A 124,626-nucleotide genomic window follows, 5' to 3' on the forward strand; every position below is an offset into this window, starting at 1 on the left:
AACATAGGCACATGTCCACCTGGTCCACCTGATTCACTGGACTACCTGGTCCATCTGATTCACTGGACTACCTGGTCCAACTGGTTCACCTGGTTCACCTGGGCCCCTTGGACATATTGGGGACAGGTGAGTACAACATCCTGCTTTGTGTCAAAATTTTTCCATTGAAATGAGCCTCACCTGCAGCAGGTAATTTCACAAGGATTAGCCAGTCTCATAAAGTTGCTCTGGGAACATAAACTGTTGGGGTGTGGGATTATGTCCTGTTTTCTTTTCTGTTCAGTCTGAAAACAGAAATAATGAGGAAGAAAATGTCACTGAGATGGAAACGGCTATGGTTTAATTTTGAAATGAATTTCAGATGATAATTAAAGTGTCAATGAGAAGCATATTTATTATCTCTTAGAAAAAGAGGAGTCAACTCACCTGAAGGTCCCCGGTGATCTTCCAGACACTCAGACTAGGATAAAGACAGGGGCTGTTATTGCCCTCCGTCGCCCACTGGAGGGGGGACTCAGTGGTCCAGCCTTCATCATGCCTCTGTCCCACAGAGCTAAGAGACACTGTGTTGATGTCTCTGGCTAAGAAAACTTGGTCTTCATATGGAGGGGCACTGGGACACCTGGGGGGGAGTTAGATCTAGATTTAGAGATAGTCAAGATGCAGGTTTACAGACTGTCCAGGTATACGTTTCATAGTCTAGGCAAAAATTCAGAAATAGTCTGGTCTGTTTACACAGTTCACGTCCAGGTTCAAGTTCAAGTTTACAACTGAATGAGGTTTCATACCTGAGACAGTTGCAGGGAGTTAGCTGACAGTAGGTCGATTTTACAGGATCCAAACACCACAGTTCTGAACCTTCTAGCTCCTCCACCTGCTCCTCCCCTGCTCCCTGCCTCCCACACAGTGTGGGGGGGGTGGCAGTGGGTTTAATGATGACAGTGGTCACTGTGCTCACCATTTTCTCTTCCTCCTCTTCATCACTTTGTTCCTCCTCACCTCTTTCTACCTTGTTGCCCCCCCACAGAGAGATAGACTGGATGGGCTTAGACTGAGGTGAAATGGTTTTGGCCTGTTGGAGGTCTTTGCTCCTCTGCAGAGCTGCTTCTACCCAGAGCCTGGACATACGTGGGGAAGAAGATGGGGGGATGGGGGAGCAGGGAGAGGACCTCCAACGCCCCCCCCGCAGCAAGGGTGAGCAGGGCAGGGAGCAGGGAGGCCCCTGCCCCCATGTCCCTTGATCAGGAGAAGAGAGGGTAGAGATGTCATCTGTTGGCCTGAGGATTTGGTGGAGAGGAAGTCCAGGGGAGGATCTGACCCCTGAAGGTCTGAGGGTGACGTCACTGGTATCAGGTGTTAGACCACCTGTGTCCGATCTGGAATCTGTGTCAGGACCTGGTCTCTGGGCGTTGATGGTCTCTGAGACTTCCAGGCAAATCAGGGACTCAACTGTCAAATGTTCAACTTGTAGCAGTAACCTCACAGGAAGTGGAGCAGCATTCTGGAACATTGTTCTTAGGTTTTCTTCATCCGCCTGTTTACTGACAAGAAACACACAACCAACAATTAACACAAACAACTTGTCTATCTGTCCACCTGTCTGTCTGTTTGCCTGCAGTCTTACACTGAGACTGAATACAAAACTCGACTGAAGTTTTTTTTAAAGCATTCTAAACTTAATGAACTTAGTAAAACCAGCAGTTCCATTCATTCATTCATCTGTCCCTTATCAGTTTCTCGGTCACAGGAGGTTCTGGAGCCAATCCCAGCTCACTCTGGACGATGGGTGGGGTCATCCTGGACAGACCAACAACCACTCAGACCTACGGACAGTTTAGAGTCACCAATGAACCCAAACATGATGTCTTTGGAGGCCCCAGGCTGGGAACCCAACCAGGACCTCCTTGTTGTGGGGCAACAGCGCTAATTACTACCTGCATTTCCAATTAATTGCAAATTTATTGGCATAAATTAATGGAATTCCTTTTTTCTGAATGAGTTTTAGGCTTCAGGCCATGAATATTTTGCTCAGTTTAAATCTAGCGAATCAGTTTGATTACATCATCATCACCTATCGTTCAGTGGCAGAGCTCTCTGCTGCTTAGAGGAGGGCCTCATCTCTGTAACCATGGTGACATCATCCCAGTCATTGAACGTTGAACGTTGAAACAGCAGATTTCCTACATCCTGTGTGACAGACAGATAACTATTGTTAACATCGTGTCCACAACGTCCAATCTTTTATTTTGATGAAAATGAATTTCAGACATCGTTTCATAAACACCTTTGAATGTCAAACTCCCACACTTATTCTTTACAGCTTATCCATGGGGGTCAAGGGGGGGGTACTGGAGCCAATCTCAGCAAATGTTCTGGGCAAGGGTGGGGTACAACCCGGACAGGACACCAGTCTATCCCCAGGGATTCAACCCACAACCTTCTTGATGTGAGGCAACAGCGCTAGTCACTATGCTGCCAAATGTCAAACCTTTATTTCTGAATGTACAGCGAGATTACATGGTTAATAATCATCTGTGAAGTCTCAAATTAAAAGAATTTACATGAAAATATGGCAAATAAGAACAAACGGGATGAAAGTTTTATGGAGAGAGAGACTGAATCAAATGCAGTGTCTCACCAGGAAAAGTCATGGAATTTTAATAATCACTAGACTTAATATTATATTTCATATATTTATATTGAATTCTAGTCCCATAAAGTGCTTTACTCTTAAATGAAACAAATTGAGTTTAGGGAATGGAAAACTGTATGACTGGCAATTGTCAGCTGACCTGGATCATTGGATCATCTGGAGATCATTAGACTGGGGGGTGAACTAACACCTCTTCCCTGTAGAAACAAGATCTGTGTCCTCAGACTTGTGTTTCAGTTGTGTCACGTTTCTAAAACATGTGGACTTCAACAAAGAGTCTCAGTCCAGGTCTAAGATTTTAAACCTCTCTATTCAAACAACATCAAATTACTGGAAGACACAGCCGGAAACAAACACAAGAGCTGAGAAGTAGATTGAAATTGGTTCAGCAGCACTAAAGAGAAATATAAAAAAGAAAATAAATGTAAAACAAAGAAAGACTAAATAGGAACTATACACATTCAGTGCCTACTCTGTCTGTGTCAACATGACAATAAACTTTGTGGTTGTTCAGTTTGTCCTGATTCTACTGGAATAAACTACAAAGGTTTTACCTTCTTTTCTTTGTTGAACCATCTCCTGATCTTATCCATCACTGCTCAAGCTTTCTTCGTGTCTGAGTCCTGAGACCTGAGATTTCACCTGAACAGGTAGACCTGAAGTGGGCAGGGCTTCACTTAGTTCTGATCAAATGTCTCTTTGTGCTTCTGAAATGACATGTGATCCAGGTCTAGGTTCAGGTTCAGATTCATCATGTTCCTGTCAGTGAAAACTCAGATTAAATGTTTATTCACTGTTAAATAACTGATAATCATAATTCAAACAGAAAACTATAGTGATATCTAATAATTCCTATATTCTTACTCCTAATATATTAATCTTTTTACAGAAGAGACAGAAAGATAAGATTATCTTTTATTAGTCCCTCAGTGGGTAAACTTGCACATTACAGGAGCATCAGACATATTAGAAAATAACTAGAATAGCTAGATAAAATAGAAAAAACAAGTTGACTGAGAATACAAATATAATAATACAAAATATATAAAATATATAATACAAATAAAATGTAAAATTTACCATCAGATATGTACAAAAAACTGGCAGTTTAATTGTGCAATTCAGCACATTATTATTGCACATTTCTGACTGGGCGGAGGGGCCGGTGGTTTGTGGAGTGCAGATAGGCCACATCGGTAATTTTAACATGAAAACGAGAAATAGAATTTATTAATCATTGGACAGATCTTTAAATAATAACAGGATCGGCTGACTGACTTCATTTATTCTGTGTGTCTCTCTGAGAAGCTGCAGGAGGCGCCGGCGCTCCATCAGCTCTATGTCCACTTCCGGCAGAGAAGAAGAAGCCCCCGGAAGCGGCGGTCCTGGCTAACGTTAGCGCTGACAGCGCGAGGATCAGTCTGACGGTGAGCATCGCAAGCTAACTGGAATCTCTTTCCTTACAAACTCCACAATCTCAAACCACTTCAGATTTAACCTCCGTGTCCCCGAGCCTGTGTCTGTCCCTGTCCCCGTCCTAGTTTCTGCCTCTGTCTGTCCGTCTCGGTCTGTCCTCATCCTAGTCTCTGCCTTTTTCTCCGTCTCCCCAGTGTTAATCAACATGTAACACTACAGACAACAGATTGTCTGATAAGTCTCTCTTCTCTTTCTGCTTTCTGTTCTCAGAATCCTTAGTTGTCAGGCTCTTTTGGTGTCCATAGTCCTCGGCCTGCAGGGTCTCCGGGGTGTCCAGCATCCTCAGAGTCCTCAGGGTCCTTGGTCCTCTGTCTCTTGGGTCTCTGATGATATGAGCAGCTCTGTGAGTCAGAATAATCTTCTTCTTTCTGACCGTTTGTAGTTTTATGAGCAACACCTGATCGATTTCGTCACTTTGCCTGCAATCATCCGTAGACACGCAGTAGACAGAAGAAGACATGAGCTGGATCAGGGGCTGCATCCTAGCTGTGAACCTCTGTAGACACTAAATAAACAGAGCTGTAGACAAGAGACTAGTTTCAAACACCTCCAAGAAACATGTTGGGTGGATGAAGCCCCCTCCCCCTGCCCCAGCAGCTGTGACATCTGTGCTCATGTGTCCAGGCTCAAAAGAGGAAGAGGACCTCAGGAAGTCCTCTGGTTTCCAGACCTGCCACAAAGACCAGCAGAATAGTTAACAGAGCTGCCAGCAGGATGGCTAACGTTAACAGGATGCCTGATGTCGACCCACTCCCCCCCACAGAGACCATTGATGTGATGGACAACACTGAGGACAGTTAGTACAGATCAGTACTTTTCCTTTAATTTTAAGTATTGTTTTTGTCCTAATAGGATAAAGCAACAATTGATAATGATACTCTGACCCAGAGACAATGATATGATCAGTGATGAACAAGAATAACTTCAGTTATTCATCACCTTTCATAATCAGAAAGGTGATAACAATCCCTGCAATCCATGCAAAGGATTGTGGGGATTGTTTCAGGACCTCATTTCACCTATATAAAGAAAAAGATGATATACTGAAGTGTGATCAGGGATCTGCTCTTCTTCAGATTAAGGACAGAATCAGTGTTGATGATGTCATCATATCAATAATGTCTGACTTGCTCATGTCTCAGTGTTGAAGCTGCAGCAGCCTCAGTGATGTTCACACAAATAAAATTAAATGACCAATAACTAATCAATTATGTCAGAATTCTAAAATCTGTGGCATTTGTGTAAATGTGAATAGCAACATCATAAATTACGCAATGTATAGAAATCATCACTTGAATCCATTTGATAATGAAAATGGATTTCAGTGTAAAATTCCCTTGGTGGTCTGGAGCATAAATGTGAAGGTCATGGCCACTTTTGTTTATTCAAACCTTTAATGTCGACATCAATGACCATCTCCACCCATCAGCCATAAAATTATGACCACCACTAGGTAAAAAGCCCCCATTATCTGGTTACCAGGCAGCACGGCAGCATAGTGTTTAGCTTTGTTCCCCCACAGTAAGAAGGTCACAGGTTCAGTTCCCAGGCCTGGGGACTTTCTGCGTGGAGTTTGCATTTTCTTCCTGTGTCTGCATGGGTTTCCTCCCATCGTCCAAAGACAGGCATGTCTAAATTGTCCCTAGGTGTGAGTGTGAGTCTGTCTCTGTATGTTGGACTGGTGACCCTGCCCTTGCCCAATGAGAGCTGAGATTTGCTCCAGCACAGCACCTCCGCAACCCGGAAACGCATAAGAGGTAGACGATGGATGGATGGATGGATGGATATATGATTACCATGGATACCTGCCAGTTCGTGGTGGTGGAGGGGTATGCATTCTCTTATCCTCTTATTTCGGGAAGACATAGTGCCAGGAAACATTATGGGAAGACGGCTAGCACATGGAGATGGTCCATCATAAGTCCTCCATTCATGTGGTTACTGTGACACGTAGCAGTGATGTTAACCTGGTTCAGACCCAGGTCCAGGTCTTCATGGAAACAGTATTCCCTGATGTCAGTGGTCTCTTTCAGCAGTATCAAGCACTCTGTCTCACTGAACAACATTCATGAGGTTTGAGGAATAACAACCAGTTCAAGGTGTTGACTTTTCTTCAGATTTCAATGCAGGCCCACATCTATGGGATGAACTCTTCCAAGACTTAAAAGATACGCAGGTGAAGTCTTGGTCCAGATCCCACAGCTCAGCTTCAGTGGTCGAAATGAGTCCAGACCTCCAGGGTCAGGTGGTCATAATGTTTTGGCTGATGACTGGATCCATTCAAACAACGAGTAACTGGTTAATGTGTTGAAATAACTAACAGTAAGTGATGTGTTCAGGTGTGGAGGAGGTGGTGGATCTGACCTGTGAAGGATCAGAAGCTACTGTGGTCGACCTCACACACAACGACTCAGTGCTGGTAACAACACAATTCCACACTGATAATCAGTCAGTCTGATTGTCTGATAGACGTGTTGATGTTGTGTTCACATTTGTAGTTGTGTGATCAGAGTCATTGTTGTGTGATGTTATTGCTAATGCTGATGGATCTTGTCTTGTTGACGACTGCTGGAGTCCAGTTGGTGGATGAAGGTAAAACTGTTTCACTTTCACTTAGACAACTTGTTATTGTTGTTTAGTTTAATTTAAAAACCTTTCCAACATGTGTCTGGGTGTCCTCCTTCAGGTCCTCAGAACACGAGTGTCCCCACAGGAGAGAGTTACATCGTCAGCAGTGATGAAGATGAGGATATGCCTCCTGTCCTCAGTACTGCCACTGTGTCATCTGTTCACACATCTAGGTATTAGACTGACCCATCATTATCTCTTTCAGGGATTAGACCTATCCCTGTCGACACTGAGTCCAGGTTTCTTCCAGCAATTTGAGGGTGAAAGAAGAGTCAGAAACATTAAAATCAGAAATCAGTAGAATCAGTAGAGTCACTTTGTTTCAGGTCAACTCCAGGAACGATCAGCTGTCCGGTCTGTTTGGACTCTTACTCTGAGGTGAGATGAAGACACGGGATCTCATCTGAACAGCAGGTTGAATCCTTCAATCTGAATGGCTGCTTTGAACAAAATTGGGTTTGGGCCCTGATTGGTTTTTGTTTCCTCCACAGATTGTTGACAGTGGCCGATTGGTTGTTTCCACCAAATGTGGTCACGTGTTTTGCAGTCAATGTCTGAGAGATGCTCTGACATCGTCGCACACCTGTCCCACCTGCAGGAAGAGACTCACTCATCGCCAGTACCACCCCCTCTACATTTGACATCATCACACAACTTTGCTGCTGTTGGACAACATATATTTCCAGTGACATCATTGATAGCGTCATCCGATGTTTTGCTGCTGAAACACTTTTGTTTTTATCAGAAACAAGAAGCTTCAAGTCAGATCTGATTGTCAATTTTTTTCTTCTGTTTCTAGCTCGTCTATGTTTTGTCTTGTTAACTGTTTTTGTGTGTAAAAGTAGAAAATAATAAAAAAGAAACTCAATTGATTGTGAAAATGCGTTGTTTTTGAAACATCAGAAGAATAAAATTGAGTTATCATGTCAGTACACTGTGGTATTAGTATTCTAATGTAGTACACAGTGCACTGAAGCACTTACTTCATACTTCACAGCTGTTTATGTTTTGTTTGTTTTCATCTTGTCACTCTGACTCATCACAGACTCAAATCACATGATTGATGACTCACATCAACGTCATGTTGGCGTAATTATAATTAAAGGTACAAAGAAAAGAAACAAACATACTCCGGGATGATCAGTGATTACTGATCTAAAAAATAAGTTTTAACAGTTTTGAGGTTTCACGTGATCAATGTCGGTTTGCTTCATCAGTATGACTCGTTAGCTGAATGAAAAGTTGATCAGCAGCATGAAAACTTAGAAACATGTGAATGTGAAGAATAATGGATGAAGCTGTGAATGAGAAGATAAACAATTTAATCTGAGTCAGAAAAGTTAACCTCTGACCAACTGTTCTTCAAAGATGTACATCCAGGAAACATAAGTGCAGTAAATTCAGAGACTTTGGAGTCAGTAATCTGTTTTTCATGGAGGTTTAATGTCACAGTGAGGCCACCATCTTGTCTCATGACAGTGACTCAGCTTCAAGTCTGAACTTCGTCCAGCTGGAATCTGATTGGTCTGCCGACGAGGAAGGGAAAGCCCTCATTGGAAAGTGCTTAGTCACTGCTCGGCCTCCCATTGGTTGACTGGGCGGATCAGTGGAGTGAACCAATTACAGGTCACAATAAAATTTGCGTCGCCTAACAATGATGACGTTTATCGCGGAAGTAAACATAAAGTAAACTCAAAGATTTTAACACTGCGTCACAAAGTTTGTCAGTTCGTCCGCCTGTAACGTGTCTGTTTTCTGCACGGAGTCTGGTCCACTGTGAGCGGGCAGTCAGGAGTCCGAGTGTGCGGAATTTGGTTCGGTTCGGTCCGGTCCGTTTCGGTGAGCAGTATGTCGGTGACGGTGAAGGCCTACCTGTTGGGGAAGGACGAGTCGGTGAAAGAGATCCGGAGGTTTGCGGTGGATCCGGACAATTTCAACAGCTTCGAGTATCTGAGCCGGAAAACTGAGGGGGTCTTTAATAACCTGAAAAACAACGGCTTTAATTTGTATTACAGAGGTAAGAAAATAAAATAATAATAAGTCTGATCCTGAAAGACAAAAACAGACTGTCTATGCACCACAGACAGGATTCGGTTCTTCTCAGTGAATGATCTTAAGTAAAACTTCCTCACAAACCAGATTACGATGAAGAAAAAAATCACTGATGTGGCTTGAAGCTAATTTAAAAACAATAGATAAATAAATAAATAAATAAAAAGCCAATTAAAACCCTCAAAAGTTTTCAGTCAGAAGAACAGGTGAGCTCAGGTGTGCTGACTCTTCCCACTGTGGTGTGTGGTTGGGTTTGAACGTCTTTTTGGGGATCAGATTTAAAGGAAGTTTTTCCGGCAACTGTCTCTGTTTTGACCTTTTAAATAATTTTGGAAAGGGTTTGTTCTTAATGTGTAAAGAACCTCAAAGTAGGTTTGTTATGGTTGGATACTCTTTAAATTACATTTAACCAGGGTCTGTAGCCCATCCCTACTTTCACTGGTGCAGTTGGTGAGAAGTCGGATTAGTTGACAGTAGTGCTGTGTGAGATAGTTGTCTTTGTGTGAGGAGTGGTGATGGCTGGCTTTAGGGGAGTGACTCAGGGACGCCAGTGATCACTGTCTACCCTCCTGGAGGTGTTGTGGCCGAACTAGACCAAACACCAGTGAAAGGAGGTTCCCACCTGATGACCCCAAAGACATTTTAGCTATCACTGCTCACTGGGCTAGTTAGATATTATCTGTAGGGCACATAGAGCAGGGCGAAAGTTTGTTGTTAGGGAGTTAGACACTGAGTGTCCTAGTCCTCACCTAAAAAGATTGGGTGAGGACTATTATATAATAATAATAATAATAATAATAATAATAATAATAATAATAATAAAAAAACAATCTTTATCATGTTTAAATTAGACTTAGATTGAAAATTTATTTTAGGTTTGATGTGAGTGTATTTCTGTGTTCACTCAGCACTATTGAGGTGATGAATATTCATTAACAAGCTTTTCTTTACAGGTACAGAAGTACAGGTTTAAATAATGTGATTTTTAATAAGGGAAGCAATCATACTGATGATAATGGCATTACAGATGAAGATGGCGACCTGGTGGCGTTTTCCTCTAATGATGAACTGATGATGGGTCAGGCCTGTATGAAGGACAACACCTTCCGCCTCTTTATCAAAGGTAAACACATCATTGGTGATCACAGTGACAACAGAGATGAGCAGTCATTGCTCTTGAAGAGATTTTTTTCTTCACATGGTGCTGTCAGAAACGATGAATAATATACAAGAGTCGTAAATTAGAGCAGTGCAGTAACACATTAATCATAATCACAATCTCATAGAGAAGAATCTCCAACACACTGTCCTTTAGCTTCAAAGGCTACAAGCTGTTATCTGTCTTTTTTGGTCCCAGAAAGATAACCAGGCCCAGGCCTCCCCAGCACCACTCTCCAGTTCCTCCTTTGGTTTTGGGTAACCCTAAACAACCTGTGTTGTCAGGCTGACCCCAAGCCGATAATGATAAATTATAACCATGTCAATAATAATAATAATAAAAAGATACTGAATAAAAACAGTTTGCATTTGTTTATCTTCAGAGAAGAAAGAACATCGTCGGGACTTTCCTCTCCATGCCTTCCCTCCCTTCACCTTTGCCCCACCCCCCCCACCTTCACCTGGAGCTCCTCATCTGGCCCCACCCCCTGCACTGCACCCTAATGTCACCTGTGATGGCTGTGACGGTCCAGTGGTGGGAACTCGCTTCAAGTGTTCAGTTTGTCCAAATTATGACCTTTGCTCCAGCTGCCAGGCTCAAGGGACGCACACTGAGCATGCTCTGCTGCCCATCTGGCACCCACTGCAGGTGAGGGGCATCATAGGAAGGGTATGTTCCTATGTTCAGCCGTGATGTCATAGTGTGACATCACTGCAATGAGGTGTCTTAACACTCTGATCGTCTGACAGCAGTGGTTCCCTCGGGGGAAATGGATGAAAAGGATGAGACACTGCATGTGGAACCAGAACCAGAACCAGGGACAGACCCACAATCAGGGCCATGGCAAAGACCAGGACCAGGATGGATCCTCCACACCCATGGGTGACTCTGGTCATTGTGAAGAACTGTTACCTGCTTTAATTAATAATAAATCACTGATCTCTGATTTGTCCTGACTAATGACATCATAAATGAGCTCTGACTTCTATCCACAGCCTCTCAGGCTAATGTGGACTTTCTGAAGAACATTGGTGAAGGTGTGGCAGCCATGTTGAGTCCACTGGGTAAGAAAGGTCACTGCTGATGCCTGAGATTAATATTTCCTGATTAGCTGTCACTCCTGAAGTGATATGATGCAATAGTTGATTTTTACCTGGTCTCAAACAGGAAGTGATGTCATGTGTGCAGGTATTGATGTGGACATTGATGTGGAGCATGGGGGTCAGAGGACCAAGGTAGCCCCTCCCTGTCAGACTGGGGCAGCTGAGGGTGATTTAGAGATCGATGGCGGCAGCAAAGAGAGTGTTGCCAGTGAGGGGTTAAAGGTCAGTTCATCAGCAACAATTTAAAAAAAAATTATTAAGTCAGAGCTTAGGAAGAGTCTGTTACCATGGTGACCATAGGTTCAGATGGAATAAAGTAAAACCAGTCTCTTACCTGTGACCCTCAGGTCAGCAGAGACTCTGATGAGGAATGGACTCACCTGAGCTCCAGAGAGGTCGACCCCTCCACTGGAGAACTGCAGTCCCTCCAGCCTGGAACACAGGGCCAGGGGCCCCCACTGGGAGGAAACCAGGGGCCAACAGGTCTGAGGGAGGCAGCTCTGTACCCTCATCTGCCTCAAGGTAAGTCCAACTCCTGCACTTGGGTCTGACATAATTGAAAATGCTCCCTCCTTTAATGACTCCTGACCCCCTGCAGAGGCTGACCCCCGCCTGGTGGAGTCCCTGTCCCTCATGTTGTCCATGGGCTTCACTGACGAGGGGGGTTGGCTGACTCGACTCCTTCAAGCTAAAAACTTTGACATTGGAGCTGCACTTGACACCATCCAGTACGCCAAACAGCCCCGCCCACGCCAGCCATAATGACATCAGCTCCTTCACCCACACTGAACCAATCAAACATGAGCTGATAATGACATTTCCTGTAACTGTAATCATCAATTAATGTTTGTAATACCTAATCGACTGTTTTCAGTTTAAACATTAAAACATGAACTGAGTCTGTTATTGATCATTCAATAGCCATACATCAGTCATATCCAATCACAGCAGAGTTGATACCTACAGCTCATGTATTTATCTGGGCTGAGCACAGAGCTGGAGGGCGGCCTGCGCAGATGGACTCAAAATATAACGTCTAATTAGGTTTTAGGGATATCAGGTAAAAATCAGAAAAACTGGTGGTCAATGATCAGATCTGGTCCAGCTTCAACAAACAATTGATACACCAATCACTTCAATCATCAGTGTCATTTGTATGAATAAGTTTATTTCTTCTAAAGCATCAACAATTAAATTATTGGTCATTTCAGCCTCTGATCAGTCAGCTGGTGTTTGGTTCAATTAAAACAGAACCAGTGCCAGACTTGCTGAATGATTGTGTCACGGTCTTCAACCTGCTGAGAAAAAGAGACAGACCAGGCGAACGTTCTGGTGTGAACTGTCACCAGACCAACCGTCCAAACAGAACAGCTGTGCAGCTTCAGGAGTTCAACTGTTGATCTTCAAAACAAGACAGGAAGTCATCATTAAAGTTGAATTCATCTTCCATCTGAAACAGCGAGGAACTGGTAAGAAGGGGGCGGGGCTTCGTGATTACAGCATCGAAGGAGAGCATATTTTCTGGTTGACTCCGCCCACTTTCAGAAGACTCATCCTCCTCCTGCACCTGACCATCAGAACAGAGGAACTTCATCCACTTGGAGGCTGGAGCATTACAGGAGTTAGGAGGGTTAACTCCCCCGTTACAGAGAGGACTGGCCTGGGTCATGTGGGGAGAACTAGACCCAATCTTTCTTGGCTGGCTCAGATTGCTGGTTGAGGGTCTCACCAATTTCCTCGTCAGAGTAGAGCAGCTTGACTGCAGACAAGAAGAGAAGAAGCAGCAGCTTTGGTTCCTGATTTAACGGCTCTGATCGAGGCCAGGATTAAAACCCTCCTCATGATGAAGCCTGTAGTTAAGAGTAAAAGCTTAACTGCAGTTATGTTGCTTTAGGCTGAAATTGGGGGGGGCTGACCATCTGCCACACACACACCAAATTTTTGTCTATAGAGGGATTTGTTGGGTCTCTCCAAATGATTCCTTACAGCTTTTGAACTTGTTTTACATGCAAAGAGCTTTTAAGTAATTCAGTGATGATTTGGAGTTATATACATAAAATTGGAATTGATCTCATTTTCACTCACCCATCTATCTCCCCTGTATCTGTCAGAGTTAGTTTAGGTTGTGGTTGATGTCACCTTGTTACCTGTGATGGAGTCTCTGCGCTCTTTCGCTTCCTGTCAGAATGCAGAGGGTTAACAAAATTTGAATTTTTTTTAATCAACAATAATTAATTATTCAACAAAAAACTGAGGGCTGAGGAACCCCCACAGGTATGAGTCCATGATATCAGTAACTGATCCCTTAGATCCATCAGATCAGCGGTCTCTACAGGTGTGTACTTTATAAACAGCTGACCGACAAATGGGCGGGGCCTCTTGCAATATACTCACCTGACAGCCTTCTTGTCACCAAGGAGCTGCTGTCTGTCCATCAAAACGTAATCCTCCTGTGGTTCCACCCCTTGCTCCTCCTCCTTTGCTGCATCTAGGTACTTGCTCCAACGGCTCACTTGAGTGTGTCTCGCCTACAGACATCGGTGCGTTCCTGTCAAAGCTACATCGTGTCTTTTCCTCACAGTGTCGAAATGTTGGCCGATCTATGAACTTTGAGGTCAATAGCTAAGGGTTGGCGTGTGAGTTGGGAGAGAGGCTGGGTGCATGCTAACGAGTATCATCATAACGCTAAAGACCAACCGTGTGTGTGTGCGCGCGCGCGCATTTGTGTGTTTTTTCACCTGGTCGTCATGCTGTTCTTCTCCGACTGTCTCCACCTGTTTCCTGTTAACATTAGGAGTCATACAGGTAAGATCACCTGAACAACAGGAGGGAACTTTGATCGGACTGCAGTGGTTAGTTACCATGGCGACAAAATTTTGTGCTCATGCTCTTCAATCATGGCTCCTCTCATGGCATTCAGTCTCTGAACATGACGTCTGCAGTCGGCCCCAGAGCCCCGCCCAAACTCCTGTCAATTATCAAATAAGTCAACAAGTCAAAGGGTGATATCTATGAAACCGCGATCTACTGACCTGAGTCCTGTATCACGAAGCTAGCGTTCATCCTATCCAGCAAATTATAGTCTGCGGTTTTTTTTTAATAATTGTATTCATACTTCGTTAATATTACAATTTGCTCCTCCATTGTGAAATATGCTGCTCGTTTTGTCTTCTCTGTGATCCGAGAGAAGCTTCATGGGGCCGCTGATCAGGATTATGGATGTCTGGATAAGTGAAGCAAGATAGCGAAGAGAGATCCAGGACATGTTAGTCCAGCTTCGTGATACAGGCCTCAGGTCCAGGTCCTGTAAACAGAGCAAACCCATGGAGCTTAAACACTCAGTCCTTAAGTAGTTTTCTGACCTTAAGCAGCGACTGTTTCTGTCCACAAACTTTACAGCTCCACCTGTTCACCTTCTTCACCTGAAAGACACACACCGGGAAAACACAAACAATCAACCGCTGTTTCTAATGGTTCTTAATTTGATAAGGTCGTGAGAAAGTTCTTTCGCGTTGTGTGTGTGTTATGTTTCTGTGTTGTTGTTGTTGTTGTTGTGTTGCTGTGTGCCACAGAATGGATACACATTCACTGACAAAAGTCTTAAGTCTGGATTCATATGTTTACAGAATCAGACCTTAATTGATGTCACGGATCGGGGGATCCTGTTAGCGTGTTAGCTTAGCATCTAGCAGCCGTTACCTGCTGAACCTGGAAACTCTCACAGGAGGAACACCTGAGCACGTGGAACTCCTGAACCATGGCGTAAGTCTCCCACTGATCGGGATCTGGTCCTGGTTCCGGTCCTTACGGAGCTGGTCGTTTTCCCGGGTCTATTTGAAGTGTGGATAAATGTGACTGAATGACGCGATGACGTCAGAACGCCAGCAGTGTGTTACTTCAGAGCGCCCCCTGCAGGCCGGAGGTTCGTCACTGATCAATAAGTCAGACACTTTATTTCAGAAAGTAGGGGATAATTAGAGTCAGTGAAACAATAAAGCCATTACAGCTCATATATATATATATATATATATATATATATATATATATATATATATATATATGAGTTTAGTTGCTGAATCTGCTAGTGTAGCTTGTATTGCCTCCATCTCCTGCACCCTCTACACTTTCATGCCCCCTACCCGAACCAGGGTCTCTATCCCCACCACGCTTTCACTGGTGCAGTTGGTGAGAGGTTAGAGTAGTTGACAGTGGTGCTGTTTGAGATAGTTGTCTTTGTATTTGTGCCTCTTTGACACCATGTGGTTAGCCCAGGTGAGTTGACCTGTTTTGTTGTGTTGGTTTTGTTTGAGTATAGGACTGTTCAGGTGAGTTAAGTTGCTGAATCTGCTAGTGTAGCTTGTCCTCCACCTCCTGCACCCTCTATACTTTCTTGCCCCCTACCCGAACCGACGAAAGGAGGTTCCCACCTGATGACCCCAAAGACATGATAGTTATCACCGCTTCCTGGCCTAGTTGGATATTATCTGTAGGGCACATAGAGCAGGGCGAAAGTTTGTTGCTAGGAAGGTAATCACTGAGTCTGGTCCATTTTTTGTCACACAAGTTTCTTGTGTTTTCTCTAAATAACATAATCCTATAATTTAAATCATTAAATGAATGTTAAAGAGATACGACCAGAAACTAAACTGACTTCATGTTTTAAATAAAAGTGACACCAAAGAAGAAGCTTTTTCCTGTAGTGTTTATTACGACACCAGAATACAGATCAATAACTGATCAATACAACAGATTAAAAATCAGGTGGGTCAGTATTTACAGAAATGTTGAGAGAAAAAAACTAATAAAAACAAAAAACACAAAAACATTTGCTAACACCATCATCCAACATGAAGTAAACAGGAATAATGTCACCACACAGTGAGATAACAAGGCTTCAATGGCATCAAATTAAAAGTCTCCGGGTGTGAAGTCATCTGGAGAAACAAACATTAATACAAGCTTGTAATTTATTAATATACAGATAAAAATCAGTGACCTGAAACCAAAGCCACGTTTGTTTTGAATTTCCTCTAAATGAAGCACCCACTTCTTTATTCATGGAGCTAATGTTCATCATCATCACCACCATGGTCACACCAATACCAACAGCAAGTGTAAAACAGGAACCTGGACCTTCAGCAGGGTTTAGTCCCATCTGCCTCAATTACAAGGGTCAGTGACATACCCATCAAAATATTCACGTTCTCTCTGTCGCATCAAGGACACTCCCACCATGAGCTGACATCATCACCCGATCAATCAGCTGAAGAATATCAGGTAAAGGTGGGTCAGGTAAAAGTCAGGTGGACAGATAAAGGGAAGTTATACAGAGTTCTGGGTGAGCTCGTTGTCAGAGGCGGAGCTTATCTGACGTTCCACTGCCCTTTGGGCCTGACAAGCAGCCATCTTGCTCTGGATGTCCACTTTCCTCTCGAAGTAGTCAACAAGCGGTGGCTCTGTCAGAAGTGATGCCAGCACCTGCTCAAAAGTGATTGACCAATCAACATCCAGGGTACTGCTCCGCCTCTGCTCGCTGCCAATCAGCACGGTGTCGTCAGCAATGTCCTCACACTGCAAAGAGCTGGTGCTCACCACAGAGTACGATGACACCGACGTGTCATCTTTGGTTTCCTCATCAGACGCCTGCAGACCTCCGGGCTCCAGCTGGGCGTCAGCCAGTGCCTGGCACACCTGACGCTCATTGGACCAACCCTCGCCAAGCGTGTCCTCCCCCTGAGGGTTTGGAGTTGGGGTCTGTGCAGGGGCCAGGGGCTCGGTCTTCTTGATCCCGTTGTTGAACTTCTTGCCGACCTCTCCTATGCGCAAAAGCAAACTCGCCACGGTGGCGATGGAGTGATAGAGTTCCTGCTCCAACGGCTCCTCGCTGAACATGTTGTACAGAGTTTTACACAATTCGATGAACTGCTCCTGCACACACAAAGACAGCGTTACCACTACTCTTTACCTGCCTTCATTTGACCCCACCAAACCTCACCTGGTTCATCCGTGGCAGGTCTTTGATGGTCTCTCTCTTGGGTTCCTTCTCTTTGGCCCACATCCTCAGGTAGTACCTGTAGTCCTTAACCTTCTCCTCTGCAACAACAGCGGGTCACAGATCAGAGGTCAGAGCCATTTTCCTCCAATGGTGCAATGCAACAGTACAAACTACATATCCAACCAAAGTTCACTTTAGACCAGAAACTGTTCAATAGAAATTTTCTGGAATTCTGGACTTAGACCACTCTGGACCTGGTCCACTGGTTCACCTTGAAACATTTCACCTGAGCTGCACAAGTACCTCACCTGTCAAATGGGGTGGGGCATTTACCTTTTCTCTCCTCACTGTCTGCTCGTCCATCTTTTGCATCCTCACCTGTTAACAAAGAAGAATCAACATAGTGAGGTCAAAGTAACTATGGGGTAACTAGCTACCCCAGGGAGTTTGAGCAGTTACCCCAGTTGTTACGTTAGATACCCTGAGTCAAGGCTTTGACTTTCCATATCAGTGACCCTCTGGCCACACCCCTCTGTGATGTCACAGTAATAAACACGCTATGACATCTGGAGGTAGTTTAAAGCTGATCCTGGAGGATCCCAGATCAAGATTATCCCTCTTGTGTACTGGAACTATCTGAAACATTTGCCCAGAAGGATGTGGAACAGATGCATTATCTGGTCCTGGTCTTTTGTTTCTTTACTTTCTTTACATATGACAGTAAACACTAAACAATTAACAATGTAGATTCTTCTAATATCTGATTGGCCCATCGTGTCAACACGCCTATAATCTCATCTGTGTGTTCCTTTAATGGAACGCCGTTCATCATGGAGTCACATCATGTGTAGATGACGTTGGTCGCATGTTCAGGTCCAACTTGGATGATAAAGTTCTCTGTCCTGAGTGTCTTGGAAACAACAAACCTCTATCATGCGTCACTGTGTGGAGGAACTGCAGGATTCAGGTTCAGGGTTCTGGTTCAGGTCTCTGTATCCGGTTCTGTCCAGAGCTAAAGTAATGACAGACAGTCTGTGGGCCGTCAGCACTCCTCTGAGGGTCTGTGGACTCAAACGGCTCTAAAAGCTCTCAGAAGGATCGAGTCTCATCAGTCTGTTTGTCTCAGATAGATACTCTTCTGAGGGATCAAATAGGTTTTCTCTGAAAACTCTTGGTCTTCTCAGGACCCTCTGACAGTTCAAATCAAATCAAATCAGACTTATTTGTATATCGCCAAATCATAACAAAGTTACATCAAGGCACTTTACATATAGAGCAGGTCTAGACCAAACTCTTTATAAATTTATTTAAAGAGACCCAACAGATCCCCCGATGAGCAGGAAAAACTTCCTTTAAGAGGCAGAAACCTCAAGCAGAACCAGGCTCGGGGGGGGCATCTGCCTCGACTCTGCGCTCCAAGAGGTCGTCCTCAGACTGTGATCTCAGTTTCTAACAGCCCTCATTGGTCAGTAGGTGTGGTTTTTATACTCAGTGATCTCAGTCTCCAGCATAATCTGTTCTGGAGCTGGTTAGCCATTCAGCATCAGTTACCATGGTGATCTATCTATCTATCTATCTATCTATCTATCTATCATTCACTCAACCAGTTGAGGCAATGTGTTATGATTTGGGGCTTTACAAATAAATCTGATTTGACTTGATTTGATATATCCCGGTAAGACCTGATCCATCTTTGTAGGAATGATAACCCTAACCCTAACAACGACTTAACCTGACTTTAGCTCAAATCCGGCTTTGTAGTACAGACCCTGCCGAGTTCCTCAAAGCGCAAAACACTAACCTGATGTCAATTCCTGTTGCCCCGAAATGTCCAGATCAGACAAGAAGGAAGATTCTGGAGAGAAACACAGCGAGAGGAAGAACGAAGAAGAAAGGGGAGAGGATAGTGAGGAAGGGGAAGAAGATGTACAGTGAGAGGAAATGCTCAGATTTGTGTTAATGATTAAATTTTTTTTTAAATCAGAGCATTTTAAGAAATATAAAGGTGTAGAGAGCAAGTCACAGGAGTAGTTTTAGTAGAGTTAGTGAAGTAGGATGGTTTACTTTGTTATTGGAAGAAGTATCAATAGCAGTGAACATTTTTCACCTTGTAGTTCATCCTCAGTGAAAAAGTTTGTCGCCTCCAGAGCAGATTCTGCTTCTTCAGGGCACAGAGCTAAAAAACAATTTAACAAAACACGTTATCAAGGACATTTGTTAAGGAATATGTGAAAGTGGAGTCTGGGGGCCGGTCTGATAGGGACAGTCTACAGGGGACGGTCTGATACAAACTTTGAAGTATGTGTCTGTTACCTGGGGGGAGGTGGAGCTTGTATAACAGTTTGAGTTTCTCTGTCATGTCGCCATGACACATCCCACCTACAGACACACAACATGCAATGAGACCACACACGACAACTACACAATGACACAATTTATTGGATAGCTGTTGTAACAGTTGTTGTATACTTGTGTAGTCGATGTGACACAAACTCACTCAGTCCGGTGATGAACTCCTTGAAGTTGACCAGTCCGTCTTGGTTCTGGTCCAGCAGCCTAAAGAGGCGGGCTGACAGGCAGGGGGTGTGTCCTCCACAAGTCCAGGGGGCAAGGGCGGAGTAAAGATGGCTGAACTGGGCGGAGTCTATGCGATACTGCTCCAGGTAGGGCAGGCTTGGGTCATGACGCTGAACCGCGGAGCTGCTGGCGCCCCAATAACATCCGGTCATGTGTTTGGACTGAGGGAGGAGGGGGGCAGGCTGAGGACCTGGTCTACACTGAGGACTTCATTACCATATTTTGCGGACCATAAGGTTGCGACAAATACAGAAATATACACTCACATTTTAAATCATGCGTCTTCCACAAATCCATCAAATTCGTCATCTTCAGTGTGTGAGTGTAACAGTTGGGCGATTTAATTTCAAACACATAAATGTACAGTAATATTTTTTTGAAGCACAGTACGTACCGGTATTACAAAATGTGGCGGAGGTAAGCATACTGCATTCTGTTCTCTTATTGGTTTATCGTTGCCAGCAATAGCAAACACCTGAAGTTAGTGTGACTTTGGAACAATGTTGTCTCCCAACATTTGCTTATAATTGGATTATAATATGGATTTGAAAATTGGGTTTACGTTAAAAACCTAATGTTGGCTTGACGTCTTATTATAGTGAGGTAACACTGACTAAATGTTGGATGGTGGTTGGTTGTCAGCACAACATAATAAGTTATCTAACGTTGTCTGACGTTGCAGCCCATATCCAACCAAGGAACAACGTTAACACAACGTCCCTCTTTCAGCTGGTAATGCTCTGACAATCCATCAAGCGTAGCAGCTTTGTTGCTTACCACATAAACCACATATACCACATAAAATTGGTTTGACGTCAGTAAGCACAACAAGAATTCATATATAAGGAGCACTGCCGATTTTTGAGAAAATTTAAGGATTTTCGGTGTGCCTTATAGTGCAAAAAATATGGTAGTTTCAGCTGAGTTATTGTGTCACTACCATGTTCAGATGTGGTGGCGTGTGGTTCAGATCTGACAGAAAAAATTGGATCTCACGGGCCTGGACCTCAGGGGTCTGGTTCGGTATCAGCGTTTATACTGATGATGATAATTAAAAAATTTTATGTTTGTTGTAGTTATGCAGTTTGTCCTCTAGAGGGAACATCACAATTTTATTTTGGCAACACATCCAAAGGCAAATGGCATTCTGCTGCGCCAATTAGTCAAGCAGAGTCACCCAAAACAGAGATGATGATAATAATAATAATACAAATTACAAATCTTCCATTAACATAAAGAAGCCTGACAACTGCTTTTTTATCTGTTTTGGTGATTGATTCATTTCACTTCCTGTTTCGAGAGGAACATTTGTAGATTCTGACCTTAAAGAGACAGTACAGATCCTCAAGCTCCTTAATGCTGAAGGCTGACTCTGTCATCATTGCCCTCACCTGTGCATGCGCACGCGCACACACACACACACACACACACACACACATACACAAACTTTAAACACTACATTAACATGTTAGCATCAGTCTGAACCACCCTACTGTCACTCACCACGCTCCTCTTGGCCGTGTCTTCAAGGGACTGAATGACCTTTAACCTCTGTCTGAACCTCATTTGCTCAATAACATCAGCGCGCAAGCTGCCAAATTTCTGCTCGGAGAACAAAAAAACTGGGATCAGAGACACACCAGGAATTAGACCTAGTTGGGTCAGATACAGGAAACAGACCTCATAAGATGACCTGATGAGCTCAAACACGTCAACCTCAGGAGGAGGGTCCTCGCCGCTCGTCAGCAGGGCATGCAGGTGAGGGGTGGGCGGAGCCACTGTCTGTTTATTCACAACATTATCCAGATACCTGCACAGCCATATGGACATGCACATCATATGTAATTTTCAGTATAACCAGTGGACTCGGTTCCGGACTCTGGTCTAAGACCTACCTGCCCAGGATGGTCATAGCTTCTCCCTCGTCACTGCATGTGAGCAGAGCGTCCATGTTGTCATGGAGAACAGCCAGCGCCACCTGCAAGTACAGAGTACAGTAATTTATTGACAGGTTAGAGGTGAAGAGACAGCTATGCTGACACACCCATACTCTAATTCACCAGTCAGTCACTAGTTGATAGTCAGTGGCCAGTGGGTCAGTACCTGGAAGATGACCTTGATGCCTTCATAGAAGAAGCAGTCGACCAATAGGACGGCGCTATCAAATGGCATCACAGACAGGAAGAGGGTAAGAAACCAGGACAGGCTGATGGTGGAGATGACTCCCAGTTCCTGCATGTGCTCATAGAGCAGGGGCAGAAAGGCCCGGGTCAGTTCCTCAAACACCCCCTGATCCACCAGAGCTCCTGTGGGAACACAGGCCACATCTTGGATCCCAATACTGGTGCCGACTAACAACTGGACTCAAAATTGGGGACTACCTAGTAACACTAAGTACTGATGCTACACCTTGACACTGACAGAAGGTCAGAGGTCAAAGCAGCAGCACGTTGCTGTCACTGACCTACAACTCTGGTGTTGTAGTAGTCAGGCAGCATCCGCTCACAAAGCACCACCAGCAACCAGAATGCTTCTTCCTCGGTGCAGTAGAGCAGCAGGACGGAGGTGACGATGTTCATGGCCTGGCAGTATCCGATGCTAGGGTTGCGGTGAGCGTAGGCAGTGAGGACGCGGCGCAGAGCAGCGATGCCCATCTCGTTCTGAAATGCTCTGTGTTCAGGCATCGACCGGTGGAGGTCACGCTCAATCTCCTCTGTAGCCAATGAGCACAGTCCCATGGCCTGCTCCACGAGGTCACCATAGTAGCCAGGGTGGGTCGCCATCTCATTCTGAGCTCCTGGATGGAAAATTTAATTCTTTAAGTTCACTGACCACAGAACAGCAGCCCCAGCTTTGCTTTCAGGTGAATGACTGAATGAATGGATGAATACTGACCAGAGAACAGCAGCCACAGCTCTCCTCTCAGGCGCTCTGGAATCCCATTGAGGACAAGTTCTCTGGTTCTGGACGTCCGATACATGCAGACGCCGCGACCAAACTCTGAGAAATGGAGGCTCCACCCTTCCTCCTTCATTTTCTCCTTCATCTGCAGGCAATGGGGGCAGTGAAGGATGTGATGCGACAGACACAGAGACAGAAAGACAGACTTAATATCTGGTCCTTCGAATGGTCCAAGGACTCAGCATGAAGCTGGGACTTGAACTCACGGCTTTGGGCCCCAGGTCTTCCGGACCGTCCTGGTGGTAGAGCTGCAGCAGAGCCTGTCGGGCAGTGGGCAACCCAGGGTGGTAATGACGTCCCCTGTGGACAGACTCACATCCTGCAGTCGAGGAAGAGGGAGCACTGGAGGCAGCCTGAGGACACATCAACAAATCAGAATGAACTGGAAACACTTTATCTGAACATTTGTGACATGAGTGACATACTGAATGACCAATCAGAGACAGCGGGCTGGTGTCCCCCCATGTGTTGTCAGGTGTACGTTGCAGGAAGTCGGAGATGCGCTGGACCAGGAAGTCTCTGTCCTTGAGGTTGGCAAACAGGAAGTTCATTTTGTTCTTGGTACTGATGGAGACAGGACATGGCAAGACACTACTGCTGTCTGCCTTCTCCACGATGGATACCTGAAGAGCAAAGGATCATGGGTAACTTTCTTGTCATGTCCGGTCCGATCTTAAAGTTTTTCTGAGAAAGTAAGCGATCCAAATGTTTCTCATAATGTGGAATCTATGAACACGCCACAAATCTAAATGTTTATCTCCATTCGCACATTATCGACAGAGCAGAAACAGGAAGTGGCCTTCCCTCTGAAAAGCACATCTATAGAAGCACTGTGAATCTAGTCCTACATGGGAGCAAAGAGAATGTCAGATTTCAGCCGCCTATCAAACATTACCACTTTTATCAAGTTTCCCAAATTCAGTCCCTGTTGATCTGACACATATCACACTCATTTCCTGTTTCATTGTGTTATTCCTATTGGTTAATGCACCAGATAAAAAATGTGTGCTGCAACCCCTCAGACACAACAGGAAGTCCATCACTTTTACTGACATTTTTTGGAAATCTGTGAAATATAATATTTATGTGGAAGGAACCAACATCGGAATTATTTTATCTTTCATGGATTCTGCTCAAAAGATTTTAAAACTGATATTTCGATTTGTCTGATGTTTGAACAGCCAGACGTGACTCTTTGATACCTAGCAGAAATAACAGATTATCCGGGAATTATTTCAGGCATATTCGGCATCAGGACTGTTTTGCACACGCTGGAATATATTTGAACACCAAGACCTGGCTGCACACACTGAGACCATAATGTCTGACATTAAGGAATCAATTGATAATGTTACAGTTGGAATCATTCAAGTTTTTCCTAACCAGAAACCCTGAATGATCAGCCAGGTCGACATCGCTCCTGAAAGATTGCAAGACTGCCTTCAGGTCAGGCACCAGAACTCTGTATATGCTGCTGGAGCACAATACAGAGAGTGATAATGGACTTCAAATGAAGAAAATAGACCAGTTGGACGGAAACCTACCATGGCAGGGAATTCTCAACTGACCCTACCGTGTTAGGTCTCATCTTGTATGAATTCCTGCTAACGTTGTACTTTACCTCTCTCAGCGGGATTATGAGCTGACACAGATCTTCCTCTCTGCTGTTAAAACAGATGTAGTTGTTGGAGATAAACAACTGTCCAACCACGTGCATCTTAGCAAACGGCATCCACAGTGTACAGTCAGTGTGTCCATCCAAACGCTCATCTTGCATCAGTCGAAACGTCATCCGATATCGCTCATTCTTCGCCCGCGCATCAAGGTCCCTGCAGCATCGACACACAGGAAACAGCTGATCAAGACTCAGGTCAAAGGTCAGTGTTAGTTTGATGTTTTCCTGTTTTAAAGGGTTTCACACACACACACACACACACACACAGTGTGCTGGGGTTGTGTTTCAGCCTCAGTCAACCTCAGCCCTGTGAACTTTGTGCCTGATGTCAGGTGCACGGTCAATGAAACCTCTTCAGAGCAGAGACATTCTTCAGGGTCTTGCAGGGCTTGGGCAGTGAGAGGTCTGCGGCAAATGCCTCGTTGTCCAGCAGCTGACGCATGGCGATGCTGGCGAGCTGTTCCATCAACTTGAAGGTGTCATTGATGTTGAGGAACATGGAAAAGAAATGTTCAGTGTGTCGAGTGCTGACACGAACACTCTCTGGAAACACGAGCGTTGCATTCTTCTCCAGCTGGGTCACCTCAGTCCACGGAACGACCAGGGTCACTGAGAGAAAGAGGGCGTATCATCTGCTTAGTGCTTTTAGTAATTACACATATACCCCCGTCTAACTACACATACACCCCGACCTTTACAGGTTTGTTGTATTTTCAAAAGTTCCTCTTTCCAGTTGATGGCATTTTAAACCATGGCCTGTGGTTGGCCACTCTTACCCTCCTTGCCCAGCAGGAAGGAGTAGAAGCACAGGTGATTGACGGACAGGTAGAGCCACCCTTGCCTGGGGACACGTCCCTTCCAGTAGCTGCAAGAATAATAATTCACCAGCTTCTCCTCTTCAGGCATCCCAAACAGCTTCCTCATCTTTAGCTCTGCCTCCCGGAACTTCCCACAGTCCTCCTCCTGCTCCTCCCCCTGCTTCAGCCGATTCTCCTCCGCAATGATGCCCTGGAGAAAGTGACATCACTCACTGATGGGTTCACACAGGCAGAGGAGACAGACTAACAAGAAGTGACAGGAGGCGATAGGAAAGGAAAGGATTGAACAGGAAGTGACGTACAGAGATCTTCCCTTTGACAAAGGTGGTGATGTCTTCATCGTTATCAAAGATGGAGATGGTCTGAAGAAGGTTGGACTCCAGCCAATCCCAATGCTCCGTGATCTCCTTCCTGGATGAGCCTGAAGGACACAGCACAAGGTCCAATCCAGTCTAGTACAGCAGAGTCCAGTTCAGTCCAGTCCAGTGAGGTGACTTACCACAAGCAATGTTCCAGTAGATCTGAGAGTCTGCAGTCTGGAGCAGGATCCTGTATGGAGCCACTCTGGCACTCGAGTCCAGAACAACATCCAAAGTCCCAACCAGGAGACCTACACATAGACAGACTTTTAAAGCAGGAAGACCAGATCACCTGCACCATGAACCCAGTAATACACCAGAACACTCTGGCGGTCATTGTCCCGTGTCTGTGTCTATATGAGGTCTATATCAGGTCTGGGTGTATTTATGAAGGGCGGTGTATGTGTTATGTTTAGGGTTTGTCAACAAAATCCGACACTAGTGACGTTCAGTGACCCGTGATGAGTTCATGAACCGTGGGACTGTTCTGTGTCTCGTAACTTGGCTGTATCTGTTTTGCCAATTGCCATGGTAACACCTTATAATGACGTTTGATAGGTCAGTCTCCATGACAACTAGCAGACCAGCTTCCCACTGACCGTGTAATGGCTGAAAGGTCAGTGGACTCTGACCACATGACACTGCACTGGTTTCGGGCCATTAGAACCGAGTTTGTGTGTGTGTGTGTGTGTGTGTGTGTTGGGGGGCAGCTGTCCTTGGACTATAGTGGACTGTGGTGCGTCATACAGACCAGGACCGGTGTCCGTTCTCACCGGAGAGGCCTCCCCCACGGCCGTGTCCCTTCCTCCTCTGCAGGACGAAGAACGGGTTGGCCCGCTCCGAGACCCACAGAGCTCCTGCCAGCAGCACCTCCTCCGGCTGGATCCACATCTCTCCTCCACGGGCACACACCGGACTAAACACCGGAATAAACACCGGGACAGATCGGCAGCTCCCCTGGATGCAGAAAACACGAAACTGATGTTGTTTTCACTCGTCAGGTGACTGCACATCACTTCCGGATCCGACCACCTAGGACACGCCCACTATGTACGCAACGTCATGACATCAGAGACCGGAAACAAGTGTTTCCATTTCTAAATAAATGCATGGGCACACGGTGTTTATCTCTGCTCCCACATACTTCTCCTTCTAGATCTTAGTGCTGCATTCGACACCATAGATCATAATATTTTACTACAGAGACTGGAACATGAAATTGGAATTAAAGGAACTGCACTAAGGTGGCTCAAATCCTACTTATCAGATAGACATCAGTTTGTTCATTTTAACAACAGCTCCTCCTCATGTACTGTAGTCAGTCATGGAGTCCCGCAGGGTTCAGTACTTGGACCAATCCTCTTTACGCTTTATCTGCTTCCTCTAGGCAACATTATCAGGAAACACAGCATCAACTTCCACTGCTACGCAGACGATACTCAGCTGTACCTATCAATGAAGCCAAATGAAGTCACTCAGATAGTCAGACTGCAGGCCTGTTTTGAAGACATAAAAGTCTGGATGACTGGAAATTTTTTACTTCTCAACTGTGACAAAACAGAAGTTATTGTACTCGGCCCTAAGCACCTCAGAAAAATACTATCTAATCATCTCATCAGTCTGGACGACATCACTTTGGCTTCCAGCTCCACTGTAAGAAACCTTGGAGTAATTTTTGACCAGGACATGTCCTTTGTCCCTCACATAAAACAAGTTAGTCGGGCAGCTTTCTTCCACCTGAGAAACATTAGGAAAATCAGAAACATCCTTTCTCAGGATGATGCAGAAAAACTAGTCCATGCATTTGTAACTTCTAGGCTGGACTACTGTAACTCATTGCTATCTGGATGTCCAAACAAATCTCTAAAAGGCCTTCAGTTAATTCAGAACGCTGCTGCACGAATATTAACAGGAACTAGGAAAAGAGATCACATCTCTCCTGTTAGCTTCTTTCAATATATAAAGCTCTTAATGGCCAAGCTCCATCATATCTCAGAGAGCTCATAGTTCCTTACTGTCCTAGCAGGCCACTCCACTCTCTAGATGGAGGTTTACTTGTGGTTCCTAGAGTCTCCAACAGTAAATCTGGAGGCAGATCGTTCAGTTATCAGGCTCCTCTTCTATGGAACCAACTTCCAGTCCGGGGGGCGGACTCTTTAGTAATTTTCAAGACCAGGCTTAAAACTTTCCTGTATGACACAGCTGATAGTTAAAAAGTTAGTTAGATAGTTAAAAAGTTAAAGTCCTCTACTCTTTAGCTATGCTGCTGTGGGCCTAGGCTGCTGGGGGCAGGACTGAGCTTCTCTCTCTCTCTCTCTCTCTCTCACCCTCTCTCCCCCTCTCCCTCTTTCTCTCTCCCTCCCTCTCGCTCGCTCTCCTTTTCTCCCCCCTTGCATGCACTGATAAGAACCATCCTTCTTAAAAAACACAGTTTCACCCAGCTCTAAGCATTTATACTGCATTTACTAACCATGTTCTGCCAAAGTCTCTGTCTCTCCCAGTTCCTCTCCTCTCTCTCTGTCCTCATCCTGCAGGTGGTGACTCATCTCCATCCCATGTTCCTGCAACACCTGCTGGTCCCATATAGCATGAATTCTGTACTACAGCTCAACTCCATGAACTTCATGCAGCAACATGTTCCTGCCTACACCCCCCCCCAATGCCTGTCTCACTCTCTCTCTCCCTCTCTCTCCCACTCTCAACCCAACTGGTCAAGGCAGATGGCCGCCCCCTCCCGGTTCTGCTCGAGGTTTCTGCCTCTTAAAGGAAGTTTTTCCTTGCCACTGTCGCCAAATGCTTGCTCATTGGGGGATCTGTTGGGTCTCTTTAAATAATTTTATAAAGAGTTTGGTCTAGACCTGCTCTATATGTAAAGTGCCTTGATGTAACTTTGTTATGATTTGGCGCTATACAAATAAATCTGATTTGATTTGATTTGCTCCCCACAACAAGGAGGTCCTGGTTGGGTTCCCAGCCTGGGGCCTCCAAAAACGTCCTGTTTGGGTTCACTGGTGACTCTGAACTGTCCGTAGGTCTGATTGGTTGTTGGTCTGTCCAGGGTGATCCCGCCCCTCGTCCAGAGTGAGCTGCTATTGGCTCCAGAACCCTCCGTGACTTTCATTGTAAATGTTTTGTTTTGTGTTATCTAATAACGTTTTTAAACCTGTCAATGAATCCACTTTTGTGTGTGTATATATGTTGTGTAGCCATGTGTGTATCTGTTGGGTATCTCTAAATAATTTTATAGTTTGGTCTAGACTTGTTCTATATATAAAGTGCCTTGATGTAACTTTGTTATGATTTGGCGCGATACTAATAAATCAGATTTGATTTGTGTGTGTGTATCTAGATTGTGGGTCTCTGTGTGTATGAACCACAGTCAGTGTTAAAGCCACGGAGACATTTAATGACGTCGTAGCAACACTGAAACACCACACTCATTCTCCATCTTCATCACTGTCAGTACCATGTGACACAGAGGAGGCATGTCACTTCAGATCTAATGATCTAGTGATACATTGATCGATCGGTCAGGTTATAGATTGTAAATGCAGTTAATATCTGATTATTAGAGGCAGAGTATTCAGAAGCTGTTTAATACGCATTAAAGGAACAGTTCCTCACCACGGGGACCTCTGGAGCTGGATCAGATCCAGAGAAGGTGACAAACATGTTTTAGGCTAAAATCTAAATCTGAAGTAATGATGTCACACAACAATGCTACTGAAGACAAATCTCAGTGGACCTCTGTGTCCAGAGACAAAGCAGACACTGGATCCCAGACCTGGTCAAGACCTTGGGCCTCATTTATAAAACTGTGTGCAGGATCGTTACTAAAAGTATACATACGCCCAAAAGCCATGGGTCAGAGTTTGCTTAGGGGTGCACACATTCTCCCGTCAAGTGTTTTTTTTTTACAGATCATAACCTTTGCGTGGAAAGTGACGTACGCCAGTTAAAGGCCCCATTTTGTGCATACACGTTTATAAATGAGGCCCCTGGTCCCTGCATACAAAGGTGGTGACGTCTTCATTGTATTGAAGATGGAGACGGTCTGACCAGACTGATCCCAAACCTGATCCTGGATCTGACCTAGTCCATAACCCATTGACCCTAAGACTGAGACCAGACTGACCAATGGCTGCCAAAGAACTGAACCACTGGGGCCAAGTGGTTCTGAAGTGACCCACCTTTTCTTTGGTTCTCAGACATGGGGTCCAGGACAAGTCCTGAACAGTAGGTTTGCTGTAATGTAGGACTGGTACTTTAAATCTAGTTACTCTTTTTTCTATAGATAAATTTGTATTTCCTACAGGGGGCGGGGCAGGTAACAAGGTGGGGGGCGGTGAGGTTAGCTCAATACTGTTCAATACTGTAAGTCCACATGATTGCTTCCTCCAGAGGATCATGATCAGGGTCCAAGTCCTGTCAGTATTTACAGACAAGTTACAATCCAGGTTCAGGTCTTGAGACTCTGACGTTCTCCACATGAGCCGACGATGTCTTTGCCAGTCAGCCAATCAGGAAGCTGAGTTACAGAAGTCCAGAGATACAACTGAGTGAATCCAGAACATCAAGGAACACTGACAGGAACTCTGGTTTACTTTTTCTGGTTCTGGTTCCATTAGGTTTGGATTGAGTCCTGTTTTCCAGGAACACAACAACCATTTCAAAAGATCAAGAACAGCTTCAGGAACATGTGTAGGAACCAGGAAGTCTTTCTGAAATGGAAAGATCATTTAAAGACACAGGACTCATGAACCTTCCCACATATTCAGGAAAGGTTTTATGAACTTTTTAAAGATTTCAGCAAAGTTTCCAAAATTATTTTAGGCACTCAGGAACAAAACCCAGACATCTTTTAAGGGGAAACAAACAAACAAAAACAAAAAACACAACCCTTGCAGGAATCTAGGATCAATGTCAGGGGCTGAGGGTAGCAGTTAAAGTTAGCAATCTTAAAAAATTTCATGAATAGCATCACTTCTAGTTCTACCACAGGAGCCAAGTCCAGGTTCAGGTAGCTCGGCTGAAATCTTGTTCTCTGGTTTGATTCTTGAAACTGTCCTTTCACTGATTTGACCGGTGACCAGCTCCGGTGTCTCCATTACTGTCTCCTCAAGGGGGGGGGGGGGGGGGGGGGGGCAAGAGTGTCAGAGACCAGGATCCAGACGCTACAGACCATGTTCAGTCTGAAGAAAGTTCAAAAGGAAAATGCTCAAAATAAAAAATAAAAAAAGTAAAATAACTGAAGATGTTTCAGACGCCCCCCAAAAGAAATGCAAGGATGCGGGGTGGAACCAAAAGACCTCAGGACTTGTCATCGTAGAGGTCCAGTGAGGCTTGAATATCTGGCAACTCCATCTCACAAATGATGCTGCGAGGAGACATGGAGTTCCTATTGAAGAAGTGACCGCCGCCTGAAACAACATTTCATTCATTATAGACAGACAGAAAGTTTGTTCAGCAGCATGATCTGAAACAATCACTCAAATAATCCATAAGAAATTAAAAGATGAAAAATAAAAAGTATCTCAGGCTTCAGTTCATCAAATGTTGCTTCTTGTGGTCAGCATTAGTTTCTTCAGTATTAGTTCAAAATATTTTAAATGATTTAGTTCATAATGTAAAAGTTTACATAGTAAAATTTGTCAAATGCCAATAGTTTAATCTTACTGGTCACAGCAATGGTTATGTCAGCAGGAGTCCTGGGCGTGGCCTCAGGGTGGGGTGGGCTGAGCGGCTCCAAACTGATGGACGGCTGAATGTTCTCACCAAGTGGAGCCCTCTGACTGCCAGACGCCTGACTGATGCCCAAACGCTCCACATCCAACACCACACTTTCAACGCAGGGAAGACTGGTCTGAGGACAGAGGACAGACAGAGGAAGGACAGAGGAATTAGTGCTGTCACAAAGAGGTGTCAAACAATATCAGTAAATGTGGGAGGAGACTCACCATAATGCCCAGAGCCTTGAGGATGTTGAGTTTACACATGGGGCAGGTGCAGTGTTCATTCAGCCACGGGTCCACACACACTTTATGGAAGACGTGCCTGCATAGACAGACACTTCACCTGAGACCTTGGATGGATCACATGACCAAAGCAGCCCAGAGACCTGACTGGACCACAGGGATTCTGGTAAATCAGTGTAATGCTGGTTCCATGTTAAGTTTAGATTTACTTTTCATCAGCAACATTTTGGTTCAGCCAAAAATGAGATGAAAACTAAATCAAAACTAAGGCAGGTGAACAGTAACTATGACAAAACTGGTAACGCTTTTATCAACCAATGAAAAATGAGACCAAAATTTTTGCCAGAGCCAAGCTCAAATCAGACGGTCGAGTCAAATCAGGAGACAAATCATTTCACTTGAATATTTTATATTTGATAACAAGAATGTCAGACATATTTCCTATGAACAACGCATAAATTATTTAGAGAGAGCAGGTTAACTGTTCATTGTTTATTTTCTTAATGTTATTGAGATACTTTAAAAAAAAAAAAAAGCCAAGCCAGGTAAATAAAAATGTTTGTTCTCCAAATAACAAGTGAAATCTGTGCGTGTCCATATTGCACATACCAACCTCTCGAGTACAGGGGGTTCTCCAGTGATACCATCCTCAATCCTACAACATTTGGAGTTTACGAGTCTGCACACCATCAATTCCATCAATCATTTAGAAACCTTCTTGAATGCTTTTGCGTCTTAAAGAGGAGTCTCACTTGATGGATGAACACTGCGTCATGCGGCGCAAGATGCCATGCGCGAGATTCACTAACGCCGTTTTTATGGTGTTAATTGGTGCATTTATGACTTATGCCGCCTCACAATGAATGGATTGGCATTGTAAATCGAGGACACCCTGCATTCCATTACAGGTAAAATATAGGATTGATTTAATCTCGTAATAGTGACTACATAAATTCAAGTCAAACTTCAAAGAAATACATTAGTCTATAGAGCAGCACAGCAGCATAGCAGTTAGTGCCGCTGCCCTGCAATGAGAAGGTCCTTTCTGTGTGGAGCTTGCATGTTCTCCGCATGCCTGGGTGGGTTTCCTCCACCATCCAAAGACATCTTGTTCAGATTAATTGGTGACTTTACACTTTTATCTATCTATTGATATTTCTTCTTTTTAGTCAGCTATAATATTGAGTACAACTAAAACAGTGTAGATGACTAAATACGACTAAAACTAAATCAAACTGAACCTGTTCTGGTTTTATTAGTGTTTAAGGATGATAATCATGTAGAACGTCTGTGACTCACTTGCAGGGCAGAATCCGAACCACGTCATTCAGTTGGTATGCTTCAATACACACTGCACAGTGGTTAAAGTCTGGATCAGTCTCCTGTAAAACACACACACCCCCATACATAAACACATGCACAAACCCCACAACAGCTGGACATCAGCAGAATTACATTGAAAGTGAATGCTTTTGATTTTGTCTCTGAAGTGGTCTGGAGTCTGTATGTATCTTCTGTCTATTCTCCATCCTGTGACCTTATTCTTTTGGGTACCATCTGGACCTTGAACCTGGACAGGCTCTAGGACTTTTACCTTGTCCCCTTTCTTCACTGTCCTCGTGGTCAACTTCCCGATTGCTTTCTTTGCTGCATCACCAAGACGGCGCTAGGACACAGAGAGCACAAAGTTAGAGACCAACTCTAAGGTAGTCCACTTCCAGAGAAGAGACTTTGAACTTCATTACTACCCCCTTACCCTAACCCCCCCCCCCTCGCAGATTATTTACAGACCTGATCAGAGGGCTACAGCTAGTGTAGCACAAAACAGGAGGAAGCTAACCATAATCCAATCAACCACAACTCTATCCTTAATTTGTAGATTAACCTGCTACCTGGCTGCGGTCCCTGGTGCTAGTGTAGCGGATCTTCTGTATGAAGTAGAAGATGAGCCAGGCTGAGGAGATGATCATGAGGACGATGAAGGAGATGGAGACAAATACCAAGGAGCCTCGGTTGATGTTTTTGGTGGGACCACGTTGACCAACCACAAGTGAGACCAGGACCGTCAGGTTCCTCTCCAGGTGAGCCAGAATCTCTTTACCGTACACCTCTGTGATCATCACCGCCACAGTGTCCCCAGTACCTGCATATAGAGCTCTAGAATAAGGACCAGCATTACGAACCAGAAAATCTTGTTTTAAGCTGATCTTCTGCATCCTGGGACAAAGTCGGATTTTGGCCCACAGATTAACAGGAAAGCCAGGAAGTAAGGGAGACGGAGAAACCCATGGACTGTCAGGACGATTACCACACTGACCTTCGTGTCCCATCTTGACAGTCTTGTCAGTTGAGTTGTTGTATATGAGGACCGCCGTGGCGTTGAACGCTGCTGCCTTTAGGATTTTCTCCTTAAAGGTACAGTTTCCTCTCTGCAGCAATGCTACCCAGTGGACACTCCGAGGAGGAACCAGGAAGCGAGTGTTGGGGTCACATCCCTGACGGTCGACCACTGAGGAGACACACTGTTATCCATGGGTACTGTATTTGTTACAAATAACCATCGTCATCATCATCATCTTACAACAACAACAGACTGATTAATCAGCCATGGCTGAAGACCTCAGTGACAAAGACAGCTCATTGCACTGCAAACACCATAGTGCATATAAAATTTTTTTTGATGCAAATAAAAAAGCTATAACTATACTATGTGGTCTGTTTATATGGCAGGTTAGGGCTACCAATGCAATAGAAGAAGAGGAAGAAGAGTAGAAACAAAAAAGGTAAAAAGTAAGTGACCTGTTGTTTTTATAAAAATCTTATTTTAATTAAGTCACTGTTATATTTAGGCCAATGGCAAACTTAGCATGATAGCTTCTTCTCAAACCTGAAGCTAAATGGTCCAACTTTATTAACTGCATCACAACTTTTTATTTGCACTGGGGTGTTTTCAGTCCAGGGAGCTTCCTCTGCCACTGTAGAAGACAGTCCTGCAGCTGAAGCCAGTCCTGCAGCTGAGGACAGACGAGCAGCTGAAGACAGTCCTGCAGCTGAGGACAGACGAGCAGCTGAAGACGGTCCAGCAGCTGAGGACGGTCCAGCAGCTGAGGACGGTCCAGCAGCTGAGGACGGTCCAGCAGCTGAGGACCGACCAGCAGCTGAGGACCGACCAGCAGCTGAGGACCGACCAGCAGCTGAGGACAGACCAACAGCTGAGGACAGTCCAGCAGCTGAAGACAGACTAGCAGCTGCAGTGTCCTTGGACGTCTGTAACCTGACACCTCAGAACAGAAGCTCGACCTTCAGTTACATGCAAACCTCTGCAGTGTCTCATCACAACACAGCAGGAAAAGGACAAGACACACAACATGAACACAGACATAAACATGGCCTCAAACAGATTCAGACATTAAACTACCAGAAAATGTTGTTGTTACAAAAGTTTGTTGTTGTAGAACTGTGTTTCTGTTACCATATAAATGTGTAATGTCCTCAGGTGTGTGTCCTCCATACCTCCGTGATGCGGTGCAGGTGCGATGACGATGCCCCTGGCATCCACCTTCGGTGAGTTTTGTCCATATGTCCCATCATCGCTGGTCATGGCATGGACGACGTTTCCTCGTCCGTCCAGCACCGTGGCGTTCACTGTGGCACCAACGTACTCCTCCGACACCATGCTTCTGTCAGAGCGGGCTGCTGACACAGAGTCCGTCAGGACCAGGACCTGGAGTGGGACCAGGACCAGGACCGACACAGCAGGGAGACAGGTCCACTTCAGGGGAGTCATGTCGTCTCCTCAGTGGGCTTCACATCCAAACTGTCAGGAGACAATAATGAACCTTTTTGACCAGAAAGAGTGCAAAGCTGTTTTTCTTTCATCACCAAAAGGTTTTTGTCAAAATGGTCATCAACAAGAGAAGACAAAAAACTGCGTGACAACTAAAACTAAATAAAATGCACATTTGTAAATACCCCCCCTCTAAATTCCTATCTGGTGGAAGAATGGACAGTAAGAATTTTGAGTTGTACTGTCTGTATGACAATAAATATCTTGAATCTTTCATCAAAAATAAAAACTGTAGTTGGACAGAAAGCCAATCGGAGGGTTTTTTTTTTTTCTTCAGCCAATTAGAGTGAATTTCTTATTGAGTAGTGGGAGGGGCTTCAAACATATTCTTGCATATAAAGGACCTCTCCCTCGTTCCCTCCCTCTCTCCTTCTGTCTCTCTCTCTCTCTCTCTCTCTCTCTCTCTCTCTGTCTGTCTGTCTCTCTCTCTCTCTGTCTGTCTGTCTGTCTCTCTCTCTGTCTCTCTCTCTACCCAACCATAAGCAGGAAGCTATGACACCCCCCCAGCCATTTCCTGTCACTCTTAAGACTGTTCTATTGAATACAGCCAGAAGATTAATAGGAAATCATGTGTCTACTGCAAGTTTTAACCATAACACCTGGACTGGACTCGACATGTCTTATAAAAACATCTGCCAAACTGAGAAATAATTTTTCTCAGTGTCTCTGAAATGTCTCACTGTCTCTTTATCGTGTCCATCATTGTTAGATTAAGTTTGATATTTCTTTTTGTCCGCCAACTGTCTTGTCCATTCTGTCTCTTTTTAATTTATCTCTTTTTTAGCTTCATTTGTCAAGAAATGTTGGTTTTTCTTCTCACGTCTTTGTCCATCAGTCTCATTTCACTCTGTCAATTCTTTTGATGCCTAGAATGCCTCTATCTGTTTTTCTCAGTTATCTCTATGAGCTTGTCTATTTGTGAAATATTTCTGTCTTAAGGTGTCCACCACCAGATTTTATTTCCTTTGCAAAGCCTGCGTTTCCACGTTTTTTTGTTGTCTCTTTATGTCTTCTATAATATCCTGCGGTTTTGTCCAATGTCCAATCCTTTTGTGCAAAAATACATTCCACACAGTCTACATTACTTCCAATATTTCAAAGACAATTTGCCCACAAAATTAACTCATAGACGATATTGTCTGCTATGTCTTTCTGGTCATCTATGTTTTATGTCTGTACCCTGAAAATGACAGCGGTGTTACCTGGTCATAATAAACATCTGTTTATTAGAGCAACTTTTTGTCCACAGAGCATGTCCTCTCTGTCCCCCTGTCTTCATCATGACAGAACATGGTTTAATGCCCTCCAGGTTCTTTACCTTTCACCGTCCTCTCCTGTCCCCGGATGTCTCCTTCCTGTCCCTCAGTGGCCTTACGCTGTGTTATTGAGCCCGGAGTTCAGACTGTCAGGTGGAGGACATGAGGACGGTGATGTGTCATATCCAGACCCTGGACCTGGACCTGGACGTCGACCCGACCGATTCTTCTGTCTCTCCGTCGGTTTAAACGACGCAGATGCGGCTCCGCAGCGGGGAGTCGGACACCATAACTCAGTGATTGTCCGGTCAGAGCGGCGCTGCCGGCGGCTTCCCCCCGCTTTGTCTCAACGTCTGCAGGCGAGCAGACGTCCGGGCTCCCGGTCCAACGAACCCCGCTGTCGGCCCGACTCTCCCCCGCTGATGATCCGGTGACTGTCCGATGGGTCCCCGCTGGGCTCCCGGCGGGTGGATCCCGCTGCAGATCGGTGTCAGTCCGCTACTCCCGGTGGTCGCGGTACGTCGCCGGACTCCAGGATCTTGGCGTCTCGTTTGGGGCGCAATGCGCATGCTCACAGCTACTGCAAGGGGAGGTTGGACACAGGGCGCGTGTGTGATACCTTCCTGTGTCGTCACTTAGATTTGCACTGTCGCGATATCTGTCGACAGAGCCTGCTCACCTGTCTGTCTTACTTGCCGTCAGTGACCCCTGACCCTGAACCTAAGTCGACATAATCACAGTTTTGTTCTTATCAAAGTCGTTTATGTCTGTCTTTGTTGTCATGGCAACAGTCAGCCGGTTGATTTAAACAGTGCACAAAAGCAAACAGGAAACCTGTTCATCAGCCGCTGAACAGACAGGAAGCCGGACAGAGAAATATTGTCAGGGCTCCATGAAATCAACAGGACGTCCACTCCACTTCAAGTTTCTTTTTGCAGCTGTCCTACATTTGTTGCAGGTTACCACTTGTATCTGTGTCCTGTCTTTAACATGTCCATCGGTGTGAGTCACAGGTTCAGAACAACACAAACAAATTGTAACTTCTGCGCTCATGAGGCCTTAGTGAATTCCTCAGCACCTGGTTCTAACTATTTAAATGTCTCTGAGCTTGAACAGAGGGAGCTCATGCTGCTTCCTGTTCCTGTTTTACAACGAGGTCCTTGCAAAGATAGACATATTACAAGATCAATGCATTCAAACTCACACGTGGACTCAATCAGAGGAGGCAGGTCTGAGATCAGACAAGAACTACACTGCTGAGCCCCAGGACAGAGAGGAGGAGGAAGAGGCCGCTGCAAAAGAACTGACAGGAACAGACTGACCGACAGACTGAAGAAGCTGAAGATGTTTCTCAGACTTCTGGTCTTGGCATCTCTGTGGTTGTTGGTATATAGCACCTCTCTTTCGTCTCATCCTGCAGACAACACCTCCGGTATTTCTGTCCGTAAGTCCCTCCCCATCAACACATGAACATGTAGTCAGAGGTCTGAGGTGGTTTTCTGGAGAGATTCAGTTCAACAGGTATTGTCATGAACTGAAAGGTATATATGAATATATATGGTTGGATTCAGGTTTGATTTCAGGTTGACGTTCCAGTGTTCTAGTGTCTGCCAGTCTCTGCTGGTCTAGAGACCAGTGTGTTCTGGTCTCTGGCGCTATCTTGGCATCTAGGGACTCATGTGTTCCCTTCTCTACTCGTCCAGAGTCTCACATATTCTGGTCTTGTGCTGGTCTAGAGGCTGACTGATGTATTCTCGTCTCGACTAGTGTCTCCAGGTCTGGAGACTTATGTGCTCTTGTCTCTGCTGGTCTCTGAAAGTGTAAAATCTAGTATGTTCTAGTCCTCTGCAGATTTAGAGAACGACATGTTCTGGTCTCTGCTGGTCCCTGCAGGTCTTCAAACTGACCACATCCTGTAACTTCACCAGCCTGAAGAAGAAGAAGCTGAGGGAGATCCAGGCTCCGACCACCAACCTGTACCTGGTGGCCTTCGTTGTGGGTCTGCCATCCAACTTGCTGGCTCTGTGGGTCCTGCTGTTCCAGACCAAGCCAGTTCCATCCACCACACTACTGGTCAACCTGACAGCTGCAGACTGTCTGCTGCTGCTGGTTCTGCCATTCCGGATCGTGTACCACTTCAAGGGGAACCACTGGGACCTGGGGGAGCCCTTCTGCCGTGTTGTCATTGCAATGTTTTATGGCAACATGTACGGCTCTGTACTGTGTCTTGCCCTGGTGGCCCTGGACCGCTATGTTGCTTTGGTTCACCCATTTGGCACCAAAATGCTTCGCAGCCAATGGTCATACCTGTACATGACCGCAGCAGTGTGGGCTGTGATGCTGGCCACCATGTTGCCGCTGCTGGTGTCACAGCAGACCTACGTGCTGGAAGAACTACAGATTGCCACTTGTCATGATGCCGGGCCCGAGGAAGAGCAGGAGAACTACTTCCTGGCATACTTCACCACTCTGTTCTCTGTCTGCTTTATCCTGCCCTTCACTGCTGTCCTTTTCTGCCATGGGCCCGTGCTGCGTACCCTGCTGGCAGAGGGTCAGCGGTCATGCTGTTCCTGTGACTGTGTTGGTTCTTCTTGTCTTCATCGAATGTGTGCTGCCCAGTAACATCCTCCTCCTTCTCACCTATGCCGACAGCCTGCTAGACGGTGAAGGTGAGGTCTTGTACATCCCTTACATAGTTAGCTTAGCAGTTAGCACCTTCAACAGCTGCATTGACCCCTTCATCTTCTACTACATGTCAGCGAAGTTTAGAGAGAAGGCTAAAGGTGTCCTGATCTACCAACAGGGTCACTTGATTGTGGACAGATCCTCTCTGAGTAACAACATGTCTTACTGCTCCTCAAGCTTAAGGTCAAAGATCACACTGTTGTCAAAATCCACCCAGAGGACATCTGGCATGAGATCACAACTGCAGTTCACGTATCCCACTCTGCCTCTGGATTAGGCCAATATCCCAGCATGCATTTCACTCCCACCCTTGCTGATATTAAAACAAATTACAGACAATCTGTATACCTTGACCTGGACTCTGGGTCTGAAGAGCCTAGTGGAGCTTGCATCTCCATCAGGGGGGGAATCCACTGGTTCTAGAAAGATTGAATCAAACTCTATTGGAAAATATCCCTACTTCTTTTAGTTGAACATATTTTCTTAATGAGTTTATTGTCTCTATAGTTCCAAGCCTTCAATACAACTTGATGTTCAAAATAGACCTTAAAGCAGGGTTGGGTTAGGGGGAGTGACTATTGTGTAATTGAAAGTGTACCTCCCTATCAGAATAGAGTACAGAGTAGGTCAGTTCCACTGCTTACTCCTCATCAGCTGGTGGTTTAAAAAAACACAATCTGGCTGACTAATTAAAAACTGGGGGTTTTAAACAGCAACTCTTGGTCCTGATGGAAGGTCACCAGGAAAGAAGTTCACTCCCCCACTGGTGTCCGAGATTACACATTAAAACGTCACCATGATGACAAGGATCATATGGAATGTGAAAGAGTTATGTGATTACACACAGAAGTGTCTTTCTCTCCTCCCCTACAAACTTTGGAGGATTGAGGTCTCATGGCTACTGAGTAGTTACTTGGATAGGGCGTTCCCTACACGGGTGAGCTCATTCTCTGCTAGCTTTTCCTGCATCCTCTTTTAGCTCTTTAGGGACCCCTGCTTGTCACTATTAGGAATTACAATTGTATGTTTTTGTTCTTTCTACTTCTGTGTTTATGCTTTAAAGTGTTTTCTCTTCATTTTTTACTGTTATACTTTTAATAATACCAATAAATTCCTGATGCACAACAGATGGCAATTGTGCTACTGTTGTTGTTGAGTGTATTTTAGTACATCTCACTCAGTGACTTAAATAAGCTGTGAGATTTCTGTGAAGTAACTTTACTGCACTGGATGAAGTTTTCAAGGTGTATTTTAGCCACATACTAAAATATGGCGAAAAGTCCTTCCTAATATAAATATAATCGTCATAGTAAACCCCACTTTAAATAACTACACTCACAATGTCGTCAATGGGAAAATATGATTTTATTGTGAAAGAAAAGATGCACCTCTTATTTTGAAACAAAAGCGGAACTCGTCTATTGTCGCGGTGTGAGCGGCTGGTCGGGAAGAGAAGAGGAGGAGAGCAGCAGGCACAAATTGGAGAAGAAGAAAACCAGAGAAGAAAACAAGAAACAGCAACAGGAACAGAAGAAGAAGAAAAGAGGAGGAACGAAGAAAACTAGCGAAGAAGAAAAGTGACCGAGCTGAGAGAAATTGCTCTGCTGCAACTGTCAATCAAACAGGATCCAGGTGTGTTCAGGCCACGCCCCTTAAGGGGTGTTTCTGCACAGGTCAGGGCATGCCGACAGCACCACAGTACATTTAGTCCTGTAGAGTACTACAGTCCCAGTGGTTCTTCTTCTCTGGATCTGAGGCACTTCCTGTTGTCCTGTGTTGTTACTGTGGAGATAATTAGGCTCACTAGTTTGCCCAGTACTTCACTGCTGGTAACCATCAGTGTTTAACTAAAAATTTATGATAGATTATCAGTGTAAACAAGCAACGTCTCATCAGAAACTTGGATTTTACAAGCCTGGATCTGTTCATAAAGATGGTCCAGATGAAAGGTGTGTTTGATTTGTACCAGGATGAAAGAATTTACTTCCTCTGCTGTCTTCCTTTTGTCTTTTTTTTTAGCAGGATGAATGGAAGTGTCCCATCAGGAAATTCCTCCACCGCCTCGTCTCACTCACTTCCTGCCCACCCTGATGAAGAGATGTTTCTATCAGCTGAAGATCTCCAGAGTTCAGCAGAGACGCAGCTGCCTGAAAAAAAGTCAGACCAGCTAGATTCCAGTGAACACAGCCACCCACAGGACCCTCCACCAGAAAAACAGGAACTAAAACATTTCCCTGCTCCCAAATCCAGTTCTCTTCCTGCAGAGCAACAACAATCGGGACATCTAGACCAGACATCTCCTACCCAGCGACAAACACTAAGACTTAATCCTCTTTATGCAGATCAAAAGAAACCAGGATGTGTATGCCCACTTGAATCTGAACCAACATTAGATCTTTCTCGAGGCCAGCAAACCCAGAATGGTCCCACAAACCCAGGCACTGCAGAGGACCCTCCTGATCCCCCAAAAGACTTAACTGGTTTTAGTTCATCAATCAATAACGAGTCCAAAGACCAGCAGGACCAACAGCCTTCTTCTCAGAGTTTGTCTTCAGCTACATTGTTGCTGGCTCCACCGGTAACCATTGAGGCGTTCTGCAACCAAGTGCCCCCTCCTACTCAGGAGCCCAAACTGTGTGGCTTCCTGCAGAAGCAAGGGGGGCCCCTGAAGGCCTGGAAGCAGCGCTGGTTCACCTATGAAGAGAAGAAGAACCAGCTGTTCTACTACCGGACACCCCAGGATGTGACACCACTCGGCCGGGTGGAACTTAGCTGTGCCACCTTTACATACCCACTGAAGGCCGAGAATGGCACCTTCCACATCCAGACCCCTGAACGCACCTTCATCCTCAAGGTAAGGGAGCTGCTTCAACAAGGACCACCTGATCCATCATGTGGAGACAGACCTGAGGGGGTTTCGGCAGTTCAATAAACTGGTGAAACCCCCCCCAGGTCTATATCCAGTGTATAACAGGTCTATAACAGGTCTATATCCAGTCTATATCCAGTTTATATCCGGTTTACATGTTAGTTAGCTAGTCAATGAGAACACCAACCACCCCGTCCTTGTCCTCACAGGCTGTGACCCAGGAAGTGATGATCTACTGGTTACAGCAGCTGCAGATGAAACGCTGGCAACACAGACAGATGTCCACCTGTCCAGGCCTGTCAGCTGACATAATCACAGGTGAGACTCTGCCGATCACAGGCAGCTGCGTTTCCATTGGTCTAAGTGGTCCAATGGTCCACGTGTCACTGGTCTGTATCACACACAGTTTTGCTTCCTGTCTCTGCAGACAACTTCCTGCCTCCAGTGAAAAGCCCTCTGGGTCTGGTGGGGCTGGAGGCAGCCAACGCATCATCACTACGCATGCCACTCTGCAACATGTCAATCAAACACCCGCTCATTGAGCTCCAGTGAGTGACCTCTGTGGGGTCAGTTTGAAGGTCAAAAAGCAGGGTGGGGGGCAAACAACTGGTAAATCGGTCACAGCAGTCCTAGTATCAGGGGAGATGTCCCACAGGTTTGATTCTGTGTTCTAATGTCAGTGTTAAAGCCGAAGTGTCCTGTCTTCAGACAGAGTACAACTACATTTCCCATGGGCCTCGCTGTGTGATGTAATTTGTGGAGATAAATAAATAAACTGTTTTTCTGCCCCTCAGAAACTCTGTGCACAGTCGCCGCAAGAGGTCATCTCAAGACTGGAGTCGCATTGAAGCTCCACACCTGATTCAGCTGAGTCCCGAAGAGAGTAGCAACAACAGTAAGGCTTGGACCACAACAGTACAACCACACAACAACAACAGCATAAAAACAACACTCTGGAAATTATTGACTCTGACACTCTGACCCTGGAAAACTTGCAGCACCTCAGACACTGTCCAACCCCCTCTCATCAGCTGACCGAGCAGGTCCAGCATTCCCAGTAGAGGACAGGAAGTCTCCATCCCTGTTTGAAAGCCGGAGCAGGAAGATGAAGAGTCGCAGCTCCTCCTCTATGCCGGTTGTCCAGGGAGACAGTGCACCCTCGTCCTTTGACAGGATGTCGCGTCTCCAGCAAGAGAAGCAGATGCTAATGGAGGAGGTCAAAGCTCAGAAGGTGATCAGGCTCAGATTGTGGTTCAGAGTAGACCTGGTGATGAAGGTTTTAATGAGCTGTTCCCCTGTCCAGGAGCTGGTCTGGATCCTCCATAAAGCCCTTGAGGCTGCTCAGTTGGAGAAACGCACATGTGCAGAGTTTGTGGCAGTGAAGGGTGAGCAGGAGCGTTTGGAGCTGCTGCGACACCGTGAGCGCCAGGCGGCCAACCTGCAACGGCGGCTGGAGGAGATAGAGGGGGAGGCAGAGCTTATGAGGAGGAGACTGGCTCAAAAAGACACACAATTGGCCGAACTACAGGAAAAGGTCAAGATGCTGATGGAGAAGAATGACGCCAAGCAGGAGGTGAGGTCATGCCTAAGGAGGTGCCAAAGACGAAACACCTGAACCTTCAGGTGTTGCAGGTTCTGGGCTAGGATTTTTCTTCTTTACTAAAATCAGCTCTCGTGACTAATGTGTGATTTCTGTTTGACTCTTGCTTCTTGTCAGGTGATCATAAAGCTGTCTGAGCAGCTGACCTTTCTATCCGACTCATGCAGATGCAACTCTGAAGATGATCTAGACATGGAAACCTTCATACCACTTCACCAGGAAATCGAAAACCTGAAGGTAAAGAATCCAAATCTGAAGCTCACACACACACACTTTACAGACGCTCAAGTCCAGCATCCACCTGGTCTACAGGAGTCTGAGATATAGAACCAGGAACTTTTTTTCTGTGCCCCCCCTTTAGGATGACTTGGAGGCCTATAAGACCCAGAACCAGTTCCTGAACTCTGAAATCCAGCAGCTGACCCGCCTATGGGGGAGGAGCTCGGAGCAGGAGAAGAGTCTGATGGTGAAGGTGGGTCAGAATGAGAAAACAGGATCAATTCATTGCTGCGAACGTTTCTGGGAGTGACTCACATTCCTGCCCTCTGATTGGCTGCAGTGTGCCTACCTGGAGGCCAGTCACTGTCAGGTGGAGAGCCGTTACCTGGATGTCCTGCGCAAATTGCAGGAGACCAAAGTTCTGGATCCGGTCCAGCAGGATGCCGTCCAGAGGATGATCGAAGATGCTCTGAAGGGAGAACTGAAGAACTTCAGCCAGCAAAGCATATCCCGGTACGTTAGCTTTACCATTAGCATCTTTATTGTCATCATCTTCATCATCATCACAACATTTTACACAAACACACAAAGAAAGAAGCACAAAGTGTAAATACAACATGTGACTCTCTGTGTTGTCTCCTCAGGGATCATGATGAGTATGGGTTTAAAACTGTCCCAGACTACGAGGTGGACGACATGAAGCTGCTTTCAAAGATCCAAGCTCTGGAGATCCGCTCTCACAACCTGCTGTACCAGGTCAGACCTGAAACTGGAGGACAGTTTGTGGTGCTCCTCTGAGCTGACCAGTGATCAAATGTGTCTCTGCCCCCACGTTCACTCTCCCTTGTGCACTGTTCCCTGTCCCCCGTCCTCTTGTCCTCTGTCCCCTGCAGGACGGGGTGGAGCATCCCCTCCTGAGCCGCTGGGCTCAGTTTCTTGCTGGAAGGTCTGAGGACGACCTCTGCCCATCCCCAGAGCTCAAAGGTCTGCTGCGGGGGGGTGTGCCACGGGAGTACCGGCAGAGAATGTGGACCTGGATGGTCCGAGCCAGAACCAAGACCATCAGAGACCGGCAGCCTGCGCTATACCAACAGGTGCAGGTCTGATGTGGTTCCTGCAGGTCTACTTGTTCTGCTCTGGAACTTGTTCTTAACAGCTGTTTACCTTCCAGCTGCGTGAAAAGAGTCGCACGTGTCCTCATCCAGCCTCCAGGCAGATCCAGCTGGACTTGCACCGCACGCTGACAACCAATCAGCAGTTCTCTTCGCCCTCCAGCCCCGCCCTCCATCAGCTCCGCCGCATCTTATTGGCCTTCTCCTGGCAGAACCCTGCTATTGGCTACTGCCAGGGCCTTAACAGGTACAATGTCTGTTGTTATACAATGCTAATACTCTGGACAGGAGGACAGCTGGAGTGGGAATCTGAGTCTCTGTGATCATGGTACTGTTTCTCAGGTTGGCAGCCATTGCTCTGCTGATCCTTCAGAGTGAGGAAGATGCCTTCTGGTGCCTGGTGGCCGTGGTAGAAACCATCATGCCTCAGGACTATTACACCAAGAACCTAGTGGCATCTCAGGTCAGGGAGCGCTTCATGCTCACCTAATGCAGTCAGTTTATCACACAGTGGCTGACTAAAATGATGATGGTTAGGGATTGATCAGGTAGATCAGGTTTAATTATTGGCGGTTTCTGATTAGGCAGACCAGCGGGTGCTGAAAGACTTCCTGGCAGAAAAGCTGCCTCGGTTGGCGTCTCATTTTGAGGATCACAGTATCGACGTTTCTCTAATCACCTTCAACTGGTTTCTGGTGGTTTTCGTGGAGAGTCTTCCCAGCGACATCCTGCTACCGCTGTGGGATGCCTTCTTGTACGAGGGTACTAAGGTACCAACACCCGAACGCACTATTAGGAAAACACACACATTACACAAACACTGTTGACCTGCTCATCTCTGTCACCTTGACAACTGTGTGTAGAGATGAGTGTTGAGGAGCTGGGTCATCAAACAACAGGTGTGTTTCTCAGTTACTTGTGTGGTTCTTGTTGTAGGTGATCTTCAGGTATGCTCTGGCTCTTTTCAAATACCAAGAGGAAAACATCTTGAAGATCCATGACAGGGTGGAGATCTACCAGTACCTGCGCTTCTTCACCAAGACCATCTGTGATGGCAGGTAGAGACTTACCTGGACTCACCTAAATTGTGTGTTCATCCGGGGCCTGTATCTCTGTGTGGAAATGTCCTCTGTCCTGTAAACCACGTGTGTCTGTCTGTGCAGGCGGCTGGCCACCATAGCCTTCAATGACATGAACCCATTCCCTGGGCGCCTGCTGAGGAGCCGGAGGATGCTGCACCTGGAGCACCTGCAGGCTGAGCTGCAAGAGTTGGAGGAGCAGCAGAAGGAGTTTGTGACGGAGAGCATAGAGCGCAAAGACAAAGAACTGGATGCCATTGTGAGCGAAGAAGACGACGAGCTGATTGTTGATGGTCACTCAGCTAATCTGACTTTAGCTGTCTGACTGTAGGGCATCTGTTTCCATCAGGTCATGTCGTCCACCTGCATTCACCTGTTTTCAAAGGTCAAAGGTCACTCACACTCAATCTGAGGTTTGCGTGCTGCTCTGAGTATTCCCTCTTCTCTGAAACTATTACTTGTCCTACATCTATGTGGTGACTGCAGTTAACCAGTTATTGATCAAATATCAAAAAATTTCAGAGGAATTGATCATCTGAAGAAACATAATTTCACTGTTAAATTTTATTTTGAAACAATTCTTGTTGTCCCCTTCATGACTTCTCTTGAAACATTGTTTTAACATTACCATTTTAGTTTTACTACTTCTAGAAGGTAACACCTGAGCCTGGTCTGGAAACACAAACACAATCTGTTGCCGCGTGTAAAGAGATTCTCCAAATTTTTATTTGTTATTTATTGAATTAAGATAAATTTCTTGATGTTCAACACGTAGTGTTGAAGAGGGGGCTGTTAGTGAGTGGGGTTAGTGTCAGAGATCAATAAGGTATCAAACTGAACACAGCCAATTTCAAAGCTTTATAAAGTATATTCAGTGATTCAGAAATAACCAATGTCACTCTACTGATTGGTTTACATCATCAATAATTCTCCTTGCACAGACGTCTCAAATAACTGAAGGTGGCAAGTCTACTTATAAATGTCATCCCAATCTATACATTTTCATTAATCCATCACATCTGGATCTGGTTCTAGGTCTCGATGTAGATCCAGGTCCAGGTCTAGATGTGCTTCAGTGGTCAAACTGTCAAACTGATCCAAGAAATTACCACCTGGAGTCTTAGCTCGAATCAAATCTTCTGAGTTTAGGATGATGAGTTTGATAAATGAATTTCCTCTTAGCTTAATACTAACTATGCTCTATGAATTTGAAGAAATCCCATCTGATTTGATACTGAAGAAAATAGCTAGCCTTGGATAGCTAATGCTGTTTCAGACACAGAGGGTGCAGCTGAACAATAACTAAAGATTACCAGATGAGATAGAAGCTAACATGAGCACAGGCTAAATCGTTAATGTTAGCCAGCTGAAATGTAAACCTCGCTGTGAAGTTCAGCTCTGCAGTGTCTGTGCTCAGTGGTGTTTAGGTTTTGTTTTTTATCATTGTTCATTGTTATTTGTCCGTACATATTATTTAAACTTTTGGATTTTCTCATTTCTATTAACAAGTTTTAAAATTGTTGTGCATTATTGCATGATTGCTTTTGAGAAGAGCAGAAAATAAACAGAAGAAAGTTTTTCATTTTAATATTTTTCTTAAAAAACAAATTTACATAAGAAATGAAAAATATATATAAAAAAATCAAACCAGAACAAAAGATTTTTTTTTCAATGTTACAAACAACATTTGCAGAATCAACACTTGTCCCACCCGACGTCATCTGACGACTTCATCTGACATCAGACTGTCAACCTGCCAAGCCAACCTTCAGCTGCATCTAGCTCTCTGTCAGAAAACATCTGATGATGTCATCAGATGATGTCAGAGAGCATGAGGTTGAGTCGGTGAGTCTAACGGCTGATTATTGACTCTGATATGATGCTGTGATTCAGGAAAACATGGACATGCAACTGGTTCTCGACCAGCTCCTCTTCCTCAGCCCTTCATCTTCTGTTCAGGGCCGAACAAGCTGCACCCCAGGGTAAAGGCATTACCATGACGACCAAACACTGAAATGTGATTATTTGACAGCAGAATTAAGGACACTCCAATCGATTGATTTTTTTTTTTCACAGATCTGGAAAGAATAGCCACGGCTAATGCTAAGCTAATGCTAAGCTAACGTTATTTTATAGAATGGGTGAGTTGGCATCCATTTAAAATTTTTGTTACGGCTGAAACATCAGAGCTTTCTCTTGGACGCCTGTGATCAGCTGATCCACTAACTTCCTGTGACCTCACACGCCACCTTTACTGATTGGAGCGTCCCTAACCCATGGCTCACCTGTCCACCTGACACCTTCAGTGGGCGGAGCTTTTTCTCTTTGAGCTGATTGGTTGATGCAGGGCATGCAGCTGATTGGTCAGCAGGTGACATTAGTGGAGAGGTCGAATGTCCTGCTGCAGTGTCACTGCTTCAAGAGAAACTGACACGTCAACGGTTGTCAAGGACGCATAACAAAGACAAAGGCTGAGGTTCATCTCTGATAACTGATGTGAGATTAATGAAGAACCAGTGATGGGTGAACAGATTAAATCTGCCCCTCAACAAGGTCACATGACCCAAACTAAATCAGTCAACCACTGATTTTAAACAATAAAAAATATCTATAAACATCTTTATGCTAGTAACACAACTGATCCAGGTTCATCTTCCTAATCCTCACTGCAGGGTTTGGGTTCTGAATCTGGACCAGACCCTAGACTTGGACCTGATGATGGACGCGGTAATTGTCTTTACTACTGGAAAGACCTGAGGACTCACATTATGACATCTGTGATGACATCATCTTCTGTCACGATCAGTCCTGCCGACACAAATACTTACATCCTGAAAAGTGAGATGAGCTGGGGGCTGATGGGAAAGGGAGTTCTTAAAAACTAGATCCTGTACTGGTCACATGACAAACAACTGCGAGTATTCAGAGTCCTGGACCTGGACTGAAAAAAGAGTGAGTCCTGATCCACCTGACTGCATCTGGATCAGCTCATCAGCTGCGTCATGCCCTCCATCGGACAGGGTTCGTCTGGAGGATGTTTGGATTCAGCTCCAGCTCTACAGCGACTCCGCCCCTTTCACCACCTGCTGACCAATCCCTGACCTCTGGACATAAACCTTAACCACGTGAGCAAACTGAAGCAGGAAGACTAGTTGATGATGCGGTCACATGACACAGTTTGTTTTATTGCTGAGTCGTCAACCCCACAGGAAGCTCCGCCCACACACGTCTTCTCCCACTTTCTCCTTCGGTTTTCCGTCGGGAACAGCCACGGTCAGGTAACGCCTAATCACAAGAATCCATTGGCTTAAAAGACATGTGACTCTGAAATGAACCAATCAGACTCAGGGCATTGATTCGCGTGCCCAAACTCTGGTCCATGGACCGGAGACTGACCCCGGCCTGGACAAGGTCCTGAGGAGCTGATGGATTGGTGGCTGTGAACCAATCAGATGTATCGATGAGCTTGCAACGTGTTCACAGCTGGTCAGCGGACTGACACACTCCTATCCCCATTCACCAATCAGATGCGGTGCTTTATGGCTGTCGACACATCCAACATGGCATCCGGCTGCGGTGGCGTGTCTCGGGTCGTCTCCAGAACAAAGGAAAGCGGCTGTTTCGTAAAAAACGACATCACTACGAAAAGATGCATCAGCCGGTTTAAAATCTGCAGCGCTTCGTTATAAAGTGCTTCATTACCGTGTTACGTTTTAGTTCCTATTAAAATATCGTTTTCCCTGGACTCAAACAGTAAACATGTCACACGTTGGCAAAAATAAACTTCTGGAATGTCTCTGTCTGTCCGGCAGCTCAGCGTCGTCAGGCCGAACTTGTCCCCGGAGCCTGCAACACAAACCAGTCCACCGGTTAATGACCAGTCCACCTGGTACATTACAGCTGGTTGTTATGGTGATGGGATAAGAAGAGCGTATCATGGGTAGTCAGGTATTTAAAAGAAGTCAGCAGGGTTTTGATTGTAAGTTGCAGACCCTGGACTAAAGAGTCACCAAGGGGCAGGTGGATCAGATTCTGGGTTTCAGTGCCCCATAATCTACAATACACAAACATCACCACTGTTTCCTTCACCTTTATTTTCCATCAGGCAACTCACTGCTTTGTATAAGTGGATGTGGATGCAGATCCTGAACCTTGAGGGGTTCCCAGACTATTACAAGAAAAACAAAATTGTGAATAATATGTGGACAAGAACTTTCCCCAGAAGCCTTTAGATGAACAGAAGAACCAGGCTTAAAAACAAAACAAAACGCTACTGGGCTGTTGCTCAACACTCAAAACTGTTTCTGCTCATGTGGGGGACTCTGTGGGCAAGGTCTAACCCTAACCCTCTGCCAAGCACCGCAGCAGCCATGTTAGGGTTATAATATTATATGAAAACATTGAAATATGTGAAGAATTAAGTTGATTTTTTTTGAGGAAAAAAAACCATATGGCAGTACTTACTGCAGAATTTCTTTTTACCCCCCACTATATTCTCAAAGCTCCAGTTTTCTCTCCAGTGTGGCCTGATACTTTTCTTTAATTTGTAGCTGTATGCATTAACATTGTGCTAATCGAGAATTCTAGCTTTGAGATGGAAAAGGAGCAGAACACCTATGAAAGCTGCGATGAAGACAAAGTCTTAACTTTAGCCAACATTAATGCTGAAAATAAATTATTGTTGTATGGCCTTTGTTTTCTTCTCATCTCCACCAACAAACTGGCAGTTTATTGCAGTTACAGTGATTGCTCATACATCTGCGACATAATTAGAAATCTCCCTTCAGGCCGCAGTCAGTAAATAATAGACAAAGCCCAGGAACCTTTTAGCTCCTCATCGTTTTAGAAAACAGTCATGATTCAGAGCAAACGTGTTTCTGAACCTGGATGTCTGAGGGACCAGAAAGAATTGGAGCTAGACTTCCAGAGTCCACTATTGTAACATCCTTCAAACATCAAACCTTCGTCCTCTTTGGCACAACATTCATCACAAAGGAGGAGGTAGGTTGGTCAGCAACCACTCAGCGTTGCCATGGAAACTAATCAGGATCAACTGGTGTGAGAGCCCTCTGCTGGACCAGTAAATTAACCATAATTTGGACCTGGACCTGAACCTGCTGAGTCTTTAAAGCACCATGGTGAGAAAACAAGGCCCAAAACAAACACACAGAGTAAAAAATGGAAAAGATACAAAAGTAAAAAAATAAAATTGGAGTCAAGGAAAGATAAAGATGATGATGATGATGATGATGATGATGATGATGATGATGATGATGGTGATGATGGTGACAGATCATGATCAAATAAGCATGCTCAGGACAGTGTCTGTTAGCATGTTTTAGCTGGCACAGGTCTGTCAGCATGTGGCTGTGACAGCAGCTGATTTGGCGGTGGTGGCAGAGGGGGCAGAGCTTGGTGTGTGCAGCAGGCTGACAAACAGGAAGAGGGTGGAGGTGGGCAGGTAGACACAGAGGAAGAGGACAACGTCCTCGCTGAGACAGAGGATGAAGCCACTCTGCTCCGTCAGCACCCAGTCCACCAGGACTCCCACTAGCAGGTAATATACCTGAAACTCTTGAAGAACCTCCCACTCTGCTCCAGGCCCCGCCCCCATCTCCTCTGACGATCTGTTCCACCTGGCCACACCCCCTCCACCGTTGTCACTCACCATGGGCTTCATCTCTGCCCCCTCCGAAACCACCTCCTTCACCCGGTTCCGCCCACGTTCCACTGCTCGCTCTAGCCGCCGGCTGCTCTCTACAAATTCCTGCGGGACAGGGGAGGGGCATTGGGGGCCGAAAGGTAGATCAAGTTACTCAAGACTTATCATCTGGCAGATCACCTGTTTCATAACATGATCGATCACCTGACTGCTCACATGGCCATAGACCGGACATATGACGTACAGACCTCCCTGTCCAGGTGTCTCACCATCAAAGCCTTGTCCATGAAGAACTCCTTCCCTGGTGTGCCGTCATTGTACTTGGTGTCGATGGCGAAACAGAGGAAGAGGACGTCCACCACGATCTCGAAGATAGACAGGAAGCAATGAGCCACCAGGAAGGAGAAGAGACACACGATGATGAGCGGCAGCAGCCACTCGGCATAATCCCGCTGGTAGTTCAGGAGCAGGACACCAGCAAACGCCGTTGTTGTGACTATCAGGATCTGAGCACAAGGATATGGGTCAGAGAGAGGAAGGTTGGGCTCTCATCAGCCGATGTTCTGATGTTCTGTACAGCAATGGTTCCCAACCGCTGTGCCAAGGTGCGTGGGTGTGCCATGGAGGATTGTCCAGTTTCACCTGATTGGTACTGGCGTGCCGTTTGAGTGAGGTTGGGTGGTCTTCCGCTGCACGCCTATATGCCGCAGCACAGCGGTTGGGAACCACTGATGTACAGAATCCACCTCACCTTCCCCAGGAAGAGCACAAAGTCTCCAATAGCATTGATTGTGGCAACACGAAGAGCGTTTTCCACCAGGATCACGAAGGCGTCACGAGCAGATGTGCAGAAACTGGTGCTGTTGATGGCTGTGGCTGCATATGCATTCTGGGAAATTCAACCAAGGTAAGAGAGGGATATGTGTGCGTGTTTGGAGGGACAGACAGAGTTACCTGATTGAGATAGTTGAGGCACTTCTCCAAACACCACAGACAGCAGATACAGGTTTTCAGCAGACAGCGAGCACATGCGTTCTCCTGAAACACATCACATGATACAGTGATGATGATGACGATCACAGGACTGTGCTTCACTCTCTTTAACCTTGTATTGGCTGGCCACCAGTTTCCCTCCAAAAGACCAAACAACCTAACCTGGGGGTCTCCTGACCTCTGACCTGGTTTCTCACACTGTACTTCCTGTACCTTTCCTTTGAGCTGGTTGTGGATGTACATGAGGATAAGTCTGGGGATCTTGACCAGTGTGATGATGAAGGATCCTTTAGCTACTGTGCCCAGGTGATACCGGACCAGCCTCAGGACCGAAGACAGAATTGGGGTCACAGGGAGCCGGTTCTTGTCCCTGAAACAGGAAGTCCTTTTTAATGTAATTTGTCAGTCAGAGAACCAGAAAAACGAAGCAAAAAGTATTTACAAAAGTAATACATATATATTGCAAATTGTGATGATGGCACAGAGTAAAAAAAGTGGTTAACTTAATGTTTCAGATGATGATTTATATATCAGGACATAAATATAGTATATATATATATATATATATATATATATATATATATATATATATATATATATATATATATATATATATATATATATACACTATTCTTTCCGGTGTGTAACAGGCATGTTACAGTTGTGCAGAATATACCTGGTGAAATAATAGGTCACCACAGCTCCAGCCACAGTCATTTGCTGACAGGCCAAGATGAACTCACTGATCCAGACCAGACCCACAGCGTGGTACCAGGTCAGGTACTGAAGGGGGCCTGTCAGTCTGAACTCTGTCAGCCCTGTCTCCTCATTCTGGACTGGGTTTCCTGCAAACAGTGGTAGACCAGCAGGGGGCTGAGACCAGTACCGGGACCTTTTCTGCAGGCGTGACTCAAACATGATGGTATTTGTTGAAATTTGATGGTTCACGCTGACCTGTGGTTCCCAAGAACAGAAGGACCAGGATCCAGTAGATCCAGAAGAACAGGAGGGCAAGGAAGGTAATGAACGGCTGCAGGGTGAGCAGGGGGAGGTGGATGAAGACTTTTCCTGCCACGTGGAACAGAGCGATGGTGAGAGCCACTCGCTTCCTCATGAACAGCATCAGCAGCAACAGGATGATCTGAAACAGAGACCGGGTCAAGACCTGGACCAGGTTTTCAGATGTATACTTGGTTTCCAGCGTCAGTCAGTCCATAAAACCTCGTGTGGTTTTGGACACACAAACACACACACACTCCAGCAGAGTCACATACGGTGAAGACAGTGGCGGCTACTGCGTAGACAAGCAGCGCCTGTCCGCTGTCCCTGTTGATTTCCACCTCCTGCTTCGCCTCCTTGGGAGAAGTGTCGTTTCCGTACAGCCGGTGATCGATGTAGAGCCACCAGAGGACACTGGTCCCCGCTACACAACAACACAACACAGTCAGTCTTCAGTTTATCTGTTGGTTTGTGAGGGAAAGGCACAAGGGGACAGGAAGTGACCTCACCTAGGGACCCAAGTACAACCAGCGAAGTGAGTATCCAGATGAGGATGGCGGAGATGTACCGGATGATCACCATGAGGATCATGGAGAGGACTGAGAGACAGAGTTCAGAGGTCAGAGGTTGTGGCGAGAAACATCACAACATCTCAGGACATTGTGTCTGTTTGTCTCACCCAGAGCAAGCACACACAGGCCCACGATGATCTCTTTACTGGCAGCGACGCCGGCGATCAGCCGATGGAGGACGCTGTTATCGCCCACAAACGTCACTACGGCCTCCGCAAACTTCGCATAACAGGAAATATCCACTGGAGTGCAGCGGTTAAACAAAGGCAACGGCTTGCTGAGGAGAGAAAGGTCAGCGGTCAGAGGTCAGTCAAAGATGGTGTGTGCAGTTAAGAACTGGACGTACCTGGGAGGAACAGGAAGTTTGGGACACTTGGAGAACCTCTCAGGTAGACCTGGATATTTATGACCTGCTAAATCGTAGGAGCACAGCTCAGAGCCTGAAACACAGAGACACACCTCATGATGTCATGCACATCACTTACCAACCAACCAAAAGCACCCAAACACAGATACAGTCCTCTCAGTAGTTTCTATTAGGGGTGTAACGATTTACTTTAACAACAATTCGATTCGAATCACGATTCATGGTTGCCGATTTGAGGATGATCTTGGTTAGAACGATCTGATATTTGATCCACACAGTGACTTGAAATCGATTCAGTAACTTTTTAGCCAAAAATTCAACCAGTGTGACTGAAATAAATCCTAGTTGTATCTTGTAAGGAAATCAGGTTTAAATTAATTATGGATATTATAAACAAGCAAACAATAAATGGCAAATACATGAACCTTTTATTTGAATGAAGTGCAACCAGAAGGTTATCCTTCTGCTATCATTTTCAATATAAACAGTACACAATAAAGTGCAACCAACATTTCTTCAGGTTGAATTAACAGCATATTTAGCTGCTAATTCTGCTGTTATTTTCAACATAAAAATAATACAGTTTTCATCTAAAAATAAAGTTCAGCCGACATCTCTTCAGGAGAGGTGCCTGGTCTGCCTTTTGTTTAATCCCATGGCCCCTTAGTAGATGGTTGGAAAGATTTGTCAAGGTTTTTTATTTAGCTTCTCCATATTCTACAAACAGCGACCGACTTATTTGGAAAACCCCCATCTTTGCAAAAGCCAAAATGTTTCCACATACAGGATCGAAAAGGTGGCTTGTAAATTTCTTTCTCGCTGTCTCCTCCACCATGCTGCGTTTTGTTGTTCAGAGTTTTGCGCTGCTGTTGCTGCGTGCTGATGACGTTACAGACAGGCAGACTGAATCGAGTAACGTTTAACATGTCTTAAGTGCTAAAAACAAACACACATCCATACCATTTTTGTGTTTAAATTAAATGTGCAGTTTCCAAATATCAATGAAAATGTATTCTTTACCATTTCAAACTATTTTAATCTATATATGTTGTCCGGAATGCCAATTTGCTTGATCAATTGCAAAGATTGATGCAGTTGGATCACAAGAATATAAATCAATAATCGTTACACCCCTAGTTACGATGATTCTGCCACATCCCCGATCTTGAGTAACCTCTCAGACCAGGACACAGATGAGGGCCGATACCTGAGTCCAGGTCCAGACTGTCTCCAAGAGCAGAGACTGATGGAGACACAGTTGTGCTTCAGTCCAACATGGCTACTAGGGGAACACTGAAGTCACATGATCGAACGTGTCTGTCACGTTTCACAGCTGATGGAGCCGAGTGGTACCGAGTACGTGACATAGACACACACTCACTTAATGCTGCCTTTGTCATTGTGTGTCACTGTGTGTCACTGTGTGTCACTGTGATAACAGTACTGTGTACTGATGTGCAGACATGAAATCACCATAATGATGTGATGGAGTGTGTCAGGACAACTGCTGAAATCACTGCTGTCTTTATAACCACACATGCACACGGACACGGACACAGACACACAGAATCCACAGAGTCTGTCCAGACCCTGAGGACCAGGACCACATCAATGAACCTCACCTACTGACCCAGTTTGTCCTGACATCATATGTTCAGATGTGCTATGAGTCATGTGACACAGTGATGACCTCACCGTTGACCATGGCAAAAGTCTTGAGGTCCTGGTAGGTCTTCAATTCCTCGGTGGGACACAGAGACACACACAGTGCCATGGACTTGATTTTCCTCTGAACAATGTCGATGTTGCAGGGATCCAGAAAGAAGACGAACCTGCAGACAGAAAGTAGAGGCTCACTAATGATCAGCTCAGACAGCCAATCAGCTGTTTGATTGGGGATCACTGTAGTAAGCCACACATCACTACACAGCAGAGTAAAACAACACTCCACAGTTATTAAAGACAAAACAATCAGAGGCCAGCAGTATAAAAAACACACAACCTGACCAGACTTACTTCCTGTCCCTGTGGTCAAGGCCGCTGAGCCTGACACCCTCTATCTGCTCATTGCGTTGACCACAAGTGTTGCCGTAGCTGTCATATCCAAAGACAAGGCGAGCGGCGCCGCCGGTGACGATGGTGAAGCCGCAAATGCTTCCCTACGTGACAGGAAAACAGTTAGTGACACAGACACAACTGTCCAACCAGTAGGATCCAAAAACAGGTGAGCGTTGAGGTCACTGACTGACAGCTGCTTCAGACCGGGGACATGTCCCTTCAAACTGGGTGATGTTAGCAATAGGACAGCACATCACCAACGTCTCACAGGCCCATGGGTGGAGGACTGACACAACATAGCTCCTCAGCTAACAAAAACAAACCGGCTGACCTCCAGCAGGAGTTTGGACCAATCACTGGAATACTTGTCCGCGGTGCACAGAGGAGCTCGCCTCATTGTTTAGTCCGACTGTCTTACAAATACGAAAGTCACACTTCTGCTCTGAGTCCGACTGGCTGCATCAAGTATTTTCTATGACCTGCAGGCTTCAGGTCGTAAACCTGGACCCGGTGATGGACTCGGGTTCAAAGTCCTGATGGGACGCTGGGCTCCAGGCTCACCACCAATCATTGACGTCTACCACCACTGACCTTGAAACGGCGCCATGGGACCAAACTGTCTCAGAACCAGACGGCCACTGCACAAAGAACTGAAGGTGACGAATCACTGAGGTCAGACCGGAAGTTGGACAGGAGGACCGTAACCCTTGACTGTCTGTCTGTCCTCCTGAACACAGTATCAGGATCGATGAGACTTCTCAAACAACTCAGAGGAGGAACCTTCTCAGGCGCTGCTGGTCCTGATTTTCCTGCTGAAGATTCGAGGAGACCGTCGTGATCAACAGAACCCGGAAAGCGACAGAGTCCGTGTTAGTCGGTGGACCTGCTGCGTTTCCTGCCTTTTACCAAAAATCTAATTTTTCAAATGAAAACTTTGATAAATAAGGATTAAAGAAAATCTACGACGAATGATGGAGGTATTTAAAATATTGACCTGTTTTTCACTGTTACCATGACGATGCAGAGAAAACAGGATGAAGACAAAGCCTGACGCAGTTGCACTGTCCAAGGACAGGCAGAGACATGTCCACAACCTGATGCACTATGGCTCCACAACCCGATCCACTACGGGTCCACAACAAAGGTGGCAAAAGTACTCATATTCTGTGCTTAAGTAGAAGGAGAGATACAAAAAAATACTCCGGTAAAATTAGAAGTACTGATTCAACTCCTTTACTCAAGTAAAAGTGGAGTTTTAAAAGTAAAAATGAATTTTTGCAATTAATGAAACAGAATACATCCTTTGATAATTTCTGCTCCAGTACAAGTTCTCGGTTCTGTCTCTACCATCCCGTCACTCACTCGACTTCTTCCTGGGGTTACCTGTCCCCCCCTCCCTTCCTCTCCCTCTTTCCCTCTCTAGTTCGTCACGTCTTTTACATATGCTTTTACGTCATGTCCACAACCTGGTCCAAAACCTGGTCCACAAACTGATCCGCAACCTGATCCACATCAATCTGTCCTGTACTGTAGTGGATTGCGGTGGACTGTGGTGGACTGCGGTGGACTGCGGTGGACTGTGGTGGACTGTGGTGGACTGCGGTGGACTGCGGTGGACTGCGGTGGACCGTGGTGGACCGTGGTGGACCGTGGTGGACCGTGGTGGATTGTGGTGGACCGTGGTGGATTGTGGTGGATTGTGGTGAACCAAGGTGGACTGTGGTGGACTGCGGTGGACTGAAGTGGACTGAGGTGGACTGTGGTGGACTGAGGTGGACTGTGGTGGACTGTGGTGGACTGTGGTGGACTGAGGTGGACTGAGGTGGACTGTGGTGGACTGAGGTGGACTGAGGTGGACTGTGGTGGACTGTGGTGAACCGAGGTGGACTGAGGTGGACTGCGGTGGACTGAAGTGGACTGAGGTGGACTGAGGTGGACTGCGGTGGACTGCGGTGGACTGTGGTGAACCGTGGTGGACTGCGGTGGACTGCGGTGGACTGAAGTGGACTGAGGTGGACTGAGGTGGACTGTGGTGGACTGTGGTGGACTGTGGTTACCATGCCGACGCAGAAGATGGCGAAGAGCAGGAACCAGGGCAGGTCGGTGCAGCTCCGGTCCTCCAGCGGTCTCCATTCTCTCTTTGTCCTCTGAAAGACACAGAGACACGGTCACAGTAGAGCCGGTCCGGTCCGGTCACAGCTTCCCCACACACACACTCCAGCTGTCCGGCCTGTTGACCCGGCTCGGCTCTAATCTGCTCCCCCACAGTGGACCAGAGCTCCGGCCGGCTGTTTACGGTCCAGTTCTCGGGTCCCGGTGACCCGCTAATTGGATTAGGCTGCTGGCTCTAATCCCGGCTCGGCCCTCGCTGCTCCCGGGACCGGTTTCCCTTTCCCGGTGAAAAAATAAACAAACCGTGCAGAGATAAAGGGAGCCGCGGGGGAAGAGGAAGGAGGACAGTGACGGGCCGGGGCTGCCTGGCCGGACCGGGCTTACCTCCGCGCTACCGCAGCATCCCATTGCAGTTAGGACGGACGTGCCTGGAGCCTCCCGGAGCCTCCCGGAGCTTCAGCTCAGCAGCGGCGGCGTCTGCAGCCCGACAGGCCGGGGGGGGGGGCGGGGGGACACGGACAGCCCGGCGCGCTCTGCCCGCATGCAATCACTGCGCAGCGGCGAGATCCCGGAGGCCGAGCCCGGAGCGGAAATGGTCCGTGCGGTCAGATGGAGCGCTCCGGCCCGCTGAGCATGCTACTATCGGTGCGTCCTCCGGTTACCGGACCGAGCGGGGATTAACGGCCGAGGATTTGTCCGCCACACTTCTTGGTGGGCCGTCAGGTGCAGCGGCCATTCATCTCATTGCGCACGCGCAATTGCTGCTCGAGAGGGAGCGGAGAGCGAGCTGGAGGTGTAGTACCGGAATTTACCGCTGAGTGTGGACCAATGAGAGTATGGCGCTGTTCCTTGTGCCGAAGAACTCCGGTAGAAATGTCCCTTTTTATAAATAAATATTTATCGAACCAACAAACCGTGCCCACTGAGACACTTCCGGTCTTGGATAGACCTCCTGGACTTCACACAGAGGGGCCCCGGGGCCACGGGATAGAACCTTATAACTGTGAGACCCCAGTGGTCACCGCTGTGCCACTGTGCCATCTGCTGTTAGATTTAATGTGCAGTTGTGTCTCTGTCTGAGGTTTCTGCTTCAAAGGAAGTTTTCCCTGGAGGATTTGTTTTATGGGTCTCTAAACTCCATAAAGGCTTTGGTCCAGACCTGCTCTGTCTAAAGAGCCTCAATGTAACTCTGTTATGAATAATTATCTAAGAATAAATTTGATTTGATTTGGATTTTTACCATCAGATTTATTTGCATAGCACCAAATCATAACAAAGTTACATCAAGGCACTTTAAATATAGAGATTTAAAGAGACCCAACAGATCCCCCGATGAGCAAGCACTTGGTGACAGTGGCAAGGAAAAACTTCCTTTGAGAGGCAGAAACCTCGAGCAGAACCAGAATGTGATTCACCACCTGCAGGATGAGGACAGAGAGAGAGAGGAGAGGAACTGGGAGAGACAGAGACTTCTGGACCCTTCGACATGAAACAGTAGCCCAATAAAATGATTGGATCTGTCCAGTTTGCAAATTTCTCCAGGTTCATAGAAGATGATCATACAAAGAGAAGTGACCTAGTAGGCTGAAGTTCTGGGTCAATATGTCTTGTTGATGCCAGAGGTCAGAGGTCACAGGCAGGAGATTCAACCCTAACCCAAAGAACCAGCTGTAAGGATGGAGGTTTGAAAAGCAACTCTGACACTCAACATATTCAACCTTGAAGCTGATGGTCTGCAGCAGCATATGAGCAATAAAGGGGAGATTTGATGGGGCAGATTTCTTGCCCCATTACATCAACATCACACCAACTCAACATTGTTGAAAGACAGCAGTCGTCGTGACCCTAACACAGTGAAGTATAGCTCAAGGTCACAAAGCTCAGATCTTCTCAGACAGGTTTCCTTAAGATGATGAATTCATTGACCTCCAAAGAGACCCTGCCAGATCTCTGTCGAATAGAAAACCGGCAGCAGCTGTGTGATGTCATCATGTCAATAGAGACCCTTACCTCAAAGGATGTTTCCAGAACTTTTTAAATTTATGACATGAAAAATTCAGGCAGTTCTAAAGAGGTGTCCCTAACAAAGTGGCACCTGAATATATGTATGTATTCTTCACACGAACACACACAGCCGTCCTTTACCTTTTTCCTGAGGTGAACCTGCTGAGAGCTGGACGACAGGCGCTTGGGGTCCATGTTCCTGTCAACAGGTCTAGAGGTCCTGGTGAATCTTGAAGTGTTGAAGGTCCTGATGGATTCCGGAGGTCGTGGTGTGGCTGTGAGACTGAGTCGAGCACTAATGTGAGTCTGATCAGGCTGCAGAGACACAAAGAGTCTTTGTCTCATTGTTTACTGTTGTACCAGGCAGTGTGTGTGTGTGTGTGTGTGTGTGTGTGTGTTTGTGTGTATGTCTTACAGTAGATTTTCAGTTAATGTCACAGAAATTTTAATAAATTCAAAATGTATTTTCAGGTCAAAGGTCAGGTTGATAATGGACATGTTGGTGGTCCAGGTGTCCAACATGAGGTTCAGTCAGCAGGAAGACTCAGGAAGTGCTGATGGACATGAGTGATGGTGAAAGAGGGGGCAGAAGACGTGCTTAATGGATCCAGACTGCATGCTCCTTATGCAGACTTGATCCTACTGGTCCTGAGTCAGTCTGGTCTGGTGACACTGTTTATCTTCTCGCTGGTCACATGACTGCAGAGCCCCGGCTGTTCAGACCGGCCTGGCGCTCATGGGATCACTCTGTAGTTCGATTTTAGTCCAACAGAGGGAGGCAGAGTCTCAGTTCAGGTCCATCACTGTGCCTTCAGTATGGACCAAATTGATCCTGATTCAGGTCTGAGTTCTGTTCTCTCCTGGTTTTGTTTGTATGGTGGTCCTAAAGGCTCAGTGATAAATGTGTCTCATTAGTAAACATAAACAAAAACAGATAAATGTCACCTGACTGTCTGGATCAAGATGAGACTGTTTCGCCTGAGTCCTGGGTCCGGAGTCCTGAGCTCTGGGGGCCTGGGTCTGGAGTCCTGAGTCCTGGGACCAGATTCCTGGGTCCTGAACTGACACGGATGCTGTGCTGACGCTGATGGTAGAAAGACGATCAATATTTTGTGACATCTGGTTACTTTGACAACAACAAAATAACTGAATAATTTTTTCTGCTGGCAAGATCAGGTCTTCATCACCACCGTCTTCTTCATCATCATCGACATCAACTTTCAATAAAGTTATTTTTTTTCTGGATAATTGCGGTTGTTTATTGTGTTTATTTTGTTTACCTTCTCTTTCTGGTGTCTCCTGGTAACCATGGTTACGGTGTGGTTTAGCACTACGATGCTAGGAGTGCCTCAGGCAACGCCAGCTAAGAAGCAGGAATGTGTAAAGTGAATAAAGCCTCGAGGCTCCATCAAATAGTTGTAGATGTTGCATTAATATTACTAGCATTAGTGGTATTATCAATATTGGTATTAGTCACATTAGTACATTAACTGATCCCACGTGACCTGAATCGCTGAAAATTTTGTTTATTGTGAAAAGTTCGGGCTCTATGACGTCAGAGTCCCCCCAGCGCTTTGTAAGTTCAGCGGAAGAAGAGAAGAATTCCGATTACAAAATAAAAGATGGGTGAGTTTTGCTCATGAGACAGAATGTCTTTTATTCTGGAAGAAATGTGTTTTGGTGAGATATACAGAGACACCAACTATTGCACAGATTTTTATATAATCAACTAAATGACAATATTTAAACAAAATCAGACATGAACTGGTTTTATGCAACAACAGTGGTTTTAAATACGATTCTAGTTCATGACAAGCGGTATTTAAAAATTCTAACAGAATTTCAGAGTAAAATCCGCTGGTTTTATTAATGAAAAACAATACATAATAGAGACACAACAGAGAGGGCTTTTATATTGACTGACAAACTGACCCCTGAAACATCACGTCTACGTCTGAACAGTTCGGGTTTGTTGCTGCTGTGACACAAAATAAAGAGCAAAAATGAAGACACTGGGGGGCTGCTTGGGACTCTGGACCTTCAGACTGTTGATGTGAGGGTTAGCCCCTAACCTTAACCCTGATCATGCTATTATGTCCGTTCTAACGTGATGCTGAGAATCTCTCAGTGGCCTCAGTCCCTACAGACCAGGAGGGCCTTGTCTTTTATTTTGAAGTGCCATAGCGGAAGCTGAATGATCGTCTGGTCCCGCGGCTGCAGAGTTGGAGCCGCAGATGCTGCTGAGCGGAGGAGGGTCCGGGTCCGGAGGCTGACCAGCGGACCGACTCGGTAAGCTCTTTTTCTTTACTAGATTCACCTGTAAACGTCACCGGAAGAGTTCACCTGTCCAGGTGAAGAGGGGGCGGTCTAAAGGGACAGTTTCTTGGGCAGCTTGCCAGTCTGATGTCTTCAAACCGGATTCAAGTCTGAGTTTGATCCGAGATCAGAGACGGATCATCAGTCAATGAAACAGGAAGTTGTTTTGGAGTGAAAGTGCACACAGTACTGGATGTGAGTCGAGGACCAGACCAAACCAGGTCCCGGTCCGGGATCTACTGAGACCTGGGACCTTTTTTCTGTCCGGATCCGAAGTTTTCTTGATGTGTGTGGGGGAGGGCAGGTAAACTCACCGTGCTCCAAAGAGGCAGATGGGATGGGGGACAAGTCGGACATGGTTTGATGGTTAGGCTTTAATGATGGACTGGACTGTCCCCCATCTGTCCCCCAGACTTTAGACTCTCATCTTTTCATCTGGAATTTGATTTAATCATCATCATCATCATCGTGTGTGTGTGTGTGTGTGGGGGGGGGGGGTCGTGTTAACCCCCTCCCTCATTATTCAGGCTTTTTCCTGTGTTGCGAATGAACAAAGAGCTGTGATCAAAGAGTGTGTTTGTGTGTGTATATCTCAGTGTATTAAGCATTTGCATGTGTAAATGTTGTCAGAGCTCGTCTCCACAGTGTCTCTCTTCTGTACCCTGTCACACTGATCAATCAGGAAAGTTGATACAATAACTCAGGTGGTGGTCCTGGTCAAATCAATGATCTCAGCTCATCCTCTTCCATTTGACTGAGTTGTTTGTATGTGTGTGTGTGTGTGTGTGTGTGTGTGTGTGTGTGTGTGTGTGTGTGTGTTCGTGGCTGATAACCTGGAGCATGATCAGCAGTTTCAGCAAGATCACAGTGTAATATCTGTTGTGACGTTTGACCCCAACACTTTGAGTGCTGGCTGAACCTCTGTGTGTATTTACAGCAGATCATTCAGGCCGAGTGTCAGCACAGAGACGGAAGAGCGACCGCAGTACGCTGGAAGGCAGACATGGCGGTCTTAACACAGCTGGGTCTACTGCTGTGGAAGAACTTCACCCACAGACGACGACAGACGGTCAGTCACAGATACTGTTTATTGATCCTCAGTTGATTCCTCAGATAAACAAAGGTTTGGATCAGAATCAGGGTGTGAAATTGATTCTTATCAGTTTGTGTTAAATGAAGCTTTAACTGTGAAGAGTTTAATGAGCCAGGTTCAGCTGCAGGCTCAGGTCCTGATCTGGACCAGGTCTCTGGTCTTTGTTGGTGTCAATCGATGAAATCTCATTAACTATGAACAACCTTTAATAATAAAGATGAGGAGCTGCTTCCTGCCTCACACACACACAGACAACGTGTGTTTGTTTGTGTTTGTTGATGTTGATTTCCTGACATTGATGCCTCTGTCTCCAGCTCCAGCTGCTGGTGGAGATTGTGTGGCCGCTCTTCATCTTCTTCATCCTCATCGCTGTGCGCCTGAACTATCCCCCTTATGAGCAGCATGAGTGTGAGTCCACGTGTGAAGCTTCTGACACAAATGATTTTATCGATCACTTATTGAAAACTGTTCAGGGGTGGGGGGGGCTGATGTGTGGGAGGCGGAGTCTGAGGACTTGACCAGGGTGGCCCAAGTGCTCGGAGAGCTCCTGATTATCAGCAGCCTTCAGACTCTGAAGGTCATCTGATAGATGCTCCATTGATGACTGATAATGTGATTGATAACTGATAATTATTGCAGAGGAAGTGCTAAAGGCTTTCAAATTAAAAAGTGTCCCTTTTACCTGCAGTATGAAAATACTACAGGTATTTTATGTCTTTTTTATTTGAACCTTTTTTACTTAAACCCCATGATCTAACTGAAGGTTACAGATTGGGAGCAATAAAGTCTGTATAACACAACAACCTGGGCCTGAAGGATTAAACGGTTATTGACTGCCCACAGGTCCTCACCAGGTCCCAGGCTCCTCCTAAGACAGACACTGATCGACTGCTGGTCTTGTGTCCTGAGTTCAGGAACTGGTCTGGCTCTCAGTTTCTCTTCAACAGGAAACATATGATGATGATGAAGTTCTCTGGTCCAGCATGCTGGGCTTTATTAAAGCGCTCATCAGGAAGTGACTGCTTTTCCCATTTCCCTCTGAAAGCGGAAGAATCTGAGCGTGCTCAGTTCAGTGTGAGGAATGTCAGTGATTCAGCAGCATGTGAGTTGAGACATGTTGAAACTGGTCTATTCAGGAGCAAGAGAGACCTCCTGTGATCACATCCTCACCTAAACAGCATCCAGGCTTTTATTTTGGAGGGACAGAGATACAGCTGACCTCTGATAACTAATCAGTTGAAATTTATGTTGTCATCGGTGATGTCATCATTCCAGGAAGTCATTGTGAGATCAGCATACTGAGACCTGAGTCCCAGTCCTGGACTATGTGGTCCCCTTCATCAGCTGAAATCATGTTGTTCTTCTTGTGTGATGGAGGAACAGAACAGAGTCTGATACCTGGACCTGGGTCTGGACCTGGACCTGGACTTTTTATCTTATCTGTACTGATTAGACAGAGACCAGTTGGCAGTCTAAGGTTCCTGATAGCAGCTTCTTTTGGGGGGAGGGTGGGTTTAAAGGTTGGAGTGCTGTCAAAAGAGTCCACCCTGCCGCCCCTTGCAGTCGCAGGTAATAATGGACCAATCGCAGGTTTATCTGCCTGCAGATGTTGACGCTGCATTCCAGCTGATAAACAGGAAGCTGCATTCAGGTCAACACGTGGAGTCAATCCAAATCACTTGACAGTTCTCAGACCCGTGTCAGGGCCGGGACATCTGGATCACATCAGAAATCAACGATCAGTATCAACTACACACCTCATGAGTCAGAGCTGGAGGTGTCAGCTAAAGCCTGATTGGAGTTGTAGTTCACAGCCTAATGCTGTTGTTGCTTTTACTTTGGTAACGTGTTTTAGGACATGTGCTTCCCCTGAGTCACTTCCTTTTTCTCTGCAGGTCATTTTCCAAACAAGGCGATGCCGTCAGCCGGAACGCTGCCCTGGATCCAGGGAATCCTCTGCAATGCCAACAACCCCTGCTTCAGGAGCCCCACACCGGGCGAGTCTCCGGGCATTGTCGGCAACTTCAATGACTCCATGTGAGACCAACTTCACTGGAGAGTTTTATTCTGAAAATACATTCAGCAGATATGAATGCAGTTTCTACTGAAATCAAACTCCCACAATCCTCAGGTACTCCCAGACCATAACTAACAGCTTTTATTTTGAAGAGTCATTTCCGGTGTCTTCTTTATGTTTTTAGAATTTCCCGCCTGTTCTCTGATGCCAAGAAGATTCTCCTGTATAGCCAGGACGACAGGAACCTGGATGGGTTCAAGGACCTGGTCCAGGCCTTGAAGGCCCTGCAGAGCAGTCGCTCAGGTAGGCTGAGACACACACACAAACAATCCACATGAAATCTCCAATGGTTCAAGTTCAGGTTCAGGGTCAGTGTTTTTAGAGCTGTTGTGGATCAAGGTCTGAGATCCAGGCAAGGTTTTGGAGTTGAATGGTTTTTCGTAGCCCCCTCTGATCTTGGTTTCAGGCTCACTGAACATGAAGAATTTTCTTCTTTGTGTGTTAATGAGCAGTTTATGTCGCCGTGGGGGGCGTTTCTTTACTCTACCTGCTCCGACCTGCCATCTCTTTATTCCTCTGATCACTCTGACACAGCTGCTGTGATGTGGGCGGGGGGTGGGGCCAGTGGGGGTGGAAGGCGAGCCACAGCAGGTTTACCCTCAGGTGATCTCACCTGGTCAGGGGGAACTGGGTCTCATCAGTCCAGAACAACAAATGAGGGGCTGTTCCAACATGTGGCCCTGCCCCTTTAGCGTATGTCATGTTGAAACGAGCCTCTTCAGCCTCAACGGCGTCATGCTGAGCGTCACTGAGTTCAAACATGTCGCTGCAGCTGAACAAACTGGGGGGGGGTCAAGACCTGAAGCCAGACCAGCTCACGAGGATTGGACTGCATTCGCTTTCCTTTGGTCTTCATCTGTAGTCATTGACAGAAAAACACCATCATCTGCGTTTGACCAGGTGAACACTTATTTGATGATGTCAGATGTGGGCGGAACTGAGTGAAATTGGTTCCTTGTTATCTTTGTCACAGAATCTGACAGGATGTGATGTCAGAGACTTTGGCGCTGAACAATGTTCATGATTGAAGTCGACATCTCTGTTGGAAACTTGTCCTCATTTGACCAATCACATCAGTCAGAGCTGATGATGTCAGACAGCTCCACCTGCCCCCTGACCCGTCACTAACACAGTCAGTCCGCAGTTTCCCATTGGTCAAATAAAATGCCTGTCTTGGTTGTCATGGTTTCGGAGGACACACAAGTTTACATAGACACACAGTATCTAACTTCCTCTGCGTCTCAGGCCCTGGTCTCACATAAGTGAGTTTTAAGTGGGGCTTAAAACCACGAGGGAAGCTCTGTCTGAGACTCAGGAGGATTAAGGTGCTGGTGTTCTGAGTCTAACCTAGTCTTGATGGTTTTCCTCTGCAGGCTTCAAGTTGAAGCACTTCCTGCGGGACAATGAAACCCTGTCCAGCTTCCTGCAGAGGAACGCCTCCATGCCTGAACATGTTGTCCATCAGATCAGAGAGGCTGATGTGGACCTGGAGAAGGTGAGGGAGCGGTCTCTGTCTTAGTTCCCTGGTCTTTGTCTCTGTCTCTGATCAGTTCTCTGGTGTTTGTCTCAGGTCCTCCTCCGAGGATTTGGTGTCCACCTCAGGGACATGTGTCCAAGGAATGCAGGCGAGCGGAGTCTGGTTGACTTTGTGACAATCTCGGACCCAAAGGTGTTGATGGTGTTACAGGAAGTGATCTGCAAGGCGCCGACAGCCTGGCTGAACCACGCCGAGGACCACTTCCTGGACAACCTCGACTTCCTCAAACCAATCCGGGTAAGAGACAAGTCACATGATCAGCTGGTTTTTACCAGGACCTTAGGTCTACATCTGCATCGACAAATACACACACAGACACACTCACATACTTCGAAGAGAAACACAAAGGAAGGCGTGTGTGTGTGTGGGAGGACACTTGTCTCAACCTGTCTCCGATCTGGATCAGTTTTTGTAGCCGGGGGACAGGTTTAAACCTGAGTCTTTTTCTCTCACTCTCTGCTTCTAACTCTCTTTCTGTCTCTCAGAGGGACGTGAGGAACGACCCAGAGGCCGTCAGGCAGGTTGCCAGGGCAACCAACAACCTTCTGGAGAGTCTGAGTTCACTGGCGGTGGAGGTAAGACACACACCTGGTCTCCTGACCCAGCAGTACAGTCAGGACTTGGCTGTGGACCGAGGTGGACTGAGGTGGACCGGTCCACCTTGATGGTTTGTACAGGGCCACTGGGTTCACTTGGCAGCTCCCAGTATGTGAGTCTTTGTGTGCAGATGAAAGGAGCTGTCCTGCAGCGGAGACGGACGAGCTCCCAGCTGAACAAAGTCTCACAGCAGGTTCTCTGCTCATGGTCCTCAGAGACGGACAAACACCAGTCTGAGCAAACAACAGGCTCGGGGTCCAGATCAGGATCCTGCTGAGACACTGAGGACAACAGCTGGCTGGACAATCCAGTTTGAGGCCAAAGTTGGGGACACTGGGACTTATATATATGATAGACGATACAGCAATGGGAATATTTGGGTACACACACAGAGACACAGACAGACAAAATTACAAACATGTGATTGCTCTGTTTTGTTTAGTTAATGAAGCTGCTGAGTCAGGAACAAGAGCGAGTGAGTGTAATCACATGAGTTTAACACTATTTATCCACATTCAGATTTTGAGCTTTATTTTGAAAATTTAGTTGGAGAGGAAGTGTGTTTTGAGTTTGAGGGAATTTTTTTGTTCTAAGGGACGTTGGTCATGTGACCTCTCACATGATGAAGAGAACAGTTATATCTTCACAGAAGAGGCCAGAGGTCATGTGACGTCACAGGATAACATGAGGTGACTTCTCCCTCTTGTGTGACCTCAGGACAAACAATCATTTAAATCTTCAGAAGTGTCTCGTATGTCTCTGGGACAGACTGATAACACAATCGCACATGTAACAGGAAGGAAAACATGTTCATGGCTTTTAATTTGGAGGGCTTTAACAATCAGCTGAGTCATCAGTTCTGTGGCGGTTTCACTTCAGTCTGGTGTTGACCTGCAGTTTATTCTGAAAGTCTCTGACAGCTGTCTTCTGTTCCTCTTTTCTCTTTGACTCATCTGAGGTAAAAAAGAGTTTTTAATGTGAAATCGCGTCTTTGTGTTAAAGTTATTTAGCAACGTTAACGCCAACAAAGCTTCTGTGTCTCAGTCTGATATCGGAGCTTCTGCAGGACATGACATCAGAGTAGAATGGCATCATTCAATATCAACATTTCAGTGATGTCACAGGTGTTTGTTGAGGCCATGACCCGATTAGACCTGGACCAGGTCTCCAGTGTCAAATCAAATAAAATCAAATCAGCTTTATTTATATAGACCAAATCATAACAGAATGAGAGCAGGAGAGGGGGAGATCCAAAACAGGTGCTCAGTGCACCAGCAATGTCCTGCTGGTCTCTGACTCAGTTTATTTGTTTGGTCTCCAGTTGGCTGGTATGAAGAGCTGGATCAACCTGAGGAACGAGATCATCTTCCTGACGCAAAATGCCACATCTTCGCCGAGCACCATGTACCAGGCGGTATCCAGGATCGTGTGCGGTCACCCTGAGGGTGGTGGCCTCCAGATCAAGTCCCTGAACTGGTATGAGGACAGTAACTACAAGGCCCTTTTTGGAAACCACAACAGCAGTGAGGATGAGGCCACAGCCTATGACAACTCATCCAGTGAGTCTGAGGGGTGGGGACATGGGGTGGGGGGGTCAACGTGAACCAGGATCAGCCACTGGCCTCCCTCTATTTGTGTCCTTTTCTTCTGCACATGCATTGTGTTGCTTTTGTAGTGTTGTTGCCGTTTTGTCATTGTTGTTACTGCCTCCTTGTTGTGTTATGGTGTCATTGTCATCATTGTGTTGTGGTGTTGCAGCTCCATACTGTAACAGTCTGGTGAGGACCATGGACTCGAACCCGATGTCCAGGATGATCTGGCAAGCCCTGAAGCCTCTGCTGATGGGAAAGATCCTTTACACCCCCCACACTCCTGCCACGCAGAGGGTCATCCACGAGGTATGGCATCACTTCCTGTCCCATTGGTCCCAGAGGGAGATGGCCTGGTCTGGCCTGTGTGTGATATGTGTCCATGCTGCGTTCAGGTGAACCGGACCTTCCAGGAGCTTGGTGTCTTCAGGGATCTGGGAGGAATGTGGGAGGAGATGAGACCCAAAGTCTGGAATTTCATGGAGAACAGTCAACAGATGGACCTGATCAGGGTAACTAGGCTCTGTCCACCACCTCACCTGCTCCTCTTCCCATATCTCACCTGTTTTGTGGAAACAGCTGAGACAGACTCATGGAGGAACCCGAGTTTCTGGTCCTGCTCTGACTTGTCCCTGTCTCTTCCTCAGACTCTGTTGAAGAACAATGCCACTGCCAGCTTCTTCCACACTCAGCTCTCCAACACTGACTGGACTGTGGTGGATGTCTCCAACTTCCTGTCCAAGCAGGCGGATGACCGCCGGCCACCGGGTAGTGCCATCACGTGGAGGGAGGTGTTCAATGAGACCGACCAGGCCATCATGAGCATCTCCCACTTCATGGAGGTCAGTCACCTCCATACAAACCACAGCCATGCCACCTTCACCAACATCTAATGATGGTCGCCAGAACCTGAGCCATGGACACAGTCTTGCTAGCTGCATGTATACTAAAACCAAAATGGACGCTTGTTCCAAAGAGAGGCTGAGTTTCTGTCAGCCATCTTGTTTCCTCCAGACTATTGAACCATGGACATTGTCATTTTCAAAGCATCTGGTTTAAAGTCTAAAGGTATGATGAGAAATGTGGATCACGTGACCTGACCCCAGTGTGTTTGTTAGTGTGTGAACTTGGACAAACTGGAGCCCGTGTCCAGTGAGGAGCGACTGGTCAACCAGTCCATGGAGCTACTGGAGGACAGGAAGTTCTGGGCAGGAATTGTCTTCCCAGATATCCCCCCCAACGCCACGGAGCTGCCGGCAAAACTCAGCTATAAAATCCGCATGGACATTGACAACGTAGAGAGGACCAATAAGATCAAAGACGCGTGAGGACACGCATACACACACACACACACGCGCGCTCACACAGATGTTCCTGACATTCCTGACAGCTCAGATGTGTGTTTGGTTTATCCTGTGTTGACATAATCAAACCCACAATTATCCATAATGCTGATGTGGACTGTATTTTTTCCTCAGATACTGGGATCCAGGTCCTCGTGCTGACCCTTTTGAGGACATGCGATATATTTGGGGCGGGTTCTCATACCTGCAGGACATTATTGAGCAAGGCATCATCAGGGCAGTGACAGGCACCAAGGAGAAGACAGGAGTCTACATCCAACAGATGCCTTACCCCTGCTACGTAGACGATATGTATGCGTGTACTCACCTGTCCTCACCTGTCATCAAATCAAATCAAATCAAATCAGATTTATTTGTATAGCGCCAAATCATAACAAAGTTACATCAAGGCACTTTACATATAGAGCAGGTCTAGACCAAACTCTTCATAAATGTATTTATAAATTATTTATTATTTCATCCTGTCCTCTGTTCTCACCTGTCCTCACCTGTCATCCTGTCCTCTCTTCTCACCTGTCCTCATCTGTCTCCCTGTCTCAGTTTCCTGCGGGTGATGAGCCGGTCCATGCCGCTCTTCATGACATTGGCGTGGATGTATTCAGTGGCAATCATCCTGAAAAGTGTGGTATATGAGAAGGAGGCACGGCTGAAGGAGACCATGAGGATCATGGGATTGGACAATGGCATTCTGTGGTTCAGCTGGTTCATCAGCAGCCTGATTCCTCTGCTCATCAGTGCTGGACTCCTAGTGTTGCTCCTCAAGGTAACCAATCAGGAGCAGGGACGACTGGGCCAGTGCTGCACAGGTGCTAATGGTCTGAATGTGTCTGATACAGAAAGGGAACCTGCTGCCTTACAGTGACCCTGGCGTGGTCTTTCTCTTCCTGGGATCCTACGCTGTGGTGACTATCATGCAGTGCTTCCTCATCAGTACAGTGTTTGCCCGAGCTAACCTAGCTGCCGCCTGTGGAGGGATCATCTACTTCACGCTCTACCTGCCCTATGTGCTTTGCGTCGCCTGGCAGGACTACATCGGCTTTGGTGCCAAAGTCTTTGCTGTGAGTTTGTTGAGTTTAATACATTTGTTGTTACAATGCTGTGTTGTGATCGGACAGAGTGAGTCATGTGACCGGGTCCCCCGCAGAGCCTCCTGTCTCCGGTGGCATTTGGGTTTGGCTGCGAGTACTTTGCTCTGTTTGAAGAGCAGGGAGTCGGCATCCAGTGGAGGAACCTGGTGTCAAGTCCCCTGGAAGAGGATGACTTCAGCCTTCGTACCACCATCATCATAATGTACTTTGACTCCTTCCTGTATGGAGTCCTCACCTGGTACATCGAAGCTGTGTTTCCAGGTGGGACGTCAGTGTGACGGCTTGACCGATCAAACAGACATTGGTCAGTCTGAAGGTCATTAATCAGCCTGTCTCATCAGGTCAATACGGGATCCCCCGCGCTTGGTATTTCCCCTTCACCCAATCATATTGGTTTGGAGAGAAGGATGGAAAGTCCAACAAGATCCCTCTGACCCAAAGAGGAAACTCAGGAGGTGAGACTGCAGCAACACACAGTGACCACAGGGCAGAGCTACAGTCGCACTCCTGAGCAGCAGTTAAAAATTATTTACAGGGGGTCCTTCACTGAAAAAGGGTTGAGAACCACTGAGTTAGTGTGTCTGATCTGTGTTTCAGCTGTCTGTATGGAGGAGGAGCCTGTGCACCTGGAGCCTGGCGTCTACATTGAGAACCTGGTGAAGGTTTACCGCCACGGTAAGAAACTGGCTGTTGATGAACTGACGCTTGGCTTCTATGAGGGACAGATCACCTCCTTCCTGGGACACAATGGAGCTGGAAAAACCACCACCATGTGAGTACAGATCAATCAGTATCAATTGCAAACACAAACACAAACTAACTCTGGTTCAGACCCACACAGGTACACACATCTGCACATGAACAATTTAGAAACAAATTGTGACTCAGATCCAGCTTGCTGTAACTTAGTTGTCTTGGGTCTGGTCTAGGAGTGTTTAGTAGGAAGCAACAAGACGTTTCACCTCTTACAAAACGTCTTCAAACAAGATGAAGAAGTCCAGTTGCTTCCAACTAAAAACTTCAAGACTAAGATGACTGGGATGACTGAGAACCTTCACAGACATGTTTTGTGTTGTGTACCTGCAGGTCCATCCTGACTGGCTTGTTCCCTCCAACCTCTGGTACCGCCTATATCCTTGGTAAAGATATTCGGACCGAGCTGAGTGCCATCAGACAGAGTCTAGGAGTCTGTCCTCAGCACAACGTTCTCTTCAGCATGTGAGTCTTCTGTCATGATGGTTATCAGTCTCTCTTGCTCCACATTAACCCTAGAACACTAACATCACAATTAGTAACACCATCACTAATGTGGGGTATTTCTTACCCAATGTAATATACCCCCCAAAAGACTTCTCATTAAAAGTAAAATAACACAATACATGGAAAATTGAAGTACTCTTCTTTTCCACTATGCAGTATCTCACATAATGAAAAAAATGTTTCCGTGGGGGGACCCTCAAAAAACGCTCCAAAATTTGTGAATTCCTAAAAAGAATTCCTAAAAAAATTAATAAATAATGGAGCTGGGAACTTTTAAACCTTGTCTGATGAAGACACAGCCTCTCTACATCACTAATAGCTGTGGTGAATATTTTACTCTCCATCACCAACGTCGGGTGAAAATCACCCCAACACGTGCCTGTTGAAAAAACCAGGGATGGGAGCAGGAAACACGCCTCAGTGAGCTGGCTGAAGCTAACCAAGGACCCGTGCAACTCAGACAGTGGCAACACAATGATAATCATGCAACCACAATTGCATGGGTGAAAATCAGCTGAGGTTAGTGTTCTAGGGTTAAAGATAGCAGTGTCATGAACATGTATTGTGGCGGCCCCTGCAGGCTTACGGTGGAAGAACACATCTGGTTCTATGCACGGCTCAAAGGCCTGTCGGAGGAGCAGGTCAAAAGTGAGATTGAACAGATCCTGCAGGACACTGGCTTGCCACACAAACGAAACTCCAGAACCAGCACTTTGTCTGGGGGCATGCAGAGAAAACTCTCTGTGGCTCTTGCCTTTGTTGGTGGATCAAAGGTTGTGATCCTGGACGAGCCCACTGCCGGGGTCGACCCCTATGCCCGCAGAGGTATCTGGGACCTCCTGTTGAAGTACCGGCAGGGTGAGATTCAAGGATTTCTGTTTCAGTCTCTTCTGGTCCTCTTTGTCCTGCTGGTTTTAACTTCCTGTCCCATCAGGTCGGACCATCATCCTGTCCACTCACCATATGGATGAGGCCGACATCCTGGGTGACCGGATTGCCATTATCTCCCATGGCAAACTGTGTTGTGTAGGCTCATCTCTGTACCTAAAGAACCAACTGGGGACAGGGTACTACCTAACCTTGGTAAAGAAGGAACCAGAACCATCACTGAGCTCCTGCAGGAACTCGTCCAGCACTGTGTCTTTCACCAAGAAGGTCAGAGTAAAGATTTGATGAGTCTGGTCCTGATGGACTCTGGTTGAATGAGTACTTCAGTGGTGAACTGCTCTGTTTCAGGAGGAGTCGGAATCCATCAGCAGCAGTGATGCAGGGCTCGGTAGTGACCATGAGAGTGAGGCAGCGCCTGCTGGTGAGCTCTTTGTTCCTTTGGGGGGTTTGATTCTTCATCTCCGTTTGGATCTGATCTCTTGTCTTCTTCCTCAGAGAATGGACCGACAGCAGCCATCTCTGACACGTCTCTTGTGTCGAGTGTGATCCTGCATCATGTGCCTGCTGCCCGTCTGGTGGAAGACCTGGGACATGAGCTGACCTACGTCCTGCCATACAGTGCTGCCAAGGATGGTGCCTTCGTGGAGCTCTTCAAAGACCTGGACCTGAAGCTGCCCGACCTTGGCATCTCCAGCTACGGAGTGTCTGACACCTCACTGGAGGAGGTGGGACCTGCTCGACTTCCTCCACAGAACTGAGCAAATGTTAACTTTGAATGTCAAAGTTTAACAGACACCATAGTAGTAAGAGGTCAAGTAAATCTAAATAAATCTGTTCTTGTAGATTTTCCTGAAAGTGGCTGAAGACAACGGAGTGGACACTGAAGTGCCCTCAGGTGAGGAGTGACCTTGTGTGTTCTTTCAAAGTAAGAACTCCTATCACTGACATGCGTTTCATTTTGTGTGTCCAGATGGGACACTTCCTGTCCAGAGGAGGAGGAGGAGAACTCATGCGTTTGGGGGAGGAGACCACCAGAGTTGCTTGAGACCACTGACTGAAGACGACAACTTTGACTGCACTGAGTCTGATGGAGACCAAGGTACACAACACAACTGAAACAGAATTGATTGAGTTCAAAGGTCACCACAGCTCAGGTCTGGTCCTCACTGTGATAGTGTGACCTGCGTCCTCAGAGTGCAGGGAGACAGCATGGCTCAACTGTAGCGGAGGTAAAGGCTCGTACCAGGTGACGGGTTGGAGCCTGAAGAGGCAGCAGTTTGTGGCCCTGATGTGGAAGCGGTTTCTGTATGCTCGGCGGTCCAGGAAGGGTTTCTTTGCCCAGGTGAGGTTCATGCCAAGTGTTTCTGGTTTTCATAGTCCTGTTGTGTGTTTAGCATTCTAATGTTGCGGTGGTCTTGTTCTCAGATTGTTCTTCCTGCTGTGTTCGTCTGTATTGCCCTGGTCTTCAGTCTCATTGTACCCCCATTTGGAAAGTACCCGAGTCTGGAGCTGCAGCCCTGGATGTACGAGGACCAGGTCACCTTCATCAGGTAAAGAATGCCCCCTGTCCACAGATGTGTGGATAGACAGAACAGATCGGTTAACTATGTTTCTGACCTGTCAGTGATGACGCTCCAGAAGACACCAACATGCAGAAGTTATTAAATGCTCTGACTGATGCTCCAGGCTTCGGTACCCGCTGCATGGATGGACATCCTATTCCGTAAGATCCCTGATTTTGTCTCGTACCGCATAAGGTAAAATGCTGTCCTCCTTAATGCTCTGAACTCCTGTCCTCAGAGAGGCTCCCTGCACCATGGGTGATGAGGACTGGCAAACGCCTGATGTCCCTGAAAGTGTCCAGGAGCTGTTTGCTTCCAGGAACTGGACCATGGAGGATCCTTCTCCAGCCTGTTTCTGCAGCTGTGATGGCAGGAAGAAGATGCTGCCAGACTGTCCGGCTGGGGCCGGAGGCCTACCCCCTCCTGAGGTTAGAGCATGACTCCTCGGTCTGAATACTTTCAGTGTGATGAATGTATAGTCTGAGAGAACCTCGACCTGAACCTGAACCTGAAGCCTTTGTCCTTTTCAGATGATGTTGAGTGCCACTGACACGCTGCAGAACCTGACAGGAAGAAACATCTCAGACTACTTGGTGAAAACCTATGCCCAGATCATCGGCAAGAGGTGAGACAGACACCCTAGAAAAAGGGAATTACTCTGATCAAAGATACACCTGAACGCAAGAGATAAAGTCTGATCTTTTGTTTCACAGTCTTAAGAACAAAGTCTGGGTGAATGAGTTCAGGTTAGTTACTCTTTGAAGCTCAAAGTCTCTCAGCTCCTATTCCCTTTTCTTTACGTGCTGATCTGTGAGTTTCTCTCTGCAGATATGGAGGCTTCTCATTGGGTGCCAGGAGCACTCAGGTCCTTCCTCCAGCAAATGAGATCGATGACGCCATCAAACGAGTCAGGATGATCTTTGAGTTACAGAAGGTTAGTATGAGAGACGCTGACTGATCAGACAGGAAGAAGAAATAACAACGTAATAAAAGCTGGACATTAAGCTGTTTCTTGTGCAGGGAGCTGCTGCTGATCGATTCCTGGACAGTCTGTCCGGGTTCATCAATGGTCTGGACACAAAGAATAATGTCAAGGTGACAAACTCACTTCACTGCAAACACAACACCTGTGTACAGTGGACTGTACACCTACCTGCCCTCTAATCACTAAGCTCTCTCCTGTTAGATCTGGTTCAATAACAAAGGCTGGCACAGCATCGGCGCCTTTATTAATGTCATGAACAACGGAATCCTGAGGGCGAACCTGCCTCCGAACAAAGACCCCAGCAAGTACGGCATCAGCGCCTTCAACCACCCCCTGAACCTGACCAAGGAGCAGCTGTCCCAGGTCGCACTGTGAGTACCTGAGACACGTGTGAGACGCCTGAGACACCTGCAAACCTGTCTAACATCTGCCTGCCCTCCTCCTGATCCCGTTCTCAAGTGTGACGACCTCTGTGGATGTCTTGGTCTCCATCTGTGTGATCTTTGCCATGTCCTTCGTCCCGGCGAGCTTCGTGGTCTTCCTGATCCAAGAGAGAGTCAGTAAAGCCAAACACATGCAGTTCATCAGCGGAGTGCAGCCGCTGCTTTACTGGATCGCCAACCTGGTCTGGGACATGGTGAGACCCAGTACAAGCAGATCTTCTCAGTCACATTGTGTATATTGTGTATTTGATGTTGTGTGCGTTTGTGTGTCTCCAGTGTAACTATGTCGTACCTGCAACACTGGTCGTCCTCATCTTTATCTGCTTCCAACAAAAAGCCTATGTCTCCTCCACCAACCTGCCGGCACTCGCTCTCCTGCTGCTGCTCTACGGGTCAGAACCACACTGACAAACCAGAAATTCACTACAGTGATGTCACAGCTGATGTCAGAGGCCGAGTATTAGCTCTGTATTGACTCTCTCACTCGCTCTCCTTTTCCCTGTATGTCAGATGGTCGATCACCCCTCTCATGTATCCAGCCTCCTTCCTATTTAAGATTCCCAGCACGGCATACGTTGTCCTCACTAGCGTCAACATCCTCATTGGCATCAATGGCAGCATCTCCACTTTCGTCATGGAGCTGTTCGGGAACAACGTCAGTCTGCACATACACAAATATACAGAGCACCTAAAGGGACATTGGCAAAAAAAAAAGCATGTTTCTTGTGCGCACGAGAAATTTCCATTAAAAAAAAAAAAAATCTGCCAATGTCCCTTAAGGGGTTCTGTACAGATACACGCCACACTGTGACACACCTCCAGGGGTGAGGCTAACCTGCCTGCTTCTTCTTCTGCAGGAGATCGGAGGAATCAATGACATCTTAAAGAATGTCCTTCTCATCTTCCCCCACTTCTGTCTCGGCCGAGGACTCATAGACATGGTGAAGAACCAGGCCATGGCTGACGCCTTGGAGAGATTTGGTAAGACAGAGTGACAGACTGAAGGACACACAGAAAGACAGATGCTGGATCTCATTATAAATCTGTATTTCAGATCATTTTGTTAATGTTCTGTGAACATTGTGTGAATGTTGTGTTTGTGTTACTGCTGTGCTAAAGTATGTTACTGCTGTGTTACCGTTGTGTTACAGGAGAGAACAGGTTCCGATCTCCTCTTGAATGGGACATGGTGGGAAAAAACCTGTTTGCAATGGCTGTGGAGGGAGTTGTGTTCTTCATCATCACCGTCCTCATCCAGTACAGATTCTGTATTAAACCCAGGTACACAATCAGGCACACAGAGAGAAATGGAAACGCACACACACTGTCATGCACTTTCGTGTCCACTTGGGGACAACAAACTAAACCTGAGTTCTCCTCACTCTTTGTCTATGTGTCTCTGTGTCTGTCTGTGTGTGTGTCTTTGTATATCTTTGTGTGTCTGTGTGTGCAGGCCCATCAGTAAACTAACCACTCTGGGTCCTCTGGGTGAAGAGGACGAGGATGTGGCCAAGGAGAGACAGAGGATTGTCCATGGTCTTGGACATGGAGACATCCTGGAGCTCCGACAGCTAACCAAGGTGCTGTAGCAGTGCATTCTGGGTGAAGGCAACCCCCTTTTTTTTTTTTTTTGTAAAAATGTGACCACGCCCCTCTTTGATGACATCACTGTCTGCCGAATGCCACAGCTAGAGCCCTTGTCCAGTTCCGTCCTGTCCTGTCCTTTCAGGGACTACTTTGAGTGGTCTGTGGTCCTGACTGGGTCTCTGTTCTGCAGGTTTTCAAGAGGAAGCAGAAACCAGCTGTGGACCGACTCTGTGTGGGGATCCCACCTGGAGAGGTGAGGTCACATGACACTTCTGGGCAGCACAATGATGATGTCGCAGTGACAGTAACAAACGTCTCTCTGTCTGTCTGGCTGTCTATCTGTCTTTCTATTTGTCTCTCTGTCTGTCTCTCTCTGACTATCTGTCTGTCTGTCTCTCTCTCTCTCTCTCTCTCTCTCTCTCTCTCTCTCTCTCTCTCTGTCTGTCTGTCTCTCTCTCTCTCTCTCTCTCTCTCTCTCTCTCTCTGTCTGTCTGTCTATCTGTCTGTCTTTCTATTTGTCTCTCTCTGTCTGTCTGTCTGTCTGTCTCTCTCTCTCTCTCTGTCTGTCTGTCTATCTGTCTTTCTATTTGTCTCTCTCTCTGTCTCTCTCTGTCTGTCTGGCTGTCTATCTGTCTTTCTATTTGTCTCTCTCTGTCTCTCTCTGTCTGTCCCTCTCTGACTATCTGTCTGTCTGTCTGTCTCTCTCTCTCTCTCTCTCTCTCTCTGTCTATCTGTCTGTCTGTCTGTCTCTCTCTCTCTCTCTCTCTCTCTCTCTCTCTCTCTCTCTCTGTCTGTCTATCTATCTGTCTTTCTATTTTTCTTTCTCTGTCTCTCTCTGTCTGTCTGTCTGTCTGTCTGTCTGTCTGTCTCTCTCTCTCTCTCTCTCTGTCTGTCTGTCTATCTGTCTTTCTATTTTTCTTTCTCTGTCTCTCTCTGTCTGTCTGTCTGTCTGTCTCTCTCTCTCTCTGTCTCTGTCTGTCACTCAGTGTTTTGGGCTCCTTGGTGTTAATGGCGCTGGGAAGACGACAACCTTTAAGATGTTGACAGGAGACACAGTGGTGACCAGTGGGGAGGGCTTCCTGGCTGGCAAGAGGTGAGGTTAAAGGTCACAGCAGGGACCTGTACTTGGAAGGTTAGGGTTAGGGTTAGGGTTAGTTTAATCCTGGTTTTCTGAGTTCTCTGGGTTTTCACGCTGACGGTCCACAGACTGTCAGAGACCTGAACCAGAACCCTGAATCTGAATCCTGCACTTCCTTCACACAGTGACACATGATGGAGGTTTGTTGTTTCCAGGACACTCAGGACAGAACAGAGAGCTTTGTCATTCAGCAGGAAGTTGGCCCTGAACATGCGATCACGTCATCTACACATGATGTGACTCCATGATGAACAGCGTTCCATTAAAGGAACACACAGATGAGATTATCAGGCGTGTCAACATGATGGGCCAATCAGATCCCCCCCCTTCATTAGTCAAGTCGCTCTGGTAGAAGTCCCATCTGCTGGAGACTGCTGGATCCTATGAATGTCATTTATGTCACATGCTGACAACCAGGGAGGACGAACCCCGTTGGCTCATGGAGTTCTGCCATTTTAAACCTGCTTTGTAGTTCAGAGCCCAGGAGGTCCAGGTTCAGGTCCTGGACTGTAGTCTCATTCATTAGTGTGTTCAGTGATGACACATCCTAATGTGTGTGTGTGCAGCATCCTCAGGGAGATCGATCAGGTCCATCAGAACCTCGGTTACTGTCCTCAGTTTGACGCCCTCAATGAGCTGCTGACAGGAAGAGAACACCTGGAGTTGTACGCCGTCCTCCGAGGGATCCCCGAGAAGGAAGTGTGCGACGTGAGTGTGTCGTAAACTGCCTCTTTCCCACTGAGTGGAGATGAGGTCATGGTGATGATTTTGTGCGATCGACAGGTGGCAGAGTGGGGCATCAGGAAATTGGGTTTGATGAAATACGCAGACAAAGCAGCAGGAAGTTACAGCGGGGGGAACATGAGGAAGCTGTCCACTGCCATGGCTCTGATCGGAGGGCCACATGTCGTCTTCCTGGTAACCCACCCTCTTTCCCTTTGAGCTTTCAGCATGATGATCTTCCTCATCTGGTTGTCATTGATATTTAGCTCTGTCAGCTGACAGAGAGTGAGTTGATTGGAGGCGGAGCTCAGACATGCTACTCCCCTACTGCTCACCTTCACCCTCTGCTGCTTATATCCGTGGGTCGTCCTCCGCCTCACTGTCCCACTGTCCTACTCTCCTCTTGTCCCCCACTCCTTTGACCCTCTGTCCTCCTGTCCGTTCTGTTTCCTGTCCCCCTGTCCACTACAGGATGAGCCGACAACCGGGATGGACCCCAAAGCTCGTCGGGCACTCTGGACCTGCATCCACAGTGTCCTCAAAGAGGGACGCTCCATAGTCCTCACCTCACATAGGTAAGGACACCCGGACACACCCTCAGGGACTGTCCTTTGTGTCCAACTTAGTGTGTTTAAACTGTGTGTGTCTGTGCGTTGTAGTATGGAGGAGTGTGAGGTTCTCTGTACCAGAATGGCCATCATGGTGAATGGAAGGTTCAGATGTTTAGGCAGCGTGCAACACCTGAAGAACAGGTAACACACGCGCACACACAGTGGAGTCTGAATTTCACAATAAGATGTGTCTGTCAGGTTTGATTCATTGAAACATGTTAATATAGATTCATGTTTAAATGTATTTGAATGATTGAGATATTCTGATATGATAATGGTTTAATATTGATGTTTGATTAGATGTAAGTCAGTGATTGAGCAGGACGATCAACTGAGGCCATGATGTAAACTATGGTCATGTGATGTCCTCAGGTTTGGGGATGGTTACACTATCATCCTGAGGGTGGCGGGACCCGACCCTGACCTGCTGCCCGTTATGAAGTTCATTGAGAGCGAGCTGAGCGGCAGCACGTTGAAGGAGAGGCACCGGAACATGCTGCAGTACCAGCTACCATCATCCCTCACTTCACTCGCTCACATTTTCTCCATTCTGGCCAAGAATAAAGAGACGTTGCAGATCGAGGACTACTCCGTCACCCAGACCACGCTGGACCAGGTGAACACATACACATGACACCGGGGGTGGGGGGCGTGGCCTGCAGAGACTTGGGTTAATCCTGTTCTGGTTTCAGGTGTTTGTGAATTTTGCAAAGGATCAGAGCGACGACTATCACTCCAAGGACAACTCTGTAAGAAGGAAAGATTTGTCCATCAACATCCCCATGGTGAACTCTGTCCCCGGAGCCGCTGAGGGGGGTGCTGCACTGAGGGAGAAAGTCATGTGACGGGACGTGTTATCAGGAGGCTGGAGCTCCGGCCTGAACTCTAGCAGCAGAAGACACACCTTCTCACCTGTGGTAATTTGTACTGGGCGGAGTCAACTGCTGCCTCATGCCAGTCAATGCAAATGATTTCCTTCGGAGATGCTGAGTGGCTCTCTAGACATCGACCAGACTGAATGTCAAAACTTGAATAAGTTCCTGCAGCTCATTGGAGCTGGAATGTTTTTTGTCCAACTGAAGCGGCATCTAGAACGAGTTTGTCTGTTCTAAACTAACGATGAAGAATCCAATCATTTCAAACTCTGCCACTAAATCAACTTTGATTCTACTTTTATGTCAAACTTTATTTATATGTGTAGCTGGAACAGGAACATGTGTCTTTGTTTATTGTGGTGGAATCCAAGTAGACTGTTTCCTGTAGAGTTTAACAGCCAATCAGAGTATTCAACCCAGAAGGGAGGAGTCAATCAATTTTATAGTTTTTGTAAGAAAATATAATAAAGAAGAGTTTGTTCATGTGGGAGAGAAACAGTGAAATATCTGAGCAGTGAGGATGTGTGTGAACCAGAACAGCTGATCAGAGTGAAGATGAAGAATCAGAGGAGGGGGAAGAGGACCAACTGTTACTGACCCTGAACAAAACTCATTAAAATCAAATCTCAAATCGCGAACCACCTCTTTAATCTCTCACACACACTGCTGATCTTTGACGTGTAGCACTAGACTTCCTGGCTCAGAGTGTAAACGAAGATGGATGCCACTGCTGTGACATCTGCACAGTCTTCTGGAGCTCAGAGTGGGTTAATTAGCTTAGTTAGCTCTACTGTGTCAGACCCCACCCCCAAACACCAGCTAATCCAAATATGGTCAAAGGCGGGCTTCGCATTAAGCACGTCCATTACATACCTAACAATCATACACTACTATGAGCATCCTTAGCCCAGCTGTACATCTACCTTAAAAGATAACTCAGTGCTCGTTGACTTATTAACCAAATGCAAATGAGCTAAGCAAATAAGCTATTTATTAAAATCATGAACATTAACACAAATAAACAGACCAAGTTCAAGATCTGACATCTCGTTTATTCCTCACAATGGAAACACAATCAAAGAAAGCTCAGCCCCCCCTCCCCCTCAAACCACAGCACCAGTTAAGAAACCTGCCATTCCCTCTGAGTGTCAGGTTCAGGAATAATGGGGCGTTGTCCGGATGGAGGCTCAGAGAGGAGATGCTGCGATGAGGACAGGAAGTTACTTCATTGGTGAGAACGGACATGGAAACATGAGTATGTTCCTCTGAGAGTCCAGATGGCCAAAACTGTTCCTAACTGAGATAGAGAGGCGGTCAGTCGATCATTTCACACATCACCAATTGTGCTCAGTCACTGAAGGTGGGGCCCCACCTGCAGCCACAACTCTGGCATCAGAATGAGATAGACGGCGAAGTTCAGCGCGATGGTCAGCGTCCTGGAACCACCAGAGGACGTGAACTGACACACACACAGGGACAGACACAGAAACAGGTCATCCTCTGCCAAAGGTACAAAACTCAACGCTGAGCACAATACAGAACTAAACCTGGACTTGGACCGGGTCATGGTGGTCCTGGTGGCTCTGAGTTTTTCAGTTACCTCTGTTGAGTTGGCCAATCTCATTGTGGAACACCCCCAACAACTTGCCATACCCTGGAACAGCACGGGCAGTTACAGAGGCCTGGAAGGTGTCGCCCCAAACCACTGGACCACCTGGACGCATCTGGTATGAAACCAGCTCGTACACCCCTGAAACACACAGCTGGAGTTAGGGCAGAGATCAGGGCCTGGCAGCAGGCTTTTGGGGCGGGGCTTACCACCCTCCTGCAGTGGCGACTGCAGTTGGGTCCAGGGAACCATGTAGTTGACCTCGTTATCCTGTGAGTTCAGCATCGGGATTGCCTTGGAGATGTACTCTGAGATCCAGCACGGGTCTTGAGCTAGAGCCGCCCGGACGGCAGCCCGCTGGGAATAACTGTCTGAGGTTGGAGGAACGGTGAGACTAGAGGAAGAACCACAACCACAAAAGAAGAACAACCTTACCTTACCATATTTCCAGATATGAAAGACCTGGTTCAGACCTCCAAACTCCACGTTCCAGTAGCCAATCAGCTGAGAGTGGGCGGTGCGCAAATGGATCTTCTCATTGGTCAGTTTGAGGAAGGCTGCAGTCTGGTCTGGACGGATGTTGTAGGTCCTGAATTCGTAGAAGGTCTGATCGTCCTGCTGGGGTCTTGTGGAGACCTGTAGGCCAGATCAGGCTCGGATTATGATGCTAGCATTAAGTGTTTGGCCAGGTCCGAGTCGATATCCAGGTCTCATGCCTCATGTTTGGGTCCAGAACCAGGTTCCCCCACCTGGTTCCATCACTTCTTAATAATCTGAAACTTCATTTTTAATCAAGACTCAAAATGAAAAGTTAACTTTGAAGCCACTTAAAACTGTGTGTGTCTCTGTGTTGCTGTGTCTGTCTATTAATAAAACAACAACCACCCCTCTTCCTCATCAATGCAATGCATTCAGATGAACTGGTTTCTGTAGGATTTATTTTAACTGCTGGTTAATCTTCACTGGACCAGGTCCAAAGATCCACTTTTACCACAGTGTGTGTGTGTGTGTGTGAGTCTGTGCAAACGCGAATAGTTCAGTGTCAAGTGTGATCAGACGATTAAATCACTCAGTTGAGGAGACGAAGTCTCAAAGTCCAGGTCTGATGTTAGTCTAGGTCTGAGGTTAGTCCAGGTCTGAGGTTAGTCTAGGTCAGAGGTTAGTCCAGGTCTGAGGTTAGTCTAGGTCAGAGGTTAGTCCAGGTCTGATGTTAGTCCAGGTCTGAGGTGCTGACTCACCCGAGCAGCAGGTGAGACCAGAGCCGCTGTGGACCTGATAAAGGAGCCTCTGATCCTCAACATGGCGAACTTGAAATGAAAAACTGCTGTCAGACTGGAAATGACCATCTGATCCGGAGAGGAAAGGAGGTAAGAGATATCACTCTGAGTCCAGATCCTGATCCTGAGACGGCCACACACACACACACACACACACACACACTCACACTCACACACACACACACACACACACACACACACACACACACACACACACACACACACACACACACACACACACACACACACACGCACTAGATTCGTGTTGGAGTGAGACCTCTTCCTGTTTGCTGTCTTAGGCTTGAAAGCCGTGACGTCACTGGGTCATTTTTCACGTGTTGTTTTTGTTTGTTGGAGGTTTCTTTGGTGGTCATCGATCTTGTTCATGTCCGGGCGCACCGTTTTTATTTTGAATTTAGAATTTAAAATATTAGCCGGAAATGTGCTCCAGTCTGGTATTTTTTTTTTACCGGAAATCGCGTCAGAATGTGACATCATGTCCGCCGAAAAAGCAGCTCGTTAGCAGGCGCGTGTGTTTGGTATCGAGGTGAGTTTCACGGACTCCAGATGTTCCAGATCTGGAGATCCATCACTCTGCGGCTCCCGGCCGCGACCTCAGCGCTGTTCGGTAGAAATCTGATCCGACAGCTCTGCACCAGAGACCGGGGAGGAATCCGGACCTGCACCGTAGACCCGAACCTGGAGGAGCAGTTCGTGTTTCCCGACCACACAGGTAAGATTGACGGACCAGAGCCTAGAGGGACCAGGACTGTGAAAAAGGCCAGGACCTTTGAGAGTTTCTGTGTTCTTCTGTCTTGTTTCAGATTTAGATCAGGACCCCCAACAAGAGTATCTGCTCCACCAGCCGACCGCCCCACGTCCCCCCCGAAATCCCCAGCCCCCCCACCAAAGACAGGTGAGGTCTCTGGAGCATCAGCTGCAGGTGTTGAGGAATGGGACCCAGCAGGAGGTGGACCTGGACTCCCTCATCCAGTTCAAGGACATAGACTTTCCACTGCATGAAAACCTGGTGGTTGTGAAGAGAAAGAAGAAGACAGGAAAGGGCAAGCATCGGGTTTTTGGGAGTCCAGACCTGGATGAGCCAGTCAGCGACACCTGCTGCTCGGGCTGTGGCGCCCTGCTGCATTGCACTGCCGCCGCGGCCCCTGGGTACCTGCCCAGCGAGAAATACAAAGTCTTGCTAAGGGAGGGCGGCCTGAGCGGGGCCACCTGCCAGCGCTGCCACCTGCTGACCCACCACCACAAGGCCCTGAACTTGCAGGTGTCTAGAGACCAGTACAGAGCCATAGTGCAGCAAATCCGCCCTTGCCACGCCCTAGTCCTGCTCATTGTAGACCTGCTGGACCTCCCTGACTCCATAGTCCCTAACCTGCCTGAACTTGTGGGTGTCAACAAACATGTGGTTGTCCTTGGCAACAAGATTGACCTGCTGCCCGGAGACTGTCCCGGGTACCTGCCACGAATCAAGCGGCAGCTGGCCCAGTACTGTCAGGAGGCTGGCTTCGGGCCCCAGGTCACAGAAGTGCACCTCATCAGCGCCAAGACGGGGTATGGCATTGAGGCCCTGATCTCCAGCCTGCAGGGCTCCTGGAAGTACAAAGGCGACGTGTACCTGGTGGGGAGTGCCAACGCCGGGAAGTCGACCCTTTTCAACACACTGCTGGACTCTGACTTCTGCAAGTCCAAGGCCACTGATGTCATCCACAAGGCCACCATATCACCGTGGCCTGGTGAGAAGCAGACTTCCAAGTCCAGCTGATCCACCACAACCCCAAAGACCATGAGTCTGAGCCTGTTCAGCATACATCAGTTATCGTGATAGTCAATCCATTTCCTGTCATGTGTCAATGTTTTTGTCCTCTGGTCGTGGTGTGTTCAGGGACCACTCTGAACCTGCTGAAGTTTCCCATCATCAACCCGACTCCGTACAGGATGTTCAAACGAAAGGAGCGACTGAACGAGGCGGCGCAGCAAATGGAGAGTGAGCTGCCGCTGGACGAGCTGAGGAGGCTGAGGCAGTTCAGCCGGCAGAGCTACCTCATGGGTAAGTGATGCCATCACGTTATTATGTTGACGCTGACATCATCAGGACAACCTGCACTGAACATCTGACGTTGAGGTTGATCCACAGGAGCAGGGAATTCTGGGAACAGAAAGCAGGAGTGAAGGATGAAGGATTTAGTCAATCATTTAAACATGAAGTTCTTTTAGGATTCAGTCTCTCACTGGTGGAAAAAGATGAGGGTGACACACCAGTGAGACCTGCGGACCTTCAGGTCAGGGTCTCCTGAGACCATCTGAGTCAGACAGATGAGTCCATCTTTAAGACCAGTTAGAGCTGCAGCCTGAGAACTGCTGATTGGTCAGACTGAATGAGGAAGTTATATGAGAGATTGTTGATGAGGCTGGTGGGTATCATGAAGGCCAACGGGAAGTCCAGAACATTATGTCCTGAAAACTCAGAGTCCTGTTCACCTCTTCAACACATTTGTTCAGGTCGTGTTGGCAGGACATTCCGGTCTGGGTTCAGATCCAGATCCACTGAGATCCAGTTTGATCCAGACAGTTTGGCTTTTGGAGAAAACGAAGAGGAGCTGACAGGTGAGACTCACTTGAATGTTTGACATCAGGCCCCAGTCTCAATGTAAACCATGACTATTGACCTCTGACCTCTCAGGACCCAGCAGGAAGACAGAGGAGTTCACCTACAATGAGCTGAAGGACGCTCACTGGCTGTTCGATACCCCAGGGATCCTGAAAGAAGACGATGTGAGTCTGAGTCGGGGCTAATCAATTCCGTTTCTCTCTCTGAATGTCTGATTGACTGAATGTCTCTCGCCCAGATCCTCAGCCTCCTGAATGGACAGGAAGTGAGGTCTGTGGTTCCCACTCAGGCCATTGTCCCACGGACCTTCGTGCTGAAGCCAGGGATGAGTCTGTTTGTGGGGGCTCTGGCCAGGATCGACTTCCTGAAGGTCAGTGACTTTTGACTTTGGACCCTGAACACCAGAACCAGGACCACCATCCTGTGCAGGTCTCTCACTCACATGTTGTTCGCAGGGATTGAGGTCCTGCTGGTTCTCAGTCCTGGTCTCCAGTCGGGTCCCTGTCCACATCACCAGTCTGGATAAAGCTAATGGAGTTTATGAGAAACACGCGGGGAACGCACTGTTGGGGGTGAGTCACATGGTCCCACGGTAGGTACTGACTGCTTCCTACACTGACCTGTTGGGTGTATTCAGGTGCCTGCAGGAGGGTCGGAGCGTATGAAGGACTTTCCAGCTCTGGTTCCTCAGGAGTTCATGTTGGAGGGTCGAGGTTACCTGGAAGCTGCTGCTGACGTCAAATTGTCCTCTGCAGGTAAACATTGGTGAACTCTGACCTCTGACTCCTGACCCCAGGGGAGGAGGCGTCTCACACATTTAGTTTTTCTCCAAGATTAAGTTTCAGCTGCAATTTAATTTCCTTTGATCATGAAACATATTTTGAGCCTTGATTGTCTAAATAATTTTTTGCATCGGTCTCGTCTGTGTGCAGGTTGGGTGGCTGTGACAGCAGTCGAAGGGGATCAGGTGTTGTTGAGGGTCCATGGTCCGGAGACAGCAGGTTTCCGTCTGAGGACACCCCCTCTGCTCCCTCATGTTGTCTCTCTGAAAGGACAACGTGTCCGTAAATCAGCAACCTATAAAGTGATAAAGCCTTTTGGGTTGCTGGACTCAGGACTGACTGCTAGAGGTGCTGAGAAGTTGCAGGTGAAGAAGAAGACGAAGTGACTCTGGAGAAGGATGAACTGAGACCTCAACCGGAAGAACTTGATGTTTGTGTCAATCTACCCAGAGGCTTAATGTCACATGACCTGATGTCTCATAACATGCTGGCATAATGCTGACTTGATGTCATAGTGAAATCACAGGTGAGTCAGCAGAACCAGAGACTCTGACACAGGTTCTTAGATGAACCAGGTCTCGGGGTGAGAACCTGCTGGTTCAGTATTTGTGCTGGGCCCGCTGGTCTGATTATCTGATCATTAATGACAAAAACAAACATGTTGATTCTGAGTCTTTAATTAAGAAAAAAAAAGCAGACATTATGAATTCAGTCCACCCCCCAAAAAAAAGGAAACTGATCAGGAGACAGATCAACACAGTCCAGTTCTGGGTAAGTCCTGGTCCAGGTGACCTGGACTCTGACTGAGCTCTGGGAATCTTGTTAATCAGTGTATAGTAGATAAACTGTGTGAATCTAGTTCATCATCAGGAGAGTCTGATCCTCATTGCTAATAAACCTTTCAAATTGAAACCTCCGGATCTCCAGCCTCGTTTTGTGTCCTGTCTCGGTCTCGTTCTTGTTTTTACTGAACTCACATTGATGTCACTTTGGCATTTTCTACTACAGATTATTGCACAACATTATTTACAAGTTTTACATTTAGTCTTTTACTTTAGTGACAGTGTCTGATGCTGATCAGCAGAAAGGAGACCCTGGTGATTGTCAGAAGCACTGAGGGGTTTTAAAGTCCATGTGCAGGACAAGAAACAACCCAACAAGATCTGGGTCAGAATAAAAGCCATCAGACTTCAGGTCAGACCAAAACTGACCAGATAACAGGGTTCCATTCAATTCACTGATCCAAACCTGGATCCTGTTGAATCAGAACCAGGTCTTCGGGTTAGGGGTTCACTGATGGTGTTAGAACCGGGTATGAGAGCGCTGCCTAACTCTGATGTGGACGTGGACCATGTCAGAGCTCACAGTCACTTAAAAAATCTGCAGTTGGGAAACATGCCAAGTTGTGAAGCACAAATGATAAAAACATGAAAAACAAAAACAACAACAACTAATATTTGACCATTTGATCTGCTGATGTTCAGATTCATTACAGTTTGTTCTGAGACTGAAAATTAGTGTGTTAATGCTAACATGAAGAAACCGTTTGTTGTGGTTTTACTCCTTGGACCGAGAGGCCCAGCCTCTTCATTTCTGTTACTTGCTGGCATTGTTCATGTAGTAGACGTTGACTAGGTGGCGGTTCAGATGACGGCGGTACTCCACTTCCAGAAGGAATGTACGGTCGCAGAAGATGCACATGTGACTCTTGAGCTCTGTTGGTGTCGGGATCTCGTCGGTTGGTGTTTCTGGGTCGTTTGGCAGCTTACCCGAGCCAGGGCCGTTGCCATTGAGGCCGGAGTCATCACTGCCTTCAGAGGCGCTGTCGCTGATGTCACTCCCACCCTCGTGACTACTGTGAATTCCCTCGTCGTCTTCTGGATCAGCTGGTTTGGCTCGCTGGGTTGGAAGCACCAGAGAAGGTGGCGATGTGGGCTTGAGGAATGTCGGTGTGGGGCAGTCCACAGCTGCAGAGGGTGTATCCTCACCTGAGCTGCAAGCAGGTGAAACTCCCATCTTCTCTGAGGGTTTGTTCAGAGTCTTTCCTGCCACAGGTGGAGTCAGTTCACCTGTGGAGGTTTCATTCAGGGAGGGGCTGTTGTCTTTTGGTGGGGGCCCAGAGTTCTTGTGTTTCTTTGGGTTGTTGAGTAGAACAGGTGCTTCTGGCAGCTCTATGGACGGAGTGCTGTCTTTCGCTGGATCCACAGTTTGGCCTGCAAACTTCCTATTAGAGTTCCTGGTCTTCTTCTGACGTGCTGGTGTGGTCCCGTTGGACTTGTTCTGAGTCACAGCATTGGACCTGTCAGATTTTTCCGAGACAATTTTTGACTGCAGCTTTACGGCAGCTGAAGCTTTCAGTCGTCTGGTTTTGGATGGCATCTCTGATGACTTCTTGGAAAGATCCAGAGCCTCCACGGCTTTCCTCTTAGCAGCCTTTGGCTTCACCACCTTCTCCTTTTGATTTCTCTCACGACTTTCTAGTTTCTCTTGAGCTTCCACATTTTCTGTGATTTTCTCAAGCTTCTTAGATCCAGACTTCCCGGGCTTGTTGAAGGTTTTCTTCTCCCTTCTTGTGCCTTCATTCTTCTGCTCTTCTTTTGCTTTCTCTGGTTTTAACTTTCCTTCCTCTTTAGCCAATTTCGGCCTCACTGGTCTTTCCTCTTTGGACCTTTGACACTCAGATTTCTCTGTCTCCATTTGGTCTTTTTGAGGTTCAGGTACTTCTTCTTGGTTCTGGGCAGTTGGTTTCTCCACCAGCAGCTTCTTGATTCGTCTTTTTGTTTTGTTGTCTGTATCTACAGCAGGTGGATTCACCTCCATTTGGGTTTCTTTTACTGTTGTGGTCTCTGCAGGATTCATGTAGACCTTCTCGGCCTTCTTCTGCCTCGTGATCTTTTTCTCTGGTTCCACCTTGTCCTTCACCTTCAGTTGTTTCTCGCTGTCATTGGTGTTGAGTTTCTTTGGTGCCTTCTCTGGAGTTTCACTCTGCACAAGTTGGGCAGCGTTTGGCCGGCTGCGTTTCCTGATGGACAGATTGATCGGATTGGAGTCCACTGCCCCATTGTCATCCCTATTACCCATGTCAAAGTCGTCCTCCACACTGGATGAGCTGTCAAACTTGCTTGTTCTGGAGTCTGCACCTTCCTCTGCACAGACAGGACTGGGTTTCTTGACTCGCAGTTTGACTTTGGAGACGTCCACAGAAACATTGCACCCAGAGTGCCGGGACTTGATGTGGTACTGCAGGTTACATTTCTTGGAGGCGGCGTACTTGCAGAGTGGACAGAGGAACTGTCGAGGGTTGAGGTGGAGTTCAACGTGCTTCTTGAAGTTGCTGCGGTCGGCAGTCTTGTAGTCGCAGTAGGGGCAGGACAGAGGTTTGGGGCCATTGTGGACCTGCCGTGCATGACGGGTGACCTCGTGTTGATTGGCTGCCAGGTAGTTACAGCTCTCACACTTGAAGGGCCGCTCACCTGTCAACAGAAAGGTACAATGCAATGATGCTGCAGCAGATCCTGTCACAGCAAACAGGTCGGTCTGTACAGGGTTCATGAAACAGGTGAGCCTGACACATTCACTTCTGCATATGGGTGTTCAACATCAAGTCCCTCTTGTGCAGCAAACTCACCTGATCTACATTTACCCAGAACCCCCTTCTCTGGTCTGTGCGGGCATGTATGACTTTGACACAAAACAAACTGTTACATTGATTCTACACTGCCACATGAACAGGAGGCCAATGGTCAGCCACATTTGTTTGTTTAAAATTGTTTGGTGGAGCTTCTCATCCTGATGGTCAGTGATAGTCTACGATGAACTGAGGGTTTGTCAGCTTGACCCAACACAAAACAACGAAAGGATGAGCAGCTGATGATTATTAACTAATCTTTTGCTTTAAAAATACAGAACCAGTTATGGACCAGAATTTGTCTGAACTGAGGTGGTTGTGGTACATTAGACTATTAAAGAAACTGTGGGTAATTTGTGATTGATCAGATCTACTCATGAAGCCAATTAAGGTCATGTGACGTCACAGGCCTGAACCAGACTGTTCATGCAGGGGGATTCAGGTTCACAACAGAGCAGGCGAACCAGGAAACACTTCTCTCTGGTCATGAACAGCTGAGAAGTGTTTCAGGTTAATCTGCTTTGAACAACAGACACACAACAAAACACAACACAGAGAGTGACTTTACCATGTTAATCCACTGCGTCGGAGAGCAACACAAACAGAAGAGTTCACAGTGTCAGTAAAACCAACAACACAAAACAACATATAACAAACAATTCCCTGTGGAGGAGACTGAGCTGCTGTTTGACCGAGGTGGACCAGGGTCAGACCTGGAACTGAGCTCTGGCTACCAATGATTTGAATAGTTGAGTTACTGAGTTTTTTTGGACTCTGGAAAGAGTCATGTGACAGCGAAACTTGAGGTCTGCCCAGTTCCTGACTCCTGTTATGTCAGGTCCCTGTAGACCTGATCCCAGAGGAGGAAGAGAAGACTGACCTGAGTGAGTCCTCATGTGTCGAGTCAGGTGGGTTTTCTGTGAACTGGAGTAGTCGCAGTAAGGACACTGGAAAGGACGCACACCTGCAGCACAGAAGACAACACACATTCACCTGACTGTAATACAACCAGACAGTAACAGCTATGCTTTTTACCACACAGATGAACACATCAACCCAGATGGTGTGGGGACAGGTTAGACAGTGTAGACAGATTTGAACAGCTCGGACTGACCTGTGTGTGTCCGGATGTGTTGGATGTAGTTGCTCTTGCGGTCAGAGAAGTAGGAGCACTGACTGCAGGTGTGCAGTTTGCTGGGGAAGTGATTCCTCAGGTGTTTCCTCCAGTGATACTGACTGACCGTCGTGTACGGACACAAGGTACACTTAAACACCCTGCAAACAGAAACAAACAGTCTCAGCAACTGTTGGACTCCACTCGACATATTTAAAAATCCCAGGTGACTTCCTGTTACCTGTGGTCCTCCCCTTCCTTGCTGTGGTGCTTCAGGTGGGCGATGTAATGGTCATACCTGTTGGTGTTGTAACCGCACCGTTCACATCTGATCAGCCCTTTGATGTCACCTGAGGTTGTTGCAGCTCCTGTCTCCCCGCTGCTATCTGCCTCTCTGCCTGATGGCACCGGGGACTCGGGCATTTCCGCCTCTCGGGTCTTGGTCTTGCTGCGTCCTTCCACACGACTCACCACCATCATCTTGCTGACGCTGTGGCGGCTCAGGTGCTCAACAAACTCCTGCTCGTTCTGAGCCTGGAAGTGACACGGCTTGCAGTGGAAAGGCTTCTTCTTCTTCGTGTTCTCTGTCATGGCGGCTGGGCTGCCTTTATGCTGAGCATCCTGTTGAGATGATTTAGTTGTGGCAGAGGGGCGGGGCTTAGGGAGGCGGGACAAGTCTTCAGCTCTGACCCCGCTGCCTTCCTCTTCCTCTGCTACATTACATCCGACTGCAGCCTCTGTGCTGGGGCTCGGAGACTCAGGATACTCAATGATACAGACCTCTCTGTTGTTCTGGTTATAGCTGTACCTGGACATGAGCAAGATGACAAATTTTGATGTTTCACCATAAAACAAGAAATTCCTCAAACCCAGTTCCACATCATCCAAATTGTTACTACTGAAAACAGGTTTATCACATTTAAATGATAAACAGGAATGTGATGATCTTTTGATGTGAATAATAATAATAATAATAATAATAATAATAATAATAATAACAATAATAATATTAACTGATGAACAAAGTTAGTTCAGATCTGCATCAGTCTGACTCCTCCTGTGTTTTTATCCGTCCATTCTCATCCTCCATCTCTGATAGTGACACGCTCCTATTGGCTCTGGTGGGTGATGTCACAGCCAATCAGAGGCTCTGGGTCAGTCCTGTATGTTTCTGAGTTTATTGTGTTGAAAGAATAAAGACAATCAGATATTTGGAGCTGATTTTTCATCGCTACTGCTCCAAAGAATGAACAGGACTCCTGATCAGATAAAGATAGAAAAAGAAAGCGTCTGAACTGACTCAGACAGAATCAGCTGATTCTGGAGACTTGGAGACATTTTTAAAAATGAAAACTACGAAGGGATGAAGCCTGAATGAAGGTTAGCGTGAGAGTACAACCTGTGATGTTAACCTCACCTGATGATGCTGTCATCTTCGCTGTCTGAGTAGCTGGACCCCACCGTCTTCAGCTCCATCATCTCCTTCTCATCAGCTGCAGCGCCCTCACAGCCGTTGCCCTCTGATGCCGTCACTGCCGCCACATTGGCCAGCATCACCAGCTGAGGAGCTGGCAGCGTGTTCCTGGGCATGTCACTGAGAGTCTGACCATCTTCCATCAGAGAGACGCCCACAGGAAACATCTCCACTGAAAACGCCGTCGGGGTAGCCATGTCCATCCAGGTCCTCAGCTCAGGGACTAAAATCTGCAGGCACAGGTCACAATCCACAGTGGATGATCACAGCTGTACTTTTACTTCAATTAAAGCAAGGCCTGAATTTTCCTTTTCATTAATTTGTCTTTCTATTTCTATATTTAATTATCTTTCCATCCATCCATCTATCTATCTTCTACCACTTTTCCATTTCTGGGTCATGGGGTGCTGGAGCCAAACCCAGCCAACCTTCCAGGTGAGAGGCGGAGTCACCCTGGACGGGTCACCAGTCCATCACAGGGCCAACACACAAAGACAGACAGAGACCAACAACCACTCACACTCACACCTACGGTCAATTTAGAGTCACCAGTTAACCCAAACATGCACGCCTTTGGATGGTGGGAGGAAACCCACGCAGACACGGGGAGAAACTGTGCACAGAACCAAACCCGCAACCTTATTGTGGGGTGACCCTGCTGCCCCATCATCTTTCCACTTACTTTTATTTGAGCCATTATTTTCTGGATTTCTTTCTTTTTAATACTTGACTTTTATTTTTGGTTATTTTTACTTGAACTTTTATTTCTGGTTTTATTTTCTTCCAAATGTTGGTTCTCTTAAGGCATTTTATTAGCTTATGTCAACTTTTAATTAATTTTACTTGCGTTTTGTTCCGTTTTTGAAAAATTAAAGTGAAACCATAGAAAGTTTTTTCAGGTCCTCAGGTTTTTGTGTTTATCTGTGGGAAGCTTGTTGTCGTGTGTTTGTGTTAAGAAGTTGTGTGTCAGACTGAACTCAGGCCGTCGGCCATTTTGAAACAGCACCACAGCTGAGTCGACAGCGCCACAGACCGACACGTTCAGAAGTCCGCCCGGAAAACGGTGCTTTTAGCGGCGGGACCGCGGAGAGTCGGCCCCCGGTCCGACGCTCCGCCGGCGGACAAACCTCATCCAAGCTTCTCCGGAACCAGACTCAAGCTCTGATTTTAAACGATTATATAAAGTGAGCGTGGAGCGGGTTCAGCCGGATCAAACTCGGGGTCCGTCCGGTCCGGGACCTCCGGCTCCCACCGACACTTTCACCCAACTTAGTTTGCGGAAACGCGGAGCGGCGGAACCGGACGTGTCGGTGGAGGTTCGGAGAAGCGGAGCGGCGGCCCCGTAGCCGGTGTCCAGTCCTGAGGGGTCCGGCCGCGGTCGGCTCCTGGTCCTGATCGGGACAGCGCCTTCTTCTCCGACTGAGCCTCCATTTTACTCCCAACTGCCGACAACTTTCCAGCAGCTTTGGTCGGACCAACGCCGGCCCCGAGCCCCGCTCCCCGGCCACGGGTCGCCGCCTGCCCCGCACACACTCACCTTCCTCTGGGACGAACTTTTCACGACTTCCGCGGACTTTTGTCGGAGTTTGTGTTTTTGTTTTCTTCGACGGAGCTCCGCTCAGAAAAGTGACACCGACAAGTTTCCGCACATTCCTCCACAGCGACGCACGGCCGTGACGTCATCACGTCGCTCCGCGGCGGGCCGCAACTTTCCTGCGCCAAATTTCAGAAGATTGAGAATACACAACAACAGTAACAACAAGGACAACGAAAACAACAACAAAAATAACAACCACAACAACAAGAACAATAAAAACAACAACTCCGTTCATGTAGGCATGGCGGGCTGCCACTCCTTCAAACTTTTTTTAGTTGTCGCAAATACCGCACCTCCTGGTGATGGGGGGGTTCTATTGGAGTTAATTCGACGTTAATTACTCGCGAGCATGGCAACAGCAAGTTTTCGGATTCAGCCCATCTTCAATAAAAGATCTCATGTTACTTTTTGCTGTGTATGTGTATTTTGTCTTGCATTGGTAGCACACAGGGCTTTTTTTATTTGCCAATTCTCATTTTTCTAGAACCTGGAATAGAAGGCAAACATATATAATATATAAATATGAATACACTCTATTACAGCTATGGTTACAGTGTGCACTGAAATACCCACTTCTTGAGAAACAGATCTCAATCTCTCAATCTCAGTCTCCCAGCAGTACAGCAGAGAATTCATCTGATAATACAAGATACAATTTATAAAACTGCACAGCAGAGTTAAACACACACAATGTCCAAGGTGTTTACAAATAGAATGTGTAGCTTACCTTGTGAGGGTCTCTGGTAAATTGGACTAGCCCAGAAGACTCCGGGGTTACCAAGCCAGGCCACTTTGCCTCTTAAATGCTGAAAAGGCTGTCAGCATCACGGATCATCTGAAAGGACAAGATGGAACCTATTAAGGTAATCTAATGCACAGAATTAATTTATGTAGGTCACAGTAACCTGAACATTGATGCTGTGGAAGGATTTCCTGTTAATGTAATCCCCCTGGAGTCCCTTTAGAGGGGCGTTTGATTCTGATATGGGTCAATCCACTGTAGCAATGACTTTAGGGAAAAGGGAAAGCTGTTAAAAAATATTGATTATCCAACACTGACTGATTAAAAATGACAAAGTAATGGTTAAAATATGAAATTGATATTACCTGCAATCTTGTAAAAGTCCTCTTTGATGTGGAGGTCTCCTGTGGCCATTATCATTAGCATAGCAATATAACACGAGGCCTGACAGTAATAATACCACATGAATGAATATAAAAAGACGGATGCAATTACAAACAGTGAACAGACTTCAATGAATAGACAAATGACAAAATATTTGTATTATTTTCATGCAGGATAATTACAATGTTTCAACATATTTAGAAAGACCATGGAAATGCTGTAAAATACACTAATTTCTCAGAGGACTGACAGTACAACTACCAGATGAATCACCAGGATTAAGTTTAGCCTGGTTGTTAGCCTGGTCTGCAGCAGGCTTGCTGCAGAGAACTGGCAACTTGACCAGGATAAATTTTACCTACTTTCCTGCAACTGATTTGGTCTTGACCTGCTCTTTATGTAAAGTGCCTTGATGTAACTTTGTTATGATTTGGCACTATACAAGTAAATCTGATTTGATTTGATTTGTTTTTGTGCAATACCCCTAAGTTCTAGTGAAGAACATGGCAGGTATATGAGACCGCCCACTGACCAATCAGCCCGCTGGAATATGACCTGCCTGTTTTTTTACACATGTTGTGGAGCTGTATGCTTGAACAACAGCTCTGACAGCTGACATAGTCCAGACTGGATGTGAGGCACTGCAGTTCTTTACCTCAGGTGAGTTAGTGAAGTTTTTTTTATTTTTCATTGTGATGTCTTATAATCCCATATAGAATGATTTACAGGGAAAGAAAAACAGGAAAATGAAATGTAAATTATTTATTTGTTTGTTAACTGACTAGATAAGACAAGTGACTCTGATGCACTTACTTGGACACGTCATCAGTGTTGCTTCCTGGAGTCACTGGGGGTTTCGGGTCTCATCCAGGCGACCCAACTGAGGCTGATCAGACCCCGGCCTGTTTCCAAGTGGCATTCTACTTGCTCAGGGAGTGGCTGGCGAATCCCAGACTGCCCGCCTCCAATGCATCTGGTCCTCCAACCATTCCTCAGATAGTCCTCCACCAGCTCCTTCTACTTGTCCCTCCTCCCTCCTCCTCCATCCTATCCTCCTAGGGAACTGTCAGCTCCATCAAGACCAGTTGCTTTGTAGCCTCAGAGACCAAGATGATGTCTGAATTACAATTTGGACTGGGTGATGGGTGGTGGAATTTTCAATTGCCTCTCCAGGTCAACTGTCATTGCCCAGTCTCAGGCCGTGGAAGGCAAACCAGTCGAGCAGTTCTTTGGTGTTCTTTCTTTTTTTTTCCCATTGATTTTATTGCAGTTTTTGTTTTTCACACAAGACAAACATTGTCTACAAAACTAGACATACAACAAAACATACACAACAGCTCTCGAATGACAAGTCAACATATGACCCAGTATGGGAGGTGATAGATCAGGCTTACATTGTATACAGTACACAGCAGTCCTTTTAATAGAGTGGAGGAGAGGACCGGTCCAATATAACCCAAAAATGGGGACCATACTCGGTAGAACTGATCCACACTGTGATGAACAACATTGGTGAGATATTTCAAGGGGATAAATTCGAAAAAAGTTTTGTGCCACCCACAAACGGAAGGAACCTTGTAACTGATCCATTGCAAAAGAATGTTTTTACTGGTTGCAAATGTCAAAATGTTATACAGTTGTTTGTTGGCTGTTGTGTTCAAACAGTCACTTGGAAGTCCCAGAATCAGAGACACAGGGTCCATTTCTATATGAACATGAAAAATGCTCTCCATTTTGCTTCTAATTTCATCCCAATATCTTTGAAGTCTGTGACACGACCATAGACAATGGGTTAGAGTCCCAACATCAGTTTTACACTTGAGACACAGAAGGGACAGAGAGTGGCTGAAGAGGTGCCTGTGGTGAGGGGATATATGTAATCTGTGTAAAATTTTAAGTTGCATTTTTCTTGTCCGAGTGCAAATTGAAATATTTTTTGCAAGAGACCAAATGTTATCCCACTTTTCTTCATCTATGATCACGGACAGCTCCCTCTCCCACACACCTCTGACACTCTGCGCGTCAGTCGTGGAGTAACTATTAAGGTCCGGGTACAGTGAACTCAAGGATATCTTAGATTGTTGTTGAAACAGCGTTTTCTCAACAGCAGATATTTCAGGGTGATCAATAAGCATTGTGCTATGCATGATATAATGTCTTGTCTGCAAGAAGCGAAAGAAATCTTGTTTGGACAATTTATAGTTGTTAGTAAGCTGTTCAAATGACATAGGCTTACCATCTGAGAAAAGGTCACTGAGAGATTTTATATTCTATATTATATTCTAGGATCTGAAGAACCTGGGGGAAAAGCAGGCTTATTCATTATTGGAGTGAACATGGATGTTAAATTTGGTCTTCCTTCTGTCACAACGAAAAATGCGGTGCGAGTGCGTTGCAGGCTGAGGACCCAATTGCATGAGCCAGAAACCAGGTAGATGACGAAAAAAGGACTTTAAACTAAATTTACCACATAAACTGAACACGAAAACCTGGACAGAGCACGGACAAAACAACAAGGCATGGACAAATCTAACAGGGCATGGGCAAAATGCAAGCAATAAGGATCCAACAAGGACTAGACTGAAAACAGGACTTAAATATACAGTGCTCGACAAGACACAGGTGATCCACATTAGGGCAGGGAAGGCAATCAACATGGGACACAACCAGGAAGTAAAGTAACGGGGAACACGAGGGAACCAGGACTACAAAATAAAACAGGAAGTTACAAGGACAGGACAGAATTAACTCAAAACCTGACACCTTCAAGACGACGCATAAGCCACCATGCCTTTAGAGTATTGATTACTATAGGATTTGTGCAAAAAGCTTAAATCGTTAAAAAATAATAATTCACTCAGTCTGCACTGTGATGCTGTAATGCTGTCTCAACGTCTATCCAGATTGAAGATTTACTCTGAACCCAAATCTTAAATGGGCACAAACAAGATGGCTGGTCCTGACAGGTTTCACACTGGATACGTGAAACGTGAGATGGATCTTCATAGTGAGAGGGAGGCGAAGATGAACAGCAGCTGGGCTGATGATCCTGGAAATCGGGAATGGGCCCACAAATCTGGGACCTAGTTTATGGCACTCCCCCCGAATAGGTAAACCTTTTGTCCCACACGATAGGGAGGAGCTGGAGTACGATGCCGGTCAGCTGCTCTTTGGTATCCTGCAGTGGTGCACAGCAGGGTTGCCAGAGCTCTCTTCCAGGTAAGGTGGCAACGGCGAACCAGAGCTTGGGCTGATGGGACGGAAACCTGTCCTTCAACATCAGGACCTGTGACCTGTGGACCTGTGAGGACCACTGTCTTACCCTCTGAGGGAGGCAACCCTGTGACAAAGTCCAGCGATATATGAGACCATGGCCGATGTGGAACAGGCAGGGGTCTCAGAAGTCCAGCTGGAGGGCTGCGGGCACAGACAGGACAGGCAGAGACAAATTCTCGGGCATCCTCCCGTAGGGAGGGCCACCAGAACCGCTGTGTGATCAAGCTCAGAGTTCTACTCACCCCGGGATGACAGCTCAGTAGGGAAGAGTGTCCCCACCGTAGAACTTGGGAATGGAGCAGGCCTGGGACAAAGAGCCGACCGGGGGGACAGCCATCAGGAATCTGGGTACCTGGGAGCGCACTCTGGACATCCTTCTCAATGTCCCAGGTCACCGCTCCGACCACACAGTTGGGGGGTAAGATGTTAGCTGCATCCCGGGGGTGGTCTTCTGCCTCGAATTGCCGGGAGAGGGCGTCAGGCTTGATGTTGTGGGAACCTGGGCGATAAGACAGGGTGAAGTTGAAGCGGGTGAAGAATAAGGTCCACCTGGCTTGTCTTGAGTTCAGTCGTTTGGCCCCTCAAATGTATTCCAAATTTTTTTGGTCGGTCCAGACCAGAAATTGATGGTCAGCACCCTCCAACCAATGTTTCCATTCTTCTAATGCCAACTTCACAGCCAGTAGATTTCCCACATCATAGTTGTGCTCCGCCGATGACGGTTTCCGGGAAAAAAAAAGCACAAGGATGGACCTTATTGTCCTTAGGGGAGCACTGGGAAAGGACAGCTCCAACTCCCACGTCTGAGGCATCCACCTCAACGATGAACTGGAGCTTGGGGTCTGGGATGTGGAGAATAGGAGAGGAAGAGAATCTGGACAGGAGGGTCCGGAAGGCAGACAATTGGTGCTGAAGCAACTGTTGCAGCACCTGGCGAACATGCCCCACATGCTCCTCTTCAGACGGAGAAAATATCAGGATATCATCCATGTACACAAAGACAAACCTGTTCAACATGTCACGGAGGATGTCGTTGACCAGGGACTGGAAGACAGCGGGGGCATTAGTGAGTCCGAATGGCATAACAAGATACATTATGAGTATCTTGTTATGCTTGTTATGTTATCACTTGGGGCATTGATTGCAGTTTTCCACTCATTGCCTTTCCGTATACCGACCAGGCTTAAAGTTGCACCCTCACCACAGCCATACTCTGACACTATGGCTAGCCTCACTGAAAATTATGGGCAACCATACCAGCTGGCGCTCAGGAAGATTGCTGAACTGATGGATGCCCCAAATATTGCACACGGAGACACCCATGGATTCAAGCTGTTTGCACTGAAAGCGAGAGTGCTGGTAGGGATGTTAGACCAGCTTGGAGACAATGGCCAGACAGAGCTCCACTGTGGGTCACATGTGACACAGCTGTTGTGTAAGCTGCCACAGGACATGAGAGCAGAGTTCAAGAGGTGTCTGTATCCTCTGCGGGTCACTATTCTCACCCTATTGCATTTTTCTGAGTGGCTCGATTATGAGATAGAGATCCAAGAGACAGTTTATGAGACAAATGCGCAATGAAACCAAGAGCAGGTCAGGAAATAAAGAAGAACGGCGGCGTGATTACAAGACAGGTAAGAGCACCAACATCCTGCAAGCTACAGACCAGGTTATAATAAAACTGTAGCAGAGAAGCAGCACCTAAGCACCAAGCCAACAGGACAGCATACTGCCCCTATTGCAATAACTCACATCACTACCTTGACCATTGCTCTAACTTTGCGCTGTTCACTGTTGAACAAATAACTGCTTGGATTAAAACCAACAGAAGACGCTGGAGGTGTGGTCGCTCACACCAAGCTGCACAATGCCGCCTTAAGGTTACATGTCAGAAGTGCAAAGGGAAAGACCTTCAAGCTCTGCATGACGTGAATGCAAAACCTGCAGCTGGGGATACATCCTGTCTCATCAGCACCACAAATGAAGTCCTGTACTTGGATAGACGGGCCGGGTGCAGTCAAGTACTGCTTAAAGTGAGTAAAGTATTGCTGCAGAACAATGAGCATACCTTAGAGACATTCGCCATCCTTGATGATGGATCTGAGCGGACTATTATTCTGTCAGCAGCAGCCCAGAGACTAAAACTCACAGGTGAACGAGAGGATCTGCTCCTTAAGACTGTTCGTCAGGATTTTAAGACGCTGTATGGGAATGCTGTGTCATTCTCCATTTCCCCAGCTGACCAGCCCCAAAAGTCAATTAAGATACAGAAAGCATTCACTTCAGACCAGCTGGGTCTGGCTGAGCATACATACCCTGTGAAAGCTCTTCAGAGAAAACATAAGCACTTAAAGGGTCTTCCCCCCAGTCCTTTAATAATGTGCAGCCCCTGCTGTTGATTGGATCAGACTACCCCCACCTCATTACTCCAATGAAACCTGTGCACCTGGGACCACCAGGGGGACCAGCAGCAGTGATCCAGGTAGGATCAGGAAGCAGTCCACCTGATGGAGACAAAAACTACACAAGTAGAAGTAGAAGGGGTCCAACGTTATGTCACGCCTCTTCTCAGAGTGAAGAATATGGCCCAGCTCAGTGCACCAAAGGAGACTGTGCTAGCTAATCTGCACAGCACAGAGAAGCGCCTAAAACGAGACCCTCAGAGAGCAGCTGCATACTGCACTGAGATTGCAAAGCTGGAGAAGGCAGACTATGCAGTGAAAGTAGCCAGAGTACCAGAGTCCTGGTTCTTCCCTCATCACATGCTGAGTCATAATGGGAAGAACAGGATTGTTTTCAATTGTTCCTTTACATATAAGGGAGAAAATCTCAATCAGTTACGACTGCCTGGCCCTACCTTGAGTCCCAGTCTGATGGGAGTATTGCTGCGCTTCAGAGAGCACTCCATCGCTGTTAGCAGCGATATAAGGTATGTTTCATCAAGTTAGGTTGCTTCCGGAGGGTAGATCCCTGCTTTGCTTCCTTTAGCGAGAGCTCAAAACCAAGGAGCCACCCAGTATCTACACATGGCAAGTACACCTCTTTGGCACCACATGTAGCCCTTGCTGTGCTACTTTTGCTCTACAGAAGCATGTATTCGATTATAGCCAGCCAGGGAGGATGTTCGGGTGTCTGTTGAAAGATCATTTATGTAGATAACTGCCTTCAGAGCCTCTCTTCTGTTGATGAAGCACACCAACTAGCCAACAAACTGGCATCCCTTCTGGCGACAGGTGGATTTAAGTTGCGCCAGTGGCCAGTAACACCCCTGATGTCATCAGCCACCTACCAAGAGAAGCCAGGTCTGATAGCAGTGAGTTTAATTTGATGCTACCGGTCTACTCTTCAAACACGCTCTGGCACAAAGATTCTGCTCAGCCTCAGCTTCAACCTGGAACTACAGTCATGATAGTGGACCCCCAGCTGCCAAGAGCACTTTGGCCCCTTGGCCACATCTCTCAAATCATCCCTGGACACGATGGTAGAGTCAGAACTGCTGTGGTCAAGTTTAAAGATAAGACCTACACCAGACCAGTCGCTCGTCTTGTTGCCCCGCCCGCCATCCCTGACACGGATACTGTCTGTCCTTCTAAAGGTGACAATTTGACAAACCAAACTAACAAACTAACCCTAACCCTACGCCCCCTGCTGTCGAAAAAATGCCTCTGCATAGTGAGTGAGATGCAGCAGAAAACAGCGGGCCACTGAAAGAGAGAGAGAGAGCCTGCTTTGCCGTTTATGGTGCATATCAGCTGGTTAAAGTGTGTGTTTGCAAGTGTGCATTCAGATACCAGTAAGTGTAATTAGTTAGTTATGGTTGTTTCTGTATATTATATTATTATGGCAATGTGTGACGATAATTTGACTAACGAGTTGCTAATATGCATAATGCTAATAGAGCTAATAGTTGCTAACAGGATGACCTCTCTCACATGTATATGTTTATGTGAGTCATTATTATTAATCAATCTGCATTATGTGTTTTATTGTTACAGAACCACACAGACACACACAGTTACTGTACGTCAAACTTTAATAAATACACTAAATGGGAACATAGGGACTCCTGCATCCCAAGTGATTTAAACCAGGGTCTTATACAGTCCTTAAACCCCCACAACAACGTCGCTAGCATACTTCCATGGAGCGGACTTTTCTTTAAACTAGGCTTGGAGTGAGGCATTTTCAAAAAATTGTCATCCAGGCTCATTTTAGAGCTACACCTACACACGAATATGACATTTCACCAGGTGAACATGTATTTCAGACAGATGATTCAATAGATCCCAACGGAGGTTAACCAGAAAAGTGTTCACACTACGACGCCATTTTGCCCTCCCTTTGGTGTTCTTTCTGGCTTCTGTCCTTCCTTGACAAACTGGATGGTCTTGGCTACAGCTTGGGTGTTTCAACTGTCCCCTTGCTGATTGCCTCAGCGATGGATTGAAGAAGAGTCATGTCTCCATTGATAACGGCCCTCACTCTGCGCCTTGGAGCAGCTGCTTAGAATGTCCTCTAGTGTCCCTGTCTTGGAACACAGGGGGCATGCAGGTGTTTCTATTTTGCCCCAAGTGCAGAGGTTAGATGGACTTTGGAGGGCATCATAGACCCCTTGGATAAAGACCTTGATCCTCTCGGGGTTCTACTGCCAGCTGTCCTTCCAGGTGATGCGCCGCCCCATCTCCTGCTTCTACTTCATCCAGGCACCTTACTGCCTCATGGCCACGATTCTGATGGTTCGCTCTTCCTCAACTGAAGCTCATACCGCCTCCTGCACCCTCTCCCTCCCACTGGCAGACTCACACCTGGTTCATGCTAGGCTTCCAAGTCCAGCTCTGCCTTGCGCTACTGTACTGAGGATGGCCTTATGTTTTAGCTTGCTGGACTGACTCCGCTGCCCTCCACTTCCTCCCTATCCTAACCACAATTCCTGCCCCAGACACTTCATAGATACATTCATGTATGCTGTTGAACACACTGAGAGCCTCACCAGCAGCAGGCTGTCCACTGTGCAGATGGTTTGAGCAGCATCTGGCAGCTGAACTCCAAATGTTATCTTCATGATGTCCTGAAACTGTTATATGAAACTCATCAAGGCTGTTCTTTTCAAATTTGGGGCAGTTCAGAGGAGAGATGCTGGGGGCCTGGGGATATGCATGCCAAACATATTTGATGACCCCCCCCAATCCTGACCCCAGTGCAGGGCCTCAAACCTGGTTCAATGTGGCTTGCCCCAAACCATGGTCAGAACTGAGATGACCTGATAAACTGAAAACTCATGAATTTAGTGCAAATACCTCAGACCACTTTATTGCATGTGCCTCCTGATAGTCTTCGTTGACACTCTAAACAAGCTGGTTTACCAGGAAGAAGTCGGTGCTCCAGAACTGGTTCCAGGTTCTGTCTGAGGCAGAGGAGTACTTCCTCTAAATTTGCTGTCATTATCTTGGTCGGAAAGTGCTGAAATAATGCCAACAACTTCAATAAATTCATCTGGTTTACAGGCTATATGCTCTGGATCAGCAGTGAAAGTGAACTGGAACGGTAGTCAAACTCATACCTAACCGATGTACTATGAGTTACTGACTTATGACGTCAGAATGCTTCCTCAACAATATGGCAGCTTCCATGGATGCGGTGGTACTGTGAGTGACACACAGACTTTAGAACAACGTAAAGTAAATTTGCACATTGCAATCACAATATTACACACGATTGTGTACTACAATCTGTTATGTGTCCGAATAGCGAATAGCTAGCTAAAAATAGCTAGTGCTAGCTACCAATAACTAATACTAGCTCACGTCCAAAAGTTGATCATGCTAATTAAATCAAATCAAATCAAATCAGATTTATTTGTATAGCGCCAAATCATAACAAAGTTACATCAAGGCACTTTACATATAGAGCAGGTCTAGACCAAACTCTTTATAAATTTATTTAAAGAGACCCAACAGATCCCCCGATGAGCAAGGAAAAACCTCCTTTAAGAGGAAGAAACTTCAGGCAGAACCAGGCTCAGGGGGGGTGGCCATCTGCCTCGACCGGAAGGGTTGAGAGTGGGAGAGAGAGAGAGAAAGAGAGAGAGAGTGAGAGTGAGATAGGCATGGGGGTGGGGGGGGGTGTAGGCAGGAACATGTTGCTGCATGAAGTTCATGGAGTTGAGCTGTAGTACAGAATTCAATTCTACTCTATATTTTACTGGCAGCCAATGAAGAGCAGCTAACAGGAGAGATGTGATCTCTTTTCCTAGTTCCTGTTAATATTCGTGCAGCAGCGTTCTGAATTAACTGAAGGCCTTTTAGAGATTTGTTTGGACATCCAGATAGTAATGAGTTACAGTAGTCCAGCCTAGAAGTTACAAATGCATGGAGCAGTTTTTCTGCATCATCCTGAGAAAGGATGTTTCTGATTTTCCTAATGTTTCTCAGGTGGAAGAAAGCTGCCCGACTAACTTGTTTTATGTGAGGGATAAAGGACATGTCCTGGTCAAAGGTTACTCCAAGGTTTCTTACAGTGGTACAATAACTTCTGTTTTTGTCACAGTTGAGAACATTACCCTCAACTGTGAGACCACATTACCCTTTGTAATTACGTTTCAATATAAAACCTTCAAAGAAGACTGCCAAGTCTGTGACACCAAAATTAAGAATGCTGGATCAACTTCAGATTTTAATCAGGCGGATTGGTACTGACAAAATGGACGGTTAGCAAACATATTTAGCTTAGCATCAGCTATGTAACGTTAACTTAATTTGCTACGAGCTTTGTAACTGAATATTTGAAAAGATAAGTGAGTGTTAGTTTGTTGTCACACTTCTTTGCATTGAGTGGCGTTGACATGACATAAAAAATGGACGTTAAACAGAGAAAAACGCAGTCATACAGGTTACAGGTCTATTGTTGACCCCGTAACATTTATGTTACAGGTTTATCAGATTACCGTTACACTGGATGATAGATGACAGAACGGTCACTACAACCAGAAGAGAAATGAGACTTGAGACTTGACTCGGACTTAAAAAAAAAAAAAGACAGAAAACAGATTATATGTAAATGTAAATGACAGGTGGAATTGACGGTGCCTTTTCTGGACCACAGTATTTTAGTGAGTGGGGTTATCAGGCTCACTGTTAGGGCCCTCCTCTCCACTGTGCAAATAATACATCTTACTTTCACTTTCAAAAATCTGAAAACATGAATTTATGGGGAACATACATTAGTCTCTCCGGTGTGGTGGCCATTTACCCATTTGTTGCATCTTTCTGCTGTAGCTGTGTTACTTTTTGTTTGAAAAAAAGGATTGTTACTGCTGGTATATCTTGATATCGCACTTTGCTCCTTCATCCTGAAATACAGTGCTTTGCTTCTTCTCTGTGCTGATCGGTCGGCAACCACAAACCCCCTCCTTCTATCCGAAAGCACACGAATATTCATAGTTTTCAGTCACGTGACTCACACTGACCATGCTTTGCAAAAAATGACACACCTGTCAATTTCCATATATCGTATACCAGTCTCTGTGTGTGTCTGTATATCGGTCTGTGTGTGTGTCTGTTGTATATCAGTCTGTGTGTGTGTCTGTATATCAGTCTGTGTGTGTGTCTGTATATTAGTCTGTGTGTGTGTCTGTATATCAGTCTGTGTGTCTGTATATAGAAATTAGGTGAAATGAGCATGACTATTGAACTGTGATTGTGTAGTAAGCGTAGTAGCTATCATAAAGCCTGTTGACACAAACAGAGTTCAAAGTGTTGTGACCCGTTTAAACTTTGAACGGCGTTTCTGTGACAAAGTGTGACGAAGCAGTGAGGCTCCAAAGTGAGGTGGGTTTGATCCACAGACCTGAGCTGAGAGAGATGCGGTTGTCATGGTGATTTGAGAATTCAGTCTGGTCAGAGCTCAGAGTCTCCCCAAAACTCTCCCAAAAGTGGCTTTTGACTGCCTCCCAAACTACTTCGAATTGCGAGCAAACCGTAGCTCCGGTCCGAAAAGCGAAAACACCGTGAAAGACAGAAGAGTCTGGACATTCCGACAGTCTTTATTTGAATTAAAAATTCCTTAAAATGAGCGTGTACGCACAGTGCGAAGACAGAGTGAGATTGTTTTGAGGAAAACCTTGATTTACATTATGTTCAGTTGGGGCAGAAACAGGTGTTACCAAAGTATTGTGAGGAATGTTAAATGTAATTGATTTCATCTTTAATTCATTTTAATTTGATATAAATTACTACGAAAAGATGAAACAACAAAAAGTTAATACTTTTCCAAACATTCCATATTGATCATGAAAAGTCAAGTTGACTTTTAACACTCATATTAAGTATGAAGTATGAAACTGGCCAACAAGTAAACAGTTTATAAAACTGTATTTTAGATTATCTTTATTAAGAAATATAAAGACTACTAAAGATTTCATTTTTTATAACATCTAACATGAATACTTTAACTTGACTCTTGGAAATACCAGAAACCCATAATTCTTATAGATATAGGCAGCAGTCCATTAGGGCAACACACATTGAGATCTGATAGTGGCCAAAACTGCAAAAAAAGACTGACAAACAGTATACCATAAATACTTTAACTTGAATCTTGAAAACTTGAAAACTAAACAGACTTCATGGAGACTTGAATGAGGAAGTCACTCACTTCAAAATACCAGAAAATTATCATCTATCATTCTGACACTGAGACACACGGCATACCTCTAGCAACTTTTTTAGGTGATGCTGAAATTTCAATAAGAGGAATGAGGGAGGTCAAGCAGTTTCCATCGAGCAGAAAGAGTCTGTCTATCTGTTGAGCTGCAAAACACAACGTGACATACACTGAAATCAAACAACTGTGTAAAAATTTAGTTTTACTGTTTTCACTGTATTAGTTCATTCGTTCAACAAACTGCCATTGATGGATTTGCTTTACAAGTTGGGATCAACTCTCCCAAGTTCCACTCATGAAGCTTCTCCTTAACAAACGCATCAATCTTTCAAAACATTTCAAACATTTTTAGTGCCACTCTCACAGAAATGCCAGAATTTCAACACAATTTGCCATGAATGTTTAATTCAAAGTTCTATCATCTTTCATGTGTTTATTCTGTTAAGATATTCTATATAAAATTAATGTGTTAATCAATATTCTTACAACTGCGTATGGAGAAATATTATTGCCATTCATATGATTTTAAATTAATATAACTTGAGGCTTACTCGATGATGAAATAACAAATTAAAGTAAATTAGGGCTAAATGCTAAATGCTAATTACAGATGTATGGACTAATGTTTTTTGTTTGTTTTTGTTTTAGCTCTTACGTTGTTGTTGGTCGAATCGAAGACATAAATGAATAAAACACTTCAGACCACCACCAGTAAAGTTGTATTAATTTCAACTGGCGCTACATGAATCCTTGCCTTTACTGTAATAATAACAAACAAGCTTTGGTCTGGGTAACTGTGGGGAATACTCCCATGAGAATTCTAACTAAAGGGAGAAGTTACTGCTCCGATAAATACTGATGTGAACACACTTCACCCACTCTTCTATACAGACAGACTGCAGAGTTTAGAATAGCAGAATAATTCTCAGATGAAATAATTACACGCTGCTTACCAGGCTGATGCCAAAACAGCACTGCACATAGTAACATGACACACAGACGTATTAACGAGGACAAGAGGAGCGAAAGGAATGAAAACGTTACTGAAATTACCGAAACAGCCACAGCAGAGTAACACACATCCATCCTCAAACACACCAGAACTAATAAAAGGCTGACGTAATATCCGTCCTAAAGTTGTAAAGTCACGAAAAAAAATAAAATAAAATAAAAAAAAAAAAGCAAACGAAAGCTGCAGTCTCAGATAGGCGCCAAATAACCCGCTCCTGTCACCATGGCGACTTCCGTCACACTTTCAAAGTAAAAGCGACCCGCACGCATACATCCCCCAGAGAGGGGGTTGTCTGTCCTGAGACCACCTGGGGGCTAGAGACACTGGTCACAGCGGTCCCTGTGGGTCTGCAAAGCGGCTCTTAATTTAGTACACCTTCTCTGTAAGTGGCAGCAGAACTGTCAATTCGTTTCAGTCACGAAAGGGTTAAAGCTGCACGCCCCGTAACCTGTGTGGTGCGCGGGGGAAAAGGGAAAAAACCGAGAGATTTTCAACGGAAGCACCGCCGCACGGGTCAGCATGGGTGAAGTTCTGTTTGGCGAAGAAGTGTTCGTTCACATGCAATGTCGATGCTGTGAGAGAAGTTAGCCAAGTCTGAGGAGTTTTTGCAGCCTTGGTGAGCGGAGCCAGGTATGGACGCTCGGACATTGTGTTGTAAATGCATTATTGCTGTTGTAAAATGCTTCTGCTATTGTGTCACTCGGTGTTATTCTCTGGTGTCATGGAGGATTTGTGTGTCAATTTGAGGATTATTTAATTGTTTTCTTACTCTGTACATCTGTATAAATAAGATTTTTTGAGTTGGCTGAATCATTTTGATATATCATGTGTGTATGTGCAAGCACAAATATTACACTGTAAAATTTAAGAATTTGTTTACATGGGTGTTATCTTGCATTTCTGTTTATACCCTTTATTTATAGTTTCACGGTGCTTGACTAGATGAGAGAATAAAACTACTGCACCCGTTATGGAGACTCTCTGCCTTATTGACGCCAAGGGCTGCTACATTCTCCCTTTTCTCACTGCGTTGGCAACACCGTGCTGAACAAATGCCAAAAAACTCATTATCTTTTGTCTGTGACATATTTGTGATATTATGGATCATAACTGAAATCGTAAATCATTTTTCATGCATGGAGCCAATCCCAGCTCAGACCGGGTGACAGCGGGGTCACCGTGGAGCAGATCGCCAGTGCATCGCACGGCCCTAAAGTAAATAATAATGTTTACATTATTAGCTTTTGATCATCAATAGATCAGGACTACGTCGTCTCACTTATTTTTATTTATTTATTTATTTGTTTTTTAAGAAAATCGAGGGTAGCTTTGCATTTGGTTTCTTGGTCATCTCAGGCTCCACGGCCACTCGCTTTACACCAATGAAATGAAGGAAACGGTTCGTGATTGAGTTCCTAGCCAATCAGGAGCAATATGCAAATTCGATGCCAGAGGTGACCATATTGGTCATTTGTCATTTGATTACAAGCGGAAAATTTGGTCTTTTGGATATACTGTCTTTATAATAATACTATCTATACTATAATACTATCTTTTCTTGGATTGAAATCCTTGGATTCACAGCCCAATTTCAATGATCTGTGTAAGTAATCTTTGACTTTTATAATGTTTTAATTTTTATTCTTCATGAATAACAACGTTTTCCGACTCTTTTTAGATTTGAGCCATCTTGTGTGTCTTTGACTAGCCTAACTGAAATGTTATTGATTACAAGCTCCAAAATGTCATGGTATTGTTCATGTTGCATATCCTTCATAATAATAATAATAATAATATTAAAAAGTAAATGCAGAAGCGACTAATACTATTCATAGTAGGCTCATGATTATCTTTGAAAACGCTTATATGCTGTAGCTGCTTGTCTTTTGTGAATGACACTGTACAAGAAATTCTAATTTTTTGCCTTGTAATTGACAATGAGCAAGGCTTTTTGAGTTTTTTCCAGCCATGATGGATTGTAACTTAGGAATGAATAATAATGAACAAAGAATATAAAAACCACTCTTTGACAAACGAGGCATATTGTACTGCGCTGTGGGGAGAGGAAATCCAGCAGGATGTTCCTGTGGCAAAACCCTGGGGGACACCGTGCCCAACAGTTTTCAATGGGAAACATGTAAGTAATATTCTGAAAGGTTTTATTTATTTTTTTTAATTCTTAATTTTCCAAGTGTATGACTGAACCCTTCCTATCTCCTACAGATGAATGACCTCATTGACTTCATCAAGCCAATGTTGTCACTTGACTACAGCGTCCTCCAACACATTGACTTCATAATTGATGTCATGGTACCAGAGGTATGCTCCAATTTTAGCTAACAAAGACATAAGAGTATCTATTCATGTCACAGTTCTATCATTCCAACAGAATGTGACTTGCTGTTACTTGTTCTGTTAATTTAACCTTAATAAGCTGGTAATGTGCATTTTTAAGTGTGTATGTATTAACTTTTTAATGTGCAAACATAAAAAAACTACACATAAATGATAAAAATGCAATTAAAAAATAAAAAGGGGAAGTCGACATGACAAGAGTATAGGGAAGTTGGGATAAATACTATAAGACAACAAACGCATGTTTTGGTTGTCCTAGAGCTGTTCTGAATTTTCTGTCTTTATCTGATCAGCAGTTCTGCTCATTCTTTTGAGCAGTAATGATGAAAAATCAGCTCTTTATTCTGTCAAGACAATAAATTGATCCAGAGACTCTGATTGGCTGTGACATCACCCAGCTGAGCCAATAGGAGCATCCGACGAAGAGACGTGACTCTAGACGTCACTATCAAAGATGGAGGATGAGAACGGATGGATAACACAGAAGGAGTCAGAGAGTCAGACTGATCCAGATCTGATCAGGTGATTCTGTTTAACCATCAGAGAGCAGCTAATGGAGGAGGGGTCACTTCCTGTGGGATTAACTGTGATCAGGCTGCTGATTCACCTGATCATCACAAATCCGATGGGTTTGGAAAATCAATTTAAAAAATCCAGGACAGACACGTTGAATTAATCAATGAAAATGAATTTGGAGTAACACACTGATAACAGATCAATGATTCAGAAACACCGAGCAGTCATTACAGTGACTGACATGAATGTTACTGACGTCACAGATGGACCCGCCTTGAATGCACCTGCCGTGTTTGCCTCAATAAAGCTGGCAGGAACAGGTGAGCAGGATCACACCTGACCTCCTGCTGAGCTCACAGTACGTTCATCATAACAACGATAAAGAGCACGAACGATGAAACTGGACGTGTTTAAATCCGGGCCGAACTTCAGCCTCCTCCAGCGGACCTGTAAACTGGTGGTCCTGCTGTGTCTCCTCCACATCTCCGTCACTGTCGTCTTTTACGTCCGCTCTCTGGACATCCGGTTCGCCTTCGTCCAGAACCAACAGTCCGCCAACAGCGGGACTCAGCGGACCGGACCCGAACCCGAGGACAAGAAGGATGGAGCCGGAGGACAGCTTGGGCAAGAACCAGGGCAGGACCCGGGGCAAGAACCGGGGCAAGAACTGGGGAAGGAGCCGGAGCAGGAGCCGCGGAAAGAGCGGGCAAGAACCGGGTCAAGAACCAGGGCAGGACCCAGGAGCCGGGGAAAGAACTGGGGAAGGAGCCGGAGCAGGAGCCGGGGAAAGAGCCGGGGCAAGACCAGGGCAGGACCCGGGGCAGGAGCCGGGGAAAGAACCGGGGCAAGAACCAGGGCAGGACCCGGGGCAGGACCCGGGGCAAGAACCGGGGCAAGAACCGGGGCAAGAACTGGGGAAGGAGCCGGAGCAGGAGCCGGGGAAAGAGCCGGGGCAGGAGCGGCACAAATGCCCAGAAACGTCCCCTCTGCTGGGTAAGACTAATCTGGGGGGTGGGGGGGCAGGTCATGTCAGGTTTAAGCCACCTAGAACATAATTAAACACACAGGGAAAAGAGAAGGGATAACAGCGCTCATTTTACTTGCAAGGAGAAGAGACAGAGATGTTCAGTTACATTCTCTACCTGCTCTGACGTATCTCTTCCTTTCTCCCCTCTTTATTTCCTTTGGGTGGTCCTTAGTTACATGACGTTGCAGCTCTAAAGGGCGGGGAACACACAGCTGCAACGTAGTGGATGAATAGATGCTTGTTGAATAATCATATTCAGGTTATGCCTCTGAAACATGACACACAAACACACTGAGGAGCGAGTTCATAACCGATGTAATCTGGTTTCTGCCTCCTCCCTGTCTTCATGTTCCTCTTCGAAGGTAGTTGCTTATCTCCCGTCAGATCTCAGTTCCTGTAAGAAAAAAAGTTTCTGCATTCCTGCAGGGTTAGTACAAGGGTTAGGGTTAGGGTTACAATACTGTGATAATACTTTTATGTAAATTTATTCTAACATTTCCCTCCTGTTTATCACATTCTTGCTCAAATTCTCATATCACTCTGCTCAGTCACTTCATGAAGATTTTCAACTGCGAGATCATTTTTATGAAATTTACACTTGGAGGTAATGTCTTTAACATTCATAATCTTTAATCAGAGAAAAAATCCAGTAAATTTTTAATAGAGTCTTCTTCCCCACTACTCTCCTCATCAATTTGAGAATTACTATCCAGCAAGCGGTACATTTGAGCCACTTTATCTTCAATGGGTGAAATTGCTGTAGTAATTAGACGGTTAATAAGAGAACGCAGGCAGGGTACACAACAACATCCACACAAAGTTAAGATTGCAGCAAACACTGCTATAGAGACCAAAACCGAGGACACTAGAGCTTTATATTTTCCAAAGACATCCATCCAGGAATCCCACATTGAGGTGTCAACCCCAGAGTGTTCTTTCATCTTGCCATTGAGAGCTCGGAGTCCTCTATGGCCTTAGTAAGGCTGCCATCAGCAGCTGTGTTGTTGGGGATGAACGTGCAACACTGCTCTCTGAACATAGCACACACACCTCCTTTCTCAGCCAACAACATGTCCAGGGCTATCCTGTTCTGGAATGCCATGAGAGAAGTCGCAGACAACTGTCCATGTACCGCCTCGAAGCCGCTCTGTGTCCAATAACCTAACTTTTGAACGTTGTAGTGGATGTAGTTGATCCTGTCTGCATTTTTATTAATTGTACACCAACATAAAATGACTCAAATCCTGCTGCTACTTGATCTACTAATTTGTGTTCATCTGGAACACCTCGTGGTACACCGATTGCATCAATGTATGTAGGATCACCGTCTGCTAACCAGGTTGCAGACCTTTTCTTGCGGTGCCATTGCTCAGGCAAAACACTAGATAAGTTAGCAGTGAGTTCTTTAGCAGAGATAGGGTGTATGGACACTGGTAGTAATAGTGTTACTAAAGCACAGAATCCTGTCACATTTTTAGGCAATTTGTCAAATAATCTGTCATCACCACACCACCACCAAATGTCCCCTCGAGGCACCGGTTTGAAATGTCCAGTCACAGTTATTATCTCGGAGCAACACTCACTAGAGAAAACGCAAAGGCTCTCCACCTCCTGTTATATTTATACAGGTGAAGTTTCCAGGTGCAACTCTTTTGGAAAATATAGGTTTCTTTTTTTCACCCCCCCCCCTCCAATGCCTGCCTGCCTGTCTCTCTCTCTCTCTCTCTCTCTCTCTCTCTCTCTCTCTCTCTCTCTCAACCCAACCGGTCGAGGCAGATGCCCCCCCCGAGCCTGGTTCTGCTCGAGGTTTCTGCCTCTTAAAGGAAGTTTTTCCTTGCCACTGTTGCCAAGTGCTTGCTCATCGGGGGATCTGTTGGGTCTCTTTAAATAAATTTATAAAGAGTTTGGTCTAGACCTGCTCTATATGTAAAGTGCCTTGATGTAACTTTGTTATGATTTGGCGCTATACAAATAAATCTGATTTGATTTGATTTGATTTTTTTCTGACATAGTGACTGGAAACACAAAATCCCACTTCGCACAAGTGATGTTCGGATTTGTTTTATTCATCACTTCTACAACACATTGTTTGTCGATCGTTGTAGGTATTGTTTGTAGTATCGGCCTAGGACCCATACACACCACACAAGCACTTTTAGTCGTGTTTGCAGCTTGTTCTACTAAGTAACCAGTTGTTGCTTTGTCCTGAAATACCTGTTATAACTTGGAACCATTCATCGACTTTTATCTCACCATCATGGTTAATAATTTGTATGTTAACAGCACTTTTGGGGCCAGTCGTGAGGCCTCCTATGGTTTCATTTTTCTGTTCCGTTTTTTCTGCTTCAGCGGGGGTGGTCATATTAGGGCCCCTTGGGGTGGCTTCCACAGGTACCATACTAACAGAAAGGTAATTATAAGGAATATGGGCGCTACCCATCCTTCGATGGCCCGTGGTAACCACTTACGAGTCATTTTAGTCGAAAATCGGTCTTCTCTACTTGGTTTGGTGTCTTGTAAAAACTTCACTGACTTTCAGGTCTATCCAGCCTCTAAACGTCTGGATCTACCCTATTATCAGTCTTTGGCTCACCTCCCCTATCGGCGCTTTCAACTGAAATGACCTTTTTACAGTGCGTTAAATGAATCCATGTTGATCTTTCTGCTATTTTTACGGCTGTAGGTGTGGTCAGCAGTACCTGATGGGGCCCTTCCCACTTGGGTGAATACCAATACTTCTTCTTAATACTTCGTACCAGCACCCAATCTCCTGGTAGTATTAACTGGGCCTCCTGCTGAGAAACAGAAGGATTATTATCAACAGATGCCTGTTTTTGTTTTTCTAACTTTCTCCTCATATAATCTGCCAAGTTTGCTTCGTCATCGGATTCCCATTGATTTTTAACTTGTGGTAATCTATAAGGTCTTCCAAATAGCGTTTCGTACGGAGTTAGACCTATTGAGCTTGTAATGTTGATATACAGTTTCACTAGATCAAGACACTGTGTCCATGGTCTTCCTGTTTCTTCAATACATTTCTTAAATCTATTTTTTATAGTTCCATTCATTCTTTCTACTAGGCCTGCACTTTGAGGATGATAAGCACAATGATTCTTTAGATCGATATGGAACATTATTCCAATCTTTTTTACTGTCTGATTTACAAAATGTGTGCCGTTATCACTATATATTTCTCAGGAATTCCGTATCTTGGTATTATGTCTTTACATAGTGCCTTAGCTACTGTTATCGCATCTGGATGTTTTGTTGGAAAAAGCTCTATCCATTTTGAAAAGGCGTCTATTATGACTAGACAGTATTTCTTTCCTTCACTTTGATTTAGCTCTATAAAGTCCATATGGATAATTTGGAACAGATATTGAGGTGTAGGGAATCGCCCTCTACGTGGCCTTAAATTCCCTTGAGGGTTGTGTCTTGCACATGTTAAACATGATGAATAAGAGTTAAATCCATAAGTGGTATAATGCTGATGTATCTGTCCTACCATCCCTCCTGTTGAGACATGTGTTACACCATGGCTCAATATTGCCGCCCACTTGTATACATTTTTTGGTAGGATAGGTTTGCTGTCTGGTCATACATACATGTCGTTTAGTAACTTCGCTCCATTTTTTAACCATATATCTTTTTCAGATTGAGGACTTTGTTGTTGCATATCTTTTAGTGTAGTGTCCTCTAAAGTTGTACATTCTTCCACAGTTAGCACTTGAACCTGTCCTGCTGCCGCTGCTTTTGCCATTTTATCTGCAAATGCATTTCCTAAAGAAACTTCATCTGTGCCTGTCATATGAGCTGCACATTTACATATTGCAACGGCTTTTGGCAGCTGTACTGCTTGCAGCAAATCTGATAAGAGTGCAGCATGATTTACTGGTTTACCTGTAGAGGTAACATGCCTCTGTTTTTCCAGTATTGTGCAAAAGTGTGTACTGTAGCGAAAGCATACTGGCTGTCTGTATAAATTGTGGCTTCCTTATTCTTCATCAATTTACATGCTTCTGTTAATGCCACTAACTCTGCAGCTTGTGCTGAGTAGTGGGAGGGTAATTGTTCTGCTTTTAACACTGTGTTTCGTGTAACTACTGCATAGCCTGTCTGGGTTTTCCCTTGTTCATGCTTCTTTGAGGGACCATCTACAAATAACACTTCTCCTGTTTCTAGTGGTTGATCTTTAAGATCTGCTCTGCTTTTAGCTGTTTGTTCGGCTAATTCTTGACAATCGTGTTTCACTCCATCATCAGGTACTGGCAACAATGTTGCCGGGTTTAACGCCGTGCATCTCTCTATTGTTAAATGAGGTTGGGATAAGAGAATAGACATACAGGACAAGTGTCTGGCTGGTGATAGAAAAGTCATATTAGTTTGTAATAATAGCGCTGAGACTGCATGTGGTACTTTTAGTACAAGTGGATGAAACAAAACTATGGTTGCACTCGCTTCTACTGCCATCGATGCTGCTATGACTGCTCTGACACAGTGTGGTAGCAATTAATTACTTTTTCTGCATGGAGGGCATGGTTAACATAGTCCTCCATGGTCCCTGTAGCGAATCCTATGTAATGTTTATTGACCCAGCATGGAGAGCATTTTTTAATTGTTGCTGGAATGCCCCATTTACATTTCCATCATCTCGCAATCCACTGTGGGTTTTGAATTTAGTTGTCATTCTTATCTTATATTCTTCAAAGGGTTCATCCTCCTTTTGTTTTACTCTACCTATCTCGGTGTAGTTAGCTATATGTCTAAACCGTAGAATAACTCTGTCATTCAGGTCTCATACACGGTTATTCAACTCTGGGTCATCATGAGTCAGGGGACGGCCATTTAGGCCCAAAGGATTCCATCGGCCCCTGATATAGTGCCAGTCTGGTCCTAGCGCTGCATCACCGACTGCTGCACTTCCTGCCCGTTTAGATGGTAGGAATGTCTCAAGTTCTCCATATCTTGAATGAATTGTGACATCCTCCTTATGGGAGGTCACTCCTTCTATAGCTTTCTTTACATCATCTATGGTCCATGTCCTATAAACTAGAATAACAGGGTTCTTGTCCTGATCTTCAACATTTGGATTCGCTACCTCAATCATTGGATAAGTCCCTATCTCATCCTGCTGTATTACCGGAGATCTCTCTCCCGGGGAAAAGAGTTTTCCCATTATTTTGGACCAGTCTCCTACTCTTCCCCTAGATCGAGTACTTCTAGGGGTTTCTGTTGGTCCATCATATGGTGGTAACTCACTTAAGTCTAGGTAAAGTCCTGGTCCTGGTCCTGAGGGAGCTGGACCTGCAGCTCCCCCTTCGGCCTCTTGGCCTAAATCTCGGTCATCTCTAGTCGTCTGATAGGTTCTGTCTCATTGTCTTCTTTCCTCTGATACAAGTCTTTTTCACGGTCTTCGTCTTTATCTTTTTGTCTACGGTCCTGTTCTTTCTGTTTTTTCTTTTTCTTTCTCCTTCTCTTTGTCCTGCCACTTTCATCCAGTACTGTGTTTCTTCATAACCTTCCTGCTTCATTTTTTTTTATTTTTTTGGGTTAGTTTGTAATGCTGTCTTGTAATACACTTATTTTGCGTATTTAATTTTCCGTCGAAATTGTGTTTAACGATCCATCTGTCTAACTTTTTATTTTTACATGGATCCTGTTGTTCTATGAATTTCCAATCTTGACACTGCAATTTATCTCTTGTTTTTCTTTACTCGACCCCTTCCCCATTCTAATAATTTGGTTCGACTTTGCAACACCTAGGGTATTCTAGAGGTCGATTTTCATCAGTGGGGTAGTCTCTCAATTTCCTGTTGTGGTAATTCTCACTTCAACTCTTTCGAGTGGAGAATTCTTGCATTTGCATCCACACCAGTTGACTACAAATCCCACTGTTTTATATGAGACGAAATACCTCGTGGTATGTCAGTCTCCTTTCACACTCACATTCACTCTCCTACTCGGAATTTAAGGGTGCACACCAGGACTCCGTCATCCTCTGCAGAGACTCCCTTGGTCTCTCTGGTCTCTCTTATTTTACCTGCCAGTGTCTACAATATTCAGGGCTTGTTTACGCGCAATGACCCCCAGTCATTCGCCGTGGCCACTCACTCTTTTTAAGTCAAGACTCAACTCACCTCCGTTGTGTTTCCCCTCTCGGAATTCCGTCAACCTTTGGATCCCAGCTGGCGGGTCGATACTCAGTCCCAGAAAGGGTCTATTTCTGGACTCACTGTTTATGGAGTCCGCCGTGGCCACGGTTTTCCTGGAATCCACCCCGCCTGCCGGAATCCTCCGGTCAGGTTTAAGCCACCTAGAACATATTCCTCTTCGAAGGTCGTTGCTTATCTTCCGGAGGTATGATCTCAGCTCCTGTAAGAAAAACACAAGTTTCTGCATTCCTGCAGGGTTAGTAAAAGTAGAGCAATACTGTGATAATAATTTTATATACATATATTCTAACAGGTCATAAACCATAAAACACACAGCACTGCACTGTAGAACCCTTTACGTGGGATAAATTAGTAAATCAGGCCCTGAGTGTGTGATTATGTATTATTCTACTTTATAGAAACGTACTGCAGAAGAACCAGAATAGCTGTGTCGTGTTATCCGTGCGCAATTACGCATCCATGTCAAAGAGCAGGGCCTCACACCCCCACACACAGAGCATCAACGGAGGGAAGTCACATTTCACAGCCTACTCTCAGAGACAAAAACCTGAATACAACGAAACTACTTATATCAGAGTGAATGAACCAGTCCAACACAAGAAAATTGCGCACACACTGCAACATGAACAACTTTCACTTACCGAAGAAAAGGCAAAAGTGAAGTGATCCATCCAGTTCTAGCTGATCTGTTCGCAGTTGTTGCAGACAGGTCATGTCAGCCAGCCAATCAAATCAGTTCAGATTGCCTCGTCAGAAACTTTTTTGTAATGTGTGATTTGATGGGTTTGATACATGTTACAGCTTAAACAGCTCTCCAAGCAACGGCATAGCAACGCAGCAGTGGATGGATGCTGCTTAAAGTATTTTTATTTTTGCTTGGGGGGTTAAGACTTTTTGAGGGGGGGCTTAAGTCCCCTCCCCCCTTCCGCCGTCAGTGCCTGAGATCCAGATTCATTCAGGATTCACAGAGTCAGTTAGCTCTACTGCAGCCAATCATTGATCAGATTAATCAGAGGGATTAGAGGGGATGACCTCTGACCTCTGACCTCGGTGTAAGTGTGTGTACTTTTGGACCAGGCTCCACCACTGTTCTGGGGGTTTTGGGGGCCAAGCCCAGATCATATCCTTGGTAGTTCTCCAGCACACACAGTTTTTCCAGGTGTCAGATCTCTGGACCAATCACAGCCTCAGCTGATCCTCCTGCAGGTCAGTCAGGGGGCGGGGCTAAAGCTGACCCGGGTTGGTTGATCAGCGTGTTGTTTCTGAGGCGTCTCGGGGACGCAGTGGGTCCTACAGGTGGACTGCAGGTCTGATGTGGTTTCTGGGTGTTGGATCCTCTGCCTTGTCTCAGATTATGTAACTTTGATCTAACTTTGAGCAGTTTATTATCAGACTGATTGTTTTCATGTTTCCTCAGCTGGGCCCCCCCCCCCCCCCCCCCCCCAAGTCTGAGTCTGCTCTAAAAACCTCCAAATGAACCATCAGGTCTGACGTCTCCATCCAGAGACAGAAGCTTTTCACTCTGTTGATGTTTGTCGGCTTGAGTCTGGATCTCTCAACCCTTAAGTTGGAGGTCTTGTTGTCGTAGCTCTTTTCTTCTTTTTTTTACTAATTCTTTTCCATGAAAAAGGAACATGAGATCATCATGGGCACAACTGAGGTGTTCTTTTACACATATAAAAATACATCCATCATGTTATGTCATGCTGTTTATGCTGCATACACAATCAATTTTTCCCAGCGAACATTTCTCCAACTGAAGTCTTACAACAAAATAAGTCTCTCCATACAATAAATTTCTTCAATGATCGCATGCCACTTGGCCAATGTTGGAGGCTCTAGTTGCAATCATTTTCTAGTTATAGCTTTTCTGCTACTTGCCAGAAGTTTTGTCCTTATGTAGGACTGTTTCTGGGGTTCTACTGAGATATAAGTTAACAAAAGAGAAACCTAGATCCGCCCCTATATCTATTTATCTCAGTTGACACCTCCCTCCAAACGATTGGATTTGTGGTTAGCCATAGAGGTTCCACATTGTCTCCAACGAGGCCACGGCTCTGTGAGCCTGTTTGCAATGTTATCTTAGAAGTTAAGAAAAATCTCACTATGTTCTTCCAGCCAATTTAGCCTTTTTTGCCATTTTTGCTTTATGTACGTCGTAGAATGCTTTTTAGAGGCTTGTATTCTTTCATATATTCTTGAGACAAACTTCTTGTTATCTTTTTTTGTAAGCATCATGAAATATAGAGATCAAATTGCATTCATTCTCCTTCATGATTTTTAATTTTTTAGTTTAATAGTCTCTGACTTGCAGGTATCTATAAAGTCCTGCTTCTCCAGTCCAAATGTGTCTGAAATTAACTCATAGCTCTGAAATCTGCTATGAAACGAGGGAGCAAAATGTGATACCTCTCTTAACCCACTGCTTAAAGGACTCATCCAAACTAGCAGGATCAAACTCCGGGTCATATGCAACCAGTTCAGGACTCTGGCCTGTTTCTCTATTTGTAACTTTCCTCAAAACTTTAAACCATTGATTTAGAGTGAATACAGTCCATTCATTCAAGCTGTCATAATATTTTTTAGCTTGTTTTTGTTTCCTATGATTGATTGTATTGGAATTTTTATCTGTGTGGTTTCCAAGCATTTCCATTTAGATTTGTAATTGGGGGAGCACCGGTATACTAAGGGTTTCAGTTGTGCAGCGTAGTAATAATCCTGTAAGCATGGTAAAGCTCTTCCTCCCTTCTCTTTTTTTCAGCAGCAGAGTCTTAAACTGAACCCTAGGTCTTCAACTGTTCCAAATTAACCTTGAGATCCAGGCATTCCACTCATCAAATTGTTTTTGGGGAACCTCTAGAGGCAATAATTGGAAGAATAAGGAACCGTGGCAACACATTCATTTTAATTATTCTATTCATTTACTCGTATCAAGTGGGAGGAGGGACCATCTCAAAATATCAGATTTGATCTCTCAATTAATGAGGCTGTAGTTGTTTTGAAGAGTTTTGATATATCTTTAGTGAGGCTATATTTAATTTGGGGCGAGTCCCATTTAAAGTTTATTTTCCTTGAATATCTGGGTGGGGAGTATAGTTAAACGAGAGCGTTTGGGTTTTTTGAATATTTAGTTTCTATCCTGAGTATGAATTATATATTTTTTCAGCAGGGACATCAATTTGGGGATGCTTGAGTGAGGGCTTGTGGTCATAGTTGCGTTTGCGAAACATTTGTTTACTTCCTGACTCACATCAGCCAGACATCAGGTCAGTGTTTGAGACTCAATGACTTGTCATTGGTGTGTTGTGTGGTGTGGTGTGTGTGTACCTTGCTGATTCAGGTTCATGAACCTGGTAATTTTGATGAATTCATCCAGTGTCATCAGGTTGCACTCGAATGATTCTGATCTATGAAGTTGATGTCTCCCATGACACTGAACGCCATATATGATCCTCTGATTATTTACCGATCAAAGTCTTTGTGAAGTCACTGCCTGAGTCCAGGACCAGTAGAGACCCTCCCGAGATCTGTAGTCCAGATCTTTAGTTAAATTGTGGATTAATCTGAACTGAAGAACCTGATATAAGTCCTTTTTTAGGGTCCAGCTGAGCGACTGTGGACTCACTGATGTTTCTGTCCTCAGTGGGTCCTCTGCGGGGGAGTTCAACATCCCAGTGAATCTGGACCAGGTGAAGGAGGACAATCCCAACCTGCAGCCGGGGGGTCGCTACAAACCCAAAGACTGTGAGGCGCTTCAGAAGGTCGCTGTCATCAT

The 124,626-nt window shown here is 45.9% G+C and overlaps 13 protein-coding genes across 33 annotated transcripts in view; 7 read left to right on the forward strand and 6 right to left on the reverse strand.

Annotated features, from left to right (window-relative positions):
* Positions 1–4,344: 4,344 nt before the first annotated feature.
* On the forward strand, positions 4,345–7,629 carry rnf4 (ring finger protein 4). The gene is made up of 6 exons (XM_029512771.1): positions 4,345–4,925; positions 6,469–6,548; positions 6,709–6,721; positions 6,816–6,930; positions 7,084–7,135; positions 7,249–7,629. Exons 1-6 carry the CDS (start codon positions 4,844–4,846, stop codon positions 7,396–7,398), a joined length of 492 nt encoding a protein of 163 aa, XP_029368631.1. The 5' UTR covers positions 4,345–4,843; the 3' UTR covers positions 7,399–7,629.
* A 778-nt stretch (positions 7,630–8,407) lies between these two features.
* On the forward strand, positions 8,408–11,970 carry sqstm1 (sequestosome 1). Of its 6 annotated transcripts, none has more exons than XM_029512762.1 (8): positions 8,408–8,774; positions 9,837–9,932; positions 10,330–10,616; positions 10,718–10,865; positions 10,964–11,032; positions 11,157–11,293; positions 11,419–11,593; positions 11,670–11,970. In XM_029512762.1, the coding sequence occupies exons 1-8, from the start codon at positions 8,606–8,608 to the stop codon at positions 11,831–11,833; spliced, it is 1,245 nt and encodes a 414-aa protein (XP_029368622.1). In that variant the 5' UTR covers positions 8,408–8,605; the 3' UTR covers positions 11,834–11,970. The 6 variants fall into 6 exon arrangements, with proteins under 6 accessions (XP_029368622.1, XP_029368623.1, XP_029368624.1 ...); XM_029512763.1 differs by having other exon boundaries at positions 10,721–10,865; XM_029512764.1 differs by having other exon boundaries at positions 8,409–8,774; positions 10,718–10,859.
* Positions 11,971–12,231: 261 nt separating this feature from the next.
* Positions 12,232–14,907, reverse strand: mrnip (MRN complex interacting protein). Of its 2 annotated transcripts, none has more exons than XM_029512769.1 (7): positions 14,771–14,907; positions 14,434–14,493; positions 13,933–14,039; positions 13,810–13,852; positions 13,466–13,599; positions 13,219–13,249; positions 12,232–12,830 (listed from the first exon to the last, which is right to left on the reverse strand). In XM_029512769.1, exons 1-7 carry the CDS (start codon positions 14,828–14,830, stop codon positions 12,453–12,455), a joined length of 813 nt encoding a protein of 270 aa, XP_029368629.1. In that variant the 5' UTR covers positions 14,831–14,907; the 3' UTR covers positions 12,232–12,452. The 2 variants fall into 2 exon arrangements, 1 of the variants encoding a protein (XP_029368629.1); XR_003841165.1 differs by having other exon boundaries at positions 12,700–12,830; positions 13,157–13,249.
* An 851-nt stretch (positions 14,908–15,758) lies between these two features.
* tbc1d9b (TBC1 domain family member 9b) lies at positions 15,759–26,472 on the reverse strand. 6 transcript variants are annotated; one of them, XM_029512760.1, is made up of 22 exons: positions 26,230–26,472; positions 25,597–25,707; positions 25,400–25,518; positions 25,056–25,287; positions 24,630–24,888; positions 24,226–24,433; positions 23,049–23,227; positions 22,811–22,946; positions 22,539–22,689; positions 22,108–22,440; positions 21,747–21,949; positions 21,539–21,621; positions 21,324–21,453; positions 21,147–21,245; positions 20,966–21,034; positions 19,564–19,804; positions 19,380–19,445; positions 19,174–19,242; positions 18,868–18,921; positions 17,400–17,444; positions 17,067–17,164; positions 15,759–16,999 (listed from the first exon to the last, which is right to left on the reverse strand). In XM_029512760.1, exons 1-22 carry the CDS (start codon positions 26,345–26,347, stop codon positions 16,394–16,396), a joined length of 3,609 nt encoding a protein of 1,202 aa, XP_029368620.1. In that variant the 5' UTR covers positions 26,348–26,472; the 3' UTR covers positions 15,759–16,393. The 6 variants fall into 6 exon arrangements, with proteins under 6 accessions (XP_029368620.1, XP_029368619.1, XP_029368615.1 ...); XM_029512759.1 differs by having other exon boundaries at positions 22,811–22,957; positions 23,030–23,227; XM_029512755.1 differs by having other exon boundaries at positions 22,811–22,957; positions 23,030–23,227; positions 26,208–26,472.
* Positions 26,473–30,210: 3,738 nt separating this feature from the next.
* On the reverse strand, positions 30,211–37,096 carry rnf130 (ring finger protein 130). 2 transcript variants are annotated; one of them, XM_029512286.1, is made up of 9 exons: positions 36,597–37,096; positions 34,945–35,248; positions 33,749–33,940; positions 33,324–33,574; positions 33,026–33,097; positions 32,731–32,813; positions 31,414–31,510; positions 31,133–31,319; positions 30,211–30,876 (listed from the first exon to the last, which is right to left on the reverse strand). In XM_029512286.1, the coding sequence occupies exons 2-9, from the start codon at positions 35,216–35,218 to the stop codon at positions 30,767–30,769; spliced, it is 1,266 nt and encodes a 421-aa protein (XP_029368146.1). In that variant the 5' UTR covers positions 35,219–35,248; positions 36,597–37,096; the 3' UTR covers positions 30,211–30,766. The 2 variants fall into 2 exon arrangements, with proteins under 2 accessions (XP_029368146.1, XP_029368147.1); XM_029512287.1 differs by having other exon boundaries at positions 36,481–36,612.
* On the forward strand, positions 36,531–39,865 carry LOC115050359 (proteinase-activated receptor 4). Its single transcript, XM_029513195.1, is given in 4 exon segments — positions 36,531–36,964; positions 37,929–37,979; positions 38,421–39,092; positions 39,094–39,865. Coding segments are annotated over 4 exon segments (1,560 nt in total). The 3' UTR covers positions 39,497–39,865.
* Positions 39,866–40,638: 773 nt separating this feature from the next.
* On the forward strand, positions 40,639–47,680 carry tbc1d2 (TBC1 domain family, member 2). 2 transcript variants are annotated; one of them, XM_029512336.1, is made up of 17 exons: positions 40,639–40,851; positions 41,239–42,073; positions 42,298–42,406; positions 42,516–42,636; positions 42,883–42,983; positions 43,087–43,319; positions 43,392–43,661; positions 43,806–43,925; positions 44,050–44,160; positions 44,248–44,420; positions 44,552–44,663; positions 44,801–45,007; positions 45,079–45,266; positions 45,362–45,482; positions 45,604–45,789; positions 45,956–46,077; positions 46,183–47,680. In XM_029512336.1, the coding sequence occupies exons 2-17, from the start codon at positions 41,243–41,245 to the stop codon at positions 46,421–46,423; spliced, it is 3,246 nt and encodes a 1,081-aa protein (XP_029368196.1). In that variant the 5' UTR covers positions 40,639–40,851; positions 41,239–41,242; the 3' UTR covers positions 46,424–47,680. The 2 variants fall into 2 exon arrangements, with proteins under 2 accessions (XP_029368196.1, XP_029368197.1); XM_029512337.1 differs by having other exon boundaries at positions 44,801–45,001.
* A 2,049-nt stretch (positions 47,681–49,729) lies between these two features.
* On the reverse strand, positions 49,730–61,060 carry slc44a1b (solute carrier family 44 member 1b). 4 transcript variants are annotated; one of them, XM_029512204.1, is made up of 16 exons: positions 59,246–59,538; positions 58,807–58,896; positions 56,708–56,850; positions 56,387–56,523; positions 54,671–54,764; positions 54,432–54,601; positions 54,262–54,351; positions 54,028–54,176; positions 53,708–53,894; positions 53,430–53,598; positions 52,967–53,123; positions 52,715–52,798; positions 52,512–52,649; positions 52,030–52,266; positions 51,767–51,865; positions 49,730–49,944 (listed from the first exon to the last, which is right to left on the reverse strand). In XM_029512204.1, exons 1-16 carry the CDS (start codon positions 59,267–59,269, stop codon positions 49,921–49,923), a joined length of 1,992 nt encoding a protein of 663 aa, XP_029368064.1. In that variant the 5' UTR covers positions 59,270–59,538; the 3' UTR covers positions 49,730–49,920. The 4 variants fall into 4 exon arrangements, with proteins under 4 accessions (XP_029368064.1, XP_029368062.1, XP_029368063.1 ...); XM_029512202.1 differs by lacking the exons at positions 49,730–49,944; positions 59,246–59,538 and adding an exon at positions 61,007–61,060 and having other exon boundaries at positions 50,208–51,865; XM_029512203.1 differs by lacking the exon at positions 49,730–49,944 and having other exon boundaries at positions 50,208–51,865.
* A 2,032-nt stretch (positions 61,061–63,092) lies between these two features.
* Positions 63,093–83,083, forward strand: abca1b (ATP-binding cassette, sub-family A (ABC1), member 1B). 4 transcript variants are annotated; one of them, XM_029512316.1, is made up of 49 exons: positions 63,093–63,154; positions 64,119–64,250; positions 64,589–64,682; positions 66,170–66,311; positions 66,476–66,594; positions 67,725–67,846; positions 67,922–68,125; positions 68,374–68,463; positions 69,807–70,044; positions 70,244–70,383; positions 70,470–70,586; positions 70,722–70,916; positions 71,193–71,398; positions 71,553–71,729; positions 71,979–72,201; positions 72,275–72,496; positions 72,583–72,787; positions 72,868–72,981; positions 73,124–73,298; positions 73,613–73,744; positions 74,367–74,644; positions 74,721–74,941; positions 75,023–75,095; positions 75,170–75,399; positions 75,518–75,569; positions 75,645–75,773; positions 75,868–76,016; positions 76,100–76,224; positions 76,299–76,397; positions 76,475–76,664; positions 76,767–76,861; positions 76,950–76,982; positions 77,065–77,170; positions 77,257–77,331; positions 77,423–77,592; positions 77,681–77,858; positions 77,941–78,056; positions 78,175–78,319; positions 78,522–78,645; positions 78,816–78,945; positions 79,118–79,244; positions 79,442–79,504; positions 80,238–80,344; positions 80,956–81,097; positions 81,173–81,307; positions 81,584–81,687; positions 81,772–81,864; positions 82,096–82,339; positions 82,416–83,083. In XM_029512316.1, exons 2-49 carry the CDS (start codon positions 64,185–64,187, stop codon positions 82,566–82,568), a joined length of 6,867 nt encoding a protein of 2,288 aa, XP_029368176.1. In that variant the 5' UTR covers positions 63,093–63,154; positions 64,119–64,184; the 3' UTR covers positions 82,569–83,083. The 4 variants fall into 4 exon arrangements, with proteins under 4 accessions (XP_029368176.1, XP_029368177.1, XP_029368178.1 ...); XM_029512317.1 differs by having other exon boundaries at positions 75,026–75,095; XM_029512318.1 differs by lacking the exon at positions 63,093–63,154 and having other exon boundaries at positions 64,185–64,250; positions 75,188–75,399.
* Positions 83,084–83,629: 546 nt separating this feature from the next.
* On the reverse strand, positions 83,630–86,340 carry nipsnap3a (nipsnap homolog 3A (C. elegans)). Of its 2 annotated transcripts, XM_029512324.1 has the most exons (6): positions 85,446–86,339; positions 84,648–84,843; positions 84,417–84,578; positions 84,199–84,348; positions 83,971–84,057; positions 83,630–83,895 (listed from the first exon to the last, which is right to left on the reverse strand). In XM_029512324.1, the coding sequence occupies exons 1-6, from the start codon at positions 85,551–85,553 to the stop codon at positions 83,819–83,821; spliced, it is 780 nt and encodes a 259-aa protein (XP_029368184.1). In that variant the 5' UTR covers positions 85,554–86,339; the 3' UTR covers positions 83,630–83,818. The 2 variants fall into 2 exon arrangements, with proteins under 2 accessions (XP_029368184.1, XP_029368182.1); XM_029512322.1 differs by having other exon boundaries at positions 84,417–84,843; positions 85,446–86,340.
* Positions 85,987–89,814, forward strand: LOC115049794 (nitric oxide-associated protein 1-like). Its single transcript, XM_029512321.1, has 9 exons — positions 85,987–86,217; positions 86,309–87,235; positions 87,385–87,549; positions 88,002–88,106; positions 88,183–88,274; positions 88,349–88,480; positions 88,566–88,682; positions 88,748–88,865; positions 89,043–89,814. Exons 1-9 carry the CDS (start codon positions 86,052–86,054, stop codon positions 89,276–89,278), a joined length of 2,058 nt encoding a protein of 685 aa, XP_029368181.1. The 5' UTR covers positions 85,987–86,051; the 3' UTR covers positions 89,279–89,814.
* Positions 89,554–96,776, reverse strand: LOC115049793 (RE1-silencing transcription factor B-like). Its single transcript, XM_029512320.1, has 6 exons — positions 96,646–96,776; positions 95,052–95,338; positions 93,876–94,442; positions 93,635–93,795; positions 93,401–93,484; positions 89,554–92,365 (listed from the first exon to the last, which is right to left on the reverse strand). Exons 2-6 carry the CDS (start codon positions 95,309–95,311, stop codon positions 90,489–90,491), a joined length of 2,949 nt encoding a protein of 982 aa, XP_029368180.1. The 5' UTR covers positions 95,312–95,338; positions 96,646–96,776; the 3' UTR covers positions 89,554–90,488.
* A 17,269-nt stretch (positions 96,777–114,045) lies between these two features.
* Positions 114,046–124,626, forward strand: part of LOC115050360 (nitric oxide-associated protein 1-like) — a 14,148-nt gene continuing 3,567 nt past the window's right edge. Inside the window, 2 exon segments of the mRNA XM_029513196.1 lie at positions 114,046–114,644; positions 124,495–124,612. Of these exon segments, the coding sequence (XP_029369056.1) occupies positions 114,046–114,644; positions 124,495–124,612 (717 nt within the window).

The sequence above is a fragment of the Echeneis naucrates genome, chromosome 10 (assembly GCF_900963305.1).
Source record: "Echeneis naucrates chromosome 10, fEcheNa1.1, whole genome shotgun sequence".
In the NCBI taxonomy this organism is placed as follows: Eukaryota; Metazoa; Chordata; class Actinopteri; order Carangiformes; family Echeneidae; genus Echeneis; species Echeneis naucrates.

What these genes read in the sequence shown, in the direction of transcription:
- sqstm1 (XM_029512762.1), top strand. Translation starts at nt 8,606, where the DNA reads ATGTCGGTGACGGTGAAGGCCTACCTGTTGGGGAAGGACGAGTCGGTG. An exon ending in CCATCTGGCACCCACTGCAG is followed by an intron (nt 10,617 to 10,717) that starts GTGAGGGGCATC and finishes ATCGTCTGACAG; the next exon opens with CAGTGGTTCCCTCGGGGGAA. An exon ending in TTGCCAGTGAGGGGTTAAAG is followed by an intron (nt 11,294 to 11,418) that starts GTCAGTTCATCA and finishes TGTGACCCTCAG; the next exon opens with GTCAGCAGAGACTCTGATGA.
- tbc1d2 (XM_029512336.1), top strand. Translation starts at nt 41,243, where the DNA reads ATGAATGGAAGTGTCCCATCAGGAAATTCCTCCACCGCCTCGTCTCAC. An exon ending in AGGAGGTCAAAGCTCAGAAG is followed by an intron (nt 43,320 to 43,391) that starts GTGATCAGGCTC and finishes TCCCCTGTCCAG; the next exon opens with GAGCTGGTCTGGATCCTCCA. An exon ending in AGAATGACGCCAAGCAGGAG is followed by an intron (nt 43,662 to 43,805) that starts GTGAGGTCATGC and finishes GCTTCTTGTCAG; the next exon opens with GTGATCATAAAGCTGTCTGA.
- mrnip (XM_029512769.1), bottom strand. Translation starts at nt 14,830, where the DNA reads ATGGTTCAGGAGTTCCACGTGCTCAGGTGTTCCTCCTGTGAGAGTTTC. An exon ending in AGAAACAGTCGCTGCTTAAG is followed by an intron (nt 14,040 to 14,433) that starts GTCAGAAAACTA and finishes GATAATTGACAG; the next exon opens with GAGTTTGGGCGGGGCTCTGG. An exon ending in AAGAACAGCATGACGACCAG is followed by an intron (nt 13,600 to 13,809) that starts GTGAAAAAACAC and finishes CGATGTCTGTAG; the next exon opens with GCGAGACACACTCAAGTGAG.
- tbc1d9b (XM_029512755.1), bottom strand. Translation starts at nt 26,469, where the DNA reads ATGTGCAGTCACCTGACGAGTGAAAACAACATCAGTTTCGTGTTTTCT. An exon ending in ATCTGTACTGTCTCTTTAAG is followed by an intron (nt 19,805 to 20,965) that starts GTCAGAATCTAC and finishes CTCCTCCCTCAG; the next exon opens with TCCAAACACATGACCGGATG. An exon ending in AGACAGTGAGGAGAGAAAAG is followed by an intron (nt 17,165 to 17,399) that starts GTAAATGCCCCA and finishes CTGTTGTTGCAG; the next exon opens with AGGAGAAGGTTAAGGACTAC.
- abca1b (XM_029512316.1), top strand. Translation starts at nt 64,185, where the DNA reads ATGGCGGTCTTAACACAGCTGGGTCTACTGCTGTGGAAGAACTTCACC. An exon ending in CTGTGTCTTTCACCAAGAAG is followed by an intron (nt 74,942 to 75,022) that starts GTCAGAGTAAAG and finishes GCTCTGTTTCAG; the next exon opens with GAGGAGTCGGAATCCATCAG. An exon ending in GGCTTCCTGGCTGGCAAGAG is followed by an intron (nt 80,345 to 80,955) that starts GTGAGGTTAAAG and finishes GTGTGTGTGCAG; the next exon opens with CATCCTCAGGGAGATCGATC.
- slc44a1b (XM_029512202.1), bottom strand. Translation starts at nt 61,060, where the DNA reads ATGGACCCCAAGCGCCTGTCGTCCAGCTCTCAGCAGGTTCACCTCAGG. An exon ending in AAACTTCCTGTTCCTCCCAG is followed by an intron (nt 54,602 to 54,670) that starts GTACGTCCAGTT and finishes TTCTCTCCTCAG; the next exon opens with CAAGCCGTTGCCTTTGTTTA. An exon ending in TCTGTTCTTGGGAACCACAG is followed by an intron (nt 53,599 to 53,707) that starts GTCAGCGTGAAC and finishes CACTGTTTGCAG; the next exon opens with GAAACCCAGTCCAGAATGAG.
- LOC115049793 (XM_029512320.1), bottom strand. Translation starts at nt 95,311, where the DNA reads ATGGACATGGCTACCCCGACGGCGTTTTCAGTGGAGATGTTTCCTGTG. An exon ending in GAAGATGACAGCATCATCAG is followed by an intron (nt 94,443 to 95,051) that starts GTGAGGTTAACA and finishes GCTCATGTCCAG; the next exon opens with GTACAGCTATAACCAGAACA. An exon ending in ACACATCCGGACACACACAG is followed by an intron (nt 93,485 to 93,634) that starts GTCAGTCCGAGC and finishes TCTGTGCTGCAG; the next exon opens with GTGTGCGTCCTTTCCAGTGT.
- rnf4 (XM_029512771.1), top strand. Translation starts at nt 4,844, where the DNA reads ATGGCTAACGTTAACAGGATGCCTGATGTCGACCCACTCCCCCCCACA. An exon ending in GATGGACAACACTGAGGACA is followed by an intron (nt 4,926 to 6,468) that starts GTTAGTACAGAT and finishes TGATGTGTTCAG; the next exon opens with GTGTGGAGGAGGTGGTGGAT. An exon ending in GTTTGGACTCTTACTCTGAG is followed by an intron (nt 7,136 to 7,248) that starts GTGAGATGAAGA and finishes TTTCCTCCACAG; the next exon opens with ATTGTTGACAGTGGCCGATT.
- LOC115049794 (XM_029512321.1), top strand. Translation starts at nt 86,052, where the DNA reads ATGTTCCAGATCTGGAGATCCATCACTCTGCGGCTCCCGGCCGCGACC. An exon ending in CGTGTTTCCCGACCACACAG is followed by an intron (nt 86,218 to 86,308) that starts GTAAGATTGACG and finishes GTCTTGTTTCAG; the next exon opens with ATTTAGATCAGGACCCCCAA. An exon ending in GGATCCTGAAAGAAGACGAT is followed by an intron (nt 88,275 to 88,348) that starts GTGAGTCTGAGT and finishes TCTCTCGCCCAG; the next exon opens with ATCCTCAGCCTCCTGAATGG.
- rnf130 (XM_029512286.1), bottom strand. Translation starts at nt 35,218, where the DNA reads ATGACTCCCCTGAAGTGGACCTGTCTCCCTGCTGTGTCGGTCCTGGTC. An exon ending in TCAAGGCTCTGGGCATTATG is followed by an intron (nt 31,320 to 31,413) that starts GTGAGTCTCCTC and finishes CTCTGTCCTCAG; the next exon opens with ACCAGTCTTCCCTGCGTTGA. An exon ending in CATAACCATTGCTGTGACCA is followed by an intron (nt 30,877 to 31,132) that starts GTAAGATTAAAC and finishes ATGTTGTTTCAG; the next exon opens with GCGGCGGTCACTTCTTCAAT.
- nipsnap3a (XM_029512322.1), bottom strand. Translation starts at nt 85,553, where the DNA reads ATGGTCATTTCCAGTCTGACAGCAGTTTTTCATTTCAAGTTCGCCATG. An exon ending in TGGTCTCACCTGCTGCTCGG is followed by an intron (nt 84,844 to 85,445) that starts GTGAGTCAGCAC and finishes TCTGGCCTACAG; the next exon opens with GTCTCCACAAGACCCCAGCA. An exon ending in TGCCAGAGTTGTGGCTGCAG is followed by an intron (nt 83,896 to 83,970) that starts GTGGGGCCCCAC and finishes TCTCTATCTCAG; the next exon opens with TTAGGAACAGTTTTGGCCAT.